At 43.8% G+C, this 144,179-nt stretch overlaps 1 long non-coding RNA gene across 2 annotated transcripts; it reads right to left on the bottom strand.

Moving 5' to 3' along the window:
- Window positions 1-60,220: 60,220 nt before the first annotated feature.
- Window positions 60,221-129,378, bottom strand: LOC143793149 (uncharacterized). Of its 2 annotated transcripts, none has more exons than XR_013220064.1 (5): window positions 129,275-129,378; window positions 87,450-87,590; window positions 85,592-85,696; window positions 85,066-85,220; window positions 60,221-61,113 (listed from the first exon to the last, which is right to left on the bottom strand). It is a non-coding gene; the product is annotated as an uncharacterized LOC143793149 (long non-coding RNA). The 2 variants fall into 2 exon arrangements; XR_013220065.1 differs by lacking the exon at window positions 60,221-61,113 and adding an exon at window positions 84,650-84,758.
- Between the last annotated feature and the right edge of the window lie 14,801 nt (window positions 129,379-144,179).

The raw sequence follows: 144,179 nt of genomic DNA, 5'->3' as shown, positions 1-144,179 counted from the left end.
TGGTTCTTTTTCAAGAAACAAAACAATATTTCAGATTTTGAAAATGTTGTAACAAATCAACTGGGACTGACTATTTTTTACTGCCACCCACTGCCTGAGTTATCCTTGGTGGATATCATAAGTAATTCAGAAGGTCATGAACCTGTGGAGACTATAGCGTTAGATGCATGCACATGGTAATTCTGTACACAGGATATTATACATGTACATATGTGCACAGCTGGAAATGTCACTGCGATGATAGCTATGTGATTATGACAACTCACACAGTTAGATACTGCAGTCCAGATAAGACATAGAAAATCTTAGTTTTCCCCAAAAGGCCAAATGTCCTATGGTGTAAGGAAGCCATTGTTCTAATATAGAAAATATACAAAATTCATACAGATGCATTTGTTAACAAGTTATGCAAATTTCCAGAGAATCATTGCATGGCTTATAAGTCTCCTTACGCCAGCTTGGCACTGTCTACAAGGAGACATGTTTCCCCTTAGACCCTATGTTATTTAAGAGACCCTTCTATGACTCAAGGTTTCCTGCAGTCTAGCCTATCCCAGTTTTGAGGGGTAAACCTGTCAATGCAAAGCCAAGTCATTGTCTAATAACATCATCATCATCAAGTATGAGCTTTAAGAGTGTGGTCTTTGTGACTGTTGCCAATCCTATTCTCTGTTCTTAATAGTCATTCTTCAATGAAATAATGGGAATAATCCTACAGTCTGTATCCAAGCACTAGCATACTCTTAACTTCTGAACATTACAATTAAGAGAGACTACAGATCCAGTTAGGATGGAGACTAAGGATGAGCGAGAACTAAAGCGCTTGGCTGCTCGTTACCCGAACCGAGCAAATTCCTAATATTCGAATGATCATTTTGAGTAATAAGTATAATGGGAGTTAATGGAAATCCGAGCATTTTTCCAGCAGACCCTACAAGGATGTCTGAGGGGCAGAAAAAATGTTTCAATTGATGGAAAAAGTTCTGAATGGAAGGAGATCAGCATGGGGAAGACCCCTGGAAGCATCTCTGACTCCCTGATCACTGCTGAGAACAATGGGGTCACACTTTTACTCCACTTTAAGTAGTGACAATAAAACATTCAAAATCAAAGAGAAAGTGGAGTTTACAGGAAAAAAATGTATATATGTATAACCTGTAATTAAGGCAAAATTTAACCCATTAGTGACGGAGCTACTTGACCTTATTGACCAGGCCAAATTTTTTAAATCTTACCAGTGTCACTTTATGAGGTAATAACTTCGGAACTCTTCAACGGATCCCACTGATTTTGAGAATGTTTTTCATGACACACTGTACTTCATGTTATTGGCAAATTTTGGTCAATATGATTTGTGTATATTTATGAAAGTAAACAAAAATGTGACAACAATTTTGAAAATATTCTCAATTTTCCAACTTTAATTTTTTGTGCCCTTAAATCAGATAGTTATACCACACAAAATAATTTTTAAAAAAATTAATTATTAATTTTAATTAAAAAATGTCTCACATGTCTACTAACATCAGTACAATTTAAGGTGAAAATGGACCCCATAATTTGTTGAGCAATTTCTCCTGAATACACTAATACTCATTATGTGGGGGAAAACTACTATTTGGGCACACGGCATGACTTTTTGAATGCAATAGCTGTAATTGAGAGTAGACACCATGTCATGATTGGAGTGCCCCTGATGTGCCAACACAGAAGAAACCCCCCACAAGTGACCTCATTTTGGAGACTACACACCGTAAGGATTTTATCCAGGGGTATAGAGAGGATTTTTAACTCAAAGGTACTACACAGTATTTGATAACATTAGGTTGTCATATTGAATATGTCGTCATTAGTGTTGAACGCAAGTGCTCGCTACTCGAGTTTGCATCGGGGTGCTCAGGTATGCACCAAGTATCGTGGGTGCTGGAACGAACTTAATGCAAACTTGAGTAGCGAGCACTTGAACCGAACACTATTCATCATATCGGCATCCTTTTTACTTTTGAATAAACCGGAACCACAATGCTAACTCTAACCCTAGGCCAACCCTAATCCCAACCTTGACCCTATCCTTACCCCAACCCCCAACCCTAACTCTAGCCTAACTCTAGCATAACCCCAACCCTAACACCAATCCTAATTCTAATGGCAAAGAATGAAAGAGAAAAAATTAAAAAATGAAATAAAAAAAATTGTAATATGACTAAGGGGATGACACGAGGGATGATTTATTAATTATTGGTTTTTGATCACTGATAAGTGATATGGTCTATCACAGTGATCAAAATAAACCAATAAAAAATATTCCCACTGTTGCCTGGTGGCGGCTGGCAGATCTTGGCAGGCGCTGGCCATTTTTTTCTAGGAAGTATTGGCAGAGGGCCGTAGATGAAGCTGGAGGCATGAGGGATTGTGGTTTTACTGGGGTGTGGGGGCTTTGGGACCTAATTTCTCTCTCTTCTGACATGTATATCATGTCAGAAGAGAAAGAAATATATCTAATAACGGGTACACTTTTTTTTCACGTCATCCCTGTTATTCATTGCATAATGGCGATCACGTGATTGGGACTAGAAAAAATGACCCTGATAATGTTCTCCAGGGTCTCAGCATCCCCCTGCAGCTCAAACCCCTGAGAATTGCCTGTGCTGGGGGGCGCTATACCCTTATTTTAAAATGGCACTGAGGGAATAAGGCCCCTTAACAACTGCAGTTTTAATGCATATCAGTGGTCATTAAGGGGTTAAAGAGGTTTTAAAAAAAAATTAAGCAAAACAATTGAATTTTTTCATAAAAAATTGGAAGTGTTAGGCTACTTTCACACTAGCGTCGGGCTCGGCCCGTCGCCGTGCGTCGGGCCGAGGTCCCCGACGCTAGCGTTGTCCCCGCCGCACAACGGGGGCAGCGGATGCATTTTTCCCACGCATCCGCTGCCCCATTGTGAGGTGCGGGGAAGTGCGGGGAGGTGGGGGCGGAGTTCCGGCCGCGCATGCGCGGTCGGAAAAAGCGGACCGTCGGGAGCAAAAAACGTTACATGTAGCGTTTTTTTCTCCCGACGGTCCGCTACCATACGCCCAAGCGTCGCAAAACGGATTCACCGTTTGGCAATGCGTCGCAAATGCGTCGCAAATGCGTCGCTAATGTTACTCTATGACGAAAAAACGTATCCAGCAAAAACTTTTGCTGGATGCGGCGTTTCGCAAAAACGACGCATTTGCGACGTATTGCAGTTAACGCTAGTGTGAAAGTAGCCTTAGTGTAATTTATGAAGGAAGATCCAGAGGGACCCTGTATTAGAAAAAAAAGAAGGGCCTCATGTACATTTTGTTCAAATTGTCACGTAGGGGTACTTCTTGACTCAAAAAGTGCAAAACCTGCCAAAAATAACAAGCAGGGTCATCCATACACCCTTCAAGGCACCAACTGCAGTGCCTCTTTCAAATATTGGGAGCAAAGTATAGTTGAGGTACTCTTCCACTCATAAAATGTCTGCACACAGTGCAAAGCCTGACAAAAATTTCAAGCAGGGTCATCCATACACCTTGGAAGGAACTAACTTTGTAAACAAACTGTAGTAGTTTTACTCTTCCACTCATAAATTTTCTACACATAATGCAAAGCCTGCCAAAAATTACAAGCATGAAATCCATGTTACTGTTTGGGTTCGGCAGCCCAAACAAAGATTGTTGAAAGACTTTACTGTGTGGGCACTTCCTTCTCAATCACAGCCATGTCAAATATTGGCATGGCTGTGATTGGCCGACACACACTGTGTAAAAAAAAGTTGTGCGGCGCCCTCTATTTTTCATGACCAAAGCAGGCAAAATCGACAGCTGCGGGTTGCAGCCCCCAGCTGTGAGCTTTATCTTGACTGGTAATCAAAATAGAGTGGTTCCCACACCATTTTTTCTGATATAGGCATCTGATAGATGCCTCTCCAATACTAACCCATGGGCTTGATTACAGCGACCATAAACCAGCTGATATCAACCCCACAAGTATTACCCCACTTGCCACCACAAATAATTAAAAAAAAAATGGCATGGGAATCACACTGTTTTTGATAACCAGCCAAGATAAGACTGACAGCTGAGGGCTGCAACCCACAGCTGTTAGCTTTACCTATGCTGGTTATCACGAATAGAGGGAATCCAATGACATTTTTCTATTTTATTTATTTACTGCACACGCACCGGCTGGCGAATACTCTCATCATCGTATTAGTGCTCTTGCTGCCATCAGCGAGACCAGTCATACAGTGATAAGAGTAGTACTCTCATCAGCTGACACCTGTAACCTTTTTACCACCAGTCAGTCTGCTAGCTCACACGCTGTCATCTGTGTGACAGCGTGGGAACCCTAGCGCTCTGAATGGCGTAATTAACTTACCACCGATCAGAGCTGGTGTTTCTTGCCTTGTCATACAGATGACAGCATGGGTAATGCCAGATGTTCGGGCCTCCCATTCATTTGAAAGGGGCCTGGGTTAGGGTTGGAGTTTGGGTGCTGTTCTGGTACCCGAACCAAACTTGTTTTTTAAATGTTTGGCCCACGGACCCAAACATTCATTGGTCCGCCCATCACTAACCATGAATTGACATGAATGCCAAGGATCCTAGACAGTATTACGACATGCTTGACTGAAGGATTATAATGGCACTTTACTAATAAAACTGTTTAAGTTATAATGCAATATGGGAACTTAACCCAAAGCCAATGATTTGATCACCCAACGTTTCTGGTGTGGTCTACAGTGTTTATAGTCAGTGGTACAAGTCAGTTTTCAGTTATATTAAGATAGAAGATGTGTTTATATATTCAGTACATCACTACAAGGATTTATTTTTGTGCAGTAATTGTGGTTATTGGTTACGCATGATGGTTTTGTAACATAGCTCCTGTTTCTTATGAAGATATAAACATTGCATGCTTCAAAATTCAAGGGAATGAAATTACTTTCTTAACAATCCGACCCCCTTGTCCTTCCAGCTCGTCTGTGGTCACAGTTAATGTGCAGGTATTCTCAATGCCACATTGTTTTTTTGTTCTATGGTTGCATGAAATTTTTTCTCCAGATGACGTCAAGCCCCAGACTCGTCGTATTCTCCTCGGCTAGACTATTTCAGGTTACTGTCATTTCCTCTTGGTAATTTCTAAATGTAATGGAGAAGAATTTTCCACAAATTGGAATGAAATACCAGTGGGTAGTCTAAGGACCATGGTGTGCTCCGTCTGTGTCTCCAGCCAGCGGAAAATAAATGTGAAAAAAATAACTTATTTGCCCCAGGCAATCCATAGATCAGCCAACCCAAGATGGTTCATCTCATACTGTGGTAGAATATTCTTTGTAATTGTTCACTTGTCCAGTCGTTATTTTCATCTTAGGATTCGTTTTGGGTCGACAACAATCAAAAATAAAATGATCCATATATCCCCAGCTATCATATCACATGGTAAAGTGCAGTTAATCAGAAGGGATTTTCATAGCCTGTATAAAATCCAAGGCAGGGAATGCAGTGGCCATTTTAGGGTGATTTAGAATAGTGAAAATACATCAGAGCTCACAGCTAAAAAATGACAGATTAGCACTCCAGATAGAAATATGTGGCACAAAACCAGCAGTCACGAAAAAATGTGTGATAGTCTCGGAAAATTAGAGATTCTATTGATAGGATGAGAAAGAGATATGAGAGGTGTCAGCAGCAATGCCAGACAGAGTGTTGTTGATCAGTGATGTGATGGAGCTGACATTTGTCCTGCTGCATTTGAATTACAATTACACATATTTTCTCTGCATTCTTCATGCACTAGAAATCAGCAGCAAGGCAGCACAGTATTTTTTTTCCATAAAGTGTCAGACTGGACTGAGTTTTTGCATTTTTTGTGTGATCTGTTTGTTAAAGGGTAAATAATTGTTTTTTTTTTTAAATACAAAAATCCTTCCCTAAAATTCAGACTTATGACTGTCTACCTCAAAAAGTGTGCGTGCTGCAAGCAGTTTTTCTTAATTGCTCATCTGTTTTACAAGTTACATTTTACATCCATATACATCACACTAATTCAGGTGCTGGCGTGTTGAACGTGTTTACCCACTTAGCATTTATTATCTTGTCATTTTTGGGACGGGAGTTGAATAAAAAAATAGAAAAAGTTGTTTTGAAAAATTTAGTCATTTAACTGTGCGTGTCTGTTTTTGCTCACCTGTTTTGCAACACTACACACAAAAGCCCAACAGGCCAATCTATACAACAATGCGCAGGGCACAAAAAATATACTGTAACTATTTTATTTTTAAAGTTCAAAAAGCGCGTAAGGCTATATATCTAAAAAGGGAAAAACGTAGAACAAATACGCAGCCACAGGCAATGACAAGTGGTGGATGAATCAAATGTGTTCCTAGATAATTAAATAAATGAATAGATACAGAACAGCGTAGCAGGCTGGCACATCTATGGGGCATATATAGGCTCGAGGTAAAGGGCGTGTGCAATGCCAGTACAATGTGCACAAGTTGGATAAAGAGGATCTTGCCTTAAAATAAAAGTTGTAAAGGTAAAAAAAACCTAAAAATAATCAGCACATTCAGCCAAATGTAAAGAACCAAATGATGTACAGAGGTCACCCACAGTCTGTTGTATTTTTTTAAGTCAATGGTAATTGGGTTATAATGGATGGTCAACTGATATGTTGTCCATTAACAGATCCATTTTTTAAGCACTGTGCATGTCCATTAGACTAGCGGTACTCAGTAGGGATGAGCTAGTCTGATCGTTAAAGTTCAATGTTCGTACCGGACAATTAGTGTCTGGTACCGAAACCCAAACATGGAGTTTTTACCGTTTACAGTTTGGATGCCCAATAAAGTTTGTTGAAAGGCTGTAGCATAACCAATAGACTAGCTTTTAGGCACTTCCAGAGACATCACAGTCAAGTATTGGCCACGTGATCCGGACTGTATAAATGCCGGATCACGGGTGTCGCCGCCATTCTGCTCTGCTTAGGGTAGGGAAAGGAGGCAGCTGGAGTTGGAGTTGCAGTTTTAGGTTTTGTGTGTCCGCAGTTTTCAAAAAAGCCTCTCTGTTGTATTCTGCACCCGTGTCTGTGATAGTACTGCCACAACATTCGGCACCACCATCTAATACGGTCCGCATTTCAACAACATGGTGGAAGAGTACGTGTTCACACATCTCCACGTACTGACTGATGGGTCTGGGTCTCCAAACTGGACACATGGCCTGAACTTGCCATTAACGACTTGGGGTGCTACAAGTGCAGCAAGTGTAGTGTCACAAAGTGTGTTTAGCATGGCGGATGGTGTGATCGCAGACAGGAGCATCCACCTGTCCACAGACAATGTGTGCAAGCTCACGTTCATTAAAATGGAGCAGATATCGACCCTACAGGACTTGTTCGTACCTTTTGGCTGGCTAGAATTGTAGACCTGTCTCACTCAGCCATTGTTATATTCCACCACAGTTTGTTTGTTCTATTTGTCATTCCCGGTGTTTTGAGGCCTCCCCCCCAAAACAAAACAAACAAAGAAAACCTACCTCTTCCTCCACCTCTTCCACCTCCACCTCCTCCTCCTCTTCAGTCTTCTCCTCCACATGGACCTCCGTCTCTTGGTTCAAGATTATTTTTTATTTTTTTTTAATTCTATGTTATTTTAAAGGGGTTGTCCCATGAACACAGTTGATGTTATTCAATAGGTCTTGGAATTAAAAATAATTTCCACAATTGGATATGTTTAATTAATAAATAATAAAATGGCTGTGTCTAACCATGCAGGAACATAGTCTGATCATACTACAACTGCTGAGCAGGGGAGGAAGCAAAAGAGAGTATACAGACAATGCAGCACTCAATCACAAATAATTCTTTGAGGTAAACCATTTTTTAAAAACAGGCAGGTAAATGCTTTATCTCACACCCTGTTCTCATAGTACCCCCCAAAAATAAATAAAACAAAACACAAAAATAGTGTTGGCTACCTTCTCCTCCACCTCTTCCACCTACACCACCACCTCCTCTACCACTTGGACCTCCGCCTCCTGCTTCATGAGTCTTATAATTTTTTTTATTTCATTCTTTTAAGCATTTCCCTTTCCACATTTGTTTGGAGGGAACTTGTCCTTCTCTTGCCCCCATTTTGCTTCTTTTTGCAGCCCCCTAGCCCTTGCTATGACCATTTTACAGCCATTTTGAATCACTGAAGTTCAGGTTGCCATTGACTTCTATTGGGTTCAAGTTCAGGGTCCAGTTTGGCAGAACCCGAATATCCCCAGGTCCGCTCACCCAAGTGTTCAGAAACACTTGTAGAAAACACTGATCTGATTCTGTTACAACTAGAGTAAAAACAAATGCAAAACAGAATCCCTAATCCATCACAAATGGATGATAGCTGGACATCGGAAAAGAGCCGTACAAACAGAAAAAAGAAGGAGGAGGCCTGCAAGCTAGCAGAAAAGTTATTTAATTACTAAAGAAAAAATCTGTTTTATTTCTATTTCAGGCTATTTAGCATATTTGGGATGTAGGTAAAAATTGAAAGTTTTCTTTAAAGTAAACCTTGTGAAGAGGCTTTCCTATGTCGATACATTCTTTTAGGGAAACATGAGTCATTAGATGGACCTTCTGGATTATCATCGTTTGGCCAGAGTGGAGTCCAGTTACAAGTAGAGGACCTGTCTTTTCCTGGTTGACACAGGATTGAACACGCACTATGTACTTCTTCACTTCCCCAGTGGTGGCGCTATAGGGAACTTTAGCACACATTTCCAGGATTTCCCAAAGATTACAGCTAATCATTGGGTGCCCAAGCACAGAAACACTTTGATGAGAGTTTTGTTTATCCAAAACAGGAAAGCCCTTGAATTCTCTTCAAATAAGTTTAAAAAATTGTTTTGAAAAAACAATAGATGAGAATCCATTCATCATAACTAGTTAATTGAAAACATGGAGGATTTTGACAACTAATATTTGGAAAATAGATTGAAAAGGATGCAAAAAATATATGGAATAAAATGGGAAAACTACCAAACCACATATACAAAAACTAATCTATGAGCATTTTTATTTGTATTAGTTTAGGAGACCTACAGTACCTACGAATCACATCTCCAGCAGTCCAGTCTCTCTTGGAATTAATGGGTTGTATTGTCAAAGCAAAGCTCCTTCTAAATAAGTCACCTTCTAAAACATTATCATCCTCCCATTAAAGTGATGAACGGATGAAACAATTTGGTTGGTAACATTCTCCAGGTAACAACTGTAGAAAAAACTTGGCACTCAGAGAGAAAAGTGACAAAAACAAAATGTTCCATTCATTGCATCCAGAATTAGCGTTAAACGTTTTCGGTCCACATCTGGACCTTTATCAGAACTGATATGAGAAGACTGGGTTTTATGTCTTGTTATGGATCTCCTGTTTTCTACAAAAAGTCCAGGGAGAAATCCAAGTAGCCTGGATGCCTGGTGGAGCTAGCGTGAGGCAGCACGTGGGAGCAGGCAAATATGGTCGCAAAGGGTGAGCGCTCTTCTCCCGGTATCTGCCAAAATCAGATTCATCATCCACGAATCCATGAGCCAGATAGTGAGAGGTGAATTATCATTAGAACAGAACTTTTTGACATTGAGGGTGATCAATGAGTGGAACAGGCTTCCACGAGAGGTGGTGAGTTCTCTTTCAATGGAGTCTTCAAACAGAGACTAGACAGACATCTGTCTGAGAATATTTAATGAATCCTGCTTTGTGGTCAATGGATGTGGCTAAAACAAATCTCAATTCTTTGGAGAGGTGTCCACATTTAGTGAGTGAGCCATAAGAAAGATCTTCTAGAATAGGCATTTGCTGCTTTGTTAAGATGGACACCATGTAGCACAAGATTGAATTGGATGTAAGGAGCTTGTCCTTCCTTCAAGACTCAGATCACTGGAATCATAGTTTTTTTTATAGCTAGGACTACTTTCATAGAGGTTGCCTGTTGTGAGAACCCCTTTAGTGCCAAGTGTGAGTTTCACGTTGACCTCTCGCCTAGGCCAGTTTCTCTAAAAAAGTCCATATTTAATAGTTGCGAGTAGTGTTCTTACATACAATGTATCCACAGGATCTAGTACACAATGCACTTTGTGTGAACAAACATAACCCAGCCTGTATTGCAGGAAGCAGACAGGTATTTGTCTCCATGTCTACGCTCTACAGAGGCCTCGGGGACTCTTTAAGAAAAGCAGCTTTAGGTATTAACCTGGGTCAGTTCTTCGGCAGAATTTGCCTTCTGTCAAAAAATTCACTGTTTCTTGTCAAGTTCACTTCATGACTGCGAAATGATAGCGCTTTCCGAGACAACTGAAACTGTCACAAAGAGTTTTCTCCATCTTTGTAGGGCAACCACGGAGTTCATGGATTATTAGACAACTTTAGGTTTCTTTCTGATACTTTATCTTACAAAATCAGGCTTTTTATCAGGTTTTTATGCTCTCCTGGGCTTCCTAAAAGAAGATCTACTGGATCTACTTTTGTGGTCATCATTATTTGGCAATATAAAGTACGCCATGTAAAATATCTCCAGAATTAAAGGGTTTAGTAAAACTACTTCAATAAAATCATTTGTTTTATAGACAAAAGCACAAGATACAAAAAATTGGTAGTAAAAAAAGAATTTAAAATTAAAGCAATACCAGGACATGATTAATGGCTTTAGAACTCTGCTAATCTGCAGATTAACCTCTTATCTGCAGGTTAATAGCTTTTTGGGTATGTGACAGGTTCCCTTTAATTCCTGTGTAGATGGTAATTTAGAGATGGTCAAATCTTTTCAAATTTAAATTAGACAGATTTTGAAAAATTATAAAAAAACCAGTTTGGGGCAAATCGATTTGTTGGGAATCGCGGGTGTTCCAACCACCTTGAATAAGATGTGCATAACACTCTCAGGTTTTCTGGGACAATATCTAATCTCTTTTGATTTTTATAATGCAAACACAGACTCAGTAATGTGAATGTGACCTCATCATAGCAACAATAGAAACAAATGGTAACCCTGTAGTACACATCAGTCCATTTAATAGCACAGTGCACTGACTGACATTTCATGTTTTTGACAATTAAAAAAGGTCCAAAAATTATCCTACTTTTTTGTTCGTGATGAAGCAGACCATTCTTTTCAAAACACTAACGCAAACTGACAGTGTCGCTGTCAGAGGTAACATAATCTGGCCATGACTGAGATGACTGATGTTCCATATATTCCATAATGCCCTCTGCTTCCTCCCCACTGAAGCACTTGCCAGAAGAACAGTGCAGGTGCTTCTGCTACTGTTAGTGGCTCCCAGATTCTTAGCTGCGTATATTTTGTTTCCTTTACACTACCCTTTCCATTGCCATTGCTAATTTTTCCTTTACAATACATTTTGTACAATATTGTAATCAACTTTTGCCAATCTTTAAAACCCTATTTATTCAACTCTTGCCAAAAAGGACATAAGAAATATTAGGTAGGTAGATAAGTATATATACAGAAAGCTAAATATGGCAGCAGCCTGCAGTTGTCAAATTGGAAAATAGAGATTTAAAAACAGATATGCAGAGATAAAAGTCTACATTTTTTCTACTTATTTTTTCATATTTTTCAATAAATTGACAAAATATCAAATGCTAGGTATTTACTTGACCTAAAAGCCAGTATCTGCATCAGTGCATTATATTGATATGGCGTGTATGGATGTATGGATGTAAAATGTGAATAGTAAAACAGATTAGGAAAAATACATTTCTTGCTACACTCACCAGTTGTGTGTCTAGATTTGGGGGTATTTATTAGAGATGGGGGAACCGAACAGTAAAGTTCGGCGTCCGTACCGAACAACTACTGTTTGGGCATGGACACCCAACATGGACTTCACCAGGAAGTCCGTGTTACTGTTCGGGTTTGGCTGTCTGAACACCAGGTGTTTGTTACGCTGTTATGTGCATGGTGGCGTGGCAAACACCGCTTCTGATCAGCGGTGAAATCATCCCCGCCTGTCAGAGAGCCGCGGTTCCCACGCTGTCAGAAGACAGCACGAGCGCTTAGCTGTGATTGGAAATATAAAGTTTACCTTTGGTCACTGCTGTCAGCTGAGGAGACAACTGCTCCCATCAGCCTACACCTGCTGCCGCTAATAACAATGAGAGCAGAAGGAGCGGATGGGAGCATTCATCAGCCGCGCCTGTGCTGTTAATCAATAATTTTGAAAAACCCGGCATGGGTTCCCCCTATTTTTGATAATCATCCAGGCAAAACTCACAGCTGGGGGCTGCAACCCTCAGCTGTCAGCTTCAGCAAGGCTGGTTATCGAGAATAAAGGGGTTCTTCTCACACAATATTTTTTAATTATTAAAATAAATAATGAAAATATCGACATGGGGTCCCCCCCATTTTTCACAACCAGCCTTGCTAAAGCAGACAGCAGGGGGTTGGTATTCTCAGGCTGGTAAGTGGCCATGGATATTGCCCCCCAGCCTAAAAATAGCAGCCCATAGCTGCCCAGAAAAGGCACATCTATTAGATTCACCAATTCTGGTGCATTACCCGGCTCTTCCCACTTGCCCTGTAGCGGTGGCAAGTGGGGTGATAGTTGGGGTGGTTGATGTCACCTGTGTATTATCTGGTGACATCAAGCCCCGAGGTTAGTAACGGAGAGGCGTCTATAAGACGTCCCCATTACTAACCCCATAGTCACAATGTATGAAAACACAGACAACCAGAAAAAAGTCCTTTAATTGAAAAAAATGACACAGACTCCTTTAATAATCTCAATTAAACCATTCTTACGACTTTGTCTAATTCCAGTGAAGCCCTCGATCTCCTGTAATAAACCAAAAATAACAAAACAACAATATACCATACCTGTCTGTCGTTCTGTCCCATGCTGTAATCCATGTCTGGGGAAAATCAGTTTTCAACCTGGACGGTGCCAAGATGCGACTATCCAGGCTGAGAACCACTGGGGAATGAACAGTTGCGAGCACAGAGTCAGTGACTAGCGGTGACGTCACTGCGGCCGCGTTCCCAGCCGAGCTGAACTGCGGTGACCTCGGTGACATCCCCGCTAGCACTGTGAGAGTTTTTTTACTTATTTATCACTGCAAAATGCAAAATAAATTTATATAATTTATAATTTTACAAACTATTTTACAATTTATAATTTATACAATGTTATTTTCTTTTTTGTTTTTTAGCTATTTAGATTTTATTTTTGATATTCTATCTCTCAATGTTAAAATTAACCTACCGTAAAATTATAGACTGTTCATGTCTTTGTCAGTGGGTAAACTTACAAAATCAGCAAGGGATCAAATACTTATTTCCCCCACTGTATATAGATAATAGATAGATAATAGATACTATATAGATAGACATATTAATAGATAGATAAATAGATAATAGATAGATAGATAGATAGATAGATAGATAGATAGATAGACAGATAATTAGACACTATCTCTTGATTTACATCAGTATTTGCATTGTAGCCACCGACCTTCGGTAGATAGGAAAGTCGTGAATTTCTATCGTAATATCACATTATGGTAAAAACCTTGCAAAAAAGCTTCACAAACACACAAATCCTATTCTTTGAAATGAAGACCACCAGTAGTTACAGAAGCAATGAAAGAATTTACGGCCAGGGGGCTTTTTATTTGGAGATACTTAAAAAATTAACTTTGAAGAAGAATTTACAGGCGGCAGCTACTGAGTGGAAAAATACGTATTAGCCACAAGGAAACAATGTTTGCCAAATCTAATGGTTGAGTCCTGAGTCATAAATAACAGGTCCCCGGTGACGCGGTATATGAGCTGCTGAATATTGCCAAATATTTATTAGAGAATATAACTAAATCATTAGCCGGGGGCTCTCCTACAGGAAGGCAACAAACCACATCACATTAAAAAGGGTCAAAAGCAACTTCCTCGCTAAGGAAAAAGGAAAAAATATTATACTATTCTAATATGTTATTGTAACTTAAAGGGAAACTCCGGTCACAAATAAAACTTCCTCTGTCACGCGGTTTGTATGGGCTGCTTCCTTCAGTTTATACATCCTCCAGTCCTCGCCTTCCCTTGTTTAGTCTTCTTCTTGCAGTCCTCCTTTTTATTTATTACTTCTCTTTCATCATTTCTGTTCTTCTTTTTCCTTCCCTCTGTCTCCTCTTTATTCTTCCTCTTTCTGCAGACTCATCAGCTCATACTTCCCTTCCTACAAACATCCTTTTCCTCTTCATATCTCTCTTCCTGCAGCTTTTCTGTTCCACTGATTTATTCATGTAGTTCTTTTCTTCCTCTCTTCTCTTCCTGCAGTCCTCCTCTTTCTCCATATATGTTTCTTCCTGCAGCCCTCCTGTTCTTCCACTTCTTTTCCTCAGGTCGTCCTCTTCCTCCGGACACTTTTCTTATCATTCTCATTCTTCTCCTTCTGCAATTCTCCTCTTCCTCCTTATAATTACCTTCCTGAATTCTTCATCTCTTAATTCTCTTGCTGAAGTTCTTCTGTACCGGTTTTTCCTTCAGTCTTTCCCCCATCAAACTTTCTTACTTCTACCACAAAAATACGGAGCAAAAACGTCCACTTCAACATAATTGTGTAAAAGTATTCAAAAAATGTTTATTAGTATAATCACCTCAATACATCAATATACACAGTACAAGATACAAAATACAAAATGTATGTGCTGTCACTCAGCACAAACATATAGCAGGAGACGCTAAAAGGAGTACTCCCCCTCTAACTTGGCTACTGTCACGTTCTCCTTTTAGCGTCTCCTGCTATATGTTTGTGCTGACAGCACGTACATTTTGTATTTTGTACCTTGTACTGTGTATATTGATGTATTGAGGTGATTATACTAATAAACATTTTTTGAATACTTTTACACAATTATGTTGAAGTGGGCGTTTTTGCTCCGTATTTTTGTGGTAGTAGTATTTTGGAGTGGTCCTAGAGGGGCATCCGTAGGGTGCTTAGAAAAAGTTGGTATTATCCGCTCACCATTATTGGACATATTGGTGCTTCATGATTATAGTAATAAACTTTCTTACTTGCAGTCCTCCTTCACACTCTTCTCTTCAAGCATCCCTCTTCTTCCTCTGATTTCTCTTCAAGCATCCCTCTTCTTCCTCTGATTTCTCTTCCTGCAGTCCTCTTCTTCCTCTGATTTCTCTTCCTGCAGTCCTCTTCTTCCTCTTATTTCTCTTCCTGCAGTCCTCTTCTTCCTCTGATTTCTCTTCCTGCAGTCCTCTTCTTCCTCTGTTTTCTCTTCCTGCAGTCCTCTTCTTCCTCTGATTTCACTTCCTGCAGGCCTCTTCTTCCTTTGATTTCTCTTCCTGCAGTCATCTTCTTCCTCTTGTTTCTCTTCCTGCAGTCCTCTTCTTCCTCTGATTTCTCTTCCTGCAGTCCTCTTCTTCCTCTGATTTCACTTCCTGCAGGCCTCTTCTTCCTTTGATTTCTCTTCCTGCAGTCCTCTTCTTCCTCTGATTTCTTTTCCTGCAGTCCTCTTCTTCCTCTGATTTCTCTTCCTGCAGTCCTATTCTTCTTCTGATTTCTCTTCCTGCAGTCCTCTTCTTCCTCTGGTTTCTCTTCCTACAGACTTCTTCATCCTCTGATTTCTCTTCCTGTAGTCCTCTTCTTCCTCTGAGTTCACTTCCCACTGTCCTCTTCTTTCTCTGATTTCTCTTCCTACAGACCTCTTCTTCCTCTGATTCCACTTCCTGCAGTCCTCTTCTTCCTCTGATTTCTCTTCCTGCAGTCATATTCTTCTTCTGATTTCTCTTCCTGCAGTCCTCTTCTTTCTCTGATTTCTCTTCCTACAGACCTCTTCTTCCTCTGATTCCACTTCCTGCAGTCCTCTTATTCCTCTGATTTCACTTCCTGCAGTTCTCTTCTTCCTCTGATTTTTCTTCCTGCAGTCCTCTTCTTCCTTTGATTTCTCTTCCTACAGACCTCTTCTTCCTCTGTTTTCTCTTCCTGCAGTCCTCTTCTTCCTCTGATTCCACTTCCTGCAGTCCTCTTCTTCCTCTGATTTCACTTCCTGCAGTTCTCTTCTTCCTCTGATTTCTCTTCCTGCAGTTCTCTTCTTCCTCTGATTTCTCTTCCTGCAGTCCTCTTCTTCCTCTGATTTCTCTTCCTACAGACCTCTTCTTCCTCTGATTTCTCTTCCTGCAGTCCTCTTCTTCCTCTGATTCCACTTCCTGCAGTCCTCTTCTTCCTCTGATTTCACTTCCTGCAGTCCTCTTCTTCCTCTGATTTATCTTCCCGCAGTCATCTGCTTCTTATTTCTTTTTTTAAATAGCAACTTATATGGCAAATTTTCATGGTACCAAATAATCAATCAGTAATCTGTACCCTTAAATCTAGATGACATAAAGACCCATCATCAGATTCACATCGCCACACAGAAAAAAGATGATACTAGGTCAAAAAATACTGAATCATTATTATTTCTTTTTTTTGCAGTTTCTTTTCCTGTAGTCCTCTTCTTCCTCTTATTTCTCTTCCCGCAGTCCTCTTCTTCCTCTTGTTTCTCTTCCTGCAGTCCTCTTCTTCCTCTGATTTCTCTTCCTGCAGTCCTCTTCTTCATCTGATTTATCTTCCTGCAGTCCTCTTCTTCCCCTGATTTCTCTTCCTGCAGTCCTCTTCTTCCTCCTGTTTCTCTTCCTGCAGTCCTCTTCTTCCTCTTATTTCTTTTCCTGCAGTCATCTTCTTCATCTGATTTCTCTTCCTGCAGTCCTCTTCTTCCTCTTGTGTCTCTTCCTGCAGTCCTCTTTTTCATCTGATTTCTCTTCCTTCAGTCCTCGTCTTCCTCTGATTTCTCTTCCTGCAGTCCTCTTCTTCCTCTTATTTCTTTTCCTGCAGTCCTCTTCTTCCTCTTATTTCTTTCCCTGCAGTCCTCTTCTTTCTCTTGTTTGTCTTCCTGCAGTCCTTTTCTTCCTCTTGTTTCTTTTCCTGCAGTCCTCTTCTTCCTCTGATTTCTCTTCCCGCAGTCCTCTTCTTCCTCTTGTTTCCCTTCCTGCAGTCCTCTTCTTCCTCTTGTTTCTTTTCCTGCAGTCCTCTTCTTCCTCTGATTTCTCTTCCTGCAGTCCTCTTCTTCCTGATTTCTCTTCCTGCAGTCTTTTTCCTCTGATTTCTTTTCCTGCAGTCCTCTTCTTCCTCTTGTTTCTCTTCCTGCAGTCCTGTCCTTCGTCTTGTTTCTTTTACTGCAGTCCTCTTCTTCCTCTTGTTTCTCTTCTTGCAGTCCTCTTCTTCCTCTTGTTTCTCTTCCTGCAGTCCTCTTCTTCCTCTTGTTTCTCTTCCTGCAGTCCTCTTCTTCCTCTTATTTCTTTTCCTGCAGTCCTCTTCTTCCTCTTATTTCTCTCCCTGCAGTCCTCTTTTTCCTCTGATTTCTCTTCCTGCAGTCCTCTTCTTTCTCTTGTGTCTCTTCCTGCAGTCCTCTTTTTCATCTGATTTCTCTTCCTTCAGTCCTCGTCTTCCCCTGATTTCTCTCCCTGCAGTCCTCTTCTTCCTCTGATTTCTCTTCCTGCAGTCCTCTTCTTTCTCTTTTTTTTACTGCAGTCCTCTTCTTCCTCTTATTTCTCTCCCTGCAGTCCTCTTCTTCCTCTTGTTTCTCTCCCTGCAGTCCTCTTCTTCCTCTTATTTCTTTCCCTGCAGTCCTCTTCTTCCTCTTATTTCTCTCTCTGCAGTCCTCTTCTTCCTCTTATTTCTTTTCCTGCAGTCCTCTTCTTCCTCTTATTTCTCTTCCTGCAGTCCTCTTCTTCCTCTTATTTCTTTTCCTGCAGTCCTCTTCTTCCTCTTATTTCTCTTCCTGCAGTCCTCTTCTTCCTCTTGTTTCTCTTCCTGCAGTCCTCTTCTTCCTCTTGTTTCTCTCCCTGCAGTCCTCTTCTTCCTCTTATTTCTTTCCCTGCAGTCCTCTTCTTCCTCTTATTTCTCTCTCTGCAGTCCTCTTCTTCCTCTTATTTCTTTCCCTGCAGTCCTCTTCTTCCTCTTATTTCTCTCTCTGCAGTCCTCTTCTTCCTCTTATTTCTTTTCCTGCAGTCCTCTTCTTCCTCTTATTTCTCTTCCTGCAGTCCTCTTCTTCCTCTTATTTCTTTTCCTGCAGTCCTCTTCTTCCTCTTATTTCTCTCTCTGCAGTCCTCTTCTTCCTCTTATTTCTTTCCCTGCAGTCCTCTTCTTCCTCTTATTTCTCTCTCTGCAGTCCTCTTCTTCCTCTTATTTCTTTTCCTGCAGTCCTCTTCTTCCTCTTATTTCTCTTCCTGCAGTCCTCTTCTTCCTCTTATTTCTTTTCCTGCAGTCCTCTTCTTCCTCTTATTTCTCTTCCTGCAGTCCTCTTCTTCCTCTTGTTTCTCTTCCTGCAGTCCTCTTCTTCCTCTGATTTCTTTTCCTGCAGTCCTCTTCTTCCTCTTGTTTCACTTCCTGCAGTCCTCTTCTTCCTCTGATTTCTTTTCCTGCAGTCTTCAACTTGCTAAATTGGTCACAATAATAGTAATTTTGATCAAGGATGACAAAACTTTTACATGCCACTCTATCTATCTGTCCATTTTCCTACATCTTTCTTTTATCACTTTGATATTTCACAGTTAGTACTAATGCCACCCACCACAACCTCCTACAAGTCCAATGTTACAGAAGACAAGGATTTCATAAATATGAGAAGTATCACTAGGTAAGTGTCTTCTCCTATTTCTGGCACCGCTTTCGAAGTTAAACCGTTGTAGAAACATTTTGTTAAACAATGAGGTATCAGAAATCAAAGCCTAGCCAAGCAGATGTGGAGAGGATGGATTCAATTTCAGGTTAGAAGGACACTCAAGCATCTGTTAACATAGAAACTGATGCCCTACGAGGAGGACCATATGAATTCACTGCATTCCCCAACTAGCCTAATCTACAGATATGTAACTCTGCCGAGTTTGAGCTCGCAGCTTCCAGTCTATTACTGCTTTAATGTCTGGTGGAGACACTCCTATGGGAATTAATTAGAAAGTGCTCAACATTGCAGCCAGACTATCCCACCAACTAGGTTGTTTTTCGTGCTACTGTCAGATTCCAGCATGAAATCTTACATTGTTGAGTTGCATCTGGTTTCATTTGCTTCCATAGACATTTATGATGTGCGGATCTAAGTCCTAGAGGTGAGAAGGGGCCAAAAGCTTCCTAAAAATATAGCGGTGTGAGCGCAAGGATAGTGGTTAGATTATCGGGCTGGCAGGAGGCACCAAGCACATTCTGGGAACGTCCATGGTAGCACAATGGATGACATCTATGCGGAGTGGGCCATGTATCAAGTCAATGTACCGTACTTGACTACGCTGTTTAAAGGGCTAACAAAGAGGAGGAAGCATTTTTACTTAAGGAAACCTCTTTGTTATGACATCGTTGCGACCCCACAGGTATCCGACCCTTTTAACAGTTGCTGTATATATTATATCAATCAACTGAAAAATGGAAGATATCTCTGGAAGGATTTTCTCATCATCATAAATGGCTACAATTGCCAAGTGTGGAATAATAAGAAACTAAGCAAATGTCCCATAATTAAAATTATTGGTTTACTGCCCATTACTAAGGTAACCAGTCACCTTTACAACCTTTTTCAGTGGTGGCTGGCTTCTAAGTCAAGGAGCTTCTGCTTGCAGGTAATCTCTGCTACGGAGCTTGCAAGTACTGCTTTGAGCTGGCTGGATCATTGGGGCTTGTAGGCTTTAGAACCGCTCAATGCTCCGATGCTGCAGAAGCAGAACTGCAACTGCTTAAAGTATTGTCAAGAGCAAAGTTCATGCATGGTTGAACCACTGGGCTGAAATATCAGTCATCATGAACACATGCTTCCTAATCAAGCAGGAACACGGCCTTGACAGTATTGTAAGGGTAAGAAAAATTCAAATCTACCGCTGTGTAATTGTAAATTTACAATAAGCAACCACTTTATTCTTTTAAAATGAAAAAAACTATAGTATCTTGATAGATTATGTTTACAAATCAGTTGTCAGGGTCACCTGGTGAGGTAGATCCTCAAGACTAAGGTCTGGGTGGGCTCATGGGCAACAAGCATTGGTACTGCAGGCAGGTGGGAAAGAGGTAGCCGAGATACTGAAAACCATAGGTGTACAGGAAACTACGAAACAGGTAGCCGAGGTCCTGGCGACCACAGACAGGTAGCAGAGGTCCTGAAGGCCCTAGGCAGGCAGGAGATCAGGAGTAAGTAGCAGAGGTACTGGAGCCCATAGGCAGATAGGAGACCAGGAAGCAGGTAACAGAAGTTTTGGAGACCAGAGACGGGTAGCAGAGGACCTGGAGGCCCCAGGCAGACAGGAGATTAGGAATATGTAGCAGAGGTACTGGAGCCCATAGGCAGACAGGAGACAGGCAACATAGGTCCTGGAGACCACAGGCAGATAGCAGAGGTCCTGGAAGCCCCAGGCAGACAGGAGATCAGGAAATGGTAGCAGAGGTACTGGAGCCCATAGGCAGATAGAACAGGAAGCAGGTAACAGAGGTCCTGGAGACCAGAGACAGGTAGCAGAGGTCCCGGAGGCCCCAGGCAGACAGGAGATTAGGAATAGGTAGCAGAGATACTGGAGACCTTAGGCAGATAGGAGACCAGGAGGCAGGCAACAGAGTTCCTGGAGACCACAGACAGGTAGCAGAGGTCCTGGAGGCCCCAGGCAGACAGGAGCTCAGGAATACGTAGCAGAGGTACTGGAGCCCATAGGCAGACAGGAGACAAGCAACATAGGTACTGGAGACCACAGACAGGTAGCAGAGGTCCTGGAGGCCCCAGGCAGACAGGAGATCAGGAAAAGGTAGCAGAGGTACTGGAGACCATAGGCAGATAGGAGACCAGGAAACAGGTAACAGAGGTCCTTGAGACCACAGACAGGTATCAGAGGTCCTGGAGGCCCCAGGCTGACAGGAGATCAGAAATAGGCAGCAGAGGTACTGGAGACCATAGACAGAAAAAGTGTAAGTCTACCAAGGGCATGCAGTGATGAGAGCATCTTCTCTTTCAATATGGAGCAGAACATTCATGGTACTGTGAATTCATGGTACTATCAATGAAATGTGTTATGATCCTTAGTGGTTGAGGATCACAAATTACTCCAGCTAAGTAACATACATAGGACAAGCTCTAGGGAGGTGGCAAACTGGACTGACCGCAAATCTGAACCTATCCAAACACACTAGAAGTAGCCGGTGAACGTGTCTAAAAATCCTAGACGTCTCGAGCCAGCCTGAGGAACTAACTACCCCTAGAGAGAAAGAAAGACCTCTCTTGCCTCCAGAGAAATAATCCCCAAGAAATAGAAGCCCCCAACATATAATAACGGTGAGGTAAGAGGAAGGCACATACACAGGGGTGAAAACAGATTTAGCAAATGAGGCCCACTAATACTAGATAGCAGAAAATAGTAAAGGGGTCTGTGCGGTCAGTAAAAAACCCTTACAAAAAATCCACACTGAGATTTCAAGAACCCCCGCACCAACTAACGGTGTGGGGGGGAGAAACTCAGTCCCCTAGAGCAACCTCCTCTCTTCACTCCTGAGTAGTGTTGAGCGATACAGTCCGATACTTGAAAGTATCGGTATCGGATAGTATCGGCCGATACCCGAAAAGTATCGAATATCGCCGATACCGATACCCGATACCAATACAAGTCAATGGGACACCAAGTATCGGAAGGTATCCTGATGGTTCCCAGGGTCTGAAGGAGAGGAAACTCTCCTTCAGGCCCTGGGATCCATATTAATGTGTAAAATAAAGAATTAAAATAAAAAATATTGATATACTCACCTCTCCGGAGGCCCCTGCACCTCACCGCTGTTAACCGGCAGCCTTCTTTGCTTAAAATGAGCGCGTTTAGGGCCTTCCATGATGTCACGGCTTCTGATTGGTCGCGTGCCGCTCATGTGACCGCCAGGCGACCAATCACAAGCCGTGACGTCATTCTCAGGTCCTAAATTCCTAGAATTAGGAATTTAGGACCTGAGAATGACGTCATGGCTTGTGATTGGTCGCGTGGCGGTCACATGAGCGGCACGCGACCAATCAGAAGCCGTGACGTCATGGAAGGTGCTGAACGCGCTCATTTTAAGCAAAGCAGGCTGCCGGTTACTACCAGGGCGCGTCAGAGGGTGAGTATATCCCTATTTTTTATTTTAATTCTTTATTTTTTACATGGATATGGATCCCAGGGCCTGAAGGAGAGTTTCCTCTGTTTAAGACCCTGGGAACCATACACTGGGAACTTCCGATTCCGATTCCCGATACCACAAAAGTATCGGATCTCGGTATCGGAATTCCGATACCGCAAGTATTGGCCGATACCCGATACTTGCGGTATCGGAATGCTCAACACTACTCCTGAGTGTAGAGTCACAGTATCTTCATATTTTTCAGCGTGGGCTCTGGCAAATTACAGGGGGCTTTTTTTATGCATGGGCTTTAGGAGAAGCTTACTTTGTAGATGACACCCATGCATGCCATTCCTCTATAGTGCACACCGCTTTGAATCATGGGAAACACTCACCCTGCTTACTTTCTACTTCTTTAGCCAAATGCAGTGAATTGCATGCTGATTTTCTTCCCCCTTCTCATCAGAAGATGCTCCTGTTTTGGTCATAACTTTTGTGGGTGGCCTGGACATCTATGTGAGATGCTGCAGTTCATCTATATTAAATTTTGGCATCACTTTTGTTCCAGTATCTGACTGATAAGTAAAGCTTTGCTGATCTTCTTGTAGCCTTCACCTTTCTTTTGTGAAGACATATTTTCTTTCTCAGGTCTTGTGACATTTCTCTTCCATGTGGTGCCATTGATGACAACATGAAATGGGAATGGTTTTCTTTATTAAATAACACTCATTACAGTCATCTGTCTACTGGACACCCATGTAGTGAATAATTACACTTACCTGTGATTAAATTCTTGTTAATTAGCATTTTATAGTCTAAACTTTAGCTTTGCTCCTAATACTTTCACTGGGGTGTACTCATGTTTGCAACATGGTCTTGAATAAAGTTGTTAGAAAAATGACTCTTTTGGCAGTGAAATAATCTCCTGTTTGCAATCTATGGCCCACATTTGTGGGAGTATTTTGTAGCATGTGAACGCATAGAAAATGTTTAGTCTGAAATGAAAGGTTTTCTGAGAAATCTATTGAGATGTACTCATTTATGTTGAGCACTGTGTGTATGTATATACAGTATATACATATATACAGTATATATACTTGAATACATATGTTTGCAAAAATATATATACAGTATAAGAACATTTTGTTATATAAAACATACAGGAAGTGACTGTACACTCTAGGTATTAACCCATCTTGACATGGTTCCCATCAATTCTAGATTTCCCAACTTGCATATTTGAAAGCGCTCTACATAGTCATTGTTGTTGGGAGACTGGCATGAACCGTGTATTGGTTTGGTGTCTTTTGGGTAAAATGTTTTATAAAACTCTAACACCATAAGCAGAAACAAGAATAATGAACCTTTGTTACATTGAAGCTGCAGAGCTGTGAATTAGCGTTTGATTTGACAGCCAACATCTACTTTGCTGTTATTCTTCTCATGGCCAGAAGCTAAGCCCCAGCTATGATTCCGCTGGGCTTATGACTTTGACAAAGGGCGATTATTTTTCCTTGTTTCAATAATATATAATCCACCCAGGGCTATGGGGGCCATTAAACATACTGCCCAGGAATATTTTTTTGGAGGCATCTAAAACTGATGGACCCCAGAGAGACATCATTAACTCACTTTTTGGTAACAATGGCTGGAGCTGTGAACATTTCCAGTTACAGGAGATTTACAGACTGGATGAGCTTTTTCACATCCAGTGAACTTTTATAAAACTTCTAACACCTTGGAATAAAGTTGCTTTTGATACCTAATGGTTACAAAATTCATAGTTTCAAGGTAGAATGTAGACATTAGTCCATAACTGCCCCATACTAGGGGAAAGTTCCTTCTCGACTCCATAAAGGACAATCAGATCCCCATCACAGACCCTTAACCTGTAATATTATATTCTTCAAGAAAGGCATCCAGGTCCTACTTGAACTTTTTCCATGAATCAACCTATACAATATTATGTCCCAGAGTTCCAAAGTCTCACTTCTCTTACAGTAAAAAAAACGCCATCTGTGCCGATCATTAAACCTTCTTTCCTGAAAAAGTAGAAGCCCCTTGTCACCACCATAGGCTTGGTTGTAAAGAGATAGATCTCTGCACCGTCCCTTCATAAAATTGTACATTGTATGAAGATCGTCTCTAGACCTTTGTTTTACCAAACTGAATAATCCCAAGTTTGATGACCTGTTTTCTGCAAATCTCCCATAACCTTAATAACCTTACTCGCTCTTCTCTGCACCCGCTGTACTTCGCTCTAGTTCAGCTATGTCCTTGTTATATAATGGAGCCAAAATTATGCAGAGTGTCTAAGTGTGGCCACACTAGTGACTTGTATAAATTCAACATTATGTTCTTGACATGACCGCCTATACTTCTTTTAATGCATCCCATGATTTTATTTGCTTAACTGAAGCTAACTGACACTGGTCACTAAAGTTGAGTTTGCCATCAACCCATATGACCAGGTGTTTTGTCAGTGACAGTTTTATCCAGTGTTTTACCATAAATATACATTTTAGTTCCTCTGCATGGCCTACTTTAAATTTCAATTGCCATTTCTCATCCCAAGCCTCCAGTTTATATTCCCTCTTTAACATAACATTTTCCTCCTGTGTTGATTACCCTGCTGAGTTTAGTATCAACTGCAAATATTGAAATTCTAATCTGTATGCTCCCTACAAGGTCAATATTAAATATGTTAAAAAGAAGAGGGCCTAATACTGACCCCTGTGATACTGCATGAGACCCAATCTGAGTGTGTTCCACTATTAACCACCCTTTGTTTCCTATTTCTGAGCCAGTTGTTAACCCAAATTATAAATATTTTCCCCCAGTCCCATTACTCTAATTTTATATACCAACCTTTCATGTGGTATGGTATCAAACGCCTTTGAGAAATCCATATAAACCACATCCACTGCCTTACCCTGGTTTAGTCTGGAATTTACCTCCTCATAAGCACTGATTAGATTAGTTTGATGGGATTGAAATATTCCAGGAAAACCTTTGAAGATTTTGTCCATAGCCAAGGTTACACTTACCGCCCTATAATTTCCAGACTCAGAATTTGTCCCCTTTTTGCATAATGGCACAATATTTGCTATGTGCCAGTCCTCAGGTACAGACTCTGTTATCATGCCTAGAATATTACAGTTAACGGTCCATCACTGCAGTGGGGTCTGCCATCCGGGCCCAAGGATTTGTCTACTGTAGTGATTTTAAGGCGGTGGCGTACTTCCTGCAGGGTGAAGCAGGTGATATTTAATGGAGAGTTTCTGGTATTCTTCATCATGTCGACTGTCATGGGATTTTCTTGGGTAAATACTGAAAAGAAACATGCGTTTAACCGATTGGCCTTTCCCTCATCCTCTTCAAATATTTCACCCAGATTATTTTTGAGCAGCCAACACTATAGTTTTTTAATTTCTAACTTTTTATGTAGTTGAAGGATATTATTGGACTATTCTTATGTTTTTTTTGGCAAGGAGTCTCTCTGTCTAAATCTTTGCTGCCTTAATTTTTTTTTTTTTTGCACAAATTATTTTTTTGATATTTATTGAACTCCTCATCACTACCCTCTTACCCTCTAGATCTTTTTTTTTTATTTAGCCTTTGTTGTTTTTCTCCTACTTCCAGGTTACTTATTCTCGTACAGTTTATGTTGCGCTTTTATGTTCATGAATATTGTCCCAGATTATGGCACGAAGATCATGACTTAGCTTGATGTTAAATTGCCTTAATCAAATTTAGTATCCTTAGTTGTGAGAGGTCATTGTCACTTCTTACTGTTGGTCTCCTTTGCTGGACCTGCAGGCTTCTGTTCCCGATTTATACCAGGGTAGTTGAAGTTTCCCATAATAAAACTTCTCTCTGATTCACAGTCTCACCTATTTGCTTAATGAGGGTATTTTTTGCTGCTTCCATTATATTTGTTAATTTATTACCCCTAGCAATATTTCATTATTCCTTCTTCTTCCCATTATCTCCATCGACAGGGACTAGAAATTGTCATTGATCTCACATAAATTACCATGCTTTTGTGTAGGTCATTCCTGAACAGCCTATAGCCCTATAAATTAGCATCCTGATCCCAGCTGTCGTCCAGCCATGTTTCTGTTATCCCCAAAATATCATGGTTTTTTTTCAACATTATTAATTCTAATCCTTCCATTCTGTTGGGGAGGAATCTGGCATTAGTGTACATGCAATTTATGTTATTTTCTCTACCTCTATTACTCCCCTCTGTAGTAACTGACACCTGCCAGTGCCAGGTCACTATCTACACTATCTTCCCCTCCTGATAAGTACTTACCCCCCACAGTTCCAGGTCACTATCTACACTATCTTCCCCTCCTGATAAGTATTTACCTCCCCCAGTCCCAGGTCATTATGCACACTATCTTCTCCTCCTGTACACTAATTACTTCCCCAGTCCCAGGTCACTATCTACATTATCTTCCCCTCCTGTTAAGTACTTACCTCCCATAGTCCCAGGTCATTGTGCACACTATCTTCTCCTCCCGCACAGTAATTACTTCCCTGTCACAGGTCACTATCTACAATATCTTCCCCTCCTGTTAAGTACTTACCACCCACAGTCCTAGGTCATTATCTACACTATCTTCTCCTCCTGTACAGTAATTACCTCCCACAGTCCCAGGTCACTATATACATTATCTTCTCCTTTACAGTAGTTACCTCCCCCAGTCCCAGGTCACTATCTACACTAACCTTTCCTCCTGTGCAGTAATTACCTCCCCAGTCCCAGGTCACTATCTACACTATCTTCGACTCCGGTGCTGTAATTACTTGCGCCATTCCCATGTCAGTAACTGCCAACCACTCCCCCCCAGGGTCCCAGGTCGCTAGCTACATTTTTTTCTTCTCCTGTGTAGTTATTACCTCCCCATTCCCAAGTCACTATCTACACTATCTTCTCCACCTGTACACTAACTGCCATCCCCCTAGTTCCAGGTCACTATGTTCTCCTGTAATTACCACCCCCAATCCCAGGTCATTACCTACAGTACTTTTCCCTCCTGTACAGTAATTGCCTCCCCCAACTCACTAAATCTCAAGTGGCACTTAAGCCAAACTACATTTAGAACAAACCACTCACAACCTTGTCCACTTACTTTTTTCAGATATTCTCTTTTCCTTAAGTGCAATTCAGTCTGCAAATCACCGCAATATTTACAAATTGAGTCCCCTTCGCTTAAATAGATCCAACAATTGGCTTTGTGACATACATTTAGAAGACGTTTTCCCTGAGAACACATTTATAAGAAGATGGGCTTTGGCAGCTGCCATTCCGATAGTCTTGGTAATTTCTAATTTTCGTGGAGATGGTGACCATTTGTTATTTAATGACCTTCAGCTCAATTGCGAGCAATGGCTACTTGATGGATGAACGCTCTGTAGGAAGATTAATCTTGTGCAAACCTAGATAGGTCCACCAGGGTCTTCTCTGCCATTATCTTGATTGCGCCAAGCCATCAGGTTACTGGTCTTTCTCTTTTCTTGTTCATTTTATTCTTTTGACCGTGATATCCTTCTTCTGTGATGGCAAGTAGTAGCTTGGTGATCCTTGCTTTGAGGAACATCCAAAATTGATTTATTTGTTCTTCTTTCCATCCATCCATGGTATCGATAACAACCTTCTCCAGCACCACATTTTGAAGGTGTTGATTCTTCTTCTGTCTTGTTTCTGATGACCATGCATACTTGAAGTACAGGGACCAATTTTTGATAGAATTGAAAGCTTCTTCTAGTGCTATTGGGAACAAGCCATGCCATATTTTATTACACTAATATTTAAGGACATACATTGTGTTATTTTAAAATGACCAAATTTGTAGGGTTGGACAAGTCTCATTTTGGAAAAACACTGCTGCAGGGTACCTGCAGGCTACCCACATCTGATTATTTTTCAAATTGCTAGCAAGATGAGAAAGTTAAATACATAAAAAAATCATTCCAAGAAAAAAAATATTTAAACTAATAAACATAAAAACTTTTGTTAAGAATTTTTCTGATGAAACATGCTCTACCAAGTGAATGGATCAGAGCTGCAATTCCCTTGATCCAAATAATGTTCCCTACTCTGTTGTCTCCCTCTCACCCTACTTTATCAGAAACTATACAAGCTTAGAGATTTCAGGTAAAACAACAGAGTAAAGGGAAACATAAATATGATCAAATCCAAAATATTCCACTAAAGTTTTTTGAGATATCTTTAGATCAAAAACTTCCTGATTCATGGAAACTCAGGAACTTAACCAAAATCAAAGATATTAGTGATTGGTAATTAATTTATCTCAAATCAAATTTTAATAGCTCAGTATAATCTGTCGAATGAGGACCTTATTCCACTCACTTCAATAAAAAAACAGTGTTCAATCTTCTTAAAAGCAAATCATTAGTCACAGAAACTACCAGCCGCTTGCGGAATAACCCCAATAATACTCTTTTTTGGAAATCGAAAAATATTTATGAGCTCTTGAACCAAGACTCAGCATTCGAAGAAGCTACTTTTATGACTAATTGGGAAAAGGGCCTAAATGTACCCTTTACTCCAGAACAGTGGCAAATGTCTCTTAAATTAGCATATTCATCCAATATTTGTGCGTCATTACACAAATCCTTCTTTCATATAATCTCAAGATGGCACTTTACTCCCGCAAAAATGGCAATAATTTTTCCAGGTCAGTCTTCAGACTGCTGGAAACGCTGTGGCCTAAAAGGTCTTCTAATGCTCATCTTTTGGGGATGTCCCAAACTGCGACCTCTTTGGAATGATATCTCTATCTTGATTTGTCACCTCACTAAACTAAATATAAATCTTTCACCCCAAATGGCTTTGCTCTCACTAGATCTTGATACTATAAATCGGATCCATAAACCCCTAATTATTCATGTTCTTCCAGTTACTGAAGCACTTTGGAAAGAAAACTCGGTGTCCTTCGTTAGAGATATTATTGATAAGGGTTCTCTGCATAACTCATACGAAAGAAGTTTCGCAATTGCAAATAACTATTAAGATTCATATTACAAGAGATGAGAATCTTGGATTTGTTTCACATATTGATCAATTTCTCTCCAGTGTCCCCTTTTACCGAGATTAACCACTAATTCTGTAAAATGGCGCAACAATAGTTGAACTGAAATTAATAATACTCCTAAGATTGTTCCAAATTTGTATGTAAAATTTGAAAATGTTAATAAATTTTCTTTTTTTAAAAAGAGCTGCAATTCCCTGCACAGCTAGAAGTGTGGACGAGGTGGCCTCTCAGTTTTGGATCTGCTATGTGCTTTGCATTTACGTCATGTAATTTCTAACCATTCTAGAACTCCTTACAACCTCTCAGAAATATGAATGATGAAGGTCCTGGTGGTTGGCTCTTAACCCACCATCTGTTATTGATAAATAATAGTCGTCATTTGCCATGAGAACTTCTGAAAGTACTTCTTGCACCTTCATTCAAGCTGGAAGACAAAACCCCGCTTACGTTTAAAAATCACCATGGGAAATTTGCAAAACATTATTCATATTACAAGAAAATCATCAGGGATCACTTCAAAATTTCACAAAAGGTATAAACAAGACACAGAGGCGTCTTCCCTTATTACTTAATGTTCTTTAATTTATTTTTAACTGAAGAAACGTATTCATGTAATTACATTTTCCAAAGAATTATGGGGCAGCCCAAAGTCATCAGAGGAACAAAACCCAACTAGAAGTCAACTGATGAAGTGATGATCGTCTGTTTATTGACAAGTGATCTAGCAAGCGCAAGGAAAGTTGGTAAGAGGACACCATTGGTATTAGCCAATGTACAGAAGCCATGATATCCAGCCAGGAAAAAAAAAGTATACAAAAATAAACGTGGATATAATGTAGCTGTAAAAATGCTGAACAAATATGATTTCATTTTACCATGTGAATCCTTGAGAGAGGAATGGGTTTACAAAAGAGATGAGTAAATCTTTTGAAATTCGAAATCCCCATATTTGCCAAATTTTCCCCCAAAATTTGTGAGTGAATAAACTTGCCTCAAATTTTAATACTGCTTTAGCCGAAAGCTTCAATGAACAGGAAACTTTTCCTAGTAATATGCCAATTTGGACTCCTTTTCACAAAAAAAGAAAAAAATACCCCATTTTAACTTTATAGCAAGGGTCTAAACACATGATATGCAGTTGCCATTGTTTAGTACAACTGAAACAGTTGCCCGATCGGCAGGAGATGAGTTCCAGTAGGTGGAAATAAACATGTCCCTACTGCGAGAGTGTACTCAGACCTGGACGTTTTCCTTGTTCCAACAAGCCCCAGAGCGGTTTTCTGTGGCCAACTTTTTAGACCTGACCTATCCCACAGGATCCAGGTTGCTGAGGCAAAAATCATGAACCTTGCACAGGGGGGAGCACACTGCTGGAGACTTCTGAACTGTGTTTTGGCAATGTTCCATTGAAGTTCTGTGGAACGATGCAACTCTTGGGTGCCAGTTCCACAAATGCCTTTCCGAAACTCTTCAGGAATATTTGGTCCTTCATGACGCCCCTTGTTCTCTGGCAAAGTGACACATATTACCAAGGCCATATGAAGGGACCTCAGAATCCGTGAGAGAAGTGGTGAACAGCAGGCTGCCCATTATACTTTCCCAGAGCTTATCCATTTTCTGGAGGTGGAGCCATTGGAGGTTATTAGAATTGCCGGTCTTCATGTTGCAAAGAGAAAATGTAGACAAAGGTCTTGTACTTTGTACTGTGGTCTCTATGGACATTTTCTCAAGAATTGCCCAACTTGTCCTCAGACAAGCAAACCATCTGGAGAACATCTGAGTCTGGGTGATGGCCGAGGAGATCATGCAGACTCAAGTACCTTTTTATTCCTCTGATAAAATACTGATGAATACAGTATTATCCTTCAAGGACCAGGTGTTATCAGCATTGGCGTTCATTGACTGCAAATCTGCTGCTAACTTTATTGATTTGAGACTGGTACTAAAGTTAGGACTAGGGACAGTTAGTTTAGAAAGGCCCATGGAAGCTTCATCATTGACAAGACTTCATCAGCCTGGAATCTGGAAAGAGGGTAACTATGGATTTCACACTCCAAATGGGAGCATTCCCCTCTGAATCCATCTCCTGTTTTCATTTGGATAATTTACCTGCTGGGTTGGTACTGGGGCTTCCATGGTTGCATACTCACAATCCTGTTATTGATTGGTGTCAAAAGGATATTGGTAAATGGATTCCCAATTCTTACCAGAAACATCTAAAGTCTGTACAGATATGCTCCGCTAGTCTGTAGGATCTGCCGACGTACCTTAAGGACTTTGGAGATGTGTTTTCAAAGAAAAATGAGGAAATACTACCTCCTCATCTTCCTTATGATTGTGCTACCTTCAATTTGTCTGGGCCTGAACAGGCGGCCATGAAAGAATATGTTAACAAAAATTTACGGAGGGGTCATATTCGTTCTTTCTCTTCCTCCGCAGCTGTCAAATTTTTTTTTTTTATAAAAAAGAAAGATGTCTGCCTCTGACTTTACCTCCATTTCTGAGAAATAAACAAAATCACAGTTAAAAATACCCAATTCCACTCATCATCAACCTATATAATCAGCTTCTGGTGGCTAAGTGGTTTTCTAAACTCGATCTTAAAGACGCTTACAATTTGATATGCATCCGGAAGGGTAAGGAGTGGAAAACGTCATTCTTAACGTCTGAGGGTTTATTTGAAAATGTTGTCATGCTATTTGGATTGTCCAATGCACCTGCTGTTTTACAAAATGTTATGAATATTTTCTCTGATTGCATTGGAAGATTTTTCTAAATACACTTAATGACACTGATAATTAAGTTGCTGGTTGCCTACCTGGGTGGCTTGGTAGACTTGATGTGGGGTATTTGTACACACATCCAAGAGGGTAGGATAATTAAATTGAAGGTAAAGCCGTGCTGTGTCCTGGATCCATGCTGCAGTAAATGATGCACTGTTGGCAGATATCTGGCTAACTACGCTAGCTTGTCACCTACTTGAAAGGAAAAAGCTGTGTCTGCCTGAAGTCATTACACTACAGGCTCTCTTCTGTGGCAAAAGAGAAGAGTGCTGATTTCCAACTTGTTTTCTTTGATTTCATTATCTCCCCACTTGGATGAGGGCAAGTTTTCCCCACATTGAGTCTACCCAGCCACACAGGTAGGGTTCATCCATAATTATTTTAAAAACGATGATCAGTTTTATTTGCAGACGTAGGGCACTGCAATGGGGACCAGATTCACACCAAGCTTCGCAAATCTCAGCTTGGGCACTGCAATGGGGACCAGATTCACACCAAGTTTCGCAAATCTCAGCTTGGGCACTGCAATGGGGACCAGATTCACACCAAGCTTCGCAAATCTCAGCTTGGGCACTGCAATGGGGACCAGATTCACACCAAGTTTCGCAAATCTCAGCTTGGGCACTGCAATGGGGACCAGATTCACACCAAGTTTCGCAAATCTCAGCTTGGACACTGCAATGGGGACCACATTCACACCAAGTTTCACAAATCTCTCCTTGTGCAGGTGGGAGGGTCTCACCATCCTCCCACACAGGTAGCTTGGTGCGAGTCTGGTCGGCTGGAGATGTTTTCTTGACCATTTTTATTTTATTTGGTCTGGAGGTCAAGATTCATTAATTCAATTTTTAAATTATATAAATAAAAATAATTGTAATTTACCTTTTACTTCAACCACCAAATCGATTAATTTTTTAGACATCACAGTATTTATAGATGGAAATGGTATAGCTACTAAGATGTACAGCAAACCAACTGCCAGTGTGGCTTGTAAGCATTCTAAAAGGACAAATCATGCAGATCAAAAGAAAATGCACAAAGGAGGATTATTATGAAGAATCCCAAAAATCAAAAAATGATTTAAAAAATTGTTCAAAAGTGATATGATCCAACCAAACTAAGAAAAATACATGAAGAATTTGAAAATATCCTGAAGGAATATCTTTTAGAAAGTAGAGTAATAAATAATATGGAAAAGGATAACAATTTATTTAACATACAGTACCTATCATAACTCAATATAATCAGGAGGGCAGATTTTTAAAAAGTATTGTAAAAAAAAAATTGGCTACTGCAACAGGGGGACAAAATTGTGGAGGAACTCATTCCGCCACAACCAAGGTTTGTTTTCAGAAAAGCGTAAAATTTAGCAAGCAAAACAGCCCCCACAGTCATCATAAAAACCAGTACAACTAAACATAATCATGTAAGGTAAAATAATGGCTTCTTTCCTTGAGGAAATTGTGCAATGTATAAAACAACGAAGAATCACAACCCGACAGATACATTTGAAACCCCAGAGGGAGCATTTACTATCAAAACCCACATAACATGCTCCACTAAAGGAATTGCATACTGCATAAAATGCCCTTGTCAGAAATACTATATGGGTAGAACCAAATCTGATCCTCAAGTCAGAATGAAAGAACACAGATACAACATTAAGCGACCGTTCACAGGGCACCAATGATAACACCATTATAAGAAAGCACATGGTGGCCAATTATTGGGACGTCCATTCTGGGGTATCGAACATGTACAAATAAACACTGGAGGGAAGGAAAATATAAACAGCAGCTGTGTAGGGTAGACATTTTCTCTTTGAACACACTGAGACCAATGAGTCTCAACAGTAAGATAGAATTGTTTATTTATAAAAAAATGACCAATCACTGTCTGGACCAATGTGATGCGATCCCGCTCTTTATAAAATCTGCCAACCACTGGGAATGTAATCCCTGACGAAGGAGGACAATAGCTCAGAAACGCGTTGGTATCATTCATCACGCTTCTTTTTTGCCACAGAAGAGAGCATGTAGTGTAGTGACGTCACGCAGACACCAGGAGGCAGCTTTTTTCCTTTCAAGCAGGTGTCTTAGCTAGCGTAGTTGGCCGGAACGCTGCCGACACCATTGGTTTTAACATGCCATGTACTGGAAAACTGGAAAAAAATTCCAAGTGCCATGAAATTGCAAAAAAGGTGCAATTCCACAAATGATTTTTCTTTTTCTTTTTTACTAGGTTCACTAAATGCTAAAACTGCCCTGCCATTATAATTCTCCAGGTCATTATGAGTTCATAGACACCAAACATATTTAGGCTCTAAAAAAAATTCCAAACTTTGTTTAAAAAAAAAAAAAAAAGGGCAATTTTCCAATACCAGTAGCGTCTTCATTTTTCGTGATCTGGGATCGGATGAGTGCTTATTTTTTGTGTGCTGAGCTGATTTTTTAATGATACCACGTATGTGCAGCTACGTTCTTTTGATCGCCCGTTATTGCATTTTAATGCAATGTTGCAGCGACCAAAGAAAGGTAATTCTGGCGTTTTGACTTTTTTCCTCATTACGCCGTTTAACGATCAGGTTAATTCTTTTTTTATTGATGGATCAGATGATTCTTAACACGGTGATACCAAATACGTGTATGTTTGATTTGTTTTATTTTGAATGGGGCGAAAGGGGGGGATTTGAACTTTTATATATTTTTTAATTATTTTTAAAAGCATTTTTTTTTTACTTTTGGTATGGGAGACTAGAAACTGCCATAACCCAATCACCTCTGCTACATGCAGGCGACGATCAGATCGCCTGTATGTGGCAGAATTGCTGATTTGCTATGAGCGCGGACCACCGGGAGGTGCTCATAGCAATCCGGCAGTGACAACCATAGAGGTTTGCTGAAGACCTCTGGTTATCATGCCAACCCATTGGCAACCTGCGGTCATGTGACACAGGCGCCGATGGGTGGGATTTCCAGAGCGTTTGCCGGAAGTGCATGTTAAATGCCACTGTCAGAGTTTGTCAGCGGCATTTAACAGGTTAACAGCCGCAGGTGGATCGCAATTCCACGCACAGTTGTTAGCAGCACATGTCAGCTGTTCACCACCGGAGCCCACATCAAAGGGATGGTGTCCGACATCGGCGTACTATTACGCCCGATGTCGGTAAAGGGTTAAACACTGACACTCAGTGGCAGCACTAGCGCATTCATTGAATTGACGCATTAGAAGATTTGTTGTGATTTACCTGGATGACATTCTAATTCTCTCCCCCAATTTAGACCCTTACCAGGAACATATCTGTGCGGTATTACAAAGGTTAAGGGAGAACTCTTTGTTTGCGAAATTAGAGAAATGTGTTCTTCCTGTTCAGGAAATTTCGTTCTTGGGGTTTGTTTTGTCAGCAGAAGGGTTTAAGATGGACCCTGGGAAGGTGTAGGCCATAATGGATTGGGTTCAACCTTGTAATCTAAAGGCTTTGCAATGTTTTCTAGGTTTCACCAACTATTAAAGGAAATTTATCAGATTGCTAAACGTCTTAGTGATCTCACATGTAAGGGGGCGAATTCCAAAGTTTGCTTGCCGGATACTATAAAGGCCATTAAAAAAATTAAAAGAGTATTTTAGTCTGCTAACGTTCTAATCTAACCCAATCTTTTCATTGTGGAGGTGGATGCTTCGGAGGTCAGGGTAGGGTCTGTTTTGTCACAGGGGCCCCTAGTATAATGTCCCCCAAAGCTCCTTATACAGTATGGTCACCGCAGCCCACACTATAATATCCCCCACACCCCCCAATATGATGTCTACTACAGCCCCCCATATAGTACAATATCCACCACAGTGCCCCATACAGTATGCCACCATAGCCTCCGATGCAGTATGGTCACTACAGCCCCTAGTATAATGTCCCTCAAAGCCCCTTATACAGTTATAGTCACCACAGCCCACAATATAATGTCCCCCCATTCTTTGACCAGATAATATAAGAAAATTTTAAATAATGCTTATACTCACATAATCCAGGCTGCCCAATCCACCCCAGTGTTTGTCTCCTCTTCTATCAAGTATAGCAGAGGGGGCTGAACTGTGCAATGTAGTGGTGTCATCACCAAATGTCCCCTGCATGGCTTTGACTTCCAGCAGGCTGCCGGCCAAAAGTAGCCTCGTCTTGCAAGTACTCGGCAGGTAGCTGATCAGAGCTCCTCTGTTCCTGTCCAGGTCGGCACTCACATTCATCAATTGTATTCATGTCTACAATTAAATTCTGGGAAGGATCAATGGCCGGGGCACATGCAGGTGGAGGTGAGCTGCATTAGTAACTCACTGATACTTCTCATCTATGTTTCTGCTCCACGGCCGTCACAATGCTGAATGCCGTCGGCAGGAGCAAGGTGCCAGGTGTCCATTGGCACAGTATTCTTAAAGTGTTTTTTTTTATTTTGGCCCTACCCAGGGAGAAGAAGAGGTAGCATCCTAGATGAGTGCCTTTGCCTACCCATCACCCCAAACCAGGGCAGCACCTGTTAACAGAATCAGATATTAATACAGCAGGTCCGGGTAGCAAAGTGACTTACTAAACTGAATTCTGTCTCAATTTGTTAAAAAAAACAACAACTGGCGCCCATGTAAGATGGTGCAATATGTTATACTTTTGATTTGACAAAAGACATGGCTTCAATTAAAAGTGCATGGCTTCATGGGACGCACCATTCTTGAGATGCAACATTCTGCTTCAAAATTGCATCAATATTTACAAAATATGTCCAATACATCTAGCAAGAAGCAAAGCAAGCCATTGTGATAAACTTGAATTACTAAGGGACCCCATAAAAAATAGCTGTCGGCTGATTGCTCAGCCAGCAGCTATCTCTCCCAACTCCTCATTGCATAGAAGTCCTCGCTCGGCCGACCACTCCTGTGTTCTCCACAAGAGAGCCTTGGCCAGACTCCTCTGTAGGCTATGGATCTCGCGAAGAACAAAAGGATCAGCTGTCCGAAATCCCACCTGCTAGATCCTTAACTTCCATGTCTGGGGAGAGTAGGGTGACCACCATACACCTTACATTAGTCAGACATCAGGTTCAGATGACGTTAGTCTCATGTATATGGGGAACTTACCTTTATGCATTAAACTTTGGCCGGATTAGTAGATTTTCCCTATTGTGGTCTTCCATTGGTATTTAGTAAAACATAAAAGTAGTAACATAATATCTTTGTATCTTATAAAGATGCTGAATTTCACATTTATCTACCGTAGAACAAATATCAATCAATGGTAATACCGAAAATATGTAGATGCGTTCAAGACAAATGGTAGCAGTTGTTTCTTTCGGCTGCAGGGTCTCGTTCCATAGAACGTCTTTCTTTACCATTAAACTCTGGTGTCTCTATAGGTGGTCCCGACACAAGTCTCCACGTCGGTGGCACTGGAATATCAGCCACATGTTCATGTTACGAGGCCAGATAAGGACAAGCGCTCATCCTTTAATAAAATATCTTTGGACATCGCCAACACAGGGATGTGGGGAGACGGCTGCTGGCGGCCGTTCCGGATCACCTGGACCACATTAAAGAGAGGCAGATGATGATCGTCTTCATGGAAGGAACATCTTAAACATTTTAAATAGTGGAATGTGATGCATAAAATGATTAAAATAGCACACATTAAGACACAATACGAACATCTGGTTTTTCCATACCTTCCCCATATCCCGATACTTACTATGCCCTATAAAGTTAGAAACTCTAGATATATTTAGTATTTTTAGCTTTTTAGCTCAATAATATTCAGCTTTGCTTAAAGGGTTTGTCCAAAAGAAATCCAATACCTGACTTATGATCTTAATGTAAGAATAGTTAATCTTAGCATATTTTTAAAACACTGATTCCTATTCGCAAAGAGTCATTGCTTTTGCCACTAAAAGGAAGAATTTTGGGGGTCTGTTAAAGAGATATTTTTTTTAGCAGAAATCATTGGTGGTTGACTGGATATGTCACCACTCCCTGATCTTCTGTTCCCATGTTCAGAATTTAGGGGGACAATGACGAAATTGATTCAGGGGTTTGAATGTTGCCCTCGTTGCTTCACCACTCTCTGCTGAGAATTATTTATTTTCTTCTTTAAATTCACATTTGACATTTGACAGTTTCATTGAATTTTTGCTGATAATTCGTTTTCCAGAAAATTGATTCACCAAGAATTCAAAGTATTCAAGAAAGCCTAAAATTTCCCTGAAGAGATGTGTCTAACACTCTGAAGTTTCCTACGATTGCAGCCAACCTATTTCGAGTTCTGTAACACAAGCCCAGCCTAACGTGAAAGTGACCTCATCATATATGCCTATAGGTAAATGGATGAAAATTGGTGGCAACCAACAGCCTTTTCTTATTACTCCTATTAATTTCCTTCACGGCTGTGCTGCACATTTTCTTCAGCGGTTTATAGCCTTCTCTCACTATCTGTATTGCTAAGCTGTTACGTCCTTTCACTATTCTCACTATCCAGATTCATCACAAAGAGCTGCTGCATTCCCTGCCTCAGCCCCTACACAGGCTACGACAGTCCTTCCTGATTGGCTGTGCTATATCATGTGATGTGCTATCTCCAAGGTATTATGGATAAGCCAGCAGTGGCCATTGTATATGGGATTCATGTCAAGCAAATTTCAAATTGCATATAAACAATTCTCTCATCTCTAGAGCATTGTGCTGTGTAACGTCATAGAATCTGTTCTCCACATGTGATCATCAGGAAAAACCAGCCAAAAATATCCAGCTTTTCGTAATCTAATAAAAGTGGCGCAACACGCCATGTGGTAAGATGTGACACCAGGGTGCATCATTTATGAGAAGGTTTTGTTAAGGTTAGAAAATCCCTCTAATTCTTTACAGTAGACACATCAATGTTTCCACAATAAACCACAAGACTTCTGAACATCAGTGACTTTTATAGAAGCAATTTTGAAATTTCCTATAACATGACCATTAAGGGTAGTTTCTTTCATATTGATGGGTTTCTGTCCATCTCTGCATCCAGCTCCTTCCACTTTTAGAAGCAGAAAACATATTATAATGTAGTCATTGACATTGAACCTGATTAAACCCTGACCTTCTCTACTTTTGAGTTACGCTAAGGTTGGCTAATATAATGCAGGTAGTCTATGTCATCTTCCTTTTAATCCTTTTTGCTTTGATTAGTAAGATTCTGGCTCTACCAAAACTGACCTTAGGCTTTCCATATATCAAATAGTGGTTAGCCAATAGCTAATCCTCCTAAATCGGCCAAGTCTTCATTCGAGTCTGCAGGGAAAACCATTGCCAGACTGATCCCACTCCAAATAAATTAATAAATAAATAAGCATTACACAATTCAACATCCTGATCTTTATTACCCTTAACTTCTAGTTTTCTGGGCAGTTGAATAGATACTCAATCTGGAGATGATCGAATGTGTCAAAATTCTAATTTATCAAATTTTGTCAATTTTTCAGGGAAATTTGACTTGCAACAAAGTCACTCTCTATTAATTCAATGTTCCTTATTAAGTTTTTGAGTATCTTTAGATCTCAGAGTCTACTCACACCTGGGAATATCCTAGAATGTCCTAGACAGAGATGAGCGAACACCTACTGTAAGGTCCGGGTCCTGAACTCTGAACATGGACTTCTCCCGGAAGTCCGTTTTAGTGCTCGGAATTCCAGGAGAACTGTGTGTGAGAGGGAGACTGCATCCTTTGGCAGCCTCCTACCCCTTACTATGACCATTTTACAGCACCAAAATTTGGGTCCCCATTGACTTCTATAGGGTTCGGTTTCAAGTTCGGGTAGACTTCTTGTACCCAATCCGAACTTTGTACTAAAGCTCAGTCGAACCTGATTAACTTGGACATCCATGGATTCCATCATCCCTAGTCTTGGAGCCTCCTTTTTTAGAGAAGTCCCAGACACAATGAGATGGTTCTCTAAAACTTTCTAGTATTCTATTTTTCTCCCCATTTTTCCTCATATACTGTCAAATTTTGCAGTTTTGTTACTTGAAGGTTGTCTATGACTTAGAAATTGAGTTCTAAAGCCCCAATCTCGGAATAGCTGGGATGCCCAGCGATCAGACCCCAAAGGATCAGATAGTTATCCCCTATCCTGTAAGTAGGGCTATACTTGTGTATTTTTATGAATAACCTTTTAAGGAAAGGAATCATGTAAGCAGAGTAGTGGGTGCATAACCCAAAGTTGGCAATACTCATAAAATAATTGCCAAATGAATCCTGTTTGTTGGAACAGATGGGGACATCTCCGAACCATCACAGTGGAAGAATCAAACGTGACCAACCTAACTACTTTCCGAGACTGGACACCAATCCTATTCCACACATTCGATTTCCAGTAGATCCTGTTGAAAGCTGCTGACACCAATAAAACATTTACGACCATATTACGAAATATACTTTTTTTTGGCTATATCCAAAACAGTTTTCCAAGTTCTGGCAAGTTCTAACCAGTTGTCTACCACTTTTTTATATCCACACCTAAACATCCTTTAAATGAATAGGAAAAAGGAAAGCAGTAAAAAAAATATTAACAGATAAAAATAAAGCAATATGAAAAAGTCAGAATCCATAATTTGCCTGATGGATTTTATACAGTAATCTCATTATATGTATTCCATATGTTTTCATTAGATTTTTAGTATTTCACCTTCTACCTTCAATGAGGCAAGAAAATTACGTCTACAAGCAAGAGCAGATGTAAATATTCCTTTATCCATAAATTTATTAATACACTCAATGTTTTACTTGTTTTTCCAATAGAAATACATGGTGTGGGCTTATACGGTTGGATAAAGTCAAACAAACCTCATTAACCTTCAATTTTCTTACACCACTTTAAAATGTAATTGCTCCGTAGCCTTAAATCCCAATTTCCTTTCGATTTTTTCATAAGTACCTGTTAATTGCTAGACTCCATCTAGGTTTTGGCAACAAATTGACATTTTTTTTTTTCCAATTCTCCATTTTTTTCTTACTTTTTTTTTTTTTATAGCGCCTGGGAACAGAGACGCAGTTGGAGAACGGGTGTATTTTTCCAAGCGTGGGATTACAACTTTTACAAACTCCCTATACATAGAGCTAAAAAAAGGACACGATCTGTTCTTGAAATCCACACTCCAGGCAGAGCGAACGCCCTTCTGATTCTAAGGGTGTTATTTCTAATTAAGAATTTTAATAGTCAAGGTGTTTTTGGAACAAATGGAGTCAGTTCTAGGTAATTTTTTATAGCCAGGATGCAATATATTTGAAAATGAAATTTTAAGTACAGGTTTGATATTCCAAGGTTGGGGCAAAACAGTGCAGGAAACGGTCAATAAAGCAAAGAACGAAAAAGAAAAATCAATGCGGAGAGACAGTGGCCAAATATTTTCTGGCAATAGTTCCTGGCCAAAATTTTTGGAGCTACTTAAAAGTTGAAATATGATTTCCCTCAATCTTTTTTTTATATTTTTTGCAAGTGGTCTAATTGAATCATTACATTATCCTCCGGAGGTTAATTCAATATATAGTCTTCATCCTGTGGAATGAAGACAAGAAAAAAAAAATTCAAGCAATAACTTCACGAAAGTTTGGTGCCAGAGGATTTTTACGCTGAAAAATGTTTTTCAAACCTCCAATACTTTTTTTCTTGGCCATTACTGAAGCCTCGGTTCACATGGATAATTAATCCAAGTGCAATTCCATTGACCGATATCCATATAGCGATTGATGGGACAGATTCATTTTCCGCCGAGACCTGTTTACATTCAGCATTAAAAGTAAAATAATCACAGAGCTGAGATTTGTTGCTTTCACATTGTGATCATCTGGTTTCACTTTTTAGCATCTTTTCAATATGACAATATAGTTTTTTCCCGCAGATGACTGTGATCACCACTTCTTATCGGTTTTATACAGATATCATATACATTGAAAAGTCATCTGTCTCCTCCGTATATCTCCGAACTAATCTCCCAATATCTTCCAACACACAACCTCTGATCCTCTAAAGACCTCCTTCCCTCCTACACACTTATATGCTCTTCACCCATTGGCCTCCAAGGTTTCTCCCGAGTGCCCCATCCTCTGTAACTCTGTGCATCAAATCATTCAGAACTTTCAGACAGAACTCACAAACCCATCTCTTCTCCTCAACACCACCGAAACTGCTGCAACCCACCACCACCGGCACTGCCGCAACCCACCAACACCAGCACTACCGCAACCCACCAACACCGGCACTGCCACAATCCGCGACCACTGACACTACCGCAATGCACCACCACCGCCACTGCTGCCACCCCATCACCACCGGCACTACCACCTCACCAACACCGGAGATGCCACCCCACCACCACCGGCACTGCCGCAACCCCCAAAGTACTGTCTCTTTCCCTATTACATTGTAGACTGTGAGCCTGCAAGAGCAGAGCCATCTGCCCTCTGTACTAGTCTTTCATTGATAGTGTGTCTAATGTAATTCATATATGTATTTTGTAATAATAATAATAATAATCATCTTATTATTATTATTAATTACAATACTGATCATTTACTGATACTGAGTTACATCCTGTATTATACTCTAGAGCTGCACTCACTATTCTGCTGGTGCAGTCACTGTGTACATACATTACATTACTGATCCTGTACTGATCCTGAGTTACATCCTGTAGATCTTTTATTATAAAAATGAAAAACATAACAATAATAAGTCCAACAAGATAAACCCAACTCCCCCTTTTCCCACCACCCAACCTAACACCTACACCCAAATCTATATCCCTATATACAATATATACAATATATACAGCAGCACACACTACAATAACCACAAATCACAAAGCCCAAGTTCGGCGCCTGCAGCCCTACATCACTGTATACCAATCAAGCAAAAAAAAATCTACAGTGTCAGCAGCAGCCCACCACCAGGAAAGGAGACGACCAGACAAGGGCACACTAAAAGAAAAGCCCCTACAGAGGAGCGCGGCCCTGCGTGTGCCCAGTCTCTCATACTCCAGAGAGTGCACCTTCACCAGGTCTCCGAGTATAATCCTCAACCATCAATCGCCTTGAAGTCCATCCTCAGCAGTAGCTCCACAACCTTAGACCTTGGAGGACACGCATCACTGCCCCTCCACCGAAGATGGAGCACATTCCTATGCACACTACCGGCCCAGCTGTTGGGAGGGACCACACTGTATTCCCCTCTTTGCTCTCGGAAGTCCCCGAGGCCATGCCTCTCTGTCCAGAAGGATAGATCAACCTCTCGACCCTCTACCATTAATGATCTCTCCCCCTTCTTTAGAGCCTCCAGTAGACGCCATTGCAACATGCCGTCCCCAGAGCCCAGAGACGAAGAGGACACCATATTTCCCCTGGGGGCAACATCAGCATAACTCCTGACAGGTGCTGCCACAACTGGGGGGAACCGGAAAAGTGGCCACAGCCACACCAACAGCATCACTATTACCCACCTCCATAACCCCTCACCCTCCACCAAACCAGCAACCACACCACTAGACAAAGAATTTTTCTCATCCATACCCACCACCACATTCACTCCTGCTGGACTAGTGACAACAGGGGGTGACATTTTGACCTCCGCATCAACAGGCACAAGGGGCTGAGTCTCCTTCCCAGAACTGGAGGCAAACTCACCCCTTATTTTATGTGTGCCCTCCGCATCAGTTGATATTTTCCGCTGATTCATGGTTGCTACCAGGTGCCGTTGATCCTTACCTGCTGTGAGGAACCGCTCATACTTAATATCAGGATCTTCTTGACCAGTGGCGCCAACACAAAATAGGACTTTGGGAGTACCGGAACTCCCAGCCCCGGCAACCACCTCACACTGCCGCCGCTTCTCAACTAAGTGATCAGTGGCAACAGCATTCAGGGGCACTGAGGCCTCCGGAGCTGCCCCCGACACTGGGCCACTCACCCCTCCCACTGAGGAGCGCACCACAGTATCATGGCCTGACCATATGCCCACCGCTGGGCCGCCCTCACTGTCCAGCCTCTCGTCTAATGCACCTTCTGCTTCATCCCCGCTACTACAAGCAGAGACGGAGCTCTGTCCCTCATTACGTTGCTTTGTAATCTCCCCACACCTTTGCACCAGATCCACAGCAGAACCTGGGCTGGGCTGGGCAACGGGGCTTATACAGTGAGCTGACCCTGCAGCCGACTCAGGAGTACAGGGAGGGGGCATACACATAGCTTACCACTTCCTGCAGCTTTGGCTTGATCTTCTTTACCTTTTTCTTCTGGCCGCCAGGTGTCTCCTCCGGTAAATTATCACCAAGATGGAAGTTCTGAAGGCACACTGGGGACTTCAGGAGCTTTATCTCCGCCATTAGAGCCCCTCCCTGGCTGCCACTGTCACTGTCATCCCCAGAGACAGCAGGACTGCGACCAGATGTCAATGTCTTTGCCCTGCAGGGAGCTCGCTGCACGTGGCCTGCGGGTGATTTTGCAGGCAGCCAGGTGGGGCTTTGTGCTGGTCATCATCCTCATCTTCATTATCATCCACCTGGCTCTCAGGCTGCAGCCCCATCTGCCTTTGCTCTCTGTTATCCGCCATTTCTCTCAATCTGTCTTCATTTTGTAGTTTTTCTTCAAATGGTCCACTTTTTCTCTAATAAAAGCTTTCCTCACTTCAAGATCATTAATTTCAAGCTTAAGTCTCTTTACCTCTGCCTGGAGTTGGGTTTTCCTCAGTTTTAGAGGAACCTGCAGCTTTGTTGCTTGTGGAGTGCAGATCCTCCCGGAGCCTCCTGTACTCACTTCTTCATACTCACGGAGGTGGCTCATTATACTCCCGAGCTGCACTCACTATTCTGCTGGTGCAGTCACTGTGTACGTCACGTCTGCCGCTGTCGCTGCTGGTGCGCCTGCCGCATCTTCCCCTGGCTTCCCCTGGCTCCCGGCATACTTACCTGTTCCTGCGTGCCACCTGGCTCCTGGTTCTCGTCGGATGCGCGCGTATCCCCAGGGCTTCCCAGTGTGTAAATGGTGGATGGTGAGAGGCGCAGTGAAGAACGAGGACACAAGGTTGCAGTCTCTTTACCTTTACTGAGAACTTCAACATCCACAGTCCAGGGCACCAGATCACAGGGCAGGCAGAGTCCGGCCGGTTTGGAGGCAAGTCCAGAGTCCCCTTGTCCAGGTAGAAATCAGTAGCCTTCCTCTAGCGCCGTGGTGTTGTAGTTCCTTACTGCCTAAGGCTTCACATAAGGTCCTCACAGATGTAATGTCTCTCTCTCTGTCCCCCGTATGGATAGGACAAACCCGTATGACTGGTGGCTTGAGGCGGTTTATAGGGACTCTATCATGCCCCAGCCTCTAAGCCTCTAAGGGGTGCCACCGTGCCTCCTGGGTGTAGGGCGGACAGGTAACGTGAAATTAGCTGTCCGGCCGGTCTCTGGAGCAAGGCATAAAGGGTCATTGCTCCCTCGGTGTTGCGGCTACCGGGATTCTGCACCTCAGAAGGAGGCAGCCTGTTTAGGGCTGGTCCCCTTCTGGTATCCGCTTGTGTCTCCTACCTCCTGTCCCCAGGTATCAGCTTCCACAGCAATAGTCTCCCCTGGGCCTGCCCCAAAGCTCCCTGTATAGGGGGTGGTTTACTAGGCCAGCTCGCCCTAGGGAGGTTCATTGTCGTGGTCCTGCGGGTTCACCTTAGGAGTTCCACAAGTCTTTCCGTACGTCAGTCTCACAGTACATACATTACATTACTGATCCTGTGTTACACCCGGTCCATTTCCTGTACCTTCAAGGGGTCTCCGTCGGGAATCACGCTCTGTGCCGGCTCCACGCTGTCTGAATGCAGCCTCTGCCCCTCCTTCCTCTCCTGCTTCCTGGTGTGCGGCCAGCAGGTTCCCAGGCAGGGTTCTTAGGTCGCCCGCGCGCCCGCTTTTGGTCTCTTAAAGAGACAGTGTGCATTTTCCAAAAGTTGCCTCTAACAAATAGCGTATGGCTGGCTACTATTTCCAGCTCCTCCACCATTGGGAGGGCGCCGGAGCAACAAGTATCCACTGTTGCTAACTTCCGGTTCCTGTTTTCAAGCGCTTCTGTTTCTGAAGTATCAGCCAAGTTCTCCGCTTACACTGTCTGTCTCCACAGATCCGCTGCCATCCGTTACCCAGTTATTCTGGACTGCATCCGCACTATCCACGCTGGACCCATCTAGTCCCGCCAGTCTACCTGCTACTCTTCCAGACTACGCCAGTACTCCCGGTACCAACTTCTACTCGAACACCCGGTATCTTCCGGTCAGCTCTGCAGCACCAGCTAACCCTGCTGGTCTGTCTGTTCCGCTGGGACAGCCGCCACATGTATGGGGTCTAACTGAAGATAGCACCCATGTCCCCCAGGCATTCTAATCTGTCCCTGTTCGAAGGGACTTACTACGGGCGTCTGGGGCTCATGCAGTAATGCCCCCTTCGGAGCCTCCCGGACCGTGGCCTAGTGGTTCCACATTTAACTTCAATAAATACTAATGTGAACTTCTACATCTGTGCCTCCGTTTCCATTCGTTACATCCTGAGTCACTTCCTGTAGATCTTTTATTATAAAAATCCCCTGGATCAACATGTTAGGGCATGTTAGGTTAGGCTATGGGTTGAACTAGATGGACTTAAAGTCTTCCTTCAACCTTAATAACTATGTAACTATGTAAAACATAACAATAATAACAGAAACAACACAAACTATACAGATATATACAAGACTAAACCCCCCCACACTGACCTGAGAGCTGGTCCTGCGTCTCATGCTTCAGTCCATGTCAAACTTCCATAGGCCAAATCAGGCAGTGCCAGTTTTTCTCCCAAACATCCCAGTGTCCCATAGTCCCACAAGATAAATCCACCTCCCCCTTTTCCCACCACTCAACCTAACACCTACACCCAAATATATATCCTTATATACAATATATACAGAAACAAATACTACAATAGCCACATATAACAAAGCCCAAGTCTGATGCCTGCAGCCCTACATCACTGTATACCGATCAAACAAAACAAAAATCTACAGTGTCTGCAGCAGCCCACCACCAGGAAAGGAGATGACCAGACTAGGGCACAATAAAAAAAGCCCCTCCAGAAGAGGGCGGCCCTATGTGTTCCCAGTCTCTCATACTCCAGAGCACAAACCAACAGAAAGAACCACTCCAAAATACTGCACACCACTATATAATATACATAAAAAGGTAAACTTTATTGATCAAGAAATATAAAAACACTTAAAAAATACATATATAGTACAAGATCTCCAGTGATCCTGCCAAGATAATATAGGTCATCATAAACATCAAAAATAATTGTATTCAATCAATGAATAAAGTGTATATAGTCATACTATGATAGTGACCTCACATATGTAAGTATACGATGTCAATCCAACTCACCCCGGAGGGACACAAGATAGATGGGTAAATACTGCAATTGTAAATTTAACCAAGTATCACAGGATTAGTGTTGAGCATTCCGATACCGCAAGTATCGGGTATCGGCCGATATTTGCTGTATCGGAATTCCGATACCGAGTTCCGATATTTTTGTGATATCGGAAATCGGAATCGGAAGTTCCCAGTGTATGGTTCCCAGGGTCTGGAGGAGAGGAAACTCTCCTTCAGGCCCTGGGATCCATATTCATGTAAAAAATAAAGAATCAAAATAAAAAATATGGATATACTCACCCCTCCGGCGGCCCCTGGACCTTACCGATGTAACCGGCAGCCTCCGTTCCTAAGAATGAGGAGTTTAGGACCTGCGATGACGTCACGGCTTGTGATTGGTCGCGTGGGCGGTCACATGAGCGGTCACGCGACCAATCACAAGCCGCGACGTCATCGAAAATCCTAAACTCATTCTTAGGAACGGAGGCTGCCGGTTACATCGGTAAAGTCCAGGGGCCGCCGGAGGGGTGAGTATATCCCTGGGAACCATCCAGGATACCTTCCGATACTTGTGTCCCATTCACTTGCATTGGTATCGGGTATCGGTATCGGCGATACCTTTGAGTATCGGAAGGTATTGCTCAACACTACACAGGATACATCAGGTGCATAAATAACAGTACCAAAAGTCATAAGGAATAATTTTCCACATATACCTGTAAGCCAATTTGGTAATAATCTGTCAATAGTGAGCAGACAACCGCATGAAGTAAGGCACAAACAAAGGGAAATTGATATTGTGCCAAAAAATCAAAGGGCACAGAAGGTGAGAAGATTAAAATAAAAAGCTGTGCCAAAGTGTAGTACCGCAGCCTGATGAAAGCGGAAATATGCGGAGCCCACATGTAACGCAGCCAAAATGGAAAATGCTGCAGCCGGGAGAGAGACAAAGCAAGGCAGAGATCAGCATGGGGAGCAGCCCAACACGTGTCGCTGTTGCACGGACGGCTTCGTCAGGGGAAGATGTACAATAACCGATCAATAGAGGTTTAAATACCTTTAGTAGGATTTGGGACACGAATAGGGCGCGCCGGGGACCGGAAACGGAAGTGACACCAAGAGGGCAAACAGAGCTGTACAGGCAGACGTCTCTGCCAGTAGTACATAGTGCGCATGAAGTAATTCAGCGGAGCGCATTGTAAACAATGAAATGGAAGGAGGACACCCACAGATAAAGGGGAAACATGCCGGGGCCCAGCATATGAAGGTGCATAAAAGCGCCAAGGACCAACACACAAATAAGTGATAATAACAATAACAGAAACACACACATATGGGATTGTTAGTGGGGAAGTGAGGAGAAACAAATGGGGAGGGATGACAGATGCCTGGACTAGATGCTGTAGATACCTCCTCGAAAAAATAAAGAACTGTAAAGAAAAAATGAATAAATACGAAACCAATGATTATAACCTTATAGTAGTGCTCATTTATTATATAGAGCCAGCGTACATAGTACCATAAAAATGTGGAAATTATGCGCCCAAAATACAATAAGCACAGAGAAAAACCTGGAAGATGAGAGGAAAGCCACCGATGAGGCAAAAAAAAAAAAAAAAAAGGAAGGAAGGAAGGAGGGAAGGTATAGGTAGTTATGAATATGTGAAAATATGAAAAAATATAACCCTGGACCAAATAGGTCTCGAACTTCAAGTATCCAAATACAAATGTCAAAGCATAACTTCCACTGTTGGCAATTACCAAAAGGACGTACCGAACATGATTGACAGTAGTTTACATAAAATGCAGGTATAATGTGCAATGTGAACTGGAGAATAATGCATGATAACAAACATAAGGCTGAAGTATGCCAGACAAAGATAAAGAACCAGGGTGCATATAAATCCAAAACATGAACATCAAAAAGTGGATTGAGTAAACAATAACCCCATTCCCCAATTGGAATCCAAGAGTCCACATGTGTGTAGGTACGTAGTCCCGTACTTAACCAAGTTCCAATTCAGAGGCTTCAGAAGTTGGATCCATACACGATATATAGAGTTTTGACAATACGACCGGGGTCACCCATAAGAGATTTCAAGGATATACATTGCAGAAATCCATGTATATTTTGGTGAATTTTTTGCCATTAATAAAGATATAAAGATGCCACCAAATTCAACGACATTGGGAAGGAATATTGTGAAAGATATATTGATCCTGAGATTTCCAACATCCATGAAATGTGTAGTCAAAGCTTGAAGGCAGACATAGCCCAAGGAAAACCACGGATGTTGCCTGGGCCCAATGAGTGTGGTATCCAGTAATAAAACGGACATGTTTGTCAGGGGGCTTCTTTCTGGGTTCCAATAGAGAGACTTGAGATTGAAGATTTGCCCTCTGGTATGCCTGGGAGATACATCTTTTAGGATATGCCCTCTTCCTAAACCTATGAGTAAGATCCCTTGCTTCATTCTGAAAATCTTCGTCCAACGTGCAGTTCCTCCTAGTTCTCAAGAACTGCCCCATGGGAACGCCCTTCCTGGTGTGTAATGGATGGAAGCTACGATACTCAAGTAAGCTATTCGCAGCCATAGGTTTACGATATAAACAAGTAGACAGGGCACCGTCACGAGAGACAACATTGAGGTCCAGGAAATTCACTTAGATTTGTACCCCATCGTGTTGTAGACAAGGGTGGACTCCCACCACCCTAAAATGAGGTTAGCCAGAGCCGGAGCGCAGCGGGCCCCCATTGCCACGCCGGAGACTTGGAGAAAAAAGGTCCTGAATTGATTATGCCTAGTTCCAGGGCTCTGTCAATAAGTGTCCTTAGTTTAGTAGAGTATACACCGGTAGGGTCTGATGGAAGCCTACGATAGAATTTGGAGTTGTCCAGTTGTCTATGGGCTTCCTCCAGGTAAAGATCATGAGGCCAAAGGACGATGTTGCCACCTTTATCAGCTGGGCCTTCGTCACCTCCACGTAACAGATCCATGAGGTCTTGGAATACCCTTTGTTCAGTCTGGTCCAGCATGGGAGTGGCCTGAGGCTTATTGTGTAGAACTTGTAAAATGATTTTTGGACATTGGTGGATACAGAAGAAGTCATTTGTGAAAATGTTTCCGGGGATTGCGACGTGGTGGTTTGTAGCTGTGGCTACTGGTGATCTCAAACTCCAAAGAGCGCACCTTCATCAGGTCACCAAGTATGGTCCCAAATACATCTTCCACTGACAGGATTTTCCGTTGCATCAATACTAAACACTGTGCATTCCATGTGTGATTCCTAACCACTGTGCTAACTAGAAATAAGGTGCAGTGGTCCCGACCACCTAGATCACCGAATGCTGCATAGCCCAATTCTGAATAAGAGAGACCAGCCAACCAAGTCCAGCCAATGGAGGCACCCACACTGTTGCACACCTCTGTTTTAAAGGGACAACAAATCAGGAAGTGGTCCATGCTTTCCAGCATGGTATCACAATGCACCCGAGGATAGTTCCTGTCCTCAGAGCTCCTACACTTCAGATTGTACCTCACACACAGTTTCCCATGGAAGCAGTGCCAAGCCAAGCCCCAAAACTTTGAGGGGATCCTTATGGAATTCAAAAGATGCAAACAGTCCCCAAGATCCCGACTTCGGCAATCTCTGAGCGCCAAGGGCCTCTAGAAATGGGTCAACAGAACCCTATTGTCAAGGAGTTTCCTTGGCAGAGTCCTGATCTTCCACACTCCCAGAACCCATCAGCGAATTACCTTCCGAACTAAGCTACGTAAGCTGGAAGATGTCCATGTGGTGTGTGAAGATACTTCACTTGCCCTCCTGTGTACCAGTCCTGGAAGAAAGGCTGAAACCATCCCCTACAGGAGAAAATCCATGAAAGAGCCCTCTCTTTCCAGAGGTTTGCAATATTGATCTTAATGAAGGTATCGAAAAGGAATACCACAGAGTTGACCAAACCCAACCCTCCTGATATCCTAGTATGGTAAGTAACCTTCCTCTTGACCAAGTTCAGTCTATTTCCCATAACAGATGGAAGAACAAACTGGAGACCCAAATCCAGAAAGGTTCCGGCAAGATGCACACACTGTCTGAATAAATCAGTAAAGGGAGCAGGTAATTTTTGATCAGGCTTACCCTTTCCCTAAGGGTCAAAGACAAACCCTTCCATTACTTCACCTTCTGAGTGGTAATCTCTAGCCTGCTGTCCCAATTTTGTTTGGGGTAGCTCCCCTGGCCAAATTCAATGCCAAGGACATTTACAGAGACTTTGGGTCCTGGAAGGGTGGGCGGGAGATCAAAACCAGGATCTCCTCCTCCCAGCAAGAGACGCTCACACTCATCCCGGTTGATCTTGGACCCGGATGCCTCAGAGTAGTCATTTATGTCTGATACAAGCCACCCTGCCTCCTCATGAGAGGAAACAAAAAATTGACATCATAGTCATATGTGACCACCCTCAGAGTGGCTTCCAGTGCTGCCTGGTCCATCCTAATATCATCCTGTCCACCTTCCACAATCCTAAGAAGTGGGTCAATAGCAAACACGTACAGCAGCGGGCTCAAGGGACAACCCTGGCGAAAACCAGACCCAACCACAATAGAGCTGCCAATCCAACTGTTCACAAGGAAGGAACGCTCTGCCCCACTGTACAAGGTCTTAAGCCATTCAACAACACCCCCGGCAGGCCATATGTCAGAAGAACAGACCAGAGGTACAAGTGATTAACCCGATCAAATGCTTTTGCCTGGTCTAGTGACAGCATGTACGCCATCCAGTGACCAGCCCTACCCTGCTCCACTGCCTCTCAGACACTGAGCACAGCACTAAATGTGCTGTGCTCGAGAAAAGAGCAATGCTGGGCATCCAAAAGGAGTGGAGGTGCAAATTTCACCAGCTGATTGAACAGCACCTTTGCCAGAGCCTTCTTGTCTGTATTGAGAAGCGCTATGGGACACATATACTCAATGAAAGATGGGTCCTTACCCTTTGACAAGATGATCAGGGCAGACCTCCTCATTGACTTCGACAGAGTGCCCGAGGACACTCATTGAATACCTCAATCAATAGGGAAACCAAAGCATCCTTAAAGGTCTTATAGAATTCAGATGTTAAGCCATCTGGACTGGGCAATTTATTTAGAGCAAGTCCGTCAATTGCCAACATAATTTCTTCTTCCCTGATCATCTCTGTCAAAACATCAAGAGAGAGTTCTACCCCTGGTTTGAGGATGGCTTCAGCCAGAAATGCCGACATCTCATCCCAATCAAGAACTCTCTTCCCCAAGAGGTGCGAGTAGAAGGATCTGACAACCTCCAGGATCAATGAACTGGATAACCTCAGGGACCTCGCAGTGTCGACCAGTCCTGTAACCACTTTACTATTCACTGACATCTTGCAGTTTCTGTAAGGGTCGGGCACTTCCGGAAATCCATCTCAAATACCAAAGATGCGTGTCTATCGTACTGACACCTCATAAGCAAAGATTTCACTCTGGAGATCTCTTCACAGCAACCTCCAGTTGAGACAAGATGCTCGAGTCTCCTCCTCAGACCCTGATACAAGCGGTACCTGCTCAGACTCCTGAGGCTCAAGAGCTGGCAGAAGAATCTCGTCACTATTCCCTTGAACATCACCTACCACTCTGACTTACTACTACAAGGATCTAGTAAAGGTACCTGGCTCTGAAGAAAATCCTCAAAGGACCGTCTTATTCCACTTCTTCCAAGAGAGACAAATTGAGCCTCCAAAACCTCTTGCCATCCAGAGGGTCTCTGTAACATTCAGAGAAAACAAAATTAAACAGTGGTCTGAGAACCCCACCTCAACAACTCACTAGCTACACTATTAAGGGTGGCACTATCATAATTCAGCTTGTCTCTAGAACCTTGTCTATCTCGGGGCCTCATGACAGTGTTGAAGTCCCCTCCAAAGACAACCTGCCGACTTGCAAAAAGGTAGGGCTTGATCCTCATAAAGAGACACTTCTTGTCCCACTTAGTTTGGTGACCATAAATGTTAATGAGCCAGAGCTCTTGTCCCTTCATGAGGACATCAAAGATCAGACACCTCTCCATTTCTAACTTAATAACCCATCGGCATTCCACTGGTATGGTAAAATGGACCACCACTCGGCCGCAAGAGACCAATAGGAGGGCCCGAGTCTCCGCCTCAGAGGAGGAATCCTTTCCCCTCTTGAATGACACATCCCACGTGTACGTGTATTTTCTTTTTATCATCCTCATCACCAGACTCCAGGCCAGTCCCTCTCTCCAAGGACATTACATCCCCAGAAGAAGTAGACTCGGCACCTCCTGTAAGCCCCGCTGAAGCTGGAACCTCACCCTCACCCTCAGCTTCCTCTTCAGAGGTAGAGATGTTCTCAAGGGCTTGGAACCAGTTAGAAATACCAACCAGAGGGGAGTCAGTTTTTCTTTCCTTAGATACCTTGGTCAGAGCTGGAGAAGATGTTTTATCTCCCTTCTTTCTCTTATTTTTGGTGCCGAACTTACGCTTATCCTCTAACTAATTCTTATTATCCTCATCCATACTTTCATAATAGGAGGACTCCAAGGAAGTGGTTCTTTCCTCCATGTGGATCCTCCTGACATCATGCAACTCATCATACCTCTGGGCCTCAACAGCGAGACTGGCATCCAGGACAGGGGTTGCCCCAATAATCCGAGGTTCAACCAGCTCCCTCTCCTGTCTGCGCTTGTTTAGATGCTTCAGCTGGGCTGCATTAGCAAAGGAGTGAGTAGAACAGCTGAATGGGTGACCTAAGTCACCACACAGGTGGCAGCTAATCTCAGCACAAGATGCAGCAAGATGGTTAATATTAACACACAATGCACATTTCTGCACAGCGCAATTTGCACTGATGTGTGTGGGGTCGCCGCACCTGTGACAGAGCTTCGGTTGCCCCTGGTAGAAGACCAGGATATGATCTCAACCGAAGAAGGCAGATGATAGAATGTACTTAACCGTGCCACCTGAACTCTTAAGTATTACCATAAACGTCCAGGCCTCTGACCAGATACCAAACTCATCAAGGTTTTTCTTTGGCATCTCCACCACCTCTCCATATCAGCCAAGCCACGTCATGATGTCATAACAAGAACGCGACCCTGCAGCCGACTCAGGGGGTACAGGGAGTGGGGCATACACGTAGCTTACCACTTGCTACAGCTTTGGCTTGGTCTTATTTGTCTTTTTCTTCTGGCCTCCATGTGCCTCCTATGGCAAATTGTCACCAAGATGGAAGTTCTGAAGGCACACTGGGGTCTCCAGGAGCTTGGTCTCCGCCATTAGTGTTATCACTGTCCTTCACCAGAGCCCGCAGAGCTGACTCCAGATGTCATTGTCGCCTGTTCTGCAGGGAGCTTGCTTCACATGGCCTGCAGATGACTTTGCAGGCTGCCAGGAAGGGCTTTCTGCTGGTCATCATCACTGCTATCATCCACCTGGCTCTCAGGCTGCAGCACCATCTGCTTTTGCGCTCTGTTTTCAGTCGTCTCTCTGAATCGGTCTTCATTCAATAATTTTTCCTTGAAAGGACCACTTTTCTCTCTTATGAAGGCTCTCTATACTTCCAGCTCATTTATTTCAAGCTTAAGCCTCCATACCTCCGCCTGGAGTTGTGTATTCCTCATTTTAGAGGCACCTGCAGCTTTGGCGCTTGTATAGTGCAGCTCCTCCAGGAGCCTCCGGATAGTCTTGCTCACTTCTTCATACTCATGGAGGTGGCTCATGACCCGGGAGCCATAGGTAGACACAGACTCCCAGGGTCTCTGCAGCCCCCAACCTTCCTCAGACCCACAATTACCAGCAACAGCTGAACAGAGCTGCAATCACTATTCTGCTGGTGCAGTCACTATGTACAGTACATAATTCACCTTACTAATCCTGTACTCATTCTGAGTTACATCCACTCCACTCCTGAACAGCACTTACTATTCTGCTGGTGGAGTGTTTCAGACGCGAGAACCTTTGAAGCTCTGACTACACTTCCAGGTCAGGGCAACGTCAGCAGCGTGATTATGTCAGGTGATCCCATTGCTGCTGCACAGAAGTGGGGAACGTAAGAAAGTGCTACAATGGAGCTAAATAAACTGGAATTTTCTTGCCATAGGGTAATATATGAGGGGAAAGTATAGGGTGATTTGGAAAAGTGTGAGGATTTTTAATGGGGAGGGAGACTTCTGTGGGGTGACAGGAGGAGTGAAGAAATTTATCAGGATACAGTACGGGGTTAGAAATGTGTGTGGAGACGGGAGCAGTGCACTGTATAGAGACTGGTCAGTACATGGGAACATGTGCTGCAGAAGACCGGAGAAGAGGAAGTCTGCCGAGATGAGATGTGGCTATCCATATGTCATAATGGGGTGCAGACAAGATTGATAAAAATAGAAAGAGCATTACTCCAATGAGAGATGCCAGCTATAGGTTCATGGATGTAAATGCTTATATGTGATACTGACTACGTCTCATCAGTATTGTGGTTCCTGTATGGTCCTCAGTCTGATAATGGCTGCTAAAAATAACTTCCAGTATCTTTGTACCACTGTTAGTGACATACTGGGAAATGTAGGTTGATGTGATACAATTGTATATGGGGCTGACCTGACATTAGAATTGATTGATAGTGCTGTATTCATGTGTTGATGATGGTTCTGTTGATGTATTCATGTACTGATGATTTTTCTAGTGCTAAATTCATGTACTGATGGTGATTATAATGCTGTATTTCTGTACTGCTGGTGGTTCTGGTGATGTATTCCTGTACTAATGGTGGTTGTTAGGCTGTATTTCTGTACTACTGGGGGTTCTGCTGCTGTATTCCTGTGCTGGTTCTGAACCTGTGCCAATGTAACAATCCATAATTTGCCATATTACTTGATACATGGCTGTGTTAATAAAGTATATTGCCATCAGAGATGTTAAGGGTTACTACATTTGTATGTACAGTCATATGAAAAAGTTTGGGCACCCCTATTAATCTTAAGCTTAATGTTTTATAAAAATTGTTTTTTTTGCAACAGCTATTTCAGTTTCATATATCTAATAACTGCTGGACACAGTAATGTTTCTGCCTTGAAATGAGGTTTATTGTACTAACAGAAAATGTGCAATCTGCATTCAAACAAAATTTGACAGGTGCATAAGTATGGGCACCCTTATTGTTTTCTTTTTTTAAATACTCCTACCTACTTTTTACTGACTTACTAAAGCACTTTTTTTGGTTTTGTAACCTCATTGAGCTTTGAACTTCATAGCCAGGTGTATGCAATCATGAGAAAAGCTACTTAAAGTGGCCACTTGCAAGTTGTTCTCCTGTTTGAATCTCCTCTGAAGAGTGGCATCATGGGCTCCTCAAAACAACTGTCAAATGATCTGAAAACAAAGATTATTCAATATAGTTGTTCAGGGGAAGGATACAAAAAGCTGTCTCAGAGGTTTAACCTGTCAATTTCCACTGTGAGGAACATAGTAAGGAAATGGAAGAACACAGGTACAGTTCTTGTTAAGGCCAGAAGTGGCAGGCCAAGAAAAACATCAGAAAGGCAGAGAAGAAGAATGGTGAGATCAGTCAAGGACAATCCTCAGACCATCTCCAGAGAGCTGCAGCATCAACTTGCTGCAGATGGTGTCACTGTGCATCGGTCAACTATACAACTCACTATATACTCACCTTCCGGAGCCTCAGGATCGAAGCAGCCGGTTACCGCTCCTTGCGCGCTCCGGTCTGAAGAGTGCATTGCGGTCTCGCGAGATGATGACGTAGCGGTTACCGGAGCGTTGCGAGCAGGGAAGGCCTGTTGTGGATCCGAGGGGCCGACGGACGGTGAGTATATAACGATTTTTTTTTTTTTATTATTATTTTTAACATTAGATATGTTTACTATTGACGCCGCATAGGCAGCATCAATAGTAAAACGTTGGTCACACAGGGTTAACAGCAGCGGTAACCGACCGTGGCATACCGCGGTCGGTTATCGCTGCCATTAACCCTGTGTGAGCGCTGACTGGAGGGGAGTACGTAGCGGGCGCTGACTGCGGGGAGGAAGGAGCGGCCATTTTCTTCTGGACTGTGCCCATCGCTGATTGGTCGTGGCAGCCATGACAGGCAGCTGGCGAGACCAATCAGCGAACGATTAACCGTGACAGACAGACAGACAGAAGTGACCCTTAGACAATTATATAGCAGATTAAGCACTGTAGCTTGCTCAATTCTAACAGCATGTAATCTCCTCACTGTCAGGATGTGGTTCTGCTCTGTCATCACATGACAAATTGTATGCGATTCTCATGCTTATGGTCGGTGCCAGCTAGCTTCTCTTCCTGGTTCTCTCAGTGACGCAGAGGCTGTAGTTTGTCACCTAATTTTGAGAGAATTATGAGGAGCAGCTCGTCGGCACGTGACTGTAAGTGTGAAGTGGACACATGATGACTACTCACACTGCTTAAGCTTTGTACGGGAGGGGTGGCAAACTGATTTTTTGTCCTGGGTGCAGGAAAACCTAGATTCACCTTTGGGTGTAAAAATCACCGGTGTTGATGGATTGGGGCCTTTGTGTGCACATACTAAAAATACTGACCTGAAGAATTATTCTGCCAGTGTCTGACCTCACAACCAAAACTCATCAATCATCCAACACATTTTCATTATTGACATTGCATTTTTTGGATTTATTTTGGAAATGTGTGTTTTGTCAGACAGATCTGTGCAGTATGTGTGAGCAGACACAAGGTGGCTCATCATATCCATCCTAGAGAAGTCTCTGATGCTGAAGAGTACATGGAGCACACTGCAGACTGTCTTCTTTTTCCTCGAGTACAATAATGAAGATTTGGTATCTTAAAAAACAAGAGCAATTCCGGTAAGATATACCTGAGGAGGGTTATTTAGGGTGCATGGAGAATGCTGACACCTCACCCACTCCACGGGACATAAGGACCTTGTCAGGCTCCAAATAGTGGAGCACGTCTCACCTGTTTGAATAACACACACGTAAGCTGTTTTGCAAAGTTAGATGATTTATAGAAAAAATTAACTCTCTATTGGGATTTTTAAATCAATAGGGGGTCTGCATTTCCTAATTCCTGTGATTAAACATTAAACCGCAGACACTAGATTTCTATTGATTTTGCCCTATGAAATTATTAGAGACGGCACGTAACTTGGCATACACATAATACTATAGATGAGTAAATCGATAAGATGCAATCAAATTTGCATCAAATTCTTGTAAATTCACTGGACTTGGCAAATTTGAACAGTTTGTAATTTGATTAATGTGAATCAATAAAAAAGTCCAATTGCACAATTCCACATAATGCCTTGCAGCCATCACATCATTGCTTTGTCCGTGTCTCCTACAACTGCTGACTTTGCTGATAGGGGTGCAGTGCTTGATCGGTGAGCGGTGGTTCTGAGCGATGCAAGGGTGGTCCTTTTTTACATTAGTCTGGCTGGAACTTGTCATCCTGCCCAGACTCGGTGTCTATGTCTTACTACAGGGTGCTGATCAATTGTAGTCCGCTCTCTGCTGTGAGCCTTCGGTGGGGCCACTCCCTATTTAAACCTCCTCCAGCTAACTTAAAGCTGCCAGTTATAAGTTGTACTTACCCTGGTCTGCTGCCTTGTTAATCCTTGTCTCCTGAATCTCCTGGTGTTTCTGACTTTGGCTCGTTTTTCTGATTACCTGACTGTCTCACAATTCTGCACCTGAATTTCACCCCATCAGTAGCAACTCTATGTAAATAAACTAGGAGGTGCTGCATCCCTGTATGGTGACTATGATGGTTGATGGATGAAGGGCCGGGTTCTTCAAGGATAGCTATAGGAAGCAATTACTTGCAGTCAATTATTCCAAAGGGTGTGCAACTAAATATTAAGTTGAGGGTGCCAACAATTTTGTCTGGCACATTTTTTTTGTGAAATTATGTCCAATTTGCCTGTTTTTGTTGTGTTGTTCTAATACACACAAAGGAAGTATACATGTGCCACAAAACATGTAATAGCGATAACTGTCTGGGAGAAATACTTCATTTTCTGGGACAATTTCAAGGGTCCCAATACTTTCGGCCATGACTGTATACGCTAGAGATGAGTGAATCAAAATCATGCCAAATTTGTGATTAAATTCCTGTTATTTTCCTAAAATTCCTAGTTATTTTACACATTGCTGAAAATTGCATCAGTCAGAGAAGCTGATCTTACCGCGGGCACAGTCAGGCAGCTTTCCCAATAATGCCATTCAGCTATCACATGGATTAATGCAGGCAATCAGGAGAGATTATCAGAGCCAGCATAAAAGCTGAGACAGGGAATTCAGCAGCTGCTTTGTGTTGATTCAGGATAGCGAGAGGAGATCAGAGACCATAACTCAGTCATAGAAATTGAGAGAAAAAGCGAAACAAATATGAATTAACTACACAGAAAGTGTTCGACCGCATCATACAGGTACCATCAGTTTACATGTAGCCATTTATGCTGAAGTGACTTTGACATTACTAAGGCTATGTCTGCAGCAAAGAGTTTGAAAGTGGTTGGATGCAGATCTAGTAGACCTCAGACCACACGTGTTCTCCAGGCAAGTGGAGTGTCTACAATCTTGAGAAAACAATTTCCTGAGCTAGAAAGCTGAGATTGAAATTGAAACGTTTCGATCTTCTCTAATACATTCCTTTATTTAGATAATAAAACTTAATAAAACATCCCATGAAATTTCTATAAAGGCCAATGTGTTTCGAAACAGCAGTTGTTCTTTTTCACAGCACATCAGATGTGGATGTTATCTAGATCTTAGCTTCCCTACTTGGCCTATGGGGCAAATATTCCAGGGGCATGAGCAGTAGGATAAAAGCCTTGTTGTTACTTGGATGTAATCTGTTCATTTACGGCTGCTGAGAAACATTGACAAATATTCATTCTACATCCAATATACAAATAACTGAAATTGTGCCCAAATTCCCCAAAAAACTTCCCTTTTTTTGAAATGTTAAAAAAAAACTATAAGAAATAAAAAAATAATGACATTTGTCCAATGGATCACATGGGGTAAGATTGTTATTTTTTATCCTCGGTGACTCGCCCATATAGATAGTCAAACTGTTCCCCTTTCCCACAACTCTACATTAGATCCTCTCCGCCACTTGACCCTGTTCAACATTCCCTAAATGTTCCAATCAAGGAATCATTGGGGAAATTAATATGACAGCTAATGAGAAAAATGTGTATCTCAGAAGTAGAGGAAATTAAAAAATGCAGAATCTCGGTCATATAGACCTTTTGCATGCCGGTTAGCAGATTGGCTAGCTAAAAGGTTTTATGAGACAGTATTTCAGTGGTGCCTGTCTCCCTGGAGGATAGTAGCAGTGTGCACATTCTCTTAGGCTATGTTCACATGACAGATTAAAATCCAATATATTGACCCTAGGATTTCGGCCACGGATTTTCCCATGGAACTGCTCGAGGATTTGTCCCATTCAATGGCTGATTCAAGTGCTGTTGTATGTGTCATTGGTGAGAATAAACAAAAGGGTTCTTATTCTTGTAGACCTTATTCACATTTTCCAATGGAATTGATGCCGAATTTGCCTTGAAACTTCTGTCATCAGGACATCCTGTAGGTTGTCGAGGTTGGAAAAGAAGGTGGAGAATTCCTGTACAGGAAAACCACAGATTATAAGTTGGTATATGTGCAATGTATAAGAGAAGGTTCACATTGTGGCCATTTCACAAACAAAACCTAACAAAAGAACAAAATGAGAATATACCCTGTCTTAAGTAAATAATACATGTAAATAATAGGGGACTTGGTTAACACTATTTTGATCAAAAAAACATAATGGCCATCCCACCGCGACAAGGTGACCCATCGGGACGGTCCTAACCTGTCACTAGTATTAGACCTCAATGTAGATCAGGGCTGAGCAGGACATGGACTTGTTCAGGCACCGGTCCATGGGAAACTATGTATGCGAAATGCTTAGCTTAGGTCACCTTGTCGCTGTGGGATGGCTTTTATGCTTTTTTTTTTTTATCAAAATACTGGTAACTAAGTCCCCTATGTTATTTTCATGTACTATTACTATTTACTTATTTACTTTCTACAGAATAAGTGCCCATTTTGTTTTTTTTTTACCTTGGCGGGAAATCTTAGCATCTCAGAGCAGGAACAAGACGTGAATGATGTAGAAATCGCAGCGGTGCATCAGAACACTCTGTATGTTGGTAATTTTTTGGGAGCAGAGGGTTGGATTGTTGAATAGTCATAGAAAACCCCTCTAAGGCCCAGAGTTTATCAGCCTATATTACAACATTCGAGAACAATTCCTCACTCTAGTTTGTTTGTCCCTTCATGGCGCTACATAAATAACTGTAGTCAGTCATGGCAGCACACGTATGATAGATGGGTGACATTACACGGAACATGCCTGTGGAGTGAAGGAAACAAACACATGAAACAAGGCAAAAGGAAGGATAACAAATAGAAATAATGATGAGGAATTCGGCCGAGGGTGGAACGTTGTCGCTATCGGCCGCTCCACCGCGCCGTCTATAAACCAAAGCATAAATAAACAGAGGCAAACACAATTAGAAAGTGATAGGTCTGTCGGCCTCTCCAGCAGCACAGGAGTTATGTCTTTCAAGTCTACATCTGGTGGTTTATATGTGGCAGGAATAATCCTCTCACACGCGGAAAGGGATTTGATTCAAAACTGAACCTGTTTAAACAAATATAGTGCGAGGAAGGAGCCAGCCAACGCTTAAAACTTTATCACAGTCTCTTTCCTCCCATCTGGGAACCAGAGACCTGCATGATGGATGGTGCCGGAGCTCTCTTCGAATTACACTACATCATTTACCACACTTAAGAAACGGGCAGAGTGCCATAAATGACAACGCTTGTCATGCGAGGCCGTAAACTGTTGTAAAAAGGATTTTTTTGTGCTTTTTTTCACGAGGCGGAGCTCTTTTAAGTTCAGACACAGTTCACGAGTTCAGATTCAGATGGAGCTAATGATATTAACTGGTGTCAGGAGGGGATAGCGGCGCGGCGTGGAACGCTACTCTCTCCCATTTTGCTCTTTTAAGGGGAACTTTTGCTTTACTTGGCCAAAGGATCCTGGGGCTTGTCTGTTATTTAACTTGTGAGCAGGCAGAGATTTGTTATTCTTTTTTTCCAAATTTAAGTGAATTTGTGAGGAGAGCAAAGCCCTATAGTGATATGCTCTTAAGCCACTGAGAACAGAAGGGACACATTGCAGAAACCAAAATGGTGCCCCTTTGATTCATTTAGTTGACTTCTGTCTTGGAACACAATGACCTAGAATTGTTCCTCTCTCCCCTTATCTTTCCTTACATAACCCATATGATCCAAAATTGTTCCTTTCTCCCCTTACCTTTCCTTACATAACCTATAACAATGAAAAAGGACCAGGCGTAACTCTTATTAGAGGTTCCTCGGTGGCTTCACGAGTTGCCTATACAGTTTGTGTGGAGTTTCTGGTTCTTCTCTGCCTTCTCTTCTTGCCTTGACTTTTTAAAGTTGGGGCATGCTGGTGGTACTGGATCTCTTGGCTGATACCCAGATGTTGGATGGGTCCTACAGGCATCACAATGCTCTCTGGGAAGGGCTATGCAAATTAGCTCCCCTCCAAAAGGAAGTCCACAATCTTTCTAGTCACATCTATAGTTTGCAACCCTTTCTGGCCAATAAAAGAGCCTTGGAGTCCCCTTTAAAAAGAAGAGACCGGTATCTGTAGATGCTATTTTTTGGGATCTTGTCCATCATCAGTGCTATACATATCACCTAATTTTACCAGAAAACATTGCCTATAAGGCTCTCTATGCTGGATGGATCTCTGTAGAGAGAAACAGAGCCACCTAAGAGCCAGTTTCCAGCTTTGCAATGAGAAGGAGCAGGAACCCTGGAATAGCTGTCCACAGCGTGCCTCTTCCATTTTAGAGGAGCCTTTTATTTTGCTAAAAACACTAATCAAGTTTCCAGACATATATGGGTAGGACAATAACTTACAACATAACTATCGATTAGATAGGAATCTGTTTAAGGAAAATGTAAGTTGCCATTTCTTAAATTGTATTTAGCAAATTGGTGAAAAATAAGTAAATACTCACCTAACTGCATATCTGTCCTACCGCCGCAGTCCACTGTGCAGTGCTCACATCTTCTGTCATAATCTTCACTGGGCTCCAGGTTTCTGACCTCAATCAGCCATAGACGTCACAATGCACATCATGACCGCGTATGCCGAGTACGGTCTTTTCCTACGTATGTAACCTAACCACCAGAAACTGCCCACCGACCCAACCCTTTCCTTAAATAAAAACATAACCAATTATTCTTTTGGATATTTTGGCCACAGCGGCCAACTTTTATTAACAAAATTAACATAAACATAAATACAACAGTATAAATTCGAGGGGAGGGTTCTTGGAGCTAAAAAGATCTGGCAAAACCCCACAAAAGAAGATCGACCACCATATTACCCTCAGCCATGAAAACCAGCTCGAGGGCACCGTACATCCCGTTCCGGGAAGAGAAAAAACCACCAACAGCTCCCAGGGTAAAAACCCCGTCCAGAGCCCATACCAAAATGCCAGATCCAACCCCACCACATTTTAAATTGCCTGCAATTATGCTCCAATTCCTTCCCCCAACCAATCAGCGTCAACTCCAAGAACCCCCACCCCCCCACTGCCACTGTGACAATAAACGAATAAAATGTAAATAATGAACCAAACACCCGCATACAAAGTGAAATCCCAAACCCCCAATTTTATTTTATTTTATTTATTTATTTATTTTATATATATATAACTTCCCTCGCCATATCGATATATAAACTCTTCACGACAACTCCCCCCCCCCATTAAAAAACCCCCTAAGCACAAGCCAACAAGGGAGGGTGGGTGGGTCTTCTTCTTCCTGAATTAAGGTAGGGAATGGCGGTTTTCCCGCACTTTCCCTACTACCTCCCCCCTTCCTAACTCCTCCCCCCCCTTGCCATCCTCCTATCCCCAGCCGCAGCATTATTCAAAAAGACCGCCCGGCTCAAAGCAGTCATGGGGGGCCTCCACCCAGCTGCGCTTTGTTCCAGCCCCCATCTTGACCGCGTATGCTGAGTACGGTCTTTTCCTACGTATGTAACCTAACCACCAGAAACTGCCCACCGACCCAACCCTTTCCTTAAATAAAAACATAACCAATTATTCTTTTGGATATTTTGGCCACAGCGGCCAACTTTTATTAACAAAATTAACATAAACATAAATACAACAGTATAAATTCGAGGGGAGGGTTCTTGGAGCTAAAAAGATCTGGCAAAACCCCACAAAAGAAGATCGACCACCATATTACCCTCAGCTGTGAAAACCAGCTCGAGGGCACCGTACATCCCGTTCCGGGAAGAGAAAAAAACACCAACAGCTCCCAGGGTAAAAACCCCGTCCAGAGCCCATACCAAAATGCCAGATCCAACCCCACCACATTTTAAATTGCCTGCAATTATGCTCCAATTCCTTCCCCCAACCAATCAGCGTCAACTCCAAGAACCCCCACCCCCCCCACCACACATGAACAGCCCTGACCACGTCAGGCTCGTGAGTGCCCCAACGCCACCAACGCCCGTTCAACTCCTTCTTGCAATGCCAAAGTCCACAAATCAATCCCAATCGCGTTTAAATGAATTCCGTCCTGTAACCAGTAGTTACCAAGCCCTGACTCCAATTCAAAATGTCTAACGCTAATCCCCCCGTTTCTGGAAACAAAACCTGCTATTGCCCTATTCAACTTGACCCTAGCCCTATTAATACCCTTCAAAGATCTAGCCCCCCTCCACCATTTCCTAGGCACAATGTCCGACCACACAATCAACACCCCAGGAAATGATACCTGCAACCTCAACAAATCGAACCGTATGTCCCTAATCAACTCCCTGACAGGCCGCGCGCCCAAGTCGTTCCCCCCCAAATGCACAATTAAAATGTCAGGTTGTCTGTCTAAACGAACCGCCTTGGAAAATTCAGGAAGGGCCCTGCTCCACACCATCCCCCTATACCCCAACCACCGAATGACAACTTGACGCCTACTAAACCCCAGTTGCCTACCGTCCGGCCTGACCTCGGCCCGCAGCGCCCCCCAATGAACGAACGAATGTCCGAAGATCCAGGCTAAGTAAGGGGACACACCTGCAACAAGATGCATGAAGAAAAAACACTGAGGTCAAATACAAAATCATAACCACACCACTAAATTAATGACGGACGTAACTTAAGTAACGATTGGAAGTCCACCTGCCAATTCTACAAATGTCCTCCGCGCCCAAACCCAAACTATCAGCTTCTGATGCCGCCCCGATACGAAAAGAATGCGACCCAAACAAATCCAGAGAAAGGCCCAACTCCCGCAAGCCCCTTCTTAACACAGCAATGAACTGAAAGCGTGACAAAAAGGACCCTTCTGCGTGACACAACAAAGGGCCGGATCTGCCTGACCATAACTGCCAGTATGCTTCCAGACAACCTCTAGGGCACATCAGAGACCCGTTAACCCTCCCCAGCACCACACGTTTTCCTCTCCCAATTTGGTCAGTCTTTGAACGCCGAGTCCAAAAAACGATACCCCCCGTCCATACTTCCACATCCTCCGCCAACAAACCCCCTGCTCTAACTTTAGACCTCGACACCAGCTCCCCAACGTGCATTGCCCCAAAAAATGCTAATGAAAAAGCGAGACGAAACAACGCCAACTCAAAACTCGAACCACAAATAATTTCCAAGACTCCGCCCAACCGTTCTAAAAGGCTAAACGAAATGGGGCGGCGACGGTCAACCGTCTGATTACCTCTCCTAAAACCCCTAAGTGCTTGTCTGACCAAAAAAATGTTTTGTCGCGTCTACCAACCCCTGTAACTTAAAAGCAAAAGCCAATCCAGCAACAAATTTATTTACCTTCGAAATCGACCAACCTTCCTCGGCCGCCTTACCAATCAAGAATAACACTGCCAACATCCTATCTTCGTCAGACACCAACTGGCCCCACACCGACAACCAACTTTGCCATACCCGCCAGGAGGCTTCGTATGATGCCCAGGTTTGGCTCGTAACAGACTCCTGAATCAACCAGCCCGCTCGTCCATAATCACGCTCCAAAGATGCAAAGGGCATTCCTCTCCCGAGATCTCCGCGTCCGGCGCCAATTCCCGAAAACGGTCCCACTGGAAACGAGACAATGCATCGGCTATTGAGTTCTGCACCCCCGGCACATGCACCGCCGAAATACAAGCGTTCAGCTCCAAGCATCGGAAAACCAACTCCCTCACCAACTTAATCACCGGGGGGGATGAGGCCGATAAACTGTTCATCACCGACACGACGCTCATGTTGTCGCAATGAAAACGAATCCTCCTGTTAGCAAACATTTCCCCCCAAATGAAAACCGCCACCACGATAGGAAACAATTCCAACAAAACCAGGTTTTTTGTAAGGCCCAACTCCCTCCACTGGCCCGGCCACCGTCCGGCACACCAACGACCACCGCAATAGGCCCCGTAACCAGCCGAACCAGCTGCATCCGTATATATCTCGCAATCAAAGTTTGTTAAGACCTCCTGCTGAATCAACGACCGCCCGTTGTAATTGCACAAGAAACGTTGCCACACTAGCAAGTCGTCTTTATGTTCCTTGCTCAGGCGAATAAAATGGTGCGGCTCTTTCACACCTGCCGTCGCGACCGACAACCTGCGACAAAATATCCTGCCCATGGGTATGATCCGACATGCAAAATTCAATCTACCCAAAAGAGACTAAATAAATAACTCAAGGCAAGGGATATGTAAACTTCCACATGTACATAGAATGTCAATATTTATATGTGCACATATACCCAAGATAATGGACGTAATACCAGACAACTCGGAAAATTCATATATAAACATAAAGAACAAAAACCGAAATGATGTCCATATAATAGTTAATTTTTATTTATTATTTAAGGAAAAAATAATAATGATAACAACAAAAATGGCACTACATAAATGGTAGGGGGTGGGAAAAGAAACCAAAGGTATGGCACAAAGGAGGGGCACAGCAACATGAGATAATTGATCTACAATATAGCAGTACTATATGAATAAATAAATAAATAAATAAATAAATAAATACATATCATATAGAAAAAATGCTGAAAAAATTGGTATCAGTCTGTTTTTACCCGACATAGGACAACCCAAAATTAATTATTAAATATATATACGTGGGCAAAGTGCAAAAGACTAGTGCAAAAATAAAGTGCACAAGTGCAAAATTTATTGAGATAGGTTGCTCAGGTAATGTCTGACTGCAGGTTACTGCCATCTAGTGTCTGGACACTGCTCTAGGATTAGCTCCCATTGTTCCCTATAGATGATTTTAGTATTTACAAGTGTGACAATCATAGTGAAAGGAAGCAACCGATGAAACAAAGAAAAGAAAGTGCCATAGGCGAGTATTGTACCTGCAATGCTGTTGTCTCCAGGATGTGCCAGTCCCCGACGCGCGTTTCGGCGCTAAGCCTTCGTCAGGGGGTGGCAACATCCAGCAGAGAGGGAAGCAAAAGAGACTGCAACTCTTTCAAAGTCAGCTTCCGCCTCCTTCTAGCTCTATCAACCTCCTGCTGCAGCAGGGCCAGCTTATCCTCCGGCAACCGACAATCCATTCTCTCGGAGTCTATTAAAATTCCCAAAAAACTCAACACCGTAGTGGGACCTTCCGTCTTATCCGCCGCTAATGGAACTCCAAAAAGCTCTGCGACCCAAAACATAGCCGTTAACGTATTACGGCATACTGCGGAATCAGGCGGCCCGATAAACAAAAAATCATCCAAATAATGGATAACCGACTGAACTCCCGCCACGTCCCTAACCACCCACTCCAGAAAAGTACTAAACGTCTCAAACAAGGAACAAGAAATGGCGCAGCCCATTGGCAAACATCTATCCAAATAGTAACCACCATTCCAAAAACAACCTAACAACGGAACGCTGTCCGGATGCACCGGAAGCAAACGGAAGGCCGATTCAATATCCGTCTTTGCCAACAGCGCCCCCGGGCCATGCCTTCTCACTCACTGCACCGCTGCATCGAATGATGTATACTCAACAGAGCACAGCTCTTGGGCGATGCCATCATTTACCGACCGACCCTTTGGATACGACAAATGTTGAATCAACCGAAATTTATTCGGCTCTTTCTTAGGCACCACCCCCAAAGGGGAAACCACCATACCCTCAGTCGGCGGGTTCAAAAACGGCCCCGACATCCTTCCCAACTTTACTTCTTTCTTAAGTTTAACATCAACAACCTCGGGATGCAACATTGCCGACCGCAAATTCTTAATCGAAAAAGGAACCTCGTGACTCGGGGGAGGAATCCTAAAACCATCCGCAAAACCATTAAAAATAATACCCGCCTTCACCTGATCGGGGTACCTATTTAGAAAGGGGGCCATCTCGTGAAGCCTCACCGGGCTCTCCCCCTTGACCGGCACCCAAAGCTGGCTTTCCTTTTCCCTTCCTGAAACACTTTGAAGCCCTGTGTGAACTTCCATTACAGTGGGAACACACATGCTTAAATTTACAGGTGTTACCGTATTTACACTGCCCATCGTTAAACTGCAGCAGGTTCCAGACTTCTCCTTTGCTCCCTGTGCACCCTGACTACTGCTTCCGTGTCCCGACTGCTGGCTGCCACCACCCCCGGACCCATGAAAGGACTGCCCATGTCTAGCTGGGGCCATAACCTTCAGCCAAAGGCCTATATCCTTCTGGTCCCACCTAATTTCCGGCCTTACCGCCTTTCGCTGCCTGAACTGCTCATCATACCGCAGCCACGTCTGACCGCCATATGTACGATGCGCCTCCCCAATCGAGTCTAAATAGCAAAACAAACCCGAGCAATTTTCAGGCGCCTTCTCCCCCACTACGCTCGCCAATATTGCAAATGCCTGCAAAAAGTTCAAAAATGTCTGCGGAATTAGCCGCCACCTCCGCTTTTCTTCCTCCTCCTTTTTGCTATCGTCTTTTTTTCCTTTATCTAAGTTAAACTTTTCCAACGGAAGCAGGGAAAAAATTTCCACATACTCGTCTCTCCAAATCTTTTCCTTCACCTCCTTTTTTAAATGCGCTCCCAACGGCCCTTCAAAGCACACATAAACTTCCCCTTTTGCTCTGTCATCTAATTTGACCGTATCGCCTTTTTCCTTCTCTGTCTGAACCGAAACCGATACACCTGACGATGCAACCTCCACTACCCGACCAGGGCTTAACAAACCACACCCCGCCAGGGGTTCCACCCCTCGCCCAGACAACCATGCCCCAGTTGCCGACCCTCCCTCTAATCTACGCAAAATTTGCGACATACCCTGCAATAAGTCCTGCATACCTGGCACCTCTGCCACAATCGGCCCACTCCTCTGCCGTTCCTCACACACCGCCACCCGACCCCTCCTAGGTTCCTGCAACTCGGCCCCTGCGGGCGACAAACGAGACATAGACTCATACTCACAAGGCTGCGCGGGTGCTGTGTCCCCGCCAGCCGGACCTCCGGATCCCTGGCGCTCGGACCTCACTTGACTATCACCGCTGGACTCCAACACCTCGTCGCCGCGTCGATGCCCCAGGCCCGCGCCCCTGGCCTCCTCGTCACCAGGGGGGACCCGAGCGTGCTGGAACTGCTGCGCCGCTAGCCCTCTCTGCCCCAGGCCCGCGCCCCTGGCCTCCTCATCACCAGGGGGGACCCGAGCGTGCTGGAACTGCTGCGCCGCTAGCCCTCTCTGCCCCAGGCCCGTGCCCCTGGCTTCCTCGTCACCAGGGGGGACCCGAGCGTGCTGTAGCTGCTGTACCGACCCACTCATCCATCCGTGGTCAGTGTCCCCTGCCACCCCAACGTCCGATGGGTAACGGGTAAACGCTGCTCTGTGTTCCGGAGACCTCCTGGGCGACCTTGACCGACCCCCGTGTTCCAACCCGGGCGAGCCCGCCCGGTCGTGCAACATTCCTCGCTCCCGGTCATCTCTCCCTCCTCTGCGCCGTTCCGTACAAGCGGGACGTAGACGATCTCCCGACCGCTGACCGTCCGCCGCCTGTGTACTCCTCGTGGTCATCCCGGCAGGCACCCTGGGAGGTGATGGGCTGTGGGTGCCTGCCGCAGGTACAGGGTCCGGATTCATGGCTGCTGCTGCTCCTCCTCGCCGTGCTGCTCCTCCTAGCTGCGCTGCTCCTCCTGGCTGTGCAGCTCTTCCTGCCTGTGCTGCTCTTCCTGGCAGCGCTGCTCTGCCTCTTCCTGCCGCTGCGCGCCCCTTGAACGCTGTGGATCTGCTGGGGGCAAGGGGAGCGGCGGCCGCTCTCCCTCTGGACACCGGTACAATAGGAGAAGCCGGTGGAACGGCGGCCGGGCGCCCCCTGAGAGCAGGGGAACTAACAGGAGCGGGGGAAGCTGCGGCTGCGCTCTGCCTGGATCGCGCAGGCCGCACTTCCGGTCCGGCGCTCCCAGCAGCAGCGGCGGTGTCCTGGGCCCGACACCCGGCGCCTGCAGGCCGGGTACTTGGATTCCTGCCGGAGCGGGAGCGACCGGAGGGGGCAGCGCCGCCGGACTCACCGCCCGCAGGGTCCCTGGAGGGGCTCCGGAGCCTGCGCCTGCCACGCGCCGGGACTTCAGGAGACAGTCTCTCTGGGGGCCTGGTCCTCCTGCCCCGTGAGCTCTGCCTGGATCCTCCTGCCGCACCGATGATGGAGGCCAGCTGGGCCTCAAGCCAGCCCCCTCTCCTGGACCTGGCCATCTCTCGAAGCTGCAACATCATAGATTCTGCCGACGCCATCCTGCACGTCTTCTTCTTCCTGAATTAAGGTAGGGAATGGCGGTTTTCCCGCACTTTCCCTACTACCTCCCCCCTTCCTAACTCCTCCCCCCCCTTGCCATCCTCCTATCCCCAGCCACAGCATTATTCAAAAAGACCGCCCGGCTCAAAGCAGTCATGGGGGGCCTCCACCCAGCTGCGCTTTGTTCCAGCCCCCATCTAGAGGTCAAGATGCCCATCATGATGACATGGTGTGTGCCACCCAAGACCTACTCAGCGCCTCAGACAACAACCATCATGTTGTGATGATATTGTGACATCTGAGGCTTACTCAGCATTAGAACTTCATGTCAATTGAAGATTGTGGAAAAAGATGCGAGAAAATGCACAGAGAACTGGACGGTAAATGGCGAAGAGAGAAGTTATGGTCCGTAGTCTGAATAGACCCCAGAGTATAGTAACATTCGATTCACATGGAAGAACAATGCAAATTGTATTTCCCAAACATATTTTCAAGCAAAGTGCTGGATTCAAACCTGTCTACTAATAGGTGGCAGAGAGTTTTCTTCCTTTTAACCTTCCAGTTGGAAGGTGCCGTTGGATTATGTTACTAGATAGCAGGCACTTCTGACAATTGATAATAGAAGCAGCAGTGATTGTTTTTTTTATGACAGCCGTGTTATTGCAGGATATACGGTGAAGCTCATTTTACTAATAATGTTGAAGAAGAATTTTTGCATAAGTTACATCTTGCAAAAAGAGATAAACTAAGCCTAAGAGTAGCATTGTGTCTTAAAAGTCTCCTCATCTTGGCATGCTTAACATGTCAATCTCTGGAGAAACGTTACCCCCTGGAATTATTGAAGTACTGACTTTATGTACTGACTTTATTCATGAGTGACTTTACAAGGCAAAGGGTTAAAACAATATCTCAGTCATTGATTCATTTATTCAGCCATGTTGTCTCCTGCATTAGTTGCCTGACACATCCTCACTGATGATGAGACGAGTGAGGAGCACACAAGCATTACTAAAGGAGTGATTGTAAGTATGCAGATTCCTTCTATTATTGTCTGCACTATAACTGCAGAAAAATCAACAAATTTGAGGTTGGCTGCAAATTTTTGACTTGAACTGAAAGGGGAAAATCTGCAATAAATCCATGAACAATGCAAGACCAAAAATTGTGAAGAAAATCCACAGTAATTCCAACATGTGTAAATGTACCATAGAAGTGCCAAACCCTAGCCCACTGCTGTTCCTAACTGTGGTGCATGTGGATTTGTGGACCCACTATGCCACAAGATCGGGTCTGCCCAGGAAGGGGAGTAACTAAGCGGCTACCTTGGTGTTCACTGAAGACTCTAGTGGTGAGGTCAGGCTTGTGTGGCAGGTACCACTCCTTAGCAAAACCCGGTAGTGCAGCTGCTGACACTAATTTAGAGCTTAGTTTAGACATGCCAATCTAGGATACTTTATCAGGGTTTGGCAACTCATAGACCGAGGGGTAATGATCATGCATTGGCAGCACCAGAACCAGGGAACTTAGGGCACAGGACTGGTCACAACAGGACCAGTTGTTAATGTCCAGTCAATGGCTGCTCAGGGACTTGGGGACGAGTTTCAGGCACTGGCTGCTCTGAGATCAGGGGATGAGATTGAGGCACTGGCCACTCCATGACCAGGGAACGAGGTTCAGGCACTGGCAGCTCCAGAACCAGGGGACAAGGTTCAGGCACTGGCCGCTCATTGACCAGGGGACTACAGGTACAGGACTGGCTACACCAGGCCAGGGAATAATGTTCAGGCTCTGACTGCACCAGGATCAGAGGACCTTGCACAACTCACTAGTAGTGCACCTTGCTATCTAATGATTTAATACGCTGATTGGCAATGCCCTAGGGGAGAGGGAGTCTTCTATACAAGATGCCTCAGAGCTATTCGCTGGGAGCTTTCTTGCAGGTTTACTACTTATGCTAAATACCTCTCAGCTACAAGGGCAAAATGCGCTCGCTGCCCCTTTAAGAATGTGGATGAACTGGCATGGGCGTATTAAGAGCTGCGCACACATGAAGCAGAAGGGACATGCCCGAAGACCATTCCACGGGGCTGGGATGGTGAATAAGCTGGCATTCCTACATGGAGGGGGAAGAGGACACCATGCAGGGGCACCGGCAGCAGTGCTACCGTCTCCATTGAAGACTTCTTCTCAAGAACATTACGGCCCTAATTCATTAAAGCTTTTACTGTAGAATTCTGGTGTAAAAAGCTTTGAAAAGTTGCTAAATTTTTTTCAAAACATGAGAGTGTGAAAAATGTTGTCACTCCACTCCATCACCTCATAAAGACTTTTATTCTTTTGTGCCTTATATATGTCTTCAACTCCTTTTACATCCATTTTGCATGTGGTCTACCTCTGCTTGGGGCCTCAGTACTGCTTGATCAAAGATCAACTTTTTCATCACATCCGTAAGATTCTGGAAAATTTTTCTCCATCATCAAAGTTCAAAACATCAATTCTTGTTCATTTTTCTGGGCTGGCAGCTGTCACATCCATAAAGGATCTTAGAAATAGTGTATGATCTGATACCAGAAAATTCTGATCTCGGTTTTCATAAAGATTTGTTTATTTTAGAAAATAAATCACCAATGTTTCACTTTCAGACAAGACAGGAGATATTGAGCAGCACTTTATATATTGATAAAGGAAATCGATTTGGCAGGAGTAACGGGTTCTTATCCTCATGTTAAGATGCCTTAGACATTGGACTTTAGTGGATGAAACTGGACTCCATCTGCACCAGTATAGACAATGGCCCTTCGGTGCATACACCCAAAGCCCATTTTGTAGGGTGGGATTCGGTCGTAAGCCTCAATGGTACCACTGAACATGGTTGAGAACGCACCCTAATACCTTAATACTAAGGCATCCCTTATGCCACAAGCGTAGTTTAGGTATAAAGTTTAGGTACACCAATGTGGGGCTGGGATGAACTTATCTCAATAGATTTAAAATGGGAATTTTTATCAGAGAAATTTTCTTCTCTTCCCCTTGCATCTTAAACTGGCCATCCACTATGGAAAAATAAGGTCAACTCTAGACTGCCAGCACAGTGAGGTGTCAGGATACACCTGCTATCATAATTTATGAAGAGGGGAGCATGAAAGATGAGAAAACAGGTAGTGGGAGACACATAAAGATCTGGTTGAGCTTTCTAGCAAGTCTTTTATCTCATATCAGAGCTGGATTCATATATACACAGCTCAAAACTGTTGTATATTGTCATCATTGCTTCTGATTCTACTGTATGTGTGGTAGGTCAGGAATGAAGTGCAGGAATAACCCGTGCTGTATATTGAGAGATAGGAGATATCTTAGCACCTAGTCTCTTTCTCCCAGCTCAGAGTCAACTGCAAATTAAAAGATAAGGGAAAATGAGTAAAAATGGAAGATGCAGGTCATACAATGGCCACATATAGCTTTATTCCTAATGTACACACACAGAACCGCTTATTCTGAACATTTTCACAAAAGTACAGTTGTTCTTTAAGGTCTAATGAAGTTAAACAAGTATAATTCGGTAATAGAGCATCTTCATGAAAGAATTGGCTCCAGTTTCAGCCACAGAACTTTTCCAAGTCTCTCACCTGCAGACCAGATGTGCCCATGTTTATAGGATAGCAATGCCTTCTACAATATACATTGTGACATAATTAACATCAATTATCAAATTGTAGCTGACATTCCTCCATCCCTCGAGTAAACACCATCCTGTGTTTTCATTGCCTAAATTCAAAGACCAGAATCACAGTGACAGCTGTTCGAGGTAGTGACTGGTTCGGCGCCCTGCTGTCCCCGAGAGCTGACAGTCCAACCCGATCACATCATTCTATAATATTAATAGCTTTTCTGTTTAAAATGTGATCAACACTTGTTTGCATCTTGTATGATGCATGAAGCTGATGACCCCCCAGTGGGGTCTATTGAAACATGGACATTTTTGCCTGGAAAGTGTTGATTCCTCCCAATTTGCATTGTATTCGTGAGATCTAGTCCCTAAGCTGCATTCTGTGGGACATTACTTTTGATAGTGTTGAAGATACTCGATGCTAGTAACAAGAAACCAGCAGAATTGTGAATGTATAGTGACCGATGTGACTGTGCTGTATTAAGGGGCCTCTATGAGGGCGACAGGACCTGTGCAGGAGGTGGGCCCACTGATGACAGTGCTTATTTCAGCTCGAGACCCGCTTGATTCCTGCCAATCAGAGGTGGGCAGCTGACGTCGCAGTGCCAGTCACAGGAGATGCAATTATTACATTGTGCGGGGCCATGTATGTCTCCAAAGGATTTAGGACACTACAAGAGCCCATACATCTGACCAATATGCAGATGGAGACCCAGGTTCAAATTTTGCACAGGGGCCAATCAGACTCTAAGTACAGCACTGAAAGGCACTGATGTGTGGAATGGGTTTCTTTAGGATTGGACTGATTGGTGAATCTGATATGTAACAAAGTTTCACCCCAGCCTATTTTCATGGACCTTACTGTAAATGCAGACTCTAAGGAATCATATCTATGTTTGGTATTGTGTTCTCCCAGTCATAAGGTCTTTTGGATTGTTCACCGGCCTACTATTCCTTCCTGCTCTGTCACACTCCCCATTACAAACTTGTTGGCAGTGGAGGGATCAGAGCAGAGGGAATGAAGAACAGTAGCCCAGCAACGAATGTAATCACAACCTCAGGATACAGGAATTGGACTGCGGAGAAGCTACAAACAAAGGCCCGTGAATTAGAGGTCAGCTACAAAGAACTGTTCAAAGGTCAACAGGTTTTGGAAGAAGCTAGCCTACAAGATGGCACAAGAGAGGGATTCCCAGAGCAATTGGAGGAAAGACGGGACCTGGAGGTAAATATCCGGAAAAGTCATTGCGTTGTGTGGTATGAGGAGTAGGTGGCATTGCTGGTTGATGGAGCCACCATAGAAGATAAACGGGAGGCAATTTGGAGAGCTCATGAAAGGCAGTTCACTGTGCAATCAACTAGGTGCCCCAGGCAGACATTAATCACAACACCCACCATTAGAGAAGGCCCCAGAGTGTCCTGCAAAGACTTTAAACTATTTAATGAGGCTCCAGGGGACATTGAAGAATTCTTACAAGGCTTTGCATATCAATTTCAATTAGTGGTAATTCTCGAAATGGTGCAGATCAGACATCTGGTGAGGCTCTTAGAGGGTGGAGCTGAGGACAATCGGTGGAGCCGCGAGTATGAGGACATTAAAGAAACCATATTAGAACATTATGCAGTTACACCAGACACTTATAGGACTCAGTTCGGCTCGTTAGCCTGTATTGGGGAAGGCAAAGAATCCAGGAACTCACATATTGAGTAATAACTGTTTTCTTGCAATCAAAGCAAATCCATAGACATTTCAGACCATCCCGTGCTTTTATCAATAATGGGGAAGGCTCTTTTAAAATGTATGCCCATAGGATCAAACAGGTGTGTCATCGCTTGCTAGAGGGAGAGGGGGCCCTAACTTGGGAGACCATCATCCGTGTTATCATAAAAGAACAGTTCTTTGCCAAATGGGTGTGTGAGAGAAAACCAGCAACAATAAAACAAGCTGCCTCTTTTGCAGATGAGATTCTCACTATCAAGCCTCAGTGTAAAAAAGCTACTGGTGGATGGAGAAAAATCTACCAGCACCCCACCACTGATGGTCCCTTGTCCTTTAGTCCCCAAGGTTTGCTGTCCCACTACATCAATCACCTTCCAGCCAGTCCTACCTCATTCTCTGGAAAGAAAATAGTAGAGCATGTGTTATGTTTGTGGGCATCCCAGGCACCTGCAGATCATATGCCCAGCTATCCAGTGGAGGAATCATCTTCAACCTTCAACCCCAACAACCACCTCATGCACCTTCACATGGATATCAGCCTCCAGGTTCAATTATTTCTTTTTCCAGAGTGAAAATGGGAAGATGTGAGACACAGCATCGATATTACCTATGTGGGCAGCCAGGTCATCTGCAAGACACCTGCCTTCGTGGCCAACTTAGGAATAACCATGCACAATATCGGCCTATCAATTATTTACAGCCAAATACATTGGAGGAAAAGGTGTCACCACTCAAAGTTGATTTGCCTAATGACTCAGTCACCCATGTACGACTATTAGGGGTTTATGTGGTATGGGCCACAGCTATGAATTCCTGTATTCATCAAAGAAAGCACTTATAGGAGTTTGTGCTGGATGGTCGGAGAGTTCTTGGTTTTTGGGACTGTGGGGCATTTCTCACCATAGCTGATCCCAGAGTGCTTCAGCCAGAGACAATATAGCAAGGACCTGGAATTACCACTGAACTAGCTGGAGGCCAATGGAGTAATATCCCAAAAGCATTAGCAGAACTGGACTTTGGCTTTGGAGTCAATCAATACGTGGTTGGGGTGATGAGTGGCAGCAAAGTCAAAGAGGATGTGCAATGGAGTTTGGGCCTTCAACCCTACAACTTCACCATACAATAAATAAGATGGAGCCAACACCAAAATGCTGATAGATTCTCCATACAGGAGGAGCCATGTGTCCCGTCAGTCATATCTACATGTACTTGACAAGTGATCTGTTGAGGTTCCTAGTCTGTAAACAAGTTGAGAGAGGAAGGGGTTGTAACAGAGTGTCAGCCCTCAGCCTGTTTTCATAGACCATACTGTAATCATATCTAAATTAGCAGTTTTTGCTCTGCATCTGATGGGGACATGTGTGTGTTTGTTCCTCTCTGAAGGGGGCCTCCCTAATATACAACCCTGCAGACAGACTGTAGACAGGGCTCCGGGAACCTTCTTCATCCTTTGAGGTACCTGTAGCAAATGTTTAAGGGGGTGGGGTGTGAGTATCTCTGCCCAACCAGGGAACTGATTTCAAGAGAGGTAGAACAATAAGCCACAGGTTTGGTTTGATAGTTTGTGCCGTGTCTTTTGAAGGGTGAGGATCTGCTTCTGGTCCTGGTGTATGGAAGATTGGAGATCTGTTGCTGCAGCGCCCCAGAGTCCTGGTCGTTGCAGTACTGATGCTCCGCCGCTAAGGGGGGCTATGGTACGTCTGATGGCACTGAAGGAGTTCACCTGACCAGGTATCACAGACACCAATACACTTCACAGTCTGGCCTCCCGGGGGAGCTAAGGGTGCTATGTATTAGGCCACTCCTCACAATCTGGTAAAACTGGGGGTTAGATAGGAAGTTAGTCAGAAGCTGACTGGGTTGGAACCAGGCAACATCAGGCTGTCTCACCCAAAATCACCTAAGCAGACACAGGGGGTAACATTTGGAGAGGGGCGACTCTAGGGTCCTGGAAGACCTCCGAGCCTACCCGTCATACGGGTGCGTCCTAGCCATATCATCTGGGGGGACGAAGAAGAACATCAGCCGGAGACCAGGGACCGCAGCCGCCACGGTCAGGAGATGTCCACTACCGGCTGATGTCTTGCAATTTACTATGAAGCTTAAAAGTGCTTTGCAAACTGTATATAGTTAACTGTCCGTCTTTCTATGTGTCTTCTTGCTGCTACAACCCGACTTGGGTTAACTCTTAAAGGGATCCCTTAGTTTACCCGGGATCCCTATTTTTGCCTTTTTGCTTTTGTTTCTCGTTCATCATTGTTGAAAAGAACTGCTGGATCATGAACACTGCATGATTACAAACTTATTGTAAATAGTTTGCACCTTCTTAAAGGTGCCCTTTACTGGTTTTACAAAGAAAAGGACTCTTTGCGAAGAAACTATTCTTGGAAACAGCACCGGAGTCCTTGCTGTATACGAACTTGCAGCTTGAGAAGTTGCACTACCTCCGAGAGACTTGGTCCCTTCTTAAAGGGGACGTTCACCAATAGCACTTAAAGCCGAATAATGCTTACATGTCGAAGTTATATGTAGTTAGCTAGTTAATTGTAAGAAATGTTTAATAATGTGTTAGAGAATGAGGACAGGAAGTGAACCCGTACGGGGTTAGTCGGTGAGTCCTCCTAGGAGCCGTACAGAGATGGCTCAGTGATCCTAAACTGAGAGAAGGTTGATAAGTTCTATACTGTTTATAGTAGCAGAAAGGCAGTAGGCCCGGATGAGGAATGGGGCGGTCCTGCAACAGAGCGAGAGGCAGTAGGCCTGGGGCAGATAGACAGGCGGTCCTGCAGATGTAAAGGTGGAAAATGAAGAAAAGTTGATTAGCCTTATAGTGTTTTATAAGAAGGTCTTTAGTGGATTCAGCGTATATGTCCTTAAAGGCAATGTTAAATTATTGTTCAGAAATTGCACTAAGTAGAATACCTGGTTGGGTAAGAGAAGTTATTTATAGTATGTTATTTAAAATATTTAACCATGTTTGTAACGTTCAAGTGTCCTCACCTCCCATAAAGGGAAGCTCTGTTCAAATTTACTTATTGTTGCATTTCAAAAATTGTATGTCTTTTTGCTGACATGTATTGTTGTTTTCTTCCCAGTCCAGGAGTACTGGATTTAACCGGGGGGGAGTGCAGCGCCCCAGAGTCCTGGTCATTGCAGTACTGATGCTCCGCCGCTAAGGGGGGCTATGATACGTCTGATGGCACTGAAGGAGTTCACCTGACCAGGTATCACAGACACCAATACACTTCACAGTCTGGCCTCCCGGGGGAGCTAAGGGTGCTATGTATTAGGCCACTCCTCACAATCTGGTAAAACTGGGGGTTAGATAGGAAGTTAGTCAGAAGCTGACTGGGTTGGAACCAGGCAACATCCTGTGGCAGATGGTGTTGCAGGGGAAGATTCAGGGGGGTGCCTGTCAGGGGTGGGATCCTGACAGAGGCCTAGCGAACAGAAAGAACGTTACGGGACCGCGCCTGCACTTCATTGCGGCGGTACCCCAAGAAAGGACAAGAAGCGAGGTTTATTGTGCTGAGTGAGAAACGAGATCAACGCAACAAGGAGAAACACCAGTAGGAGTCGTGCTGTAAGACGAGGCAACATCCTACTGAGGCGCGTAGCCAGTGGCCGGAACGCCGAGGAAGTATAGAGCTCCAAGCCTTACTTCAAACCTATGGCAGGACAGTCAGTTCTAGGCGGGCTGTCTCACCCAAAATCACCTAAGCAGACACAGGGGGCAACATTTGGAGAGGGGCGACTCTAGGGTCCCGGAAGACCTCCGAGCCTACCCGTCATACGGGTGCGTCCTAGCCATATCATCTGGGGGGACGAAGAAGAACATCATAATCGAGTTGTGAGGGAACTTCAGAAACAGACACAACAGTTGTGAGGACTATCCCGTAAGCACAGCAGGGAAGGACTACAACACACAAGCGCTAGTAGGTAGGCACAGATTTCCACCTGCAAAGGGAACTCTGGAGGTGCCATCGGACCGGCCGGACTCAGGTAGCCTGGTTAACTGTATTCCGGACTGGGGATCCTGAAGCCTTCAGTAAAGAGGTAAAGAGACTGCAACCTGGTGTCCTCGTTATTTACCGTGACCTACACCACACCACAACGTCATCTCATTCTCAACTTTCACTGGACGCCCCTCAGCAGGGTCACGGACCGGGCCTAGCCACTGTGACAACCCCAGGACTGAGACGCAGAGGCCCGGTACCAGGTACACCTCGGCCCTGCGGCAGTGGGGGCGCTCCATTGCCACGTGGGACATTGATGTCTTGTCCACCCTGCTTGATTTGAGGAACTAGTCTAAGGACTACTGTTGCATCTTCCTCGGCATCAGATTACTGGATGGCACCCCTGGATTTGTTACTTTTGTGTGGACAGATTACCGACTCTAAGGAATATCTATGTTTGGTGTCGTGTTCTCCTAGTCTTAATAAAGGTATTTTGGATGGTTCACCGGCCTGCTCTGTCACACATCCCATCACATGCTATATGCTCTATGTAAAACAGTGGAAAATGTGGGTAATCTGCGCTGCTGGATTCATATCCACAATAAAGGTACAATGTGAGGTATCAGGGTGTCTATGCAGTTTTATTCTAAACGCGTTTTGAAGGTGACAAACTTCTGGACGAGTACCACAAGTTTTATGGTACTCCTGAAGAACAAGTTTGTCAGCTTCTTAACACATCCAGAATAAAACTGCATAGACATCCCGATACCTCATATTGTACCTGTATTGGGGATATGAAAACAACAGCGCAGATGACCCGCATTTTCCACTATTTGATTATCATTTTGGACCCTCCAACCTTTTGGTGCTGCAGCAGCTGGAATATCTTTTTTACAACAACTATTGTTGTGTTTCACACAAACCTCACACGGTGAGCAGTTACCGCTTTTCTTTATACACTGGTATATCTGATAAAATCATATTGCACTTCCAAAACAAATTTTCTTCCCAGTCTAGTCATCATATGTGGCATCTTACTATTGTTTTCAGTGGAGTGTGGGAAATTCAGGAATGGGGAGAGGTAATTATCTGAACATCTGATCTGAGGACCTTACATAGTGTATATACTGTATTTATTCCCTCACTGGTCTGTAGTCAGTATATAGCAAGGTCTGTTGTCTGCAAACATAGGGGTTTAGTCCCAGGTTCTGTATTTTACATCATAAAAAAATGAAACTGTTATGGGTTCATATGGGTTATTGATTCTCTAAGCATTAAGTCTGGGTGAAAAGCATAGACCAGATTGCGATGATGCAGCTGGGCAGATCTTGAGGAATGACACAATAATCAAGGAAGAACAGCTCATCAGGGTATGCAAAACGGCAGAAAAACAAGCAGAGCAGGTAGCACAGATGAAGCAGAGCCACATGTGTGGATTCACATGGAACAGTAACTGTGTAGGAAAACTGGTATCTTATGGTTGGGAAGTAGTTAATCACAGGATTGCAGTCTGGTATCTTCCACCAGACTAATGGTTAAACACAGGAGTGACAAAGGAGTAAATTCAGTCTGGTATCTTCCAGCTGGACAATGGTACTAGCAGGGATGTATGAAAACTGCAACTTGTAGCAAGTAAATTGTTAAATACTGGAAAACAGTGAAGTACAATATATGCAAACTGGAGATTCACTTGAGGAGATGTGTTACCTTGATTGCAGAGATCATGTGTAGTGTTGAGCATTCCGATACCGCAAGTATCGGGTATCGGCCGATACTTGCGGGTATCGGAATTCCGATACCGAGATCCGATACTTTTGTGGTATCGGGTATCGGTATCGAAACAACATTAATGTAAAAATGTGTAAAAGAGAGAATTAAAATAAAAAATATTGCTATACTCACCTCTCCGACGCAGCCTGCACCTTACCGAGGGAAGCGGCAGCGTTCTTTGTTTAAAATTCGCGCTTTTCTTTCCTTTACGTGAAGTCCCGGCTTGTGATTGGTTGCGTCGCAGTCACATGGGCGACGCAACCAATCACAGCAAGCCGTGACGTAATTTCAGGTCCTTAAGGATTTTAAAATTACGTCCCGGCTTTGTGATTGGTTGCGTCGCAGTCACATGGGCGACGCAACCAATCACAAGCCGTGACGTCACGGGAGGCTGGACACGCGCGCATTTTAAAATGCGCGCTTGTCCAGCCTCCCGTGACGTCCCGGCTTGTGATTGGTTGCGTCGCGGTCAACCAATCACAAGCCGGGAGGCTGGACACGCGCGCATTTTAAAAATTTTAAAATGCGCGCGTGTCCAGCCTCCCGGCTTGTGATTGGTTGACCGCGACGCAACCAATCACAAGCCGGGACGTCACGGGAGGCCGTGTTTGGGGGCAGACAGCTGGAAGGACAGGACCCGGTATTATCAGCGGGGTAGAGCTGCCCCCACCGGTATACACAGCGACCGCCGCTACAGCAGAGGGGCCGGTAATAATCCGACGGAGAAAGAACAGAGATTGAGAGGGAAATTCGAAACCAGCAATTTAAAATGCGCGCGTGTCCAGCCTCCCGGCTTGTGATTGGTTGACCGCGAGGCAACCAATCACAAGCCGGGACGTCACGGGAGGCTGGACACGCGCTCATTTTAAAATGCGCGCGTGTCCAGCCTCCCGGCTTGTGATTGGTTGACCGCGAGGCAACCAATCACAAGCCGGGACGTCACGGGAGGCTGGACAAGCGCTCATTTTAAAATGCGCGCGTGTCCAGCCTCCCGTGACGTCACGGCTTGTGATTGGTTGCGTCGCCCATGTGACTGCGACGCAACCAATCACAAAGCCGGGACGTAATTTTAAAATCCTTAAGGACCTGAAATTACGTCACGGCTTGCTGTGATTGGTTGCGTCGCAGCCACATGGGCGGCACGCGACCAATCACAAGCCGGGACTTCACGTAAGGAAAGAAAAGCGCGAATTTTAAGCAAACAACGCTGCCGCTTCCCGCGCTGAGGTTCAGGCTGCGTCGGAGAGGTGAGTATAGCAATATTTTTTATTTTAATTCTTTCTTTTACACATTAATATGGTTCCCAGGGCCTGAAGGAGAGTTTCCTCTCCTTCAGACCCTGAGAACCATCAGGAATACCGTCCGATACTTGAGTCCCATTGACTTGTATTGGTATCGGGTATCGGTATCGGATTGGATCCGATACTTTGCCGGTATCGGCCGATACTTTCCGATACCGATACTTTCAAGTATCGGACGGTATCGCTCAACACTAATCATGTGTGAACAGAACTGAGAAAAGTTGTTAGCAGTTGGTAAATTGCATCCTAAGAAGTAGGTGTCAACAACATCTAGAAATCAGCTTGGCAATAATGCTGACTATGCTATGGAAGCCAGGAGTAGCAGAAGTGAATGATTAAACACCTAGCAGGAGCTAAGCCAAGTAGAAGCAAACTCTTGATAAACTTAAGTCAAAAAAATGGGAGAGAGCGTTCCATGTGAATATCACCAAGAGCAAAGGTAGGGAGGGGGAGAGGTGTCATCCTCACCTCCGGTGGTTGCACATGGCAGGCTTAACACTGTGAAATACTATTGTGAGCCGGAAGTCCTGGAGCACTTCTGCACCTTTTGCCCGCCTCGAATGTCAAGTGTAAACTTAGTGTTTAATAAATCGCTGTCTTGTTCCGGTCTGGCTTCCTCACTCCTGATGATATCCGTCCCTCTACTCCAATAAACTTGAGGCAACACAAGACAACTTAATACCCAAACACTTGAATCCTGCTTTAGCTGGCCATAGAAGGCCTAGAGTGACGATGTCAGAGGAGTTGTTAGTCCAGCGTGGACTACAGCAGAGGGATTGAGCCATAGGAAAAGAGAACAGGGACTGGCACTGGAGCCAGGACAGGAAACACATCACTGGCACCAGTCTAGAATTTTTGGAATCAATCTCGGTAAAACTGTGCACATTGGAAGTCAAAAAGGAGTGGAGCTTACATAAACCTATCCAACAGTGGTTCGTTCCTGGGCCAGGTCAGGGGAAAATGTAACTTCAGCTCTGTGTATCCCCGACAGTACACTTCAGTAGAAGAACTACCTGTAAGTAAAGAAACCTCTAATTTAAAAAGTATGTTCTTATGATAGACAACATTTTTGAATAATTTTATATTTTTGGAGTTATTTGATTGACTGATGAGCATGGCCCACTTTTTATATTGTGGACTTTTTTCTTTAGATCAGCTGGCACATGATAGCTGGCCGTAGACTCTACCCTACGTATCGCCTTCCTTCACCCCTCTCCCCTTTGTCTTGGACACAAGGAGCCTCTTATCTTATTGTGGTGTCTATGTCTCTTGCCTGTTAAGGGAACTGATTTGACTATCTAGATGTGGAGGCTATGTCACCTGGCCGTAACATGAGGCAGTGTAGAAGCTTGTCATCTCCTCCCCGGCTGTCATTTCATAGGATTGTCAGCTAAAGAAGCAGTTGTTCTCTGCCATCGGCTTGGCTGGATGTGTCGGCGTTGAACCCTCATTGTCCTGTTATTCTCACCCTGTAGCTGAAAGATACAATGGAGACCAGTGTATTATATGTCTTTCCTTCTTTTTCTTTATTATTTTTCTTAAAAGGAATATGTCATCAGAAAATGAACTATTATTTAGATCAGGTTTTAATTGTTAAATGTATTTTTGTTTTTATTTTTGACAATGGATTTTTTTTCATATCACCATTTTTATGAAAGAAAAAAACAGAAATCTTACAACTTTCACACAAGGCCATTAGACCTATTTTTGATTCTAACTTCCTGTTGTTTTGGGAAATTCACATGTACATTAGACACAATGAACACACTCCGCCCCTAACTTTGAATATATTAAAGCATCTAATGAGCGTGTGTAAAGATCATTACGAATAGAGGGAGGGCATTACCTATTGTTTGTGATCGGTAGATCCTGTTTTTTCAGCTGTCTATAGACATGCAGCCTGTCACTGGAGTCCTACCTCTGATGATAAGGAAACAACTGGAAACTCATCCTGAAAGGACAAGAAAAATGAGTCTAAAAACGCTAAAGTGGAAAATGAAAATGTTTAGGTTGCTAATTTTATTTTAAATTAAGATTGTGATATGAAAAAAACATTGAATATGTAAAAAAAATACTTACAAAAAACAAATGTTGATTACAAAATTGGTCATTTTCCCTTAGAAAAAATGTTGTTACTTTTCTTTAACTTTTTTATTTTTAATTATTATTTAATTACACATTTTTCAGAATCTTTTTCTTTTTTTCAAAATGTCATCTAAAACTTGGCAATTGAGCTTCTTGAAGGATGATCGTTTGGTAGAAACTTCTGACTTGGAAGTTTGGTCCTTAGATTATTAGTCCTTCATCTTTGAGACACAGATTGCGATAGACCTTCATTGTCCAATTTTTTATGTTTGACATGAGCACGTTTTTATGCACAACTGAGATTTCAGTTTAAAAGTATAATAATAATAATAATCAAAAATTTTTACTAGCAGCACTTTTTGCTTTTTTAAATTTTTTAATGTTTAAAACCAGGGAAGTCAAGTAGTAGTGAAAATGAATTTCTGAAAAGAAAAAAACATTGACAAATACATCTGTTAACCGCTATTGATTTATCTAAAAAGAACGCTCGAGGAAAAGAAAAATAGAATGAAACTAAAAAGTTATATAAAAGTAAGAAATCACACAATAACTCTTAATGAGCAGCCCCATAGATAGTGAGAGTGGAGCCTGTGCACTGCTGCTCCATTCTGAAGGGGGTAAATGTGTCCCGTTCTGGCTCTCTGTTGTTAGACTCCTTCCGATCCATATATCTACGATAGGTAATAAAGGGGTTGTCCAATGACTTGGTGTTCAGTAAAAAAACAACAAAAAAAAGATTTTTGGAAAAGATGAATGTGTCCTTAAAGTAAAAAATTACTCCTCAGCTAAAATCAGAATGGAAATAAAACGTTCTTCAAGCAGGTACCTTCGTGAAAAGCCACCAAGGTGTCCCGATTCCTAAGCCTGGGTGGCCATCATGCCGAGGTGAACCATTGGTGTAGAAATATACACAGGAACAATGTTGTGCTTCTATCGTGGTGGGATCTACTTTCCGATCCAACCAAGGTGCTCCAGGATGGGGATCAACTGATGGATCAAAGCAATCATTGGATGAAGGCAGTGCACAGCCACAGCTATAGTCTAACAGGGCAATTCAGTGCTCCGTACTTGGGATCGCCGATGGTCGCATTGATCCTGTGGATAGGAATAACCTAAATAAATAGCCCTCAGAATATGCTCACACCTTGAGTTGTTTTTCCTTACAAGCTATGGGTAACGAGTGAGTCACAGTGATTCTTTTAAATTAGAGCTAAAAGTTTCAGAGTAAACTAACATAGGGCTTCGTCGGTGTATGACTGATGTTGTCACCCTTCTTTTAGCACAGCCATTGCCTAGTCATACATCTGCTCATCATCATGGAGTAAGTGCTTGATAACTGGTATAATACTCCCATATAGGACCTAGAATAAGTCGCGTTACTCCAGTAGGGCGCAGAGTACTGCACATACACTGCAGGGTGCAGGCACTGAGCGCGGACTCTCTGAGAGCCTCATCTGACTCTCTATTGTGCCCTGTTTAATCCTTCCCCATTATTGCCAGGTAATTGGATGCCCATCAAAAAGAATAGGAAGACAAAGCCGTAAAGGTTACTTAGTAGATAAAAACTGGCTCCACTTCGTAAAAAGATCCCATGTTTTGCAAATGAACTGTCTCTTTACCTTAATTACACTTTCAAGCAACTTTGTCCTTTATACCGGAGTAATTCCTTCCAAAAGCCTCTTGGCTATGACACTGATCTTCCTTTCATAGTTGCCTCTTCTTCCCCAGTAAACTGGCATTGACCTTTTCCCTTTTTCCTGCTGAAAAGACGGAGATAGAAAAGAAAATGCTTAACCCCTTTCTGCATGGAGATGTCTGGGAAAACGTCACTTGCTGGAAAGCAGAGAAATCGGAAACGTCCTCGCCAAGTGAGAACTCACAAATGGGCAAGGATGGGGGGATCTTACAACCATTACTTTTTTTTATGGGGTAAATGGATTTAATAAGAGGAGGGTCATTTATTTATGACCTTAACTTGTATCTGATAGATTAATGGACCCGGCACATTTATTATAGAGACACCCAATTAGGAAAGGTGTTGAGAAGAATGAAGTTTTTGGGGGGAGAAGGAGTTGCAAATTTGCATTATGGGATTGGGGGTCCGATATAAATCAAAATGCCTTATCTGAAAAATGGAGGACATTTTGTTTTGTAGGTAACCTAAGGAGAGAAGAAAGGGAAGATATGGGCACTAAGGCCTCTTTCACACTTCAGTCTTTTGGCGTCAGTCTGAAACCGCCATTTTTTTTTGGCTGATCCGCTAATTTCCCATAGACATGCATTAGCGACGGATTGTGGCGGATGGTCGTCCGTTCCGTCGAAATTTGGCAGACGTTGTCTAGACATTGACGGACATTATAACGTTTTTTGTCTGAGCCGAAATGGCGGTTCGCGACGGATCCGTTGCGTCCACCATTCCAGAGAATCTGTCGAGACTGTCATTTCGGCGGATCCGTCGCCCCAATCCGCTTTTTCAATTGCGCATGCTCCAAAAAGTAGATACTTTTCCCAGACAACCCCCAAGTAACGGATCCATCAAAAAAATGGATCTGTTAGAACCGTTTTCTCAACAATTGTGACGGATCCGTTGATCTGTCACTATGTCGGAGCAGACTGACGCCAAACAACTGAAGTGTGAAAGAAGCCTAAGTAGTCAGTCCACCTTAGATCGAAGAGGGCTACCATACACAACTAAATATCTAACTCAGAAGTTGCCCAATCTGTGCCTAAAGCACATACAAATTCTTGCACTGAAATATATATTTTAAGTGTAAAAATAGAGGAAAAATTCAAAAAGTAAAAGTTTTTTTTTACTTATTTTTACATCCATTTAGATCTGGTTTGTGTATAATGGATATTTTGGGAATTAATTACAACATGTTTTTCTTATCTTGTAACTTGCCAGGTAGCCCCATGGCCTCCAACCCAACTGGTCAGGAACAGTGAGCCCCTGAAGCTGCGAAGCGCATACCTGGCTAAAGAGGCGCAGTGGCGTTGTTAAAATGACGCCACTGCGCCTCTTTAGCCAGGTATGCGCTTCGCAGCTTCAGGGGCTCACTGTTTTGCATGATTTGCATGAGTTTGCAATAAGGCCGCATCGTCCAAATTATGTTATCACTCCTGCAGGGGCGTTATAACGTGGAAAGAGGGCTGACCAGTCTGGGGAAACTAACGCCCCATCGATAATACATTGGACTTCTGTTGGTTTTCTGTGGCTGATTTGACGGCTTTTTTAAGGTCTGTTACAAGCTTGTACATGACAGTGAAGGGTCTCAGAGATAATATCACCCTGTTAATAATCTGCTTTCAGCTTTTTATTGTTTTTTTCATTACCGAGTTCCAAGCGCCATACCGATATAACGTTGTATCGACATATCTGTATCAGTGCTTGCTTTTGTGGCATGAGTTGTGCTTTTTAATGGCATCATTTTGGGTTGGATATAATGTATAAAAAGTATTTTCCCCAAAAAAAATTTTGAAAGAAAAAAACAGCAATTTCTCTACATTTTTTAGTTTGGATTTGATATTGCTATTCTGTATCGATAACACGTTACTTTATTCTGAGGGCGGCACAGTGTAATCACAGCAATAGCGACATTACAGTGTTCTATTTTTTACAACTTTCGCACAATAAAAACAATTTTATTTTAAAGAACAGAAAAACTTTCTGTGTTTCCGCCTTTGTGACATTTTTATATTTCTACCAACAGAGCTGTATGAGGGCAGAGACTCTAGATGGAGTTTTAATGATGACTTTTTGATCATTTTTAGCATTTTATTCTCTATTTTTGGGAGACAGCATGAACCAGTTATGAAAAGTTATTTTTACATTTTTTTTTATATTCTATGTATTTTTTTTAAATGCAATGGATAAAAGATGGATTTGTTTTATAGTAACTTTGTTACGCTTGCGGTGATAACAATGAAATCATAAAGAGACAGAGGGGCGCTTTTATTTTTATTTAAATGCGTGCACATTTTGAGCCAAAAATATTTTATTGTAATTGGTTTTATTAAAATTTTGCACCATTTGTCTTTTATAAGCTCTTTATTTCCCTGCACTTTTCTGGCTGCAGAATGAGTAAACTGGGAAGCCCTAAGTTATTTCTGATGTGACTTTTTTTTGCCTTTTTTTTAAGCTTCTCTCAACTGATTTTTGACCTCAAAATTCGGCACAACTTCCTTATAATCTGTTGTTATATATCTGTACCCAGGAGCTATATATATATATATACTTAAATGTTTGATATTTCCAGGTTTTTTTTAACTCCCATCATATTGTACGCGCTATGATTTTGTATTATTTATGACGACATTATAATGACAGGCATCCTACTGAAATGTTGCGGAAAATACGAAGGTAACTGGAAGGTGCGTATCTACATCCAAAAAATAATCAACTTAAAGACTATAATAATCAAAACGTTTTACAGAAATCCCACCAAAACGGAGTTCTCTACTAGAGATCATCAAACCCAAGGTGTAAAGTTCGGAGTTCTTACCGGTGCTGCTGAACTCCGAGAACGGATTTCTCCCGGAAGAGTTCTTTTTACATGAACTCAACTATGAATAAAAGTTTGGATGAAACCGAACATCCACGGGATCCACTCATCCCTATTCCCTACATATCTATTCTTTTTTTTTTTTTTGCAGTTAACCCCTTCAGCCCCCAAAAGCTGTTTGCACCTTCATGACATGACAAGGCCAATTTTTACCACTGTCAGTTTATGAAGTGATAACTCGGGAACTCTTCAACAGATCCCATTGATTCTAAGAATGTTTTTTTTTGTGACATATTGTCCTTTATGATAGTGGTAAAATTTCTTTGATATGACTTGTGTTTAGTGTTGAGCATTCCGATACCGCAAGTATCGGGTATCGGCCGATACTTGCGGTATCGGAATTCCGATACCGAGATCCGATACTTTTGTGGTATCGGGAATCGGTATCGGGATCGATATTAATGTGTAAAATAAAGAATAAAAATGAAAAATATTGATATACTCACCCTCTGACGCGCCCTGGTTGTAACCGCCAGCCTCCGTTCATAAGAATGAGCGCTTGAAAGTCCTTAGATGACGTCGCGGCCTGTGATTGGTCGCGTGGCGGTCACGTCGGAGAGGTGAGTATATCAATATTTTTTATTTTTATTCTTTATTTTACACATTAATATGGATCCCAGGGCCTGAAGGAGAGTTTCCTCTCCTTCAGACCCTGGGAACCATACAGGATACCGTCCGATACTTGGTGTCCCATTGACTTGTATTGGTATCGGGTATCGGCATCGGCGATATCCGATACTTTTCGGGTATCGGCCGATACTATCCGATACCGATACTTTCAAGTATCGGACGGTATCGCTCAACACTACTTGTGTTTAATTGCAAAACCTTCCAGAAATTTGGCAAACATTTAGACAATGTTGAAACTTTTAATTTTTATGCCCTTTAAAGCAGAGAGTCACATCGCACAAAATAGCCAATAAATAACGTTTCCCACATGTCTACTTTACATCAGCATAATTTTTTAAATATAATTATTTTTAGTTCGGAAGCTATATGGGTTAAAAGTTGACCAGCGACTTCTCATTTTTCCAGCAAAATTAAAAAAAACGTTTTTTATGGATCACATCATATTTAAAGTGACTTTGAGGGGTCTATATGACATAAAATACCCAAAAGTGACACCAGTCTCAAAACTGCACCCCTCAAGGTGCTCAAATCAAGAAGTTTATTAACCCTTCAGGTGCTTCACAGGAATTTTGGAATGTTGAAAAAAAAAAGAACGTAACTTTTTTCTCAAAATTTTACTTTAGACCCAATTTTTTTAATTTTTGCAAAGGTAACAGGAAAAATGGACACAAAATTTGTTGTACAATTTTTGGCGAGCATGCAGTTTCCTCATGTGTGGGGAAAAAAATACTGTTTGAGCACACAGCAAGGCGCGGAAGGGAAGGAGCGCCATTTGACTTTTTGAATGTAAAATTTGCTGGAATAATTATGTGCTTGGAGAGCCCCTAATGTGCCTAAACAGTGGAACCCCCCCTAGTGACATCATTTTGGAAATTAGACCCCTTAGGGAACTTATCTAGATGTGTGCTGCGCACCTTGAACCCCCAGATGTTTATAATATTGATTCGTGAAAATAAAAAAAATCAAATTTTCCTCACAAAAATGATTTTTAGCCCCAAATTTTTCATTTTTACAAGGGTAACAGGAGAAATTGCACCATACGATTTGTTGTACAATTTGATAAACTATTTGTGGAGGAGAACTACTTGGGGCGCACAGCAGGGCTTGGAAGGGAAGGAGCACCATTTGACCTTTTGAATGCAAAATTTGCTGGAATAATTAGCAGACGCCATGTGACACCATTTTGGAAGCTAGAGCCCTCAAGGAATGCGTCTAGATTTGTGTTGAGCACCTTGAACCTCCAGCTGCTTCACAGAAGTTTATAACATAGAGATGTAAAAATAAAAAAAATCACATTTTTCCCACAATTTTTCCCAATTTTTAATTTTCACAAGGATAGCAAAAGAAAGGGACCTCAAAACTTTTTGTGCAATTTCTCCTGAGTACGACGAAACCTCTTATGTGGCTAAAACTTTGCACAGTGCAAAGCTCGAAAGGGAATAAGCGCCATATTGGAGTTCACATTCTGCTGGGCTGGTTTCAGTATGCCATGTCACTTTGGCAGAGCCCCTGAGGTGCCAGGGTGCAGTGATCATATTGACAGCACAGGTGGGTCACAGAATTTTATGCCATTGGGCAGTGAAGAAAAAATAATTACATTTTAACAGCCAAAATTTTGTTTCATCCCCAGATTTTACATTTTTACACTGGGAAATGGGTAAAAATGAAACCAAAATTTGTCCCACAACTTTTGTTGAATGCAGAAATGCTGTATTTGTGGCTGTACAATATGGCTTGGCCATACGGCTAGACTCGGGAAAACTATTGGCAAATAGAGCTCCATTCCTCTCAAGTCTTGCCATATGGCTAAGCAGTACTGTTATACAGGATGCATCCAAGAGCGCAGAATTTTCTATAACAGTTTGCGGACTCCATATACAGAGCCCCTAAGTGCTAGAAGAACAAAATCCCCCCTCAAGTCACCCCATGTTGGAAATTATATCCCATTGGGAAGTTATCTATGATGATTTTGATTACATGGTAGTTTTCCAGAAACAAGTAGCAGTGGATGTTTTAGAGTGAAAATTGCAAACTAACGTTGTAGTGACCAGAACGTTGTAGTTCCCGTACATTTTGCCCAGCTCATGCACTTGTAAATTTTGCAGGCTCTCACTACAGAAATGCCAAACATGTGGCCACTAACTGCAGTTTACAGTGCCCACAAGTAGTATTCAACCCCCTGCAGATTTAGCAGGTTTAATAAGATGCAAATAAGTTAGAGCCTTCAAACTTCAAACAAGAGCAGGATTTATTAACAGATGCATAAATCTTACAAACCAAAAAGTTTTGTTGCTCAGTTAAATTTTTATAAATTTTAAACATAAAAGTGTGGGTCAATTATTATTCAACCCCTAGGTTTAATATTTTGTGGAATAACCTTTGTTTGCAATTACAGCTAATAATCGTCTTTTCTAAGACCTGATCAGGCCGGCACAGGTCTCTGGAGTTATCTTGGCCCACTCCTCCATGCAGATCTTCTCCAAGTTATCTAGGTTCTTTGGGTGTCTCATGTGGACTTTAATCTTGAGCTCCTTCCACAAGTTTTCAATTGGGTTAAGGTCAGGAGACTGACTAGGCCACTGCAACACCTTGATTTTTTGCCTCTTGAACCAGGCCTTGGTTTTCTTGGCTGTGTGCTTTGGGTCGTTGTCTTGTTGGAAGATGAAATGACGACCCATCTTAAGATCCTTGATGGAGGACCGGAGGTTCTTGGCCAAAATCTCCAGGTAGGCCGTGCTATCCATCTTCCCATGGATGCGGACCAGATGGCCAGGCCCCTTGGCTGAGAAACAGCCCCACAGCATGATGCTGCCACCACCATGCTTGACTGTAGGGATGGTATTCTTGGGGTCGTATGCAGTGCCATCCAGTCTCCAAACGTCACGTGTGTGGTTGGCACCAAAGATCTCCATCTTGGTCTCATCAGACCAGAGAACCTTGAACCAGTCAGTCTCAGAGTCCTCCAAGTGATCATGAGCAAACTGTAGACGAGCCTTGACATGACGTTTTGAAAGTAAAGGTACCTTACGGGCTCGTCTGGAACGGAGACCATTGCGGTGGAGTACGTTACTTATGGTATTGACTGAAACCAATGTCCCCACTGCCATGAGATCTTCCCGGAGCTCCTTCCTTGTTGTCCTTGGGTTAGCCTTGACTCTTCGGACAAGCCTGGCCTCGGCACAGGAGGAAACTTTCAAAGGCTGTCCAGGCCATGGAAGGCTAACAGTAGTTCCATAAGCCTTCCACTTCCGGATGATGCTCCCAACAGTGGAGACAGGTAGGCCCAACTCCTTGGAAAGGGTTTTGTACCCCTTGCCAGCCTTGTGACCCTCCACGATCTTGTCTCTGATGGCCTTGGAATGCTCCTTTGTCTTTCCCATGTTGACCATGTATGAGTGCTGTTCACAAGTTTGGGGAGGGTCTTAAATAGTCAGAAAAGGCTGGAAAAAGAGATAATTAATCCAAACATGTGAAGCTCATTGTTCTTTGTGCCTGAACTACTTCTTAATACTTTAGGGGAACCAAACAGAATTCCGGTGGGTTGAGGGGTTGAATAATAAATGACCCTCTGAAAAGACTTTTCCCAATTTAAAAAAAAAATAAACAAAGAAATAACATTCTTTTTTGCTGCAGTGCATTTCACACTTCCAGGCTGATCTACAGTCCAAATGTCACAATGCCAAGTTAATTCCAAATGTGTAAACCTGCTAAATCTGCAGGGGGTTGAATACTACTTGTAGGCACTGTATGTACACTGGGGCTCAGAAGAGATGGGGGCATTAGGATTTGGGAGCACAGAATTTGCAGAATTTCTTTTGGGGGGTGAGGTGTTATGACCTGGTGGTTAAGAGGCCACACTGATATGACCTGGTGGCTAAAACACAACATGGGACGAGCTCTGAGGAGGTGGTATCTCTACTGACCGCAGTTCCTAATCCTAACAACACTAGTAATAGCCGTGGGATGTTCCTGACTCTCCCTAGACACCTCGTCACAGCCTAAGAACTAACTACCCCTAAAGTAAGAAATAGAAAGCTATCTTGCCTCAGAGAAAACCCCCAAAGGAAAGACAGCCCCCCACAAATATTGACTGTGAGTGGAGAGGGAAATGACGTACACAGAAATGAAATCAGATTTCAGCAAAGGAGGCCAATACTAAACTTGATAGACAGAGAAAAAGGATACTGTGCGGTCAGTATTAAAAACTACAAAATCCACGCAGAGTTTACAAAAATGAACTCCACACCGACTCACGGTGTGGAGGGGCAAATCTGCTTCCCAGAGCTTCCAGCTAGCCTGAATATGACATAGTAACAAGCTGGACAAAAAGAGACATATTTGCAGAGCAATAAACTCCAAACAAATGGACAAACAAGAACTAGCAAAAACTTATCTTTTGCTGACAAGGACAGGCCATATGAGAAATCCAAGGAGAGAACCAAATCCAACCAAGAACATTGACAGCTGGCATGAACTAAAGCCCAGAGCAGGTTTAAATAACAAACCCAGGCAAGGCGATCAGTGGAGACAGCTGCTACAGCTACCTAAACGAGCAGCAGTTCCACTCGAAACCACCAGAGGGAGCCCAAGGGCAGAACTCACAAAAATACCATTAGCAACCACAGGAGGGAGCTCCAGAACGGAATTCACAACAGCGAGGGCCATTTTGCTTTTCCAGAGCCTTTGTGCTACCAGTAACGTGGAAGCCCCCTATATTCCCGTTAACAGATGATGGACCTGAGTGAGAGCTTGCTTTTCTTGTGGATTGAGTTGAAGCTTTTATTGGGAACATTTTACATAACAATTTGGATCACATTTATCTAGCGCTCTATGCTGAGCACTTACATTGGGGTTTTCCTTTAAATCTCCGAGTAACGTAATTCAGATGAAACCTCCAAGGAATCCATTCACTATAATGAGGCAGTTACTCTGGATTCCGTCTGGCCTCTGTTCAGCGGTGTCCTTTTTTTCAGAAGTGCACAAAACTGTGGCTGACGGCACTTTTATGCACTCTTAATAAAAAGACAGACATCGCTGTATCAAAGGCAAGATGGCGTCCACAGTGCCTCCATCTGCCTCATTAAATGGAATCTTCTACAGCAACCCAGCCTTAAAGGGAACTTGTCACCCCCCAGAGCTGGATGATGGGCAGCTGGGAGGCGGCTGAAACAGAGGGAGACGCCATACCTCTGGGACTCAATACAGGTATGGGGCGCAATTTATAAAAGTCAATATTTCAGTGTTACTAGGGATCAGAAACATAAGAGCCACCTTCACAGAATGCAGCCTTAGTGCTGCTGAAGGTGGCGATACCATATTTACATCTGGTTTTTCTGTTTGGCTGCTGTCACACACTAAAAAATGCTATTTATTTATTTATTTATTGCATCCCCATATTGAGAGCTATAACTTTTCCATATTTTGGCCCACAGAGACATGTGAGGGCATGTTTTTTTGTGGGACGAGTTGACTGTTTTATTGGTACCATTTTCACGCACATTACATTTTTTGATCACTTTCTACTCCAATTTTTGGGAGGCAGAATAAACAAAAAGCAACAATTCAGGAATTGTTTTTTTTGCCATTCTGCTTGTTGTAAAATTGATAATGCAGCTTTATTCTTCGGGTCAGTAGTATTACAGCGATACCTCATTTATATTGTTTTTTAATGTTTTGGCGCTTTTACACAATAAAAACTATTCTATATAAAAAAAAAAAATTTGCATCGCTTTATTCTGAGAGCTAAAACTTTTTTATTTTTCCGCTGATGGAGCTGTATGGCAGCCTGTTTTTTGTGGGACAAGATGACGGTTTCAGCGTCACCATTTTTCTTTACATTAGCCTTTTTGATTGTGTTTTATTCCACTTTTGTTTCTTCGGTATATATATATATATCTACACTCACTGGCCACTTTATTAGGTACACCTGTCCAACTTCTTGTTAACACTTAATTTCTAATCAGCCAATCACATGGCGGCAACTCAGTGCATTTAGGCATGTAGACATGGTCAAGACAATCTCCTGCAGTTCAAACCGAGCATCAGTATGGGGAAGAAAGGTGATTTGAGTGCCTTTGAACGTGGCATGGTTGTTGGTGCCAGAAGGGCTGGTCTGAGTATTTCAGAAACTGCTGATCTACTGGGATTTTCACGCACAACCATCTCTAGGGTTTACAGAGAATGGTCCGAAAAAGAAAAAAAATCCAGTGAGCGGCAGTTCTGTGGGCGGAAATGCCTTGTTGATGCCAGAGGTCAGAGGAGAATGGGCAGACTGGTTCGAGCTGATAGAAAGGCAACAGTGACTCAAATCGCCACCCGTTACAACCAAGGTAGGCCTAAGAGCATCTCTGAACGCACAGTGCGTCGAACTTTGAGGCAGATGGGCTACAGCAGCAGAAGACCACACCGGGTACCACTCCTTTCAGCTAAGAACAGGAAACTGAGGCTACAATTTGTACAAGCTCATCGAAATTGGACAGTAGAAGATTGGAAAAACGTTGCTTGGTCTGATGAGTCTCGATTTCTGCTGCGACATTCGGATGGTAGGGTCAGAATTTGGCGTAAACAACATGAAAGCATGGATCCATCCTGCCTTGTATGGAGCATCTTTGGGATGTGCAGCCGACAAATCTGCGGCAACTGTGTGATGCCATCATGTCAATATGGACCAAAATCTCTGAGGAATGCTTCCAGCACCTTGTTGAATCTATGCCACGAAGAATTGAGGCAGTTCTGAAGGCAAAAGGGGGTCCAACCCGTTACTAGCATGGTGTACCTAATAAAGTGGCCGGTGAGTGTATGTACACAGTGACTGCACCAGCAGAATAGTGAGTGCAGCTCTGGAGTATAATACAGGAGGTAACTCAGGATCAGTAATGTAATGTATGTACACAGTGACTGCACCAGCAGAATAGTGAGTGCAGCTCTGGAGTATAATACAGGATGTAACTCAGGATCAGTAATGTAATGTATGTACACAATGACTGCGCCAGCAGAATAGTGAGTGCAGCTCTGGAGTATAATACAGGATGTCACTCAGGAACAGTAATGTGACATCATGTATGTACACAGTGACTGCACCAGCAGAATAGTGAGTGCAGCTCTGGGGTATAATACAGGATGTAACTCAGGATCAGTAATTTAATGTATGTACACAGTGACTGCACCAGCAGAATAGTGAGTGCAGCTCTGGGGTATAATACAGGATGTAACTCAGGATCTGTAATGTAATGTATGTACACAGTGACTGCACCAGCAGAATAGTGAGTGCAGCTCTGGGGTATAATACAGGATGTAACTCAGGATCAGTAATGTAATGTATATACACAGTGACTGCACCAGCAGAATAGTGAGTGCAGCTCTGGAGTATAATACAGGATGTAACTCAGGATCAGTAATGTAATGTATATACACAGTGACTGCACCAGCAGAATAGTGAGTGCAGCTCTGGAGTATAATACAGGATGTAACTCAGGATTAGTAATGTAATGTATGTACACAGTGACTGCAGCAGCAGAATAGTGAGTGCAGCTCTGGAGTATAATACAGGCTGTAACTCAGGATCAGTAATGTAATGTATGTACACAGTGACTGCACCAGCAGAATAGTGAGTGCAGCTCTGGGGTATAATACAGGAAGTAACTCAGGATCAGTAATGTAATGTATATACACAGTGACTGCACCAGCAGAATAGTGAGAGCAGCTCTGGCGTATAATACAGGATGTAACTCAGGATCAGTAATGTAATGTATGTACACAGTGACTCAGTGACTGCACCAGCAGAATAGTGAGTGCAGCTCTGGAGTATAATACAGGATGTAACTCAGGATCAGTAATGTAATGTATGTACACAGTGACTGCAACAGCAGAATAGTGAGTGCAGCTCTGGAGTATAATACAGGGTGTAACTCAGGATCAGTAATGTAATGTATGTACACAGTGACTGCACCAGCAGAATAGTGAGTGCAGCTCTGGAGTATTATACAGGAGGTAACTCAGGATCAGTAATGTAATATACACTCACTGGCCACTTTATTAGGTACACCTGTCCAACTTCTTGTTAACACTTAATTTCTAATCAGCCAATCACATGGCGGCAACTCAGTGCATTTAGGCATGTAGACATGGTCAAGACAATCTCCTGCAGTTCAAACCGAGCATCAGTATGGGGAAGAAAGGTGATTTGAGTGCCTTTGAACGTGGCATGGTTGTTGGTGCCAGAAGGGCTGGTCTGAGTATTTCAGAAACTGCTGATCTACTGGGATTTTCACGCACAACCATCTCTAGGGTTTACAGAGAATGGTCCGAAAAAGAAAAAAAATCCAGTGAGCGGCAGTTCTGTGGGCGGAAATGCCTTGTTGATGCCAGAGGTCAGAGGAGAATGGGCAGACTGGTTCGAGCTGATAGAAAGGCAACAGTGACTCAAATCGCCACCCGTTACAACCAAGGTAGGCCTAAGAGCATCTCTGAACGCACAGTGCGTCGAACTTTGAGGCAGATGGGCTACAGCAGCAGAAGACCACACCGGGTACCACTCCTTTCAGCTAAGAACAGGAAACTGAGGCTACAATTTGTACAAGCTCATCGAAATTGGACAGTAGAAGATTGGAAAAACGTTGCTTGGTCTGATGAGTCTCGATTTCTGCTGCGACATTCGGATGGTAGGGTCAGAATTTGGCGTAAACAACATGAAAGCATGGATCCATCCTGCCTTGTATGGAGCATCTTTGGGATGTGCAGCCGACAAATCTGCGGCAACTGTGTGATGCCATCATGTTAATATGGACCATAATCTCTGAGGAATGCTTCCAGCACCTTGTTGAATCTATGCCACGAAGAATTGAGGCAGTTCTGAAGGCAAAAGGGGTCCAACCCGTTACTAGCATGGTGTACCTAATAAAGTGGCCGGTGAGTGTATATATATATATATATATATATATATATATATACATATATATATACTAGATGGTGGCCCGATTCTAACGCATCGGGTATTCTAGAGTATGCATGTCCACGTAGTATATTGCCCATTTACGTAGTATATTGCCCAGCGACGTAGTATATTGCCCAGCTACATAATATACAGCACAGCGACGTAGGATATTGCACAGAGCCACATAGTATATTGCACAGCTTTGTAGTATATTGCCCAGCCTTGTAGTATACAGCAGAGCCACGTAGGATATTGCCCAGTGGCGTAGTATATTACCGAGGCACGTATGTCACAGGGCCAAAAAATAAAAAATAAACATACTCACCTAAGGGCCCCTTGTAGTGTATCATACTCACCATTCTTGTCGCTGCTCCTCTGCGTCCCGCCTCTCCTCTTCCTGGGATCCTGTGCAGATGGTAGTGGTCGGCTTCAGGAAAATGGCCGCTGGATGCGGCGCGTGCGCAGATCGAGATCGTGGCGGCCATTTTCCTGAAGCCGAGTTCCATTGCAAGTGCCAGGGCTGGTGGGAGCAGGATGTATGAAGACGTCGCGGTCACATGACCGTGACGTCACGGCAGGTACTTGCCGCACACCAGCCCTGGGACGGGACTGCACCACAAGCTGACGCTTGTAATGGAGCGGTCCGGGGAGCGTGGCGAGGAGCGAGAAAGGCGGCGGAGGGTGAGTATAGCAGGTTTTTTTTTTTTATGTATTATTTTTAACATTACATTTTGTACTATTGATGCCGCATAGGCAGCGTCAATAGTACAAAGTTGGGGACACACAGGGTAATAGCAGCGGTAACGGAGTGCGCTACCCGCGGCATAACGCGGTCCGTTACCGCCGGCATTAACCCTGTGTGAGCGGTGTATGCGGGCGCCGGCAGTGAGTGCGGGGAGTAAGCGGCCATTTTTTTCTGGACTGTGCGCGTCGCTGATTGGTCGCGGCAGCCATGACAGGCAGCTGCCGAGACAAATCAGCGAACGAATAACGGTGACAGACAGAAGGACAGACGGAAGTACCCTTAGACAATTATATAGTAGATATGTAGTTATTTTTTTTTTATATTTTTACAACTTTTCTCATTTTTTTTTTAAACTTTTTTTACTTTATCCCACTATGGGACTTTCACTTTCTGCAGTCTGATCGCAGTTATAAGGTATAGTAATGCAGGAGCAGGAGTATTGCTATACCTTTTAGCCTGTCAGCCCTGCAGACACAAGTTAGTTTGACCATGCACTGAGCATGATCTAACTATCTTGCTAGTGCCTGGTGACCCAGTTGTCATGATGAAATTGGGTCACCATGAAAAGGATCGGGACCCACGATGACGTTTCGGGGTCTCTAATCCAAGGGCAGAGGGGCTTTTATCCCTCTGTTTGCTCTCTAAATGCTGCGATCACATTGATAATAGCATTTAGGGGGTTAAAGTGCTGGCACTGAGAGCCGGGTGTCAGCTGTCAGAATCAGCTGACACCTGGTGGCGATCGCACTCGCACAGCCTCTGTGTGCGTAAGATAGCCAGGACGTATCCAGACGTCCAAGTTCGGTAAGTACCAGCCGACTTGGATGTATGGATACGTCTAAGGTCGTGAAGGGGTTAAATGCCTTAGAGGTGGGTTTTAATTTAAGGGTATGGATTGATGGTCTGTATCCTTCTGCAGTCAAGGCAGTGGGGGGAGGTTCCTGCTGCAGCCACATACAACACAATGAGAAGGAGGAGGTAGACGTGTCTGATCTCTTGAGGTACACAGAGAAGATTTCTTCATATATTTCGTCTACTTCTCCTATGTGTATATCCTGTACATGCTGGGGGCAGAATGATTGACGGGTCACCCAGACTAGTCCTGGTACGCACTCCGGCACTACAAATACTGCAGTAGCACTTAGAGATAAAACATTAAAAATGGCATTAGGAGGCTGATAAAGCGTTCCTGATACCTTCTAGGAGTAATTTCTAATATTTTCTTTTAATGTGTTGAGATATGTCTGTACAAAACTGTACTGAAGTCAGAATCCTTCCTGCATAACATCACCTCCCTGTTTGCACCGTTAACTTGTTTGTACCGAACTATTTGCATAAAATAGAGACAACTCTCGAAAGCCCTGTGCACCAAAACCCCATCGGAAGATATTGTTGAGAAAGCACAACAAGCCCAGTCTTCGGCGTTGCCCCGGTCAATGTGCTGCTTTAAATTTACATCAAATATTAGTCTTACCTAACATCCTAGATCACTATCTAACGTCCTATCAGTTACGGGTGCAAGATATTAGCACAATGAACAAAGGCAAAGGTACCATTAAGGAAAATTCTTCAACTGTCTCGTTTGTACAAGGGTTAGATCAATTTAGAACATAGACACAAAAACCGTGCTGTCTTTTTATCAGTTGTCTAATTCACCAGAGAATCTCGGCACTGTTCACCCGAAAAAAAAAATGCTTCCTGAGAAATGGAACTTTCCAGGGCAAAAGGACGAAGAGACTTTGTTGAAACCCCTTTTCAGAATATGATTAGACGGAGATAAAGGTCTTTAGGTTTAGTGCTTCTGGCTTCCATTGACTTCCCTTCCCGTGTTCTATTGGAGGCCAAAGAGGTAACTCTGGTAGGTGTCTATTTACTATAATTCGGCTTCAGTCGACCTTCAATAGACCTGTCTCAACAATGTTTATCAGATCAGAACATTCCTATTTTCTCTACCTTACCATTGTCTGTGCCTTGTGAGAAGGAGAGGGGGATGAGTTGACTTTCTTCCCTTCCTCCATTCCGCATTCGGCATTTGGAGACTGTGATACTTAGAACCAAGTGTTTGGGCAGGGAACTGTTGACAGACCAACAAAGGAGACATCACTTGGAGGATAATAAAGCCATTCTGTGCTCTTACTGGAACACTGCATCCATAGTTTCGTGCTGTCTATTAGACTTGTTGCAGAGTGGGCCTATTTTCTTCTTCGTTTTGTGAGGGAGAATGAGATCTGTCGTTGTTGCACATTTACAGTATAATGTGTTGAGTTGGGTTTTCATGTTAATTTTAGGTAATTAGAAGCTTGATGATTGCAATTTAGACTTCTCCAATATCTTTAGCGCCCTCATCAGACCTGGGGTTGCTTTACCGGTCACTAGTCTGTGTTTAACTGTAGTGCTCACCAATGATAATGGTGACCTTTACCAGCACCTCCACTGATCAGATGTTCTTTGCTCTGGTGGCTGCCTCCACATGTACATGTAGAACTAAGCTGCACTGCAGAACTCCTATAAGTCCAGATGTCTAACATCACGTTGGTCTCTCTCCTGCTGCCTTAACAGCTCTTGTCCATCGGTGAATGAATGGTACAAGACCTTTGAAGGTATCTCGGAAGGTTTTCCAGAAGAATATTGTCCCATCATGTTGCCTCTACTGGTTACTCTTTCTCCAATACAGAAACTTAGTGCCATCTCTTTCCCAGGTTACTGTCACATGCGCTGCTAGATGTTAGCCTTTGGTTCTCCCAAACCGTTTGTTGAAAAAACAGAGAACTGATGAGGAGGAGGATGCTGACTGCTAGAGCCAGCTCCCTTCTATTATACCTGAGCAAGGTAAATCTTTTTCTTTCCAAGCTTCACTCTTGTGGAATGACACCAGTAGCGTGATAAAGTCATGTATGTCACTTCCAGTGACACTGCTCCGTGCCCAGGCCTGACCTGGAGTGGCGAGACCTCTATTATTTGGGGATCGTCTGCATGAACATGGGACAAGTGCAGACATGGACATACCATTGGTTCAACCTATGCAGCTGCAAAGAAGTCCAAGAGGTATGGGGGTCACTACTTCCAAAGCAGTAAATAACTTCTGTCACACACACACCTAAATGTGTGCATTATATTTAGTTTTTTGACTGCAACGGGCCCATATGCTGTTCTTTCAGTGAGGCCCTCTTTTCACTGTTTCCACTTTTGGGAAAGTGAGTATATTGCGGGGGCCCTATGTATTATGATGCATGTCACAGGGGGCACAGTGTAGTAAAATTTATTTTAGGGTTAACAGTGAGTATTGTAATTCATTTTTGCGGTGAAGTATATATTATACTTTTCTTTCAGGGATACAGCGCATATAATCGGTGTAGTATTTCCAGAAATACAATATAATGCTCAAGATGGCATAGGGTTTGCATTATTTTTACATGGCACATGATGCTGCTGTCAAGCTAAACATTGTGTTTTGTTTCATAGGATGATGTGAATATCGGCTGAAAAGGGGAAAAGCTGCAGATACTGAAGCGGCAAGCTTTGCTGAAGAGAGATGTACATGGCAGAAGAGAGCACCATATTGAGAAGAACACACAAGACCCACCATATACTAGGAACACCCCACAAGACCCCCACATGACTCACCATATACTAAGAAAACCCCACAATACCCACCATATACTAGGAACATCCCACAAGACCCACCATGCACTAAGAACACCCCACAGGACCCATTGTATATTAGGAACACCCCACAAGACCCATTATATATTAGGAACACCCCATAAGACCCACCATATACTACGAATACCTCACAGGACCCACTATATATTAGGAACACCCCACAAGACCCACCATATACCAGGAGCACCCCACAAGACCCATTAGATATTAGGAACACCCCACAAGACCCACCATATACTAGGAATACCTCACAAGACCCACTATATATTAAGAACACCCCACAAGACCCACCATATACCAGGAACACCCCACAAGACCCATTATATATTAGGAACACCCCACAACACCCACCATATACTAGGAATACCTCACAAGACCCACTATATAGTAGGAACACTCCACAAGAAACCACGAGACCCACCATACACTAAGAACACCCCACAAGACCCACCATATACTATGAACACCCCACAAGATCCATTATATGTTAGGAACACCCCACAAGACCCAACATATAATAGGAACACCCCACAAGACACCACTAGACCCACCATACCCTAAGAACACCCCACAAGACCCACTATGTACTAGGAACACCCACAAGACCCACCATATACTAGGAAAAACCACAAGACCCACCACATATTAGGAACACCCCACAAGACCCAACATATGCTAGGAACACCCCACAAGAACCACCATATACTTGGAAAATCCCACAAGACCCACCATATATCAGGAACACCCCACAATAACAACCATATACTAGGAACACCCCACAAGACCCACCATATATTAGGAACACCGCACAATACTCACCATATACTAGGAACACCTCACAGGACTCATCATATATGAAGAACACCCCACAAGACCCAACATTTACTAGGAACACACCACAAGACCCAACATATGCTAGGATCACCGCACAAAAACCACCACACACTAGGAAAATTCCACAAGACCCACCATATATCAGGAACACCCCACAATAGCAACCATATACTAGGAACACCCCACAAGACCCACCATATATTAGGAACACCCCAGAAGACCCAACATATACTAGGAACACCTCACAAGACCCACCATATACTAGGAACACCCCAGAAGACCCAGCATATACTAGGAACACCTCACAAGACCCAACATATAATAGGAACACCTCACAAGGCTCATCATATATGAAGAACACCCCACAAGACCCACTATATATTAGGAACACCCCACAAGCCACACCATACACTAAGAACACCCCACAATACCCACCATATGCTAGGAACACTCCACAAGGCCCATCATATATTACGAACACCCCAGAAGACCCACCATATACTAGGAACATCCCACAAGACCCAGCATATACTAGAAACACCTCACAAGACCCAACATATACTAAGAAAACCCCACAATATCCACCATATACTAAGAACACACCACAAGACCTGTTACGGAGAAGCGGGGTCATTGGGTGCTCTCGTCCACTGGCCCGGCTGTCTTTAGCATGACTGCATGGCCCACGGCTCATACCACTGAACGCCCGCTCTATCTCCCAGTGGGCAATACACTACACAGACAACACAGGGTTAAGGTAAAACAGGGTGGCAATACTTTATTGAACCACAGCACACAATAGCAAACAGAACATTCCCAACATGCCTGGAATTGTATGGGTACATGGGCGCATATAAAATATCACTGCGTCTCCACGTATTTCCAGTACGACATGATGTCAGAGCTCCCAGAGTCGCTACTCCATCTGTGGCTGAACACACAGAGAAGGGAAAACGACAAGCATAGGGAGATGTGTTGTGAATTCCGTTCACGGGCTCCCTCCTGTGGTCGTGAATGGTACTTTGGTGAGTTCTGTCCTTGGACACCCTCTGGTGGCTTTGAGTGGAACTGCTGATCTTTGAGGTTGGCTTTCTCAGCTGCCCTCGTTTATTGCTGCTGCTGACTTCCCTATTTAACTCTGCCCAGGTCGTTAGTTCATGCCAGCTGTCAATGTCTCAGTACTGGTTCAGATCTCTCTTGGAATTCTAAGATGACCTGACTACTCCAGCAGAAGCTAAGTCCTTGCTAGTCATTTGCTGTTCATTGGTTTTTGAATATATTTTTCACTACATGCTATGTTTCAGTCCAGCCTGCTATTATGATATTTCCTTGCTAGCTGGAAGCTCTGGGGGTGCAGAGCTGCACCTCCACACCGTGAGTCGGTGTGGAGATCTTTTTGCACACTCTGCGTGGTTTTTGTAGTTTTTATACTGACCGCATAGTTCCCATTCCTATCCTCTGTCTTTCTAGAGAAGATTCGGCCTCCTTTGCTAAAATCTGTTTCATTCCTGTGTTTGTCACTTCCCTCTTAACTCACAGTTAATATTTGTGGGGGGCTACCTTTACTTTGGGGAATTTCTCTGAGGCTAGCTAGGCTGCTATTTCTATCTTTAGGGGTAGTTAGCTCTTAGGCTGTGAAGAGGCGTCTAGGGAGAGTTAGGTACGCTCCACGACTATTTCTAGTGTGTGTGATAGGATTAGGGATTGCGGTCAGTAGAGTTACCACTTCCTCAGAGCTTGTCCCAAGTTTTCTGTTTTAACCATCAGGTCACTTCGGGTGCTCCTAACCACCAGGTCATAACAGAGATGACCAAGAACTGTCCATAGAGTCCATACAAGGTCCAAAGCCAGTTGACACGATGTCAGAGCTCCCAGGGTCACATGGGCGCATATAAAAGATCACTGCGACTCCATGTATTTCCAGTATGACATGATGTCAGAGCTCCCAGGGTCGCTACTCCATCTGTGGATGAATGCACAGAGAAGGGGTAACGACAAGCATAGGGAGATGACCAAGAATTGTCCATAGAGTCCATACAAGGTCCAAAGCCAGTTGACATGATGTCAGAGCTCCCAGGGTCGCTACTCCATCTGTGGATGAACGCACAGAGAAGGGGTAACGACAAGCATAGGGAGATGACCAAGAACTGTCTATAGAGTCCATACAAGGTCCAAAGCCAGTTGAGACGAGAGTCACCACCTGGCTTATCTGACCATCTCCATGGAACCATGCGACCAGCGGGTCCCAACCCTGGCTTTCTCTAAACATATCCATGGTGCAGAGATGGTCACTGGATCAGATCTGTGTTCTTCCAACCCCTAGGTTGTATCCTATAGAATCCTAGATCAGTGTCCCTCGTGATGGTGCCATGATGAATTGGCTGCAGTCCTTTCTCTTGTCTGTTGGGTGGTTTTCAGAATGTCTTGCTCCTAGCTCTGAATAACTTCAGACTCTTTATACCCAAGGCATGTAAGCTACCCTTAGAACCACCCAGGGTCTTTCAGTCCAACATCAAGAAAAGGTAAACAATGGTGATGGGATTAAGTATATTAGCATATAAGCACACATCAGCAAACAAAGGTCAACACACTCAATGTACAGTCACCACTACAGACTTAAGGTACCGTCACACTAAACGACTTTATAACGATATCGCTAGCGATCCGTGACGTTGCAGCGTCCTCGCTAGCGATATCGTTTAGTTTGACACGCAGCAGCGATCAGGATCCTGCTGTGATATCGCTGGTCGGAGCTAGAAGTCCAGAACTTTATTTGGTCGTCAGGTCGGCGTGTATCGTCGTGTTTGACAGTAAAAGCAACGATGCCAGCAATGTTAAACATGGAGCTAACGACCTGTGAGAACGATAAGTGAGTCACCGTTACGTCACAGGATCGCTCCTGCATCGTTCTGGAGCTGCTGTGTTTGACATCTCTACAGCGACCTAAACAGCGACGCTGCAGCGATCGGATCGTTGTCTATATCGCTGCAGCGTCGCTTAGTGTGACGGTACCTTTAAGGTACCTTCACACTAATGGCCCCGTCTCACATAGCGATTTGCCAACGATCACGACCAGCGATACGACCTGGCCGTGATCGTTGGTAAGTCGTTGTGTGGTCGCTGGGGAGCTGTCACACAGACAGCTCTCTCCAGCGACCAACGATCAGGGGAACGACTTCGGCATCGTTGAAAATGTCTTCAACGATGCCGAAGTCCCCCTGCAGCACCCGGGTAACCAGGGTAAACATTGGGTTACTAAGCGCAGGGCCGCGCTTAGTTACCCGATGTTTACCCTGGTTACCAAAAAAAACAAACAGTACATACTCGCCTTTCGGTGTCCGTCACGTCCCTTGCCGTCTACTTCCTGCTCTGACTGAGTGCCGCCGTACAGTGAGAGCAGAGCGCAGCGGTGACGTCACCGCTGTGCTGTGCTCTCACTGTACGGCGGCACTCAGTCAGAGCAGGAAGCGGACGGCAAGGGACCTGACGGACATCAGATGGTGAGTATGTAGTGTTTGTTTTTTTTTACATTTACGCTGGTAACCAGGGTAAACATCGGGTTACTAAGCGCGGCCCTGCGCTTAGTAACCCGATGTTTACCCTGGTTACCAGTGAAGACATCGCTGGATCGGTGTCACACACACCGATTCAGTGATGTCAGCGGGACCTCAATGACCAAAAAAAGGTCCAGGCCATTCCGACACGACCAGCGATCTCACAGCAGGGGCCGGGTCGCTGGTACGTGTCACACATAGCGAGATCGCTACTGAGGTCGCTGTTGCGTCACAAAACTTGTGACTCAGCAGCGATCTCGCTAGCGATCTCGCTATGTGAGACGGGGCCTTAAGCGACGCTGCAGTGATACAGACAACGATGCCGATCGCTGCAGCATCGCTGTTTAGTCGTTGTGTGGTCGCTGGGGAGCTGTCACACAGACAGCTCTCCAGTGACCAACGATGCCGAAGTCCCCTGGTAACCAGGGTAAACATCGGGTTACTAAGCGCAGGGCCGCGCTTAGTAACCCGATGTTTACCCTGGTTCCCATTGTAAAAGTAAAAAAAAAACACATACTCACATTCCGGTGCCTGGCGTCCGCTTCCCTGCACTCCTCCTGCATCCTGTGTCAGCGCCGAACATCTCCGGCATCTCCCACAGAGCAGAGCGGTGACGTCACCGCTCTGCTTTACGGCCGGCACTTACACAGGATGCAGGAGGAGTGCAGGGAAGCGGACGCCGGGCACCGGAATGTGAGTATGTGTTTTTTTTTTTACTTTTACAATGGTAACCAGGGTAAACATCGGGTTACTACGCGCGGCCCTGCGCTTAGTAACCCGATGTTTACCCTGGTTACCAGTGAAGACATCGCTGGATCGGTGTCACACACACCGATTCAGCGATGTCAGCGGGAGATCCAGCGACTAAATAAAGTTCTGGACTTTCAGCAACGACCAGCGATCTCACAGCGGGATCCTGATCGCTGCTGCCTGTCAAACACAACGATATCGCTATCCAGGACGCTGCAACGTCACGGATCGCTATCGTTATCGTTGTAAAGTCGCTTAGTGTGAAGGTACCTTACACTGTATGTGAAATGGTATCAGTCTGCAAGTCTGTCCTCTTGAACCACCAGACATAAACACTTAAATGCACAAGCCAATATACAGATGAAAATTCAGTTCTTAAGGTACCGTCACACTCAGCAACTTTACAACGAGAACGACAATGATCCGTGACGTTGCAGCGTCCTGGATAGCGATCTCGTTGTGTTTGACACGCAGCAGCGATCTGGATCCTGCTGTGCCATCGCTGGTCGGAGCTAGAAGTCCAGAACTTTATTTCGTCGCCAGGTCGGCGTGTATCGTCATGTTTGACATCAAAAGCAACGACGCTAACAATGGATGTAATGGAGCTAACAACCAGCAAGAATGAGAAGTGAGTCGCCGTTACGTCACTGGATCGCTCCTGCATCGTTCTGGAGCTGCTGTGTCTGACGTCTCTACAGCGACCTAAACAGCGACGCTCCAGCGATCTAGTTAGGTCGGCTCGTTGTCTATATCGCTGCAGCGTTGCTGAGTGTGACGGTACCTTTATTGGTTTGCAACAAGGTAGCTGTCTGGGTAATTAAGATACAATCTGGTTTCTTCACAAGACCCATTGTCAGGGATACCATATTTGTCAAGACCTTTCTAATCCAACAAATCCCTGATATCACATGCTGGGAAGGTCATGAGTACCAGCCGCTGTGATCTTTGGAGCGCCCAGCTTTCTGTTGCCTCCTATCATCTGGACAATTACACGATTGGCCGACGATCAACGGAGAAGGCCGCAGCCTGATCGTATGACTAGGCTATCAGAAAATGAACAGTGAGCATACAGCATATACATCTCTGGATTCCAACACATGGAATATGTGTACAGACCCTGGTACGGTCACAGCTAACTCTCAGATAACTCCAGACTACTCGCCACCACCACTAATATGTTTCGGTCGATTAGACACCGCACGGTAGCTATCACTTCGAGGTGTAGTTTATGGAATAGAAGGAACAGAACTATTACATTTTATATTTAATCCAAAGGGAGGCAGTGATTATGAAAAATATACACAAGATTTTATAAGGGGGACTAAAACAATACAGTATAGACAGTTGCATAAAATAAAAAGATCAGTAATAGTATACCACCAAGTGTATACAGGTAAGCGCATAGAAAAGCACAATCGTATAAAGACTATAAACCTCCTTCACTGGATAGTGGCCTATTGTTACGGTGTCCAACCATACGGTGGTGAGGTAGGACGATAAAAATAAACATAAACAACAAACTTGACCTCTGAAAAATTAAAGAATAAATATGAGAGTCTTCCTACCTCCGTAGGTAGATGGGAGTCCACAGCGTTTCTGCTTTCGGTCTGATATCCGGCAGAGAGTATAGTAGAAACAGGTGGCTGCCCCGGCCGGCAGCAAGCCACCACTGACTAACCTACTATGAAGAGCGGGGTCCAGCAGAATCAGTGCCGCGAGGTGTTCCAGTGGTAAGTGCGAGCGATGTGCAAGTGTGCAGGACCTGCGTGACGTGCTAGGTCACGTGACCGCAGTTCTCAGAAGGTGAAGTACGGAGTGCGGATGGGATCAAAAAACCAACGCGTTTCGGAGACTCCTGTCTCCTTCCTCAGGGTTGAGCTCAACATGTATTAGGAACACAACAGAAGACCCACCATATACTAGGAACACCCCACTAGACCCACCATACACTAGGAACACCCCACAAGACCCAACATATACTCATATGCTAGGAATACCACAAAAGACTCACCATATAGTAGGAACACCCCACAAAATCTGCCATTTTGGAGTTTTTCTGATCATTTGTCAAAACAACACCAGTTTCTTAGATTTTTACGTTTGTTGAGTCTTAATGCATCCAACGCAAAAAAAGTAAATACATTTGACCCATTGAAAGGTACCCTTTTCAGCTCATAATGGTAATTGGTGAGCATGGCAGTGGTTTTAATTAGCCATGATCGAATAGTGAAATATTCGGATTCAGGAAAATCAGCACAAATATTTTTTAATATCCGTATATTCGTACCGAATAACTAATCCAATTAACGTAAGTGTGAAATGCCGAATATTTTTCTGCTGGACCCAACAAAAAGGTCTGGGGCCTGAGAAAAAAGCTGAAATGGATAGGAAAGAGCTAAAACTAAATGGGAACAGCATGGAGACGATGCCGGCATGCCTTTCTGACTCACATATGGTATCTGGGAATAATGTTGTAGGACTATTGCACCTGTTTTACGGATTTTTAAAAAGACCTATTAAACCAAAGCAAAAAATTTTTTTAAAGGGAAACATGCTAAGAAACATTATTTCCTTCATAATTACATGTACATAACGCAAAATAATAAATAATGTCCCGTTTAGCATATGTTCCCATGGAGAGTTTTGGCTTTTTTTTTACTTTAACATTTGTGAGGGCTCTTACTCCTACATTTGGGAGGTCTCTCTCTCATGCCAAATAGTTAGCAAGATAGTGGAATACGTATTCCCTATCACTTTACAATGTCATTTCAAACATGGCCATTTGAATTTTGGGCTTTGCACGCCACCACCACCATGTTCACCGCCATGTCATTATGCGGCCCTCGAGGACAATTAGCAGAGGGGCAGCAAGGGCTATAAAACCGGTTTTTTGTAAGCTCCACGGTTCATTTTTGCCCCCAGATCCCAATGGAGCAGCTGTCATAGCGGGTGAAGCCGCTGTAAGGTGAATATAATACAGGAGTTGGGGAGCTGTATGATCAATATCAGTAAATTGGACTCTATCAGACACTAAAAGCATTAGAATTAAATTCGGAATGCAGTGTATGCAATCAAGGGCCTGCAATGTGGTCAGTCTGTCACGCCTGAAACCCATGTCAGGAACATGTGCAAGCATCATTTTACTTGGAAGCAGCCTCCTCGAGGGAAAGAGACAGGAGTGACATTGGCCAATCTGCACAAGCCTATGCATTTTCTATTGGTTTAATAAATAGCGTATCTTTATCTAACTGTTGTGCGACTGGTGCAAAGCCTGCACAGATAGGCAGATGTGCCATTTTCAACAATGATTACAGTAGAGAACCACAAACACCAGGTGCAACTTGGGGGGATGTCCACCAACTGACACATTTTCAACTGACCATCACATCAGCAAGGGCTATCGGTGGGTGTATCTATGACGAGAAGTTGACCAAGATGGTGAAGGACTACTTAAGTGACCATACCAGCATTCTTCTTTATTCTTTAACTATTGTTAGTCCAAGCTGCACACTTGGCCTGACCTCTCCTTCTGCACCTTGGAGGTGCTGCCATGCCCTGCTGCAAGTGTGTTCTCTGAGTAAGTTTTTAGTTCGGCAGGTGCAATCATAATGGATAGGTGCACAAGCCTGTCAACGCAAACTACAGACAGGCTGACTCTTCTAAAACAGGGGCTGGATTTCCTTTTACTTTGTAAGCCCTATGGATGACAGCAACGTTATGTAAATGCAGGCCAAATGTTTTGTTTGGGAAGTTGTCTTAACATCCATCCCTTACCATCCAAACCCTTTTTGTTCATGAAATCACCTTCTCCTCCTCCTGCTTCTGCAACAAGTACTTAGTGGTCATGTAAGTATCCCCCACATGGCTACTGTTTTGTACTTTGTGAAAACTTTGCACATTGTGCAATGGTGAAACTTGTACTCCCTATCGATTCCCTTGCTGACACACTCCAAATGCGGAGTAATGAAGATTATTGCCTCTGATAAATTGCCACGTACGATTATCTCTACCCAGATTGCACCAGTCGCACAACTGCTAGACAAATATTAGGTATTTTAAGTGGAAAATAGCAGAGAGCTGCAGCATGTGCTTACAATGATGAGAACACCCAGGTGCCTGCCTTTCACCCACCATCACTCCCTCCTATTAAATCTCTCCCTACTAAATTCCCACCTAACAAACAACTAATCTTGACAATCTTCAGCTCTTGAAAGAGCTTTTTGGAATAAATAACGCTCACTATAACTTTCTATCACTGTCCCTACACTCCTTTCACTGTCCCTACTCTCACACTACACTCTCCCTATGCTGTTTCCAGCTGCAATGCGCGCAAGATGGCACCGGCAGCCTTTAAATAGTCCCTATAATGCTGGAATGCCAGCCAATCACAGCAATGCCACACCAAAGATGGCACCGGCATTACTGTGATTCGCAAGCCAGCCCAGCATGTTCATTGGCTGCAAATAAAGGGCCAAACATGCCGGGCGGGACACTGGAATATACCAAGGCGGATATCTAATTAATCGCCGAGTAATGAATAGCCCGAATACCGTACTATTAATGCGAGTAACGAATAGTGCTGAATGTATTTGCTCATCACTAGAGTTAATGTTTTTCTTGGATGGTAAGTTGCATATGGCATGCTGCAAAAAATAAGTAAATTTGTAGATACCTTCAGAAATAACAAGAGGAAGCATAACCTATTAAATGGAAAAGGTACTGAAAACAGCGGTGGCTTGGACATCTTGATATTTCTCAAAAGTCTGATCCCCACATACTGTACATTAGCTGCAAATTAAGAAGGAATTCCATTTTTTTTACCTAGAGGATTAAATTATAATGAAGTGGAGAAACTTTAGCGCGGACACAGCGGACATGTTGCAGGATTGAATTCCATACTGTGAAGTTTAAACCCTGACGTCCACCTCATTGGATTATCCTCAGGAGATGCTTGGGCTCATTAAACAGGTTCAGAAAGTCAAGTAACATGACAAAGGTCAAATAACAGAAATTGTGCTAACCCCTGGATCAGTGTAAGAAGCAGCCTATGCAATCGTGGTTTCCTAACAGTAATATACTGTATATACAAATACACATTTTATTCACATTGATTTTTCTACCAAGTACAATCTAGAAAGTTACTTTAAGGAAAAAAAATTACAAGGTGAGTCATGGCCAACACATTTTTGGTCATATCGACCAACCATCAAATTCATGGATCAGCAGAGCTGGATATGTCAGATAGGACCTTGCAGCAGCGTGGTACAACAAAGCTAGATATGCTAAGTGACACTTTGCAGAAACGTGAAACAGCAGAGCTGAGGATGCAGGATGGCAACTTGTATATCTAACAGCAGAGCTGAGTATGTATAGTGGGGATGGATGAAGAATGGAGCACAATGAAGTGCTAGGTGTGTGCTTACCTAACTACCTGAATACTCAGGAGTTGTGCCACCATGTGAGCCAGCATGGGTGCGAGATATCAAAGGTACATGGGAATACTATGGTAATTAGAGGGGGATGGCCATTGCAAAAAAAAGATGAAGAGTTCAACGCTGGAGCAGGGACTTGAGAATAACATGGACCTGCACTAACATCCACTACTGCTTTGAATGTGAGAATACTATCATTTTATAGACAATTATCTTGGCTATTCCATGCATAAATTTGACTTGCGAATATTTAATTAACATATGATTAGTTATGCAGATTATTGTCATGTCACTGCATTGTTACTGTTTTGCTCCTAAAAATTAAAATTTTCATTTTCATTATTTTGTCAGTATTTTGTAAATAAACCTTTGGCTTTCAACACTGCCTCAATCCTTCTGGGCATGCTCTCCATTAAATTCAAGCATGTCTCATCTGAAATCTGATCCCAGGTCTTTTCTACATGTCCCCAAAGATGGTTTTCAACATACTGATGTGTACAGTTTTTCCTTCAACCCACAAGTGACAATTGGTTTGAGATCTGGGGACTGTTGGGGACAATCCAGCACCTCTACTTCATTGTCATTGAACCATTACTTTGCCAATTTTGACATCTTCTTTGGGTTGTTGTCCTCCTGGATCACTATGTCGTCCTTTTACCATAGTACTCGGGTGTACGAAGTAACTCTTCTTGTAGCATACTCACATATAGCACAGCAATGAGACCACCATCAATCCTGGTCAAGTATCCAACGCCTTTGGCTGTGAAACAATCCCATATCGTCAGGTTTCCTCCTCCGAATTTCACAGTTCCTTCAATTTCTCGATCTGTTAGCCCATTTTTCCCCCTTCTTTCTTCCACACCCATTTACACCCATCAGAGTCTATGCTATTGACCTTTGTCCCATCCCTCCAAATCACCCATTTCCAATCTTCTACTGTCTACTTTTCATACTTATTTGTAAATTCGAGCTTACATTTCTTATGATAATATTGAAGTCGAAGCTTCTTCAGCTTTTTTTGGACCACTATTCCAGACTTGTGTAACATGCATCACATGGTGCTTGAATGGATATCTGTGATCTCACCATTATGAAGCATACGAGCCTCCTCCACTGACGTATTTGTCACACCAGAACTGATAGACCTTTTGATTATCTGACTTGTTGACTCCAATATTTATGTTTTTCCAGCTGTCTGTCACGGGAAGACTAGGTGGGCAAGAGCTAATAACCCGGGCCCCTGCAATTTCCCTCAGACTGGGGAACTCCTGACTGACCCTCTACCTAGAGTTTACACTGATGGTGTGCATGTCTAGGCCTTGAACCTCACCCTGTCTCCTGTTTCAACCCTAGGCTGAAACCACCACCCACCACCCAGTGAAAAGATTATACACCAGTACCCACAGTTAGCACAGACAAGGATAACGGAAAATATACACCACGCCACAGTCACTCAGGAATACACAATAAGTGCAAAGGGCAAAATAAATACAAATATAGGAAGGAGTAAATAAGACAAAGGGAAATACACCACCAGCAACGATACTCCAACTACTAGCTCACCACTCCAGACCGAGATAACAACGCACAAGACAGAAGCTATAATCGGCGACGCCCAATGTCCAGGAGAACTATTTAAAGGCAGTGGGCATGGCCTAGCTACCAATCAGAGCACCAGGTAAATTAACCCCGGACCAGCTAGATGAAATCTAGCCGACGCCAATGGGGGCATAGTGGTCAAAAGCGGAATTACCGCTGTCTGTCGAACGACCTGGTCTGAACAGTGTCCGACATGACAGTACCCCGCCTTCTACGAGGGACCCCAGGGCCCTCACGGCTTATAGGACCCGGCTTGACCGGATGACGGCGGTGAAACAACCTGACCAGCCGGTCTGCATGAACGTCCGAGGCTGGTACCCAGGACCTTTCCTCAGGCCCATAACCACGCCAGTGTACCAAGTACTGTAAAGTGCGGCGCACTACACGAGAGTCAACCACCTTGGAGGCTTCGAATTCCAAATTACCATCCAACAAGACTGGAGAAGGCATGGGTGTCGCGTCCACAAGACCCACCGTCTTTTTTAGCAACGATCTGTGGAACACGTTGTGTATCTTATACACCGTAGGAAGCTCCAATCGGTACGCTACAGGGTTAATGACAGCGGCGACCCTAAATGGACCAATAAACCGTGGACCCAATTTAAGGGATGGTATTTTGAGTCTTATGTTTTTTTGTGGATAACCACACCCAGTCATCCACACTCAGGTCCGGACCTGGCACACGCCTACTGTCAGCCACACATTTGTACCTAGCACCCACACTCAACAGGCGCTGTTTAACTCTCCTCCAGACTGATGACAATTGTGCTCCTAACTGGTCTTCCTCCGGAACGCCGGAAGAGCCCCTCTGACTTAAAGTACAAAATTGAGGATGTAGCCCGTAAACACAAAAAAAGGAGACTCCCCAGAAGACTCCTGACGGTGATTATTGATGGCAAATTCAGCCAACGGAAGGAACGTAGACCACTCCTCCTGGTTATCAGAGACAAAGCAGCGTAAGTACTGTTCCAAATTTTGGTTCATACGCTCAGTCTGACTATTTGACTGAGGATGAAACGCCGAAGAATGAGACAACTTGATCTCCAGCCGTGAGCAAAATGCTTTCCAAAATTTTGCCACAAACTGAGTACCCCTATCAGACACGATGTCAGACGGAACCCCATGAAGTCTGACCACCTCCTGCACAAATACCTGAGCCAGAGTCTTAGCGTTAGGCAACGAAGGCAAAGACACAAAATGCAACATTTTTGAAAACCGATCAACAATCACCAAGATGACCGTGTTCCCAGCTGAGGAGGGCAAGTCAGTGATAAAATCCATGGAGATTTCCGTCCATGGCTTACTAGGTACCTCAAGAGAAAGTAGTGTGCCAACAGGACGGGAGCGGGGCATCTTAGCCCTAGCGCACGTAGTACAAGCTGACACGTATGAGGCCACGTCCTGTCGGATCTTGGGCCACCAAAACCGACGTGACACCAACTCCAAGGTACCTCTAACCCCTGGGTGGCCAGCCAGGACAGCATCATGATGCTCCACCAAAACCTTTAAGCGGAGATGAAGCGGAACAAAAGATTTGTTGATGGGAAGCTCAGATGGTACCTCCTCCTGAGCCTCGGCAACCTCAGCCTCAACCTCGGTAGTGAGAGCCGAAACCACAACACCCTTTTGGAGGATGGGTACAGGATCCTCCCGAGGTTCTCCCCCCGGAAAACACCTGGACAGAGCATCCACCTTAGTGTTTTTAGACCCTGGTCTGTAAGTGACAACAAAGTTGAACCGCATGAAAAACAATGCCCAGCGAGCCTGCCTGGGAGACAGACGCTTGGCGGACTCCAAATATAGCAGATTCTTATGATCGGTAATAACAGTAACCTGATGAACCGACCCCTCCAAGAAGTGTCGCCATTCCTCAATGGCCAACTTGATTGCCAACAACTCCCTGTTGCCGATATCGTAGTTACGTTCGGCGGGCGACAGTTTCTTGGAAAAATAGGCGCATGGACGCAAATTACTCAAAGATGAGCCTTGAGATAGTACCGCCCCCACACCAACCTCAGACGCATCGACTTCCACAACAAAGGGTTTTGATACGTCTGGCTGCACAAGAATGGGGGCTGAAACAAAACTGTTCTTAAGAAATTCAAATGCGCGCACAGCAGCCTCAGGCCAAACGGAGAAATTGGTATGCTTTTTAGTCATGTCAGTTAGCGGTTTAGCAATGATGGAAAAATCCTTGATAAATTTCCTATAGTAGTTAGAAAACCCAAGGAACCGCTGAAGTGCTTTCAGGTTATCAGGACGTTCCCAATGCAGCACCGCTTGCACCTTAGCGGCATCCATTTTAAAACCAGAAGCAGACACAATATAACCCAAGAAAGGCAACTCTTGAACAGAAAACACACATTTCTCAAGTTTAGCATACAGCTTATTCTCTCTGAGAAGCTGTAACACCTGCCTGACATGACCTAAATGAGTATCACAGTCGCAAGAATATATGAGAATGTCATCGAGGTACACGATAACGAATTTCCCCAAAACATGCGAGAACACATCATTAATGAAATGTTGGAACACTGCAGGTGCGTTAGTCAACCCAAATGGCATCACCAAATTTTCAAAATGACCCTCAGGGGTATTAAAAGCCGTCTTCCACTCATCACCTTGATGGACTCTTATGAGGTTGTACGCCCCCCTGAGGTCAAGCTTGGTAAACCACTTAGCACCTGCCACCTGGTTGAACAAATCTGGTATCAGTGGCATAGGGTATGGATCCCGAACCGTAATCTGGTTCAACTCCCTGAAATCCAAACACGGGCGTAATCCACCATCTTTCTTCTTCACGAAGAAGAACCCTGCTGCCACTGGTGAGGATGAAGGCCTGATGTGCCCTTTGCTCAAACTTTCAGCAATGTAATCCTTTAACGCTTGTCTCTCCGGACCGGAGATGTTAAACATCCTTGCTTTAGGCAATTTGGCCCCTGGTTTAAACCTGATAGTACAGTCATAGGGACGATGTGGCGGCAACTCTGAACAACCCTTCTCAGAGAACACATCCACAAAATCCAGAAGTGACTCCGGAACGCTTGAAGTCACAGCAGACACACATGTGGCCAGGCAATTCTCCTGGCAGAATTCGCTCCACTGAATTATGTCCTGAGTTTTCCAGTCAATTACCGGGTTGTGCATAGACAACCATGGAAAACCCAAAACCACCTGAGCAGGAAGATTCCTGAGCACCTTACATGTAACCTGCTCGGAATGTAAAACCCCAATGTGGAGTTTCACCTCAGCCACAAATTCAGTAATCTCCCCCTGTGAGAGAGGAGCAGCATTGATGGTGACCACGCGGATAGGATGAGGCAGTTTTTCAATCCTAAAACCTGCTGTGCGCGCAAACTCCTCATCAATGAGATTTGTGGCTGAACCACTATCCACAAAAACAGTAATTGGCAGCTCACTGCCAGCGATAATAACCTTAGCAGGGAGCATGCATTGAGAAACCACCATGGAGGATATACATAAGCTCAGATTGGTCTCCTCCACACCCTCTGAGCTTAGAAGTTTTCCGCCGTTGCGTTTTTCTTAGACAGCAGAGGACAGATGTTAATAAAATGACCAGTTTTACCACAGTAAAAACAGGCTCCCTGCTTCCTGAGCTCAGGGGCTCGACGCTTCACATGTGACACCCCTGCGATTTGCATAGGCTCCGTGGGCTCACCTGCAGCAACCTCACGTGAACCTAAACCCTCTCCCATAGGCGATGTCTCATGCTCCCCCTGACGCAAACGGCGATCAATACGGACAACCAGACTTATAGCGGAGTCTAGAGAAGTAGGAGTCTCGTACATCAGAAGGGCTTTTTTAACCCTTCCAGAAACCCCATGAATAAACTGACTCCGCAGCGCTGAATCATTCCACTGTGTATCGATCGCCCAGCGACGAAATTCAGAACAGTAATCCTCTGCAACTCACTCCCCCTGGCGAATAGTGCGTATCTTAGATTCTGCTAGAGCCATTCTGTCATGCTCATCGTAAATATTTCCAAGACAGGAAAAAAAACTCTCCACAGAGACAAATGCAGCAGAATCAGATGGCAAAGAAAGCGCCTATGCTTGGGGATCCCCGCTTAACAAAGACAACACCAGGCCCACACGCTGAGCCTCATTACCCGAGGAGATTGGGCGCATACGGAAATATAGTTTGCAAGCTTCACGAAAAGAAACAAATTTACTGCGTTCCCCAGCAAATTTTTCAGGCAAAGGAAACTTAGGCTCAGCAACTCTACCTGTCACTTCAGCTTGCACATTAGATACTGCTAGTCCTTGTTGCTGCACTGCCCCCCTCAACTCAGTGACCTGTAGGGACAGCGCCTCCAACTGGCGGGTTATGGAAGTCATGGGATCCATGACAAAACAACAAAAAAAAGGAAACCCCCTTTTTTTGTTGTTTTCTTTTAAAGGCCGATTATAAAGTCACGGGAAGACTAGGTGGGCAAGAGCTAATAACCCGGGCCCCTGCAATTTCCCTCAGACTGGGGAAATCCTGACTGACCCTCTACCTAGAGTTTACACTGATGGTGTGCATGTCTAGGCCTCGAACCTCACCCTGTCTCCTGTTTCAACCCTAGGCTGAAACCACCACCCACCACCCAGTGAAAAGATTATACACCAATACCCACAGTTAGCACAGACAAGGATAATGGAAAATATACACCACGCTGCAGTCACTCAGGAATACACAATAAGTGCAAAGGGCAAAATAAATACAAATATAGGAAGGAGTAAATAAGACAAAGGGAAATACACCACCAGCAACGATACTCCAACTACCAGCTCACCACTCCAGACCGAGATAACAACGCACAAGACAGAAGCTATAATCAGCGATGCCCAAATGTCCAGGAGAACTATTTAAAGGCAGTGGGCATGGCCCAGCTACCAATCAGAGCACCAGGTAAATTAACCCCGGACCAGCTAGATGAAATCTAGCCGACGCCAATGGGCGCATAGTGGTCAAAAGCGGAATTACCGCTGTCTGTCGAACGACCTGGTTTGAACAGTGTCCGACATGACACTGTCATGGCCCTCACATGATGCAGTTTTTCAATTTTCTGAGGCAAAAGTCTGCTATGGATGAGTTGGATGATGCTGTTTCTCTTTTCTTGGAAAGTCTTTTTCATGCCTGCTCTTTAATTCGAAACAATTACCTTTCACTTGGGAATCAACCTAATAACACACTGAGCTAAGAATAATAAACTTTAGAGTAACGTTGTAAGTAGAGATGAGCAAACTTGTCGGAAAACGTTTGCCAACCTCAAATTCGGTATGAATATTGCACATTCGAATTTGTGTTTGTATTCCTGAGCTTTTTCCCTAAAAATCTGCAAAATTTGGCCAAAGTTCAGTAAATGATTGAGTTCACTAAGGGCTCTTTCAGACGTCAATGTTTCAGTAGCAGCACGGGCCGCTGTATCATCAGTGTGACACGTACCGGTGCCTGGGAATCAGCGGTGCTGTTCGCGCTGTTCAACGGCACCGGGTGCTGAAGTGAAGACTGCTCACATCACTGTTCCCTGAGATCAGAGCTAGCAGTGGACAATGTTGAGCATTGTATTCAACTGTTAACAGTGAGAACAGGTGACGGCTGATGGGAGTATTCATCAGCTGCCACCTGCGCCATAAATAAATAATTATTATTTTTTTTAAATTATGTGGGGTTCCCCTGTATTTTTGATAACCAGCCAGGCAAAACTGACATCTGCTGTGGGCTTCAACTATCAGCTGTCAGCTTCAGCAAGGCTCTAGTTGTAGGCACAAACAAAAATTGCTAGAGCTTTATTGCAGGGCCATACATTAGTGCAGTAAGATGGACTGTGGGTGAGCAATGACCATTCTTCTCTTAATGGGTGCTCTAGAGACCTTCACTTATTCCCTGGTATAGTACTCAGACATCAGATATGGCGTAGGACAAAGGGTTTATCCACAGAGCAGTAAGCAATATCTATGGAGGCATCAACTGCCTAGTGTAAAATAGTTTTCTTCTTAGTAGAGGAGAGACAATTTGGATAGTTTCTGATAAAACATTGCCCTTAGGTACATCTCCATATGCCACCTGGCTCTCCTCAATGAGAAGCTGTGCCCCATGATGAGATCTAGGTGTAGTGTAGTTTCAACTTGATTGTCTGCTCAAGCTATTTTGTTCCATAAAGTCTTCCAAGGACCATAATGTTGGTGCCACCTACAAACATGTCCATGGCAATATGTAGACTCCATACCAGTATAATTAAAAGTGCCTAATAAATGCCAAACCTACAGACGTTCCCGAATTTTTTTTTTCTTTCAGATTTTACTGAAAGTGAACCTTTGACGCAATTGTGTCACCTGAGTGTGTTGAGATGTCCCCGGACTAATAATGAAAGGACATGAAGGCACTGCTGTGCCATGTCAAATGGGGTTAGCGAGGAGCAAGTGGCTTACTTGATCTCTCGGCTGGTTCTTCAGGCATGACTAAGCAATGAGCTCCTCCGACCAATCTTGTGTCTTGCAGTAGAAGACTTTCATGCTCACATCTCGGACAGACATAGTTAAACCGGCTACAGAAGTGGCAGGGGCACAGTTCAAAGCCTGCTTGCTTCCATTAGGCATCTGATTAGGCAGCTCCTCGGCATGACTTCCAATTTAACTCTGTTTCACATGGAAGGATTCAAGCTGCGAAAGTTTTTTAAGCTAAATGAGTCGAGGTCATTAAATTGTTTCTATCTACTTTCTATCTGGCTGTCTTTTTCCTTCAGAAGCGACGGGAGAACGGGTCATTAGAGGGTTACCTGCCATACTGTATTATCTTGTAAAGGCCATGCTAACGGGGCAGCCAGAGGCCAAAGATAATCATTATTCCATTCATCCATGCTGCAAAAAACAGAAACTGTGAAGCCAGCGGAACTATTCTAAGCCTTTCATCGTGGAGCAGATATTTCATCTTTTAGGGTAGATGAATTTTTCTGTGATAAATGTGTAAGTCTAGCACAGGCCAGCTATGAAGCATCTATGGAGGGTTCTCATTTAATTTATGTATAAGGTAAGACGCTCGTTCCATCTACTGTATATGAAGAGTGGTATAACTATAGTGTAAGCATAAACTGCAGTCACACCCAAGTATCACAGCAATGGTAATGTAAATGCCACAACAAAATCTATGAACGTAGAACACATGGGGGGGTGTACAATGTATTAAATCAGACATAAAAGTGACAACCACAGTGCCTAATAACAAGAGCAAAAGTCACGTTGTCAACTTAGTATGATCCTGTGGAGACATGGGGGGTTGGTGGGCATCCAGGTCCGCTAGCCGAAACCGCGTGGACTAAAGTGAGGGTTTATTGAACAATGAAACAGGCAGATAACACATATAACAGTCCCAGCACAGTACCCAAGATGGTGCACATTACAGAGTCTCACCCTTCTGCTGACTCGCCGGGATAGAAGCTGCTGTTACTTCAGAGCTTCCAGGGTTGACTACCCCACCTGTAGCACGCGCACAGAGAGGAGGTAACAACAAGCGTAGGAAGATGACAGTCCATTCAGGTACAAGGCCAGTTGACCGGAGGGTCACAACCTATATGGATGACTGTGGGCTGGGCATTATACTTTATGGATGACTATGGGCTGTACGTTATACTATATGGATGACTATAGGGTGCATTATACTATATGGATGACTAGGGGCTGAGCATTATACTATATGGATGACTATAGGGTGCATTATACTATATGGATGACTATGGGGAGCATTATACTTTATGGATGTTTATGGGGGTGCATTATACTTTATGGATGACTATGGGCTGTGTGTTGTACTATATGGATGACTATGGCGGCCATTGTACTTTATGAATGACTATGGGTTGTGCATTTTGCTATATGGATGACTATGGGGGTGCAGTACACTTTATGTTTGACTATGGGCTGTACATTAAACTTCATGGAGGACCATGGGCTGTGTATAATACTAAAATGGATGACTATGTGGCTGCATTATTCTACATGGATTACTATGGGCTGTGCAGTAAATTAAATGGATGACTAAGGGGTGCATTATACTTTATGTATAACTATGGGTTGTGCATTATACTATATGGATGACTATGGGCTGTGCAGTATATTATATGGAACACTATGGGCTGTGCATTGTACTAATATAGATGACTATGGGTGCATTATACTACATGGATGACTATGGGCTGTGCAGTATATTATATGGAGCACTATGGGCTTTGTATTGTACTAATATAGAGGACTATGGGCTGTGCATTATACTGCATGCATGACTATGAGCTGTGCATTATATTATATGAAGGATATGGGCTGTGTAAAATACTAATATAGATGACTATGGGGTGCATTATACTACATGGATGTCTATGAGCTGTGCATTACACTATATGGAGCACTATGGGGTGCATTATACTACATGCATGACTATGGGCTGTGCAGTATATTATGTGGAGCACTATGGGCTTTACATTGTACTAATATAGATAACTATGGGGTGTATTATACTACATGGATGACTATGGGCTGTGTATTATACTACATGGATGACTATGGGCTGTGCAGTATATTATATGGAACACTATGGGCTGTGCATTGTACTAATATAGATGACTATGGGGTGCATTATACTACATGGATGACTATGGGCTGTGCATTATACTATATGGAGCACTATTGGGTGCATTATACTACATGGATGACTATGGGCTGTGCAGTATATTATATGGAACACTATGGGCTGTGCATTATACTAATATAGATGACTATGGGGTGCATTATACTACATGGATGACTATGGGCTGTGCATTATACTATATGGAGCACTATTGGGTGCATTATACTACATGGATGACTATGGGCTGTGCAGTATATTATATGGAGCACTATGGGGTGCATTATACTATATGGATGACTATGGGCTGTGCATTATACTACATGGATGACTATGGGCTGTCCATTATACTTCATGGGTGACTATGGGCTGTGCAGTATATTATATGGAGCACTATGGGCTTTGTATTGTTCTTATATAGATGACTATGGGCTGTGCATTATACTTCATGGAAGACTATGGGCTGTGCAGAATATTATATGGAGCACTATGGGCTTTACATTGTACTAATATAGATGACCATGCGGTGCATCATACTATATGGAGCACTATGGGCTGTGCATTATACTATATGGAACACTATGGGGTGCATTATACTACATGGGTGACTATGGGCTGTGCATTATACCATTTGGAGCAATATGGGCTGTGCATTATATTACATGGATGACTGTGGGCTGTGCAGTATATTATATGGAGCACTATGGGGTGCATTATACTACATGGAAGACTATGGGCTGTGCAGTATATTATATGGAATACTATGGGCCTTGCAATGCACTAATATAGATGACTATAGGTGTATTATACTACATGGATGACTATGGGCTGTGCAGTATATTATATGGAGCACTATGGGGTGCATTATACTATATGGAGCACTATGGGCTGTGCATTACACTATATGGAGCACTATGGGGTGCATTATACTACATGGGTGACTATGGGCTGTGCAGTACATTATATGGAGCACTATGGGCTGTGTATTATACTAATATAGATGACTATGGGGTGTATTATACTGATGATGGGCTGTGCAGTATACTATAGGGAAGACTATAAGATGCATTATCTTATATGGTGGACTATGGGGGGTGCCTAATGATTTGAAATAAAAGTATAATGGATAATTTTTTTCTATGCATTAAAGAAAAGCGGCAGAATGGGGGACATATGCCAGGATGGGGGATATATACACTGTGTTCCAAATTATTATGCAAATTGGATTTAAGTGTCATAAAGATTTAATCGTTTTGTTTTTCAAATAAACTTGTGGATGGTATTGTGTCTTAGGGCTCAATGGATCACTGAAATCAATCTTAAATACATGTGATAATTAGTTTTCCAGGTGATTCTATTAAAGGAAAACTACTTAAAAATGATGTTCCACATTATTAAGCAGGTCACAGGTTTCAAGCAATATGGGAAATAAAAAGGATCTCTCTGCTGCTGAAAAGTGTTAAATAGTGCAATGCCTTTGACAAGGTTTGAAAACATTAGATATTTCACGAAAACTTAGGAGTGATCATCATACTATGAAGAGATTTATGACTGAAACAGAGTTCATGCAGATAAAGGCATATTGAGGAAGGTTTCTGCCAGACAAATTCATTGAATTAAGAAAGCAGCTGCCAAAATACCATTACAAAGCAGCAAAAAGTTATTTGAAGTTGCTGGTGCCTCTGGAGTCCCTCAAACCTCAAGGTGTAGGATCCTTCAAAGGCTTGCTGTGGTGCATAAACCTACTATTCGGCCACTCCTAAACAGTGTTCACAAGCAGAAATGGTTGCATTGGGTCCAAATATACATGAAGACTATTTTTCAAGCAGTCTTGTTTACTGATGAGTGTCGAGCAGCCCTGGACGGTCCAGATGGATGGAGTAGTGGATGGTTGGTGGATGGCCACCATGTCCCAACAAGGCTGCGACGTCAGCAAGGAGGTGGAGGAGTCATGTTTTGGTCCAGAATAGCTGGTAGGGCCCTTTAAGGTTCCTGAAGGTGTGAAAATGGCCTCTGCAAAGTATATAGAGTTTGTGACTGACAACTTTCTTCCATGGTCTAAAAAGCAGAAACGTGCCTTCAGGAGCAAAATCATCTTCATGCTGACAATGCCCCATCTCATGCTGCAAAGAAAACCTCTGAGACATTGGCTGCTATGGGCGTAAAAGGAGATAAACTCATGGTGTGGCCACCATCTTCCCCTGACCTCAACCCTATAGAGAACCTTTGGAGAATCATCAAGCAAAAGATCTATGAGGGTGGGAGGCCGTTCACATCCAAACAGCAGCTCTGGGAAGCAAAGAAATACAAGCAGAAACTCTCCAAAAACTCACAAGTTCAATGGACGCAAGAATTGTGAAGGTGACATCAAAGAAGGGTCCTCTGTTAACATGTAACTTGGCCTGTTAGGAGGTTTTGGAGTTAAATAGCTTTTTTGCTCAGTGAATGTGACCTCCTAATGCTGCAAATTCCAAAAATGAGCATTTTCAGTTCTTTATATCAAATGTTTAGAAATTCTACTGTGCCTAATAATTTGGAACAGTGCATTGTGGGGTTTTGTTCATTTTGGAGATTATACTGTTATCATTGGGAGGTTTATTCAATAAAATTCGATGTATAATCTCACGGGTGATGACTTATTAGACTGACTGTCATTTGCACCGACCATTTAGGAAAATCCGAGAAAAATTTCATCTGCATAATAATTTGGAACATGGTGTACACCAGGTGTCCTGTGTTTTATGATAGAACTGCCTGTGCTCATCCGTAACGGAGGATCCCTAGCTGAGATACCTTTATGCACTTACAGCCGGCCAGGATCAGTGTAAACTTTTTCCCAAACCAAAACCTCTCACAATTTGGGCATGAAATGTTCACCCGGTCTCGTGACTCTCACCCTCCCTATGACAATTGGTGAGTGGTGACGGTTTTTTGGTAGCACCCCGGGCAGGATTGGGCTCCTGCGCAGAGTCGGGGCTCATAGCGCAAAATTCTGCTAGCTTTTTCCAACAAAAAATCTTGGAATTCTATAAATGAAATTTTCTTCATCAAAATTCTCAGTTTTTGCTAAAATTGTTAATGATTTTTTGGGATGAATGAATTGTTGTATTACAGGCAGGATATGTGTTTCCCTATAATAGTGACAGTGGGGGTTATATTATAACCAGGGATTGTGCCCATATAGCAGAAGAAACCACAGTGATCTAACGCCGCAGCACAAGAATGACTGGTCACAGTGATCTCTAACCACATATTATTCTGGTGCTTATAGCGCCATGTAAGAGAGAAAGGGAAGTATAAAAAGCCTTCCCTCTTCTCAGTGCAGAAATAATGGCAGCTGTTTGTATGAACCTGGGACTTTGCCCTCTAGTGGCCACATTGTGGTATCACACATGTAAAGTTAGAGGGTTGTGGCATGTTAGCACATTATGGTTTGGTGCACGACTTAAATCACAAGTTTCACATCCTCTTATACTTTTCTGTGTGATATTTCACTTTTGTTTATATCACAAATTTTTATTTTAAGCGAAGGCACTTTGTTAACTTTGTTCAGTCCTTTATATCTGCCCACACTGAAATATTGACTCAAGTGAAGTTTATTAGTGCTCAGACATAGTACAATAAGCCTTTACTGGCTGCCATAGACCCCCTCTACACACACAGTATGAATCCCCCCATGGTCCACACACATAGCATGATGCCCCCACAGACCACCACGTACAGTAGGATGCACCCCACAGCTGACACCCACAATATAATGTAAACCCTAATATGTAGTATATATGAGTCGCCCGCCAGGGCCGTGGGGTACTCGGTACGGGGTCCGGTACTTAAAAGGATGTGTCACGGCGACGGTGACCTGGTCCGTGGCCCTGGGCGCCCATGTTAAAGGAAAGGTCTTTAAAGGGATGTGTGAAATAATAAAAGTTTGTGACGTCACCTGTGGTATTCGGTCAGGGATGACCAAGGCTGTTTAAAGGGGTCCTCTGGGGTGAAGTTATGGCAGCCAGATGGTATAACATCCCACAGGTGATGTGTGTCCCCAGGGCTCCCGATGAACAGATGGAAGATGGTGAATGGTGCAGTAAAGAATGAAGGACACAGGTTTGCAGTCTCTTTACCTGGTTTACTGAAGTCTTCAGCAGCCACAATCCAGGGTACCAGATCACAGGTACAGGCAGGGTCCGGCCGGCTTGGAAGCAAATCCAGAGTCCAGCTTTACCAGGTGGCGTTAAAAGCCTGCCTTCTAGCGCTTGCTGTTGTAGTCCCTTACTGCCTATGGCTTCTCAGCAAGGTCCTCTCAGTTCTCTCTGTCCTTTACTGAAGTGGGACACAAACCCCTATGACAGGTGACTCGAGCCTTTTTTACAGGGTCTCTATCACGACCCGGGCTCTATGTGTCACTGTGTCTCCTGGGTGTTAGGGCAAACAGGTGATGTATAATCCAGCTGTCCTGCCAGTTTCTGCTGTGTGTCTTAGAGTCCCACAAAAGCCTCGGCCTTCCGGCTACCGGTGTCTGCGCTATGCCAGGGAGGTAGCCCTCTCGCCACTATTCTCCCCTGTTATCTCTCTCCCGTGCTTCGTTCTCCGGCATGTTAGCTAAAGACTCTGTTCTTCCTTCTGTATCTCGCTATCTATGAGCTACAGCACCTCAGGCTGTACGGCCCCTCACTCGTCCTTCTGCCTCAGACTGCTCCAGTCTGCTGTCTGGCACCAACTGTCTAACTCTTCCTAACTGCCTAGCAACTGCCTAGCAACTAACTCCTCCTCCTGACCAGAGAGAGCAGCTCCCCTGAAGTTGGGGGGAGAGCTCCCCCTTCTGGCCTGGAGTCAGAACGGTGTTGTATGTGCTAATTACCTGTTAAGAGGAATCTTCCATCGCTTCCAAGTGTGACATCCCTCTCCCCGTGAGGAAAGCAATGCCACTGTGACAACCAGGACCCTGGGGCATCACATATACCCCTACACAGGATAATGCCCCCATTGCATACACACACACTTTGATGTCCCCTTAGGACGACACACATAATATGATGTCACCATGGCCCCACATAGTTTAATGCGCCCCAGTCTGATGCCCCTAACACACAATACTAAACAATTAGTAAAACCTTTCCTTCTTGGTATATTACCCTTAGACTCAATTATGTATCACCATACAATGACTATTACTCACCGTTTGCTGTTACACTATGGGCACAACACCATGCAAAAGCCTTGAAGAAAACAAAATGCTGCATACACCGCTGTCTGTTCAGAACATTCTTCACGCACAGTATGATGTCCTCACAGTACAGTCCCACCGCCCCAGAGGTCGGACCCCCAGCAAATAGAAAGGTATCCCCTATCCTTGAGAAATGGAACAACTTCTCATCTTGATACAAACCCTTAAAGTACATATCATGTAACCAACTGAAAGAACTTTGGGGCAGTGATCATTTCAGTGGTGGGACTTCTGCACCAACACATGTTCCCCCGACACAGGCCAACTGAGTCTCATCTGCTGCTTGACTGAACCTGAAACCTTCAACAGAAAACTTGAGAATTTGTTTTGTTGCTGGCGCTTGGGGACATTCATTGATCAGATTATTTCAGGATGGCTTGGCATCCAAGACTCGTTTATGAGCTTCCAATTCAGCCCAACGTCTTAGGCTACAGGATCAAGATGGATGACATAAAAGATGGTTCAGAGGCCTTGATCATCGGTCCTTATAGGGCCAAAATATTTTTAGACTTAGAAGGGTGTTACGGTATACTGATAGAATATAGTGGTCTAGCAACTATCTTGATAAATGGAGACGGCGTCCATCCTACACATCACATTCAAAACACCAGTCAGACTGAAAAGCTGCTAGTGATCGAATGGTGACAACTGGGTGGCTCTTCCAGACGCCAAAATATATTACATACTGTAGTTGCGACTTAAGTTGATGGAGGAAAGAATAATCCAAAAGGAAGATAATGGAAGAATCACTGGGTCCATTGTCATCTTTGATATTTTGGATGGATATCTCACGCAATTCCACCACATCCATGAACCATGAGGAGAGAGGAAAATGCCGCTGGCCGATGTTTCTCTCTTTTCTGAAAACAAATGGATAGTGCTTTGGAAATCCTACTGCCCGATCCGTCTCTTCCCAAACATCTGTCAGCCCCCCATGTACAGTAAATCAGATGAATGTTAAAAGAATGAATGACCCCCAAATGATATCGTTATCAGTCTTTCCTATCATTGCCTTCTAAAAAAAAAAAAAAATCTGACAATGATTTTAGATAAAGTATGACTCCTATGTCCAGAAAAACTGAAAAATGACATAGGGAGAGTGGGCTAGAAAGTGTATGAATCTACTTTGCCTCCACTGTCTGCAATTCACAGGGTCAATGGCCAATCTGTGGACATATTGTAGCGCTATTGTGAAAAGTAAGAGTTAGAAATTGACTCTTAGCGACTCAGTTTCTACGGTAGACCGCCATGGTCTACAGCCTATTGTGCTCCTCCACCAGAACGCCACATCATAAATCCTCCTGCCCGGTGGTATTTTTAAGAGACTTGAGAACCCAGCACAGAACTCGGCTTGTAAAAGAAAAGTCTATACTAAAATAGAATAAGCAGATGCTGCTGTTCCAGATTTGATTGGCCACCTGGATCCTATAAAGAAAGCAGTTGGGTCCTGGAGGCTGATGTTACATGCAAAACAATTAAATGCTCTTGTAGGGTCAAAGAGCCATGATATCAAAAACATTGCCGAAATTCCTCATATTGTCCAAAGCGTTTGCCTCTGCTGAAAACCAGCATCAATTGAAAACACTCTCTGCAAATCACTTCACCTTTCTTCGACCACAGGTGTCTCCAAGCTATTGGGTATTATTAGATCATATTGTTGCTTTAAATGTTGGCTTGTACTGGCTATGACCTTGCGCATGTGGCGTTACAGCGGGTCACAGAGACCATATGGGTCTGCATTATAGAGCCAAAAGCAATCCATGTGGAGCTGTACATCGTCTCTGTAAAGCGCTACATTACAAAGGTATGCTAGGGGACATATATTTCGCCTTGACATGCTTTAGTTTTTGTAAACCACTTGGCTGTTTCAGTTTTTCGGTTAAGGATGGCGGTTACACTCTTTGGACTAATCTTGACAGTTGCACTATTTGGACAGAGCTTTATGGTTGCAGTATTTAGACACAACTTGAGGGTTGTAGCATTTGGAAATAAAATTGTGGCTACAAACTGCAAACTCAGGCACCAGTTAGGAAGGGCACCTGACATGATCTCTCCTTCTGGTCATATTTGCCTTCTATGGGTTTAGAATCCACCTGCAAACAGGAAAAAGTTCGCTGGATTTGGCCCGAAGCTGATACACAGTTCACACACAAGACTCTTCATCTTTGAACGAGTGGCTCAACTATCACCGCGGTACAACACACATGTGGCTCTTTGTTCTCCAGTTCATTGCAGGATATGTAGATACAATTGTGCTTAACTTGAACATGGACCCTCTAAGCTTAGGCAGTAGTGTTGAGCATTCCGATACCGCAAGTATCGGGTATCGGCCGATACTTGCGGGTATCGGAATTCCGATACCGAGATCCGATACTTTTGTGGTATCGGGTATCGGTATCGAAACAACATTAATGTGTAAAATACAACATTAATGTGTAAAATAAAGAATTAAAATAAAAAATATTGCTATACTCACCTCTCCGACGCAGCCTGGACCTCACCGAGGGAACCGGCAGCGTTGTTTGCTTAAAATGCGCGCGTTTCCTGCCTCCCGCGACATCACGGCTTCTGATTGGTCGCGTGCCGCCCATGTGGCCGCGACGCGACCAATCACAGCAAGCCGTGACGTAATTTTGAGGTCCTGGAAGCTTAATTCTAGGCATTCAGGATTTTAAAATTACGTTCCGGCTTGTGATTGGTCGCGTCGCGGTCACATGGGCGACGCGACCAATCACAAGCCGTGACGTCACGGGAGGCAGGACACACGCGCATTTTAAAATTACGTCACGGCTTGTGATTGGTTGCGTGCCGCCCATGTGGCCGCGACGCGACCAATCACAGCAAGCCGTGACGTAATTTCAGGTCCTGAATGCCTATTTCTGCATTCAGGACCTGAAATTACGTCACGACTTGCTGTGATTGGTCGCGTCGCGGCCACATGGGCGGCACGCAACCAATCACAAGCCGTGACGTAATTTTAAAATGCGCGCGTGTCCTGCCTCCCGTGACGTCACGGCTTATGATTGGTCGCGTCGCCCATGTGACCGCGACGCGACCAATCACAAGCCGAAACGTAATTTTAAAATCCTGAATGCCTAGAATTAGGCTTCCAGGACCTCAAAATTACGTCACGGCTTGCTGTGATTGGTCGCGTCGCGGCCACATGGGCGGCACGCGACCAATCAGAAGTCGCGGAAGGAAGTAAAAGCGCGCATTTTAAGCAAACAATGCTGCCGGTTCCCTCGGTGAGGTCCAGGCTGCGTCGGAGAGGTGAGTATAGCAATATTTTTTATTTTAATTCTTTATTTTACACATTAATATGGATCCCAGGGCCTGAAGGAGAGTTTCCTCTCCTTCAGACCCTGGGAACCATCAGGAATACCGTCCGATACTTGAGTCCCATTGACTTGTATTGGTATCGGGTATCGGTATCGGATTAGATCCGATACTTTGCCGGTATCGGCCGATACTTTCCGATACCGATACTTTCAAGTATCGGACGGTATCGCTCAACACTATTAGGCAGTAGAACTTTTCAACCAAAAAAATGAGGAAGTTGGAAGCCTAGATTGTCAGGATGCAAGTAAAGACAGCCCAATGGAAATAACCTTTTACCCCACTCTGGGATATGGACTTTGATGGAGAAAATCCCCAGATCATATTTTTTAAATAGTCTTGAAATGTTGCCTTACAGGAAACTGAAAAGATGACTTACCATGTCAAGGGAAAGAAAGGCCAGAGATCATCCAAACTCAAGGACTACAGTTCTGAATTCGATGAGACTATCCTAATTTTTTGGGGTTCAATCCTGGCAAATTCTGGGATGTTCCTCGGTATATGTAAGTGCGACGCCCACAAGGGCTGTGGGGTACTCGGAACTAGGTCGGACAGTTCTTTGGGGAAGTCACGGGGCCATGACTCGGCTCCGTGGCCCTGGGCGTGCAATAAAAATGCATGGAGGAAAGATATATGAGATTGATTCGTGAGTCGTGACACCACCCGTGGTGTTCGGCAAGGGATGGCCGACGCTGCGGTTCAGGTCCACTGGGGCCGATGGTGATGCATCCAAGAGTTTTCAGCTCTCCACGGGTAGAGTGGGCCCCAGGGCAGATATAAGGTAAATTTGGTGATGAGTACTATTGCAGTACTGGGCAGGTGATGCAGTAAATAATTCTGAGGACACAGCACGTTGCAGTCTCCACACTTTACTCACAGTCTTAAAGGGAACCTATCACCCCGTTTTTTAAAGATTAGATAAAAATAGTGTGAAATAGGGGCAGAGCTGGGCTTTACATTACTGCCTTTTTGGTGCCTTTACACCCCCGTTAGGCTGCCGAAATACCTTTGTGAAGTGGCCGTTTTCTGCTGTCACTCAAGTTGGTCAGGTCGGATGGGCGTGGTCACAGCGCTGTTTCTCCCCCAGATCAGGCTCATCATTACGTTGATGGCGTAGTGGTGTGCGCATGTCCAAAGAGAAGATCCACTGCCCAGGAGATTCAAAACAGCGCGGTCTTCGCTATTCGCCGTTTACCGGTGGGCGCGGCCATCTTTCCTGTGGCCGCGCGTGCGCAGATGGAGCGCTCTGCTGCCCGAGGCTTCAGGAAAATGGCCGCCGCGATCTCCATCTGCGCACGCGCGGAATCCCGCGGCCATTTTCCTGAAGCCCCGGGCAGCAGAGCGCTCCATCTGCGCACGCGCGGCCACAGGAAAGATGGCCGCGCCCACCGGTAAACGGCGAATAGCGAAGACCGCGCTGTTTTGAATCTCCTGGGCAGTGGATCTTCTCTTTGGACATGCGCACACCACTACGCCACCAACGTAATGATGAGCCTGATCTGGGGGAGAAACAGCGCTGTGACCACGCCCATCCGACCTGACCAACTTGAGTGACAGGACAAAACAGCCACTTCACAAAGGTATTTCGGCAGCCTAACGGGGGTGTAAAGGCACCAAAAAGGCAGTAATGTAAAGCCCAGCTCTGCCCCTATTTCACACTATTTTTATCTAATTTTTAAAAAACGGGGTGATAGGTTCCCTTTAAGGTACCGTCACACTCAGCAACTTTGCAACGAGAACGACAACAATCCGTGACGTTGCAGCGTCCCGGATAGTGATCTCATTGTGTTTGACACGCTGCAGCGATCTGGATCCCGCTGTGCCATCGCTGGTCGGAGCTAGAAGTCCAGAACTTTATTTCTTCGCCAGGTCGGCGTGTATCGTCATGTTTGACATCTAAAGCAACGACGCTAACAATGGATGTAATGGAGCTAACAACCAGCGAGAACGAGAAGTGAGTCGCCGTTACGTCACTGGATCGCTCCTGCATCGTTCTGGAGTTGCTGTGTTTGACGTCTCTACAGCGACCTAAACAGCGACGCTCCAGCGATCTAGTTTAGGTCAGCTCGTTGTCTATATCGCCGCAGCGTCGCTGAGTGTGACGGTACCTTTAGGATGCAATCACCAGCCGTGTGCTGTGTCCTCCGGGTCGGTCGTCCAGCCAGCTCTCGGGTAGCTTGGGTGCACTTTTCCGGGCCCCCCTTGTTGTGTAACTTTCAAGATCATCTCTCTGCACTGGCTCACACCCTCTTGCCCTACGCTTCACACACAGTGTCCCAAGACAGCAGCCTCAGGTCCTGTCGGGCGATGTCCTCCTGGTCCCCTTGACCCTATGTGGTAGATTTGGCTGTGGCACATACAGACACCACAGCCTCCGGTTTGCTAGCTGAGTCCTACAGTCTCTCCACTAGTCTGGGGCCGGTCCCCACTGTGACCTGGTCCCTCCACCCGACTACAGAGAGCATGGAATCGGGCGCAACAGGTGGATTCTTCACTTCCCTGGCCCCTAGGACCCCTTCCCTCAGGAGCTCCTCTCTTCTCTGCTCTCCTCTGATTAACTCCTCACAGACTCCCTGACTCCTCCTCCCTTTTCCATGACAACACTTCCAACTGTCACTCTACCTCATCCAAACACACCCCCTATCTAATTCCCCCTCCAGCCTGAGATGGGGCCCTCCCTCAAAAGGGTCTGCCCAGATCCCCTGGCCTGGAGTGGGGTGGTGTGGGATGCTAGTGTGCGGGTACCGGGTAGTGCCCCCTCCTTACCCGAGAGTGGGGTGCAGTACCTCTGTGGCGTCTGGACCCTCAGGGGTGCCACATAAGCCTCATCCAAAAGTGGTTTGGAGGCATAGATACAGTTAGAGTCTACTGCTATGTTTCATAGCAATATTAGCAAAATGACCTTAGGGGCCTGAAGCGGGAACCTAGTGACTGGGGAGACAATAAATGGCACATGATAGGTGTGGAATTGGGGCCCACAAGCTTTAGGCTCACTTCACTTCTGGGGCCCAGTTCTATTGAGTCACTTTTCAACCATTGTAAACATGTTACTTTATACAGTTTTCACTGCAGGCTTCATTTCTTATAACCAGACATTTGCCCGTCTGTCACCTGTTCTGTGTGCTCTGATATAATATTCCATATGAGGATTTGTGACTTGATTTACAGGACCAGTCCATCGGCCACATCAGTAGTCTTTGATCACTGAACTGCTTCATACATGACGACATCCTCTTTTGACTAGGCGGTCTAGCATGATTTGATCGTTTTGGTGTCATGCCCATGTTACTTCATGCCAGGTGCCAGCGAATCAAAATAAGAACTTAGGATATTAGCAGGTAAAAGGAGGTTCTCAGGGCTTCAGTCCAAAGACTGCAGATCACTGACTCGGCCAATGGACTGGGTCCTGCGAATCGATCCATACCAATTCTACTAGTAATGTTTGAAAAAGTACCAGACTTGGGAACTTCAGCATTAATCTGGCACATGCCAAACCTAAGCTCTAGAACAGTTTCTCAAACTTTTGGTAGAACTTTCCAAAAATGTGTTTATTCCCAGGAAACACTTTTTTCCATTCCTGGGTCAAGTGATGCATTTGGCTGAGATTGGCATGGACTCCCTACTGTAGACGCTGTAAGGTCTTGCTGTGTAATTGAGATCTATAATGACCATTTTGGAAAGAATACCCAGGTCTTAGGGGACGTTGGTTGGGATGTACTGCCCTGGAATATGAATCAACCACTCTTCTATGTTTGATGGTCACTTGTTTTTTTCAGATTCTAGGATCTCCTGGCTTTTCACTTTATCTCAGGGTTGAAAAGTAACTTGGGAATTTTTAGAAAATGACATGATGAAAGCTTTACACAGTGCCAGCCCTACTGATCAGAAGAGGCAATGGCAATTCCAGTAGGAAGGAGGAGATTCTCAGGGTTTTGCACCAGTGGCCACGAACTGCTGATGTGGTCTTGTATATCATTTTTTTCCTCTGCTCTAATAGTATCCAAAAAGGCATACTAATGCTGACAGGAGAAACAAGGCATAGGAAATGTTAATAGAGTGGAAATGGCCACCAAGCCCACAAAGGGTTGCCAACAGCATTGCCTGACAGGGAAATTCGGTGTGGACGTGGGGAGTAGACGAACGGAACATTGGTAGCCATAATTTGGAATGTTGGAGCTATAAACCATGGTGCCCTGTGCTGTAATGCACTTAATAAGATTTTTAATTCTTTAAAATTACAAGATAATGTCTTAATGGAAATGTAGTGGTGTTATGGTGGAATGGTCCTTCTGATCATAGTCAATTCCTACTGCAACCTCCTGCTCTGTGGCCTCCCCTCAAACACTCTCGCACCCCTCCAATCTATTCTAAACTCTGCTGCCCGACTAATCCACCTGTCCCCCCGCTATTCTCCGGCCTCTCCCCTGTGTCAATCCCTTCACTGGCTCCCCATTGCCCAGAGACTCCAGTACAAAACCCTAACCATGACGTACAAAGCCATCCACAACCTGTCTCCTCCTTACATCTGTGACCTCATCTCCCGGTACTTTCCTACACGCAACCTCCGATCCTCACAAGATCTCCTTCTCTACTCCCCTCTTATCTCCTCTTCCCACAATCGTATACAAGATTTCTCTCGCGTATCACCCCTACTCTGGAACCCTCTACCACAACACATCAGACTCTCGCCCACCATCGAAACCTTCAAAAAGAATCTGAAGACCCACCTCTTCCGACAAGCCTACAACCTGCAGTAACCACCGATCAACCAACCGCTGCACGATCAGCTCTATCCTCACCTACTGTATTCTCACCCATCCCTTGTAGATTGTGAGCCCTCGCGGGCAGGGTCCTCACTCCTCCTGTACCAGTTATGACTTGTATTGTTCAAGATTATTGTACTTGTTTTTATTATGTATACCCCTCCTCACTTGTAAAGCGCCATGGAATAAATGGCGCTATAACAATAAATAATAATAATAATAATAATAATAATAATAATTCCAGCCCATTGTCCATCGACACCTCCAGCACACTCAGCTTGGTGGGAGGTTTCTTGTTATTATTTGTTCCATAAAATCCAACATCTGATTTGCGACCCGTATAACTTTACACCTAAGCATGTTCTTCTGGTAACAGTCCTGTATGTGTTACCTCAGAGTTGAAAGGTGACTTGGGAATTTCTGGAGCCATAAAACCTTCACAATGGCGGGATTCACGTCTACTTGTGTTCATTTTTCCATTGGGATATGATGTGAAAGGGATGTCTGTGCTTCTCTCACTTGCAATATTTGGATGTAAGCATTGGGAGAACAATACTCTTTTGATATAAAAAAGAAGAATCTAGTACACAAACATTGCAGAAGACTTGGAGCAGTGGAGAGAGAGGGGCTGCAATTAAAACAAAGTGGTGCAGATTAGTGCGTTTTATAGATGTATACTAGGATATGATGCAACCACATTGCCTATATGTAGGTACTGTATGGTTCATCTGCCAAAATATTACTTGGAGACTAGGGATGGGTGAGCACTAAAATTCTCGGATACTCATTGCTTGAACAGAACAATTCCTAATGCTTGTATGCTTGCTTCGAGTAACGAGTTCATAATCAATGGAGTATAATGCGAGTCAATGGGAAATCTGAACATTTTTCCAGCAGACCCAACAAGGAGGTCTGGGGGCCAATGAAAATGTTGGAATGGAAGGAAAAAGTGCTGAATGCAAGGAGAACAACATGAGGATGACCCCTGGAAGCATCTGTGACCTCCAGGTTGCTGCTGAGATCAATGGTTTCACACTTTTACTCCACTTTAAGGACTGACAATAAAACATTCAAAGCAAGAAATTGGAGTTTACAGGAAAAAAAAATGTTAAGAAACATTCTTTCCTGGAAAATTACTTGCATATAAAAGGCAACATTTTAAAAAGATGTAAAAAAAATTTAAGTAATTAAAAATTGAAATCTTCACAAAAAAATTGGAAATATAAATGTATTTTAAAAAAGAAACAAGAACTGACAAAAATTAGATGGAGGAGGGACTCAGATATACCCTGTATTAGATATAAAGGAGGGCCTCAAACATATTCTTTTCAAATTGTCATGTCGTGGTACTCTTAGACTCATAAAGGCTATGCAATAAGTGCAAAGCCTGCCAAAAATTAGAATCAGGGTCATCCATACACCCAGGAAGGCACCAGGTATAGTGCCTCGTTCAAATATTGTGAGCAAAGCATAATTGTGGTACTCCTACACTCATAAAAGCTCTGCACACAGTGCAAAACCTGCTATAAATTACAAGCAGGATCATCCATTGAAGGCACAAACTGGATTGCCTCATTCAAATATTAAGAGAGTATAGTTGTGGTACTCCTACACTCATAAAGGTTCTGCCCACAGTGGCACCAACTGGATGCCTCATAAAAAAATGAAGAAATTATAGTTATGGAACTTCTACATTTATAAAGGCTTTGCACACAGTGGAAAGCCAGGAAAACATTATATTAAGGGTATTCCAGTTATCAAAAGACCCTTGAAGGTAACAACTGATGAGCCACTTTCAAATATTTTGCAAGGTAGTTGATGTACTCCTACACTCATAAAGGCTTTGCACAAAGAGCAAAGCCAGGAAAAAATTATAACTAGGGTCATCCAGTCTTCCATAGACCCTTAAAAGGCAACAATTGGCAAACCTCATTCAAATATTGAAGATTTAAAATACTTTATGTGCTGCTTTCATCTGATGGTGTGGAAAACTCAGTACCAAACCAGACTATGTTCATTTTCATAAGTGTAAGCCTGTCAAAAATACCGAGTCATTAAGGCACAGATGCTGGAAGGGTGTCATGAAGTTGGCCTAGGCTTTTGACAATATACCCCTGACTCTGCTGTACCTGGCGTGTGTCTCCTGCCTCACCTCCTTGGTTGGGCAAGGAAGCTTGCCACCAGCCTCTAGCTCTGTCTGATGGGAATTATTTTAACATATTTTCCAACGTTGGCCTTCTCTTATAGCACCATTTAGTAGACATCTCCACTCCAGTAATGAGAGATGCAAGGTTGCCCTTGTAGCATGGGTCCAGCAGGGTGAACAACTAGTACTCTTTTTTTTGGCCAAGATGATTGTAATGCAAGGGTCATAGGAAAGGCAGCGGTACATAGTTGACCTTATGTGCCAAGCTCCCTTCATCCAACACTTCCCTGTCTCTACCATGATGACTACTCTGCATCTTTTCCTTCTCCTTCACCATCTCTTCCTCCTCATTCCCTCCTCAGCACATCCATGTAGGAGAGATGGGATGAAACTTGTGTGGGTATTAACCTCTGTTAGTATAGCAACAAGCACCTGTTTCTCTTCAGCCTCCACCTCCTTACTGTTGCCCAATCCGTGCTGAGCAGATGAGTTGAGGCTGGCCTAGGTAGTATTTTCCTGTCTCATGTCTTCCTCCCTCTCCACCTGTTATGCATGCAAAGCTTCAGCTTTAATTGTGAGCAGCAACTGTTTAAGTAGGTACAGAAGTGGTATCATTGTGCTAATTATGGTCTGATCTCCGTTCACCATCTTTGTGCGGTCTTCAAAGTGTTGCAGAACCACACAAATTCAGACATCCATGCCCTCTCTTCAGTTAGTATGTGAGGAGACTGGCCGAAATACTGATGGGTGTGTTGGAGCTGGGGTTCCACAACATCTGCTGTCCACAAAGCCATGCCAGCATGTACAGTGTGGAGTTCCAGCACGTGGTAAAGTCGCACACCGGTCGGTGAGCTGGCACTTTCATGCATTACTGTGGCACTGCCAAAGTGGCGGCAACTGCAGCCAACTTGTGGAAATAGGTGTTAAAGTGACCTCTGGTAAATCTGTGTAGGTTTTCGGAAACCACTGCACCACCAAGTTTAGCATGTTGGCCAAGCATGGTATGTGTGTGAGCTTGCCAAGTTTCACAGCAGCCACCTGGTTACAGCCATTATTACACACGAACAAGCCTGGTTAGAGGTTCAGCGGCGAGAGCCACAGATCTGTCTGGTCTCTCATGCCTTTCAATAAGTCTCCTAGACAAATTAGCCTCAACAGAGCCTGTTGCCCCTTTGCTGAGGCAGAGCTTCCAGCTGATGTGTATGGCCTGCTTTGAGATACCAAATCGGAGAAGGATGATGAGGAGGAGCAGGAGGGGGTGCAGGAACTGGTGGAGGAGGTGGAGGAAACCCTGATAGAAGTAGGGCAAACAATCCTCGGCGTCAGGAGCACAAATAACTGTCTCCTCCACTCCATACCAGCCAGTATGAAACTAATTCTGGAAATCCAGTTTTCCAAGGGCCAGTATATATAGGAGAGGGGTGTGGCCAATTCTGAACTCCTGAGATCATCCAAGCAGGATGCTTTAGAGACTCAAGCTGAACAGTTTAATCCCTGCACTTCTAACAGAAACCTGCACTGTTTAATATCAAGGAGAAGTGCTTCTGATCAATGCAGGAGCACATCAAATTTGCGGTCTTCTGGCCCTTTTCCGTTGCAGTAAACCTGTGACACTAGCACAGGGGAAGAGGCAGAGGAGTCACCCGCTGACACTAATTGTGGAGCCAGGGGTTCGGTCCACTGAGCCAGGTGCTGAGATGACATGTGCCTCATCATGCTGGTGGTGGTTAGCCTATTAGTTGTCAGGCCCCTGTTGATCTTGGCATGGCATAGGTTGCAAGTGACCATTTTTTTGTCTCAGAGCTCTTTATAAAAGTCCCAATACAGCAATACAAGAGCAATACAACTCTTAGATGGAGAAATTTATGAGTGTTGGTGCCTGCCTTCTCCCTCTGGTCACTCCACTGCCTCTTCCTGTCTGTATCGGTGCTGCCGATTCCTCCCCCCCAGCAAAACTGGTCTTGCTCTGCATGCCAGCTACCCAGTTTGAGTTGGTGACTTCATCATTTGCCACCTCATCTTTCACCACCATTCCCTGGTCCTCCTGACTTGGTGACTTATCAACAACCTGACTTTTTGGCATGAGCATCTACCTCCTTACACAAAATTTCCATTCCCCACAGTCATCTTGTGACCATAGCTGCTCTAAGTTTTGTCCATCACTACATAGTATCTCCTCCTGTTCTTTTCAGCACATGCAGGGTGAGAGGTCACAATCAAGAAATTATGTTGTAAAGAGCTCCTCGGAGTGTCCTAGTGTGGGATCACTGGTGTCCTGGGACTCAGCATAGTGGGAGGAAAGAGCATCAAGGTGAGGCTTAAATGATCCAGACTGTTGGCTGGGGGGACTGGATCGTGTTGAAGACTGGGTGGTGCTGGAACCATTATGTGCTATCCAACCGACCAACTGTTCGCACTAGAGTGGCTTGAGTAGTGGTGTCCTGTGCTTCTCTGCAAAGTGAGACTGGAAGCCATGTGTCATGGATGGAACTGTTTCTTATGCTCCAGCAACAGGCATAGTCGCACTTCTGCCATGTCCTCAGCATCTGCGTGCACCATCATCAGAACTTCCACTTCCCTGTCCCTTTCCGCACTGCTTGCGCATTTTGCTAGGTCTCTGGAAATCAAGTTTTCTTTATTTATTGAAAAACAATGTTTTTAATAAACCCCAAAATATATTCAACTGTAGCAGGTCAAGCAGTTTATAATAATTTTAAACCACCGTAATTTTACACAAACCAGTTTAGTCACCTTTTGGAACCAAAGAATATGGTCAACTGTAGCAGGCCAAGCAGTTTTTAAACCACCGTAAATTTCCAAAGAACATGTTAACCTGTATAGATGACTAGGTGAATCCAGAAAAAAAAACTGTTTTTTTGGAGTTTTATATACCACCGTAATGTAACACTAAGCAGTGTGTTAAATCTATGGATGACTAATTGAATCCACAAAAAAAATTGAACTCTGTTTGGTAGTTTTATATACCGCCGTAATGTAACAGTAACCATGTTAAACTCTATGGATGACTAATTGAATCCAGAAAAAACATTTGAACTTTTTTTACAGTTTTATATACCACCGTAATGTAACACTAACCATGTTAAACTGTATGGATGACTAATTTAATCCAGAAAACACATTTGAACGTTTTTTCACTGTTTTATATACCACCGTAATGTAACACTGGTCATGTTAAACTGTATGGATGACTAATTTAATCCAGAAAACACATTAGAATGTTTTTGACAGATTTGTATACCGCCGTAATGTAACACTAACCATGTTAAACTCTATGGATGACTAATTTAATTCAGAAAACACATTTGAACATTTTTTCACTGTTTTATATACCACCGTAATGTAACACTGGCCATGTTAAACTGTATGGATGACTAATTGAATCCAGAAAAAAACATTTGAACTGTTTTTTTGCAGTTTTATATACTGCTGTAATGTAACACTAACCATGTTGAACTCTATGGATGAGTAATTGAATCCACAAAAAAAAATTTTAACGTTTTTTGACAGTTTTATATACCACTATAATGTAACGCTAG

Source organism: Ranitomeya variabilis, chromosome 1 (assembly GCF_051348905.1).
Source record: "Ranitomeya variabilis isolate aRanVar5 chromosome 1, aRanVar5.hap1, whole genome shotgun sequence".
In the NCBI taxonomy this organism is placed as follows: domain Eukaryota; kingdom Metazoa; phylum Chordata; class Amphibia; order Anura; family Dendrobatidae; genus Ranitomeya; species Ranitomeya variabilis.
This window is presented reverse-complemented; position numbering and strand designations above follow the sequence as displayed.